This window comes from Microchirus variegatus, assembly GCF_963457635.1.
Source record: "Microchirus variegatus genome assembly, chromosome: 8".
Taxonomy (NCBI): domain Eukaryota; kingdom Metazoa; phylum Chordata; class Actinopteri; order Pleuronectiformes; family Soleidae; genus Microchirus; species Microchirus variegatus.
Window position 1 is genome coordinate 18698716 of NC_139809.1, and position 122500 is coordinate 18821215.

The 122500-nt window shown below is 42.1% G+C and overlaps 9 protein-coding genes across 9 annotated transcripts in view; 3 read left to right on the plus strand and 6 right to left on the minus strand.

The window, feature by feature from the left end:
• The window catches only part of fam185a (family with sequence similarity 185 member A), a 7777-nt gene extending 3399 nt beyond the window's left edge, over positions 1 to 4378 (minus strand). Inside the window, exons 1-7 of the mRNA XM_083893909.1 lie at positions 3870 to 4378; positions 2472 to 2581; positions 2030 to 2122; positions 1421 to 1559; positions 289 to 330; positions 97 to 192; positions 1 to 13 (exon numbers count right to left, since the gene is read on the minus strand). The exon at positions 1 to 13 is cut by the window's left edge and continues 122 nt beyond it. Coding sequence (XP_083750035.1) covers positions 1 to 13; positions 97 to 192; positions 289 to 330; positions 1421 to 1559; positions 2030 to 2122; positions 2472 to 2581; positions 3870 to 4287 — 911 coding nt within the window. The 5' untranslated portion in view covers positions 4288 to 4378. The remainder of the gene's footprint in view (positions 14 to 96; positions 193 to 288; positions 331 to 1420; positions 1560 to 2029; positions 2123 to 2471; positions 2582 to 3869) is intronic.
• Positions 4379 to 5707: 1329 nt separating this feature from the next.
• LOC310931144 (uncharacterized protein) lies at positions 5708 to 11560 on the minus strand (the record flags this gene model as incomplete). The annotated part of the gene is made up of 3 exons (XM_083894254.1): positions 5708 to 6420; positions 8023 to 10953; positions 11062 to 11560. The coding sequence occupies 3 exons, from the start codon at positions 11558 to 11560 to the stop codon at positions 5708 to 5710; spliced, it is 4143 nt and encodes a 1380-aa protein (XP_083750380.1).
• A 6000-nt stretch (positions 11561 to 17560) lies between these two features.
• On the plus strand, positions 17561 to 30624 carry LOC310930583 (lysine-specific demethylase RSBN1L-like; the record flags this gene model as incomplete). Its single annotated transcript, XM_083893615.1, has 8 exons — positions 17561 to 18050; positions 18306 to 18422; positions 19205 to 19869; positions 24114 to 24251; positions 24357 to 24499; positions 24694 to 24861; positions 25385 to 25496; positions 27566 to 30624. The coding sequence occupies 8 exons, from the start codon at positions 17561 to 17563 to the stop codon at positions 29243 to 29245; spliced, it is 3513 nt and encodes a 1170-aa protein (XP_083749741.1). The 3' UTR covers positions 29246 to 30624.
• Positions 30625 to 32837: 2213 nt separating this feature from the next.
• On the minus strand, positions 32838 to 34704 carry tmem60 (transmembrane protein 60; the record flags this gene model as incomplete). Its single annotated transcript, XM_083893949.1, has 2 exons — positions 34615 to 34704; positions 32838 to 33296 (listed from the first exon to the last, which is right to left on the minus strand). The coding sequence occupies exon 2, from the start codon at positions 33240 to 33242 to the stop codon at positions 32838 to 32840; it is 405 nt and encodes a 134-aa protein (XP_083750075.1). The 5' UTR covers positions 33243 to 33296; positions 34615 to 34704.
• Positions 34705 to 35020: 316 nt separating this feature from the next.
• Positions 35021 to 44645, minus strand: prr5a (proline rich 5a (renal)). Its single transcript, XM_083894197.1, has 11 exons — positions 44511 to 44645; positions 42739 to 42869; positions 40430 to 40555; positions 40266 to 40346; positions 39873 to 39921; positions 39688 to 39745; positions 39502 to 39593; positions 39272 to 39412; positions 37943 to 38078; positions 36828 to 37106; positions 35021 to 36660 (listed from the first exon to the last, which is right to left on the minus strand). The coding sequence occupies exons 2-11, from the start codon at positions 42867 to 42869 to the stop codon at positions 36371 to 36373; spliced, it is 1383 nt and encodes a 460-aa protein (XP_083750323.1). The 5' UTR covers positions 44511 to 44645; the 3' UTR covers positions 35021 to 36370.
• Positions 44646 to 50499: 5854 nt separating this feature from the next.
• On the plus strand, positions 50500 to 53519 carry rad52 (RAD52 homolog, DNA repair protein; the record flags this gene model as incomplete). The annotated part of the gene is made up of 10 exons (XM_083894255.1): positions 50500 to 50598; positions 50748 to 50841; positions 50929 to 50996; positions 51085 to 51203; positions 51294 to 51369; positions 51474 to 51676; positions 52533 to 52711; positions 52830 to 52901; positions 53011 to 53259; positions 53452 to 53519. Exons 2-10 carry the CDS (start codon positions 50793 to 50795, stop codon positions 53517 to 53519), a joined length of 1083 nt encoding a protein of 360 aa, XP_083750381.1. The 5' UTR covers positions 50500 to 50598; positions 50748 to 50792.
• Positions 53520 to 53815: 296 nt separating this feature from the next.
• LOC310930453 (serine/threonine-protein kinase WNK1-like) lies at positions 53816 to 81581 on the minus strand. The gene is made up of 28 exons (XM_083893453.1): positions 81519 to 81581; positions 78848 to 80068; positions 71138 to 71310; positions 70419 to 70639; positions 68628 to 68785; positions 67437 to 67525; positions 67138 to 67357; positions 66917 to 67018; positions 66406 to 66757; positions 66132 to 66295; positions 65633 to 65710; positions 65222 to 65257; positions 64687 to 64818; positions 63318 to 63394; positions 63069 to 63231; positions 62751 to 62867; positions 62483 to 62596; positions 61781 to 61829; positions 61539 to 61682; positions 60399 to 61399; positions 60224 to 60298; positions 59870 to 59989; positions 59391 to 59718; positions 59132 to 59300; positions 58832 to 59025; positions 58582 to 58722; positions 58264 to 58493; positions 53816 to 56810 (listed from the first exon to the last, which is right to left on the minus strand). The coding sequence occupies exons 2-28, from the start codon at positions 79619 to 79621 to the stop codon at positions 56424 to 56426; spliced, it is 5808 nt and encodes a 1935-aa protein (XP_083749579.1). The 5' UTR covers positions 79622 to 80068; positions 81519 to 81581; the 3' UTR covers positions 53816 to 56423.
• A 1409-nt stretch (positions 81582 to 82990) lies between these two features.
• Positions 82991 to 105676, plus strand: LOC310930263 (ELKS/Rab6-interacting/CAST family member 1-like). The gene is made up of 20 exons (XM_083893189.1): positions 82991 to 83130; positions 84643 to 85406; positions 85497 to 85685; positions 88297 to 88588; positions 89222 to 89349; positions 89447 to 89521; positions 89619 to 89774; positions 89871 to 90038; positions 90136 to 90303; positions 90401 to 90538; positions 90636 to 90776; positions 90989 to 91129; positions 91464 to 91657; positions 95462 to 95597; positions 95688 to 95819; positions 97258 to 97418; positions 97607 to 97754; positions 99197 to 99292; positions 100552 to 100737; positions 102838 to 105676. Exons 2-20 carry the CDS (start codon positions 84861 to 84863, stop codon positions 102973 to 102975), a joined length of 3333 nt encoding a protein of 1110 aa, XP_083749315.1. The 5' UTR covers positions 82991 to 83130; positions 84643 to 84860; the 3' UTR covers positions 102976 to 105676.
• Positions 105677 to 106799: 1123 nt separating this feature from the next.
• LOC310931288 (F-box/LRR-repeat protein 14-like) lies at positions 106800 to 108544 on the minus strand. The gene has a single exon (XM_083894413.1). It carries the CDS (start codon positions 108440 to 108442, stop codon positions 107231 to 107233), a length of 1212 nt encoding a protein of 403 aa, XP_083750539.1. The 5' UTR covers positions 108443 to 108544; the 3' UTR covers positions 106800 to 107230.
• Between the last annotated feature and the right edge of the window lie 13956 nt (positions 108545 to 122500).

Sequence of the window (122500 nt, forward strand, 5' to 3'; positions counted from 1 at the left end):
ACACACACCGCTCCTGTGTGTCAGGCAGAGGGATGAAGACCCTGACTCTAAAGATGCGTTTCAGAAAAGGAATACTGTCCTGAACAGTGCGTTTACCTTTTTGACTGTGCAGTTCAGCACTGCTGCCATTTCCCACATAGACATCAATGCCTCCGCTGTCTGAGGAAACACTCATTTGACTGTGAGAGCCATCTGCAAAAACAAAAACAACCAGCCCCTGATACATATATATATACGTATATATGTATACTGAACATAGAATATTGTGCAGTCATTCTGCCTGCTTACCTATCACTGTGTCTCCAGACACATTCTTCACTGTGGCATCACCTTTTGATCATTAAAGAACACAAGGTCAGTCCCTGATGAAGCAATAAAGATTCTTCTAAGTTAATAGCGATTATGGAAAATGTAATAAGGATCTGGCCTTTGACACATAACATAAACATAAATTACACTGAAAGATCATTGTTTCCATGTCTTCTATGTTGCTCATCTTTATCAGGAAGACGTTTAAATACTGACAGCATGACGCACCGTCTCCACTTCATGTGACGTCATGTGGCAGTTGGTCTTTGTTGTCCCATCCCCTCTCTTTTATAGCACCTCCAAAGCAAACAAGTACACAATATGTGTTTAACTGCAACCACATTGCAGTTAAATCCACTCTGCTGGATCAGAGCCCAGGATTCCTGATGAACCTAAATCCTGCTTTACCAACAGATGGTGGCTCATGGACAGACAGTGGTTTTTGGAAAATATCATCCTGGATTTCAGAATGAGCTGCACAAGCTACAGGTTCTTTTAGCCGTTACTCAATTTAAAGTTTCAGTGTGTAACATTTAGGAAGGTTTTCTTCCAACTTGCAGCACAATTATTTTGCTTTTCCATAAGCCATCGTTCCTGGTGTGTTTTTTAGAACCTGCTCTGGTGAGGTTCCAAGCGAGCTGAGCTGATACCATGTGTGACATTGTATCAGCCACTTTCATGAGAGTGACGTCCAACACAAGAATCAAAGCGAGCAATGCTGAACTGTGGATCAGTTGAAGACTTTAAAATGCTGAAAACATGGGTTCATCTCCAACAATTACCAGCCAAATGTCTAAAATTACAAATAAAGTGTATAGCAATTCTGCTTCCCTGTCCAGAGAAAAGAACTTTAACTTTTAACTTCATCTCAGCTTCCAGCCGTCTATGTTAACGCATCTCCACTACAGACACTTTCTTTCTCCCCTGCTCGAGACATTTTTGAGAGGAGTTGTGAGGCTTTTGTTTTCATTTATCTACATCTTCAAAAGTACTTGTTTGACTTTGACCTGTGTTTTGACAAACAGCACAGATGAGGACATATATCTATATATCTATATATATATATAATGTAGATGTTTTGTAGATGAGTGATGAATGCTGCTACACTCACCGTGTACATGACCCAGCTGTATTCTCCCAGAAGAGGAGGAGATGCTGCTGGACTCAGCGTATATGGCTTTGACTTTGAGAGAGCCACGTTCTGTTGAAACATTCATCCTGGTTCCCTGGAGCTTCTTGACGTCCACTCCCTGCACAAAGAACACGACTGATCACTGCACAAGGCTGTAGCCTGGTGATGTTTGCATCTCTACATTTATACGTTTGAGCATATATCCCACTCTAATTCTAGTTCAGAGCCCAACTGTAAAGGAAAGTAAAGTGTCTGATGTAACTGAATCAAACAGGTGTGTCTTAGTCCAAAAGAAAATGTCTTCCTCATTTACAGGAGGAGTACATGGAGGAATCAGTGGAAATGCTCATGCAAAAAACATCAGTGTTGACACAGCACTTTGTTGGATCTCCATCAAAGTCTAAAGTCGGTCAGATGATAAATGACTGCTGAGGAAATGAAAAACAGAGACAGACACACAGATATTCCTGCCTTCATAGACAGATGGCTCAGTTCAGTATTGTGGTTACTGCTGCCCCCTACTGTCTGCTGAGGGTAAGTCATCCAACAAAGCACTAAAAAGCACCAAGTAATAACAGTCGTCCTTACACCGTCTCCACATGTACTGATGTCCACGTTACCATGGATGGTGCCAACACCGGTGACGTGTCCTCCACTGGACTGGACCTGGATCTGATGACCCTGGGGAAAAAAAGGGACAGCGGATTTATTTATTATTTTTATTATTTTAGGCATTTAGTGGGACTTCTTACTCTGGTCTGGAAAACACTGCACTTTTCTATCTTAAAAATACCCAACTATGTTAACATGGCCATTAAGTATCCAACGATTGAACTTATTCAATTCATGCATTATTCATGCATGTCAGGCAACACTGACACCAATATCTACTTTTATAGGTAATGTATAGTTATTTTAAAGCTACAGCTCATACAGTAAGATACAGTCTCATGTACTGACCCATCTTGTGCCTCTATCATCTCCTGCACTATAATATATCAACAGTGAGTATCATGTCATCACCACCGACCTTGACAGAGTGCAGTGAACAGTCGCCTCTCTCTGTTTGCACCTCGCAGATGTTGCACTCCATGTTCTTCACTTCCACGTTGCCTTCCCCTCGAGTGGTGATGAAGAGATCTGAGAGAAAAACACACACTGGGATTATTCAAGGACAAACACAGACATGATCACATTGACTGACACACTCTTTTGTAATGAGCGTAGAGAGAGTAGGTTCTCCATCATCCTTATAAAAGGAACGCAAATGACAAAATAATATGGTCACACAAAGTTATTGTTTTGTCCATATTCTACCTTTACTTAGGTTTTCAGAAATGTTGCACAAATGAGGACCAATATTGGATAGAAAAGACGCATTAATGATAAATAAAAAATGTAATCTAACCAAAATGTTTAAATAAAAAAAATAAACTGGGTTGCCATGTTAGTGAAGTGGAAAACCAATATCTCAAAATGCTCTTCATATAAATCATAAGGAATGATTGGAAAGATGCAGGCTCCCCCTTGTGGCACTTCTATATAAATCACAACGACTGTATGTAGGTGACGAGACATTATTTCTTGTCATGATTATCACGATACAGGAAATTCACCACAATTTACTTGTGTTTTGTTTTGTTTTATAATTGAAATGCTGAATAGTGATTTTATTATTACTATTATTATTTCATTTACTTTACATTTTGTAATTAGATAAAGAGTACATGTTAAAGGTGCCATATGTAAGAATGTGGCCAAAAACAGTTACTACATTCAAATTAAAAATACCGAGGTCTTTTAGGTTTCGTTTTCTGACGTAACTGCCAACCCGTGGTTGCTCGGCAGCTTAGACTCTACTGACTGCAATTATTGGTAGACGGCAGTAGGTGGCGCCACATGCCAAAACATGATTTCAAAACATAAACATGATTTGCAGTCTGCAAAATATTTTTTTCAATGCAAATATTTTGTCTGTACTGTTGTTGTTGGTGAGTTCAGTTTGTTATATGAACATTATTCCTGAGTCTCTGTGACATATTAGGAGGATTTTATGGCCAGTTGCTTTAGATTTATTACATAATGCACCTTTAAGAGATGGCAGCCTTCATAAAGCAAGGCCCTTGCCTAAAGTATACACAAGTTACACAAGCGATTTTAGTTTTTATTATTATTTCTATTATAGATTTATATGCAAACATACTTATGGGTCGTACATTAAAATGATAATTTCTGCCAATAACCCCTCCTATGTGCAGACATGTTCATCTTTAGTCTGTGGGCAGATGAGAGAACATACAAACAAAAATAAACTCCACAGAGTAATACACTAACACATGGACATAGTTCAGCCACAGAGAGACATAAAACAGGACAAAACAACATAAAGTGTCATCAGTATAAACTAATACTCGAGGCCAACACTCACTGCTCTTGATGGGCGCAGACAGATCCACGGACACGCTGTTTTTCACCTGCTCAGCTTTAATGAGCAGCTCACTGCTCTGATCGTCATAGTGGACGGAGACGTGATCCAGACCGACCTCAGCCTGCTCCGGGTCAGAGCCGCGGAACGTGAGGAAGACTCGGTCAGCCTCCGGGAAGCTGTGCGGGTCTAACGGGCTGATGGAGACGCTGCAGCTCAGCTGTGCCCGCACGGAGCAGAAGGGACTGACGGCCAGAGTCCACTGTTTCAGAGGCTGCTTCACCTCCTGCTCCTGTGCCGGACACTTGGCGGAGAAGGAGAAGGAGCGTGGAGTGTTTAGAGGGCACCGGACTGAGAGGGACCAGCGGCGGAGGAGACGCCCGACAGCTGCTCGCTGACATGCTGAGCTCCACGCCATCATCCTCCACTACGACTACGACTACTACTACTACTATTACTACTACTACAACCACTTCTGCTGCTGCTTATCAACACAAACTACTGAGCCAAACGCGCCGCCATTCACGTGACACTGACGTGACGTCACAGCGGTCTCAAGTTTGGATCACGATCACCCAACAAGACCAAACTTCCGGTTTGAGATTTCACATTAAAAGCCGCGTCCACAAACAGACCAGCCTTTCCCAAAGTGTGCCCCCCTTGTGGGGTATGCAGGTACTGCAGGTGGTCCGTGAGAAACCCAGAATAAACAAACAAACGAATAAACGATTAATAAAAAAAAAGTTTTTGTAAATAAGTATTAGTAGTAGTAGTATAATATTCAGTTAGCATATTCTAAAAAGCTGCCTCCTCCCACTCCTTCTCCATATGTACAGCTTAGTAAGTCCATGTTCTCAGCTTTGCTGTTGTATGGTGATTTGATTTGAACACAATGTTAATGTAGATGAATGCAACATGTAAGAACTAAAATAATGAAGGTTCAAGATCATGCCTCAAGATTAAAAGATGAAGCAGAGCCTGTTAGACACTCGTGAATCCATCTGATGTACAAAAAATTATTTTGAAACTCCACGGGAGTTAATAACTTCAAAAGACACATTATAAACACGGTTGTCGGAAAGTTATTGCATTTCCGGTTTGACGAACGGACATAGCCCCACCCACTTCTGGTTTTGACCAATCAAAATGTAACCTACATGTGACATCATTCTTTACGCAAAGGCTGCTGGGAATTGGATCTCCAGGTGTGACAGGTTTCTATCTATCTATCTATCTATCTATCTATCTATCTATCTATCTATCTATCTATCTATCTATCTATCTATCTATCTATCTATCTATCTATCTATCTATCTATCTATCTATCTATCTATCTATCTATCTATCTATCTATCACTAAAGTACTACTACGACTATTATTATTACAATTATTATTATTATTACAACATTTACGTTTACCAAAAGAGCAAACAAAATAACACCAAACAATTGTCTAATAATGTTCATGTGACAAAACAGCTGAATGAAATGTATTGATGTAAATAACTTTATTAATCTTATCTTAATTACAAAACCATCTTCAAATCAGCCTTCAAGTGGCCCTGGAGTTCAGTAAACATCCGTCTCTGCAGATTCAGACAATCTTCATAGAAAAATACGTCTTCATAAGAAGATTTCTCTCGTCAGTGGAAAAAACTGGACTCAGGTTATATAAAGAACTATAACATTAAGACTTAAAGTATGTACATCCTCAGTTATTGCTATTTCAACCTGTAAAGCAAAGGATACAAGCTTTTAAAAATCAAACCACAAGGTGGCAGCATTGTGCTAATGGTGCGCAGTAAGTGTGTGGAGTGTGTGGGAGTGAGCGGGGTCAGAGGTCACGGTGCAAAGCCTTTTGGTCTGATCATCATCCTGACAGTTTTGAAAGACTGTCTGTCATTGGTGGGGTAATACTCGGAAGTTATATTATGCCACGTCCCCCAGAAAATACCATCCCTGATTCCTTTATACTTTCCCACATAGTATCTTCCGTTGAGGTTTGCAGCCATGCAGGCATCGAACCACCAGCCAGAGCTGTAGTAGGCCCCACAGTTCCCCGAGGGGTAGCGGTCATTGTCCCTGTCTGGTGTGGTGAAGGCCCTGCCGTTGTGGTCATACGTTTTGCTGAAGCGGAGCGCGTTCCCTGCCGTGCCAGAGTAACCTCCGACTGTCAGTCTGTAGCGCAGACGCTCGCTTGCCACCTTGAACTGCTCATACTCTGCATGCTCCATCACCCCGTCAAAGTCCTGCAGCTCCACCCGCAGCACCATGTCCCTGTTGCGAGTCAGCAGGTGGATCATGTCGTTCCCCAGCCAAAACTCCCCGCCGCCCACTTCCCCAAAGCCTGAGCGGTATTCAGCCCAGGTGCGGTTGAAGCTCACGCTGCCGTCCTGCCTGAGCTGCAGGAGCGTCCAGCCTCCACCGCCCATTTCCATGTCACAGAAGACAGAGAAGCTCTTGCTGTGGATGTCAGGGGTCACCAGGTACACTCCGCTCTTTGTTCCTCCTTGGATCAGGTGGTCTGCGCAGTCTCGCCGCAGCACTGTGGAGACTATGGAGATTATGGAGAAATGGAAAAATTCATAAATACGAAAGCTACTCCAAATCGTCCAAAAGGCAAATTAGTCCTCCTCCTTTGAGGAAATGAACTAAATTCCTGCTTCTGCTCATATTCTGAAGGTGACATTATCGCTGCAGCTGCGCCAGGGACCTTGAAATATGTCGGGTCACAAGGGTAACACGTCTGTGCACAACCACTTTTCCATAATACTAGGTTTTGTATTCTTGAATGTGGACGTTTTTATTAGATAGGTAGACCAGTGTGGATTTTGCATTTTGCATGAACTAAATATTGAATACATGAAACTCAAAACAAAATGTGTAAACCTACATAAATAATGAATTATTGGCAAATGTGTATTGTGAAAAACAGGCCAAAATCTCCCTGAAGGATTTTTGTTTTTGACTCTTTTTGGTGATGGATTGATGAGTGACTTCATGAGACGAATCTGATGCCAAAGCTGCACAGACTGACGGATGTTTTGAAGATGTTTGTCAGTGCATGCTTGTGGTTTTGTGCCTTATCGCCACACACACACACACACACACACACACACACACACACACATTTTGTGCGCACATGCAAATTCCTCCTTTGACAAGTAATAACCATGATGTATGGTGTAAAGATGATCTCATGCTCCAGCGCCACCAGAACGATGGCCTGTTAAAGGTTTTATATGATGATCATTAAAAACTGCCATGTGGACCTTGGTCAAACATAAGAGCGTGTTGAAAACAGCTCTTCAGCACTTGTTGCTTTCATTTCTCTCTCTTTGATGTCATTAGAGGACAAATGGTGTTTGGAGGACGGCTCATAAATGTCACAGAATTTCACTGTGAAGTTAAATTTCTTAACATTTTTGTTAACAGAAATTAAATAACTAACTGAAATTAAATGGTGTGTTTACAAAACAAACTAAAATTGAGTGAAAATGTAGTAAATACATTTCATAGATAATCCTTTTGGTTTCATATGAATTGTATTTATTTTAACTTTTGTTATGTGCTAAATTGAGTTGAGTTGGTTTATCTAAGTGAATCAAATCTCTTGTCTCTTATTGGGTTTATTATTATTAATATTATAATTAATTATAATTATAATTAAACAAATTAATTTAAAAAATGAACTTTTCTTGTCGACTGTTATATTTGATTGAGGGACGGTTGTTCATTTGTCCAAATAATTTTTAAAATGGCGTCTTTTGCTGGGTTTTTATGACTCCAATACTTATTATGACCTTTTTGAATCTTGCACCTGGCATATTACTAAACACTAAAACTAATAAAAAAAATCTAATAAAAACCATAAAAACCAGCAAACCCACTCTAAAAAAAATCTTCTTTATCCCAATCTATTATAACCTTGTTCAGCTGCACTCTAATCTTTAATTTAATAAAATAAATAAATGACTAATCTATCTATCTATCTATCTATCTATCTATCTATCTATCTATCTATCTATCTATCTATCTATCTATCTATCTATCTATCTATCTATCTATCTATCTATCTATCTATCTATCTATCTATCTATCTATCTATCTATCTATCTATCTGTCTGACATCACAGTATGAAATAACATCTCTTGCCTTTGGATGGATTCCCCTCTTCCATGTCCGTCCCTCTGTCCTTGTGTCCGTGGCGTCCGTCCACTGGTTGCTCTGTTGGACGCTTGTCCGCTGACCTTGCGTCTGAACCTGTGCGGGTGTCTCTGGAGAAGGCAGCCACCTGGTGGATCTTTACACGCAGCTCGCGTGCACTGGGAGTGGACGAGGTGTCAGGGGCCGTTGACCTGGTGTCAGGGCTAAGTGTGATAGAAGCTTCAGCTCTGGGGGAAGGGACTGGAATGATCGGGGTTTGTTCAGGTGCCGTTTCCACAACACGGAGCGCTAGCTCAGCTTGTACGTCCGGCTCAGTGATAGACTTTAACGGTGTGGATCCTGGACCGGTGCTAGGGATAACACTTGGCAGGGTCCCATGGATCATTGTGTTTGCTCTTGTTGTCATTGGGATCGATGAACGTTGTCCGGCTGTTTGTGGCCCCAGATCAGACGTAACCCTGCTGTTCGGGTTCACGGTGAAGCCCTCAGCTAGAGCGTGGAGGAGAGGGAAGGTGTCCAGGCTGTTCGAGGACTTTGGGCTGGGAGTGACGGATTCTTCTGTGCTGAGACTGAACTCTGCGTCACCTGGGGAATGAGTCGTTTCAGCGCTCTGTTTTACAGGGCCAGATGTAGGTGGCATGTTGATTTGAGAATTTTGGATGCCATCTGAGGTTTTCCCACTGATCTCAGGGTTGGAATCTGTTTTGGTGTTTGGGTTTGACTTTTGTTGCACTGCTGGTTGTGGCCTTTGAACAGATGTTGCTCCTGGCTTGAATGTATGTCCGCGTCTGGGAGGAGGCCTTGGTTTGGAAGTTTTGTTGGATTCTGCTTTCAGGATTTGATCAGGTACAGATTTTGGGTAAAGATCAGGCGTCTGGCTCGGCCGAGCTGCTTTAAGACGCTGATTTTTTTGCGGTGCTTGGCTCGTTTTAGGCTTCACATTTGGTTTAGTGATTTTACTTGAATCGACCTCCAGTCGTTTTTGGTTAGGTTTAGGTATGTGGCCTGGTTTAGGGTCTCGGTTTATTACAGGGATTTTCTGGCTAGGTTTAGGTTTTTGATGAGACGGTGTGTTAATACGATCAAGTGCAAGTTTTTGTGCAGGTGTTTTGTCTTGGTTAGAGTCAGACTCTGGAGATGGATTGTCTTTGGAATGTCTCATTAATTCTGTTGTGGACCTGTTGTTGGGTTTAAGCGTGAGCTTTGCTTTTCCTGTACTCCCAGAATCTGGCTGTTGAACAGTTGTGTAATCAGACCTTAGATCAGGTTTAGTCTTTTCTTTACCTTGAACCTTTTTCTGAGGCTTTTGTTTTGGGTCAGGTTTGATAGTTTGAAGAGGATTATGTTGATTTCTGTCAGGTTTTGAGTTTGGTTCAGTCTGAGGATTTGTGTCTGAAGGAGGTATAGACTTTTGATGATACTTTGGCTTTTTCTCAGTTGTAAGGTCTTTGTCGCGTTTAAGCGTGGGATTATTTTTCAGATTTTGACCAGTAGTTAAATTATTAAGTGTTTCTCTGTGCTCAGGTTTGGGATTATGGGCTTGCTGTTGACCTTTGACAGGCTTAAGTTTCTGGTCATTTGTGGGTTTTTGGAGTGAAGGCTTCAGCTTTTGGTCAACTTTAGTCCTTTTGTCAGGTAAAGGTGCTCGGTCTTGTTTATGGTCATTCTTGGGATTTTTTAGCTTATGAATTGCTTCAGGCTTAATTCCATGTTTATGCTTTTCAGCAGGATTTGCTCCCTGGACTGGTGGAGGTTTTCCTCCAGTCTTGGTGTTGGAGCTTGTGTTTTTTGTCGTCCAGTGGCTCCGCGCTGTGACTGCACTCATGGTAGTTGTGTAAAAATGCTCTCGAGGAGTTGAGTTTATTGTAGTTGCCACCGTTGAACTCACTCGACCCTTGAAGCGTGTCCTGGAGCTGGGACTAGTTGTGGAGGTGAATCTGGTCATGGCACTGGTCCTTTGTTGTCTGGGGACACCCAGTGTTCCTGTCCTAGATGTTGTATTCGGTCCACTTGTGGTCTTGAAGCCTACGTCTGCGTCAGGGTGTGGGTGCTGATAACTGTGAGCCACATGGGTGTCTTCGCTGTGGGATGGGAGCCCATGAGCACCTGTCATCATTGCTTCATCCACATCTGTGACCAAACGTGGACTGGGCAAAGGAGGAGGTGGAGGGGATAAAGTCAAGATTGTAGTTTTGTTTGAGTCCATATTTTTATGTCCTGTTGTAATAAAACCGAGGGTAGATAGAGGAGTCTGGCTGTCTGAAGTAAAGTCTGTCCTTTCACTTGCTTTGTTGGAGGCTAACCCTCCGTCAGTGTCTTTCTGTAGACTCTGGGCCACTTTGTCTTCCTCTGTTTTGGTGTCTGCGCCTGTCCCCCTGTCGCCTTCAGCCCACTCAGTGCCCTCCTCCCTGTTTATGGTCTTCTCTTCATGTGTTTGCCCAATGCGCTCAGTCTCTTTTGGTTTGTCCTTATTTTGCTCCACTTTCCTTCCCTTTTCCTCTTTCTTTTCCCTGTCCTCCCAGTGCTGCTCTCGTTCCTTTTGCTCATAGTGGTCCTCAGACATCTTTATTCCATCGCTCCCCTTGTCTTCCTCAGTGTGGGTGTCTTCCTCAGTTTCCTTCGTTGCATCTTGCCTCACATGTTGGTCACCTTCTGCTGTTTCCTCTTTCTTTTTGATATTAGTGGTCATATTCCTTTCTTTTCCACTCTCTAACACATCCTCTCTATCTCCCTTTGAATCTCCTTTTTTATAGTTCTTTTTATTTATTTCTGTCTCCCACAGATTTCTTTCAGGAGTTTTTTCTCTTGCCATATCCTTGGTTTTCCTATTTCCTCCAGCAGTTGGCACCTTTGTCTGTCCCAATTTGTCCCTTAAATTTGCCCCCTCTTTTTGGGTTTTTCCATCTTCTCCTGTCATTTCTAGTAAGGTTTCGGCTTCCTCATTTTCTTTTATGACCCTTTTATTGCTCTCTCTCTCTGCTTCCCATTTATTTCTCCCTCCATCTTCCAAATGTGTTCTTTTTTCACCATCTCCTTCCACGGTCTCCTCCACTTTAACCCTGCCTTTTCCAAACTCCCCTCTAACGTCTTCTGCTCTCTCAGGTTTTCTCTCATTCACCCAGTTCCTCTCATCCTTCATCCGCGTGTCTGCATTTTCATTCAGCATCACATGCTCTTTTTCTTTTTGCGTTCCACACTCTCTCTCAGTTTGGCTTACTGTACAGTCTGCACACATCCTCCTCAGTTGATCCACATTGTCCTTCAAGTCCTGCAGATCCTTCATGATCTTTTCCAGCTCCCTGAGCTGCGTTGGCACATGAAGAGTCAGTGGTGGCAGACTCAGTAAGTACGGGCATGTTGTCTCCTCCTGCCCTGGTCTGCACGGACCCTCAAGCTGCAGCGTCGCTTCGCAGGGCCCAAATTCCTTATCCACCAGGAGGTCTCCTTCTCCAGAGACTCCCGTTGTCCCAGAGAGGCTGGAGAAGGCAAGCAGGGTCCCATATACGCACAGCACTGTTAACCTCATCACGTCCCGAGGGTAAAGAGTGGAAGGAGAGGAGGGAGAGAGCGTGAAAGAGACCGACCTCAGTTTGTGAAGCGCAGTGACAGTCAGAGGAGTGGGTAAGGTGGGAGGGGGAAGAAGGAGGAGGCAGAACTGATGCAAGTCAACGTCTGAGAGAAATGAGGGGAGAGGGACAACAGGTGAAAAGAGTAGGACTGTGAGGACTTAACTCTCTGAATATGCTGTGTTTACTGAGCGATATATTTATATCAAGGATGACACATGATGTGACTCATCAAAGATCATTAAATTCATTAAAGAGATCGTTATTATTGTTATTATCTATTGCTCCGATTAATGTCTTTATTTAATGAAGACCATTTCTTTTGCATTCTCCCTCCTTGCTGTAATGATAAGTTTATTATCAGTATGCATATGTGCCGCAGTCGCTTTGGCACATGCTTCCTACGCTTCCTGTTAGTGGTCCACAAACATGTGAAGGACAGATGCGACAGGTCAAAAATATGCATTTGATTGCAACAATCGACCGCTTTGCCAGAGTGAATGGTTTGTAGCTCAGATTTGTTAGAACATAGTTCATCTTACTGTTGCCTGTGTGGTTCAGCGTCTGCGTAATAGAAGTCGGGGATGTCAGATTTATCAGAGACTGATGATTGATTTGAATTCAATGTCAGGGGAGAACAGTTTTTGATGAGTTATTGACTTCATTTAGACATTGCTAATCCTTGACAAGTGTAGAGCATTAGTGAGGCAGAGTCTCGGTGGAGAAGCCAACGCTTTTGTGCCAATTTGTCAAAGATTGGTACTCGTGAGTGAGGCATCTGCGTGGCGGGGAGTTTAGATAATGAGGCTTCATTTTTTCATAGCCAGCGTGTAAATGTCAGTCCCACCACAGGATATGGGATATGAGTGATAGCAGGCAATCCCCGTGTCTCGTGTTTGTTTTGGAAAATCGTGTCATGTTCAATGCTTGTTAGATCATTTTAAATCGTCTTATTTTTAGGCTGAGACGAAACACGACCCCCTGCTCATTTTCGTTCTCGGTCTGGACAGATGCTGCTGAGATGTCTCAGCTGTCCTTTAATAATGACAAAGGAAACCATTTGTTTAGTGTGAGGACTGTGGGAAACATCACAAGAAGGAATTCAGGTAAAAGACACCAGCCCTACAGCGTCAGCATGTCAGCCTGAAGAGGATGACAACCCTGTTTAATGTTTCATTTCATTTTTCACTTGGGTCAAATCAGGTCATGTACTGCATTTGCATTAGCAAAGATTTAAATACTATTAATTTAAAATTAAAGTGCTTAATTCCAGTGTGTGTATCAGAGTAATATAATAGAATGACTGGTAAAAAAAGGGCTTAAATTCCCTGGTTCCCACTAATCAACAAACATGACATGCATTGATCTTCCAGCTGTTACCATTAATTTTTAATGTTTATATTCATTCAGGAGTGGATAAAAGCCCAAACACCTGAGAGCAGAACAACCACTGAAATGCTGTCAATCACATTTTTCTTTTTTGTAGATTCAAGGCTTGTGTTTCAGCTTCAAACCACTGCAGTGTGTATAGGCTCTGTACACTTTACATAATGTCAACTGAGTCATATATTTTATTTGGTGGACCCTCCCTTCGTCCTAGATGCCAATGCAGCTATGAGCTCATACACAAATTGACGAGTGTTGGCAGGACAAAAGCCCGTAAGACTTTAATACTGCGACGCAAACACGTGGTGTCAGAGAAATGTTTACTCTCTCAAGAACACTCTGTGAGAACACCACGCCATATCGTAGAGCCACATCGCTTACATCACTGCAAAGTGATGCTTACCTTATACATGAGCTGCATAAAAATTAATTCACTCATTGTCTAACCCTTAATTCTCCACATGAGTGCCAGAGGGAGCTGGAGACAATCCCAGCTGACACAGGTCACCAGTCCATCGCTGGACAAACGGAGTAAATGTAACCTGTGCACACATAGTGTGTCCTGTTCATTCAAGTTCATAAGTGTATACCACACTTTGTTTACTTTTTATTTATTTATTAACAAATTAATACTAAGCCACTTTTGTGATTTAAAAAAAAAAAGTGACACTGGTTTGGTCTAAATAACACTGTAACTATAATGAATGTTATTAAGTTATATATAACATTTGTCAAGCACAGGCTGCTGGTGCCTACTGGAGGAGTCGGGAGGTGGGCACCAAATCAAACTCCGCTTATGGCCCCATAAAGGCTTGGGCCGGCACTGCCTCTGTGTGTTTTAGGACTGTGGGAGGAAACTGGAGAAAACACACACACACACACACACACACACGCACACCCCCACACACACACACACACACACACACACACACACGCACACACACACACACGGAGGAACATGTAAACTCCACACAGAAAGGCCCTCGGTTGAACTGGGTCGCCTTTTTGCTGTAAGGCAACAACGCTAGTCACTACTAAATTAGGTATAATGATAATAAAAATCTACAACACGAGCTCTTACGTGATTAATCCCAATTATACCCTCACTCTTGTCTTTACCCATTTATGGACAGCAGCAGTTTTTTTTCTCCTCAGGGTGCCCTCAGTGTTTTGAATTCCCCCAGCGAGCTGACTTGGCCCGCTCTCTATCCTGAACCATGTAAACACACAGACCAGTATAAACATGTGACCATCAGTCCGGCTTCACTGCCCGGGCTTCCTGACAAACCACTTCAGCTTCATCCACTTTGGTGCAGAGGAGCCACTGTCGTCGCTCGTGTCTGCTTCGTGCATAAGTGTCCAGCGTTTTCCAGCTGAACAGGAGTGAACCCAACAACTGTCATAGTGCAGGCTTTGCCAGACTATTCGTAATCCCACACTTAATCTGTCTGCCTGAAGGTACCAACCTACCTGGAAAATATGACTCCATTGACTCACAGTTTGCATGAGGAGAACAAATAAACATAATCATTTAGCAATATTGTTACACGACACGACACCTGCTATAATCCGCGTGGATCACTGTGTGTCTGTTTGGAATTAAAGTTTGCCTCCTCGTCTGTTTCTGTCATCTGTCTCTCTCACACACACACACACACACACATTCAGTAAATGGTTTGTCCACTACTGAATCCTTCATACTTTGGTAACTGATACATTCCTTTGCCGTGTGTGAAAATGATTTTCATTGGTCATCTGAATGACAGTGATGCTTAAAAATAAAACAAGAGAGTGTCACTCACATCTGGGCTGGATTTCCCACAGCGAGCCAGCTCTAGAAGACGTCAGGTCAATTTGTTTCTGGTCCAAAAGCCTGGACCTCATTAAGACATTGTTTAGAATTTATATTTAAGAATCGCTGAGAGTCGCCGTGAAGGATATGAAGAGCAGGCGCAACATGAGATCAACTTGCATGAGAACTAAACTTGTATTTTTCCATGACAGAAGGAATTATTGTGCTTTTTATTTTTGCCATTTTGTAGTAAACACATAAAGACATTAAAGTTGTTTTCTTTTCTGTCATCACAGGCTGATGTTCATACTGAATGGATTCATGCACCAGTCAGTTTATTTACCAGCTGTGGTTAATAGAAAACATACATTGTACACAGTGGAGGCGAACATCACCCAGGTTTTGTTTGACCTTTCCTGACCAACTCCATAAAAACATCTCCAGCTGGTTTTGGGCTGCAATAGTTCATGCAATATTAATGCATTCATATATAATTGTTTCTCGTGCTCTGCCAGACAAATAATTAATAAAAATGTAAATAAAAAGAGAAAAACACTAAAACAGATATTGTTAACAAACACAAAGGTCAAAGGTCATTTACCTGAGTAAAGTTGTTGACATTGACAATTAAAAGTCAGAATTTTGATGTGTCAATGAATAAATAAGGTTTAACCACTTTATCTGGTTGAGATGGAGCCAATTATCGTCTTCCAATCTTACATAGTGTTACTTTAATTTTAAACCATCATTTGGACAAGTAACAGCATGCAACAAATATTTAAATGTGTTCAAGCAAAAAATGTTTCTTGTGACATTTAATAGATAAAAAGGATGAATTTGATTATAAAACCCAGGGGTTTAAAATATTTTCCATCTAAAGGTGGTTTATATAGAAAGACACTGCCTTGTGTTACGGGAATTAAGAATAACTTTTATTATGCTATGAACTGTGTCTTCTTCTCTATAGCAACCGTTCAAGTGTCAGCGCTTAGTGTAACCCAATAAACAATGTGAGTTATCCACTATTCCAGATTAAGACTGCAGAGGCTGCAGACCAGAGAATCCTATAAAAGACAGACGAGACGAGACAACTCACAGAAGAATTGTAATCTCACACATTGTGTTTGTTTTCTTACAAAATAAAAACAATACTTTAAGTTGAATTCTAGATTCTTTTGAGAGAGACGCATTTCAGACATTTTACTGACAAATTGTTAACATTAAATCAACAAATGGGATGCGATTAAACAAACCAAATACTGTGGTGTATGATACTACAGTGAGCTGCTTCATTAAAGACAATAACATCTCACACCAATAACCCTTTTCTGTCACTACAACTACAATTAAACCCATGAATCTAAAATACAAGGCCAATCTGGACATAACTAACATGGCTAAAGTCTCACATGTGGTTCAGACTGTAAAACCACACACAGTCAACAACACAATAAACAGAGAAGAACAATGGAGTTTAGAACATTAACCATCACCACCATGTGCCAAAGAACACATGTAACCACTGCAGCATCATACAAAGCATGCTGGGAAACCCCGCCCACAAACATGTTTTTAACAATACTAATATTTTTAATATTTTTATGGAGAATGACACAGCTGCGTCTGACAGACTCTGAGTATATCCTTACCACTATACTGCCACCTAGAGTCACTTTAAGAAACATCTCAGCTTGGACAGATTCACACTCCATTATCAACAGATGGATCTGTAAACTAAGATTAAAAGTAAGTAATAGTAAGAATATAAATCAAGTTATATGCTCACAAATGTCTGGAAAACTCTGGTGGACCTTATATATAAAGGTTTTACAACTCTTTAAATAAGGTCGTCCATTTTGTGCTCATTTCAAACTGCGTTTTATTTATATTTACCAAATTCCAATACTATTTAAAAAAAAGAAATACAACTAAGTAACTTTTAACATGCAAATGTGAACTGTAATTGTATTACATTGATTGTATTTTATTAGTTAGTTTACTGCAGAGATCCAAGTGTGTACATCAGACAAATACACCACCTAGTGAAAGAGACAGGTACTACAGCAACGATTACTAAATGAATCCGCTCAGTTATGAAAGGCAAAAAAACAACAATAAAAAAAATAAAATAATAATAACATCTTTGTAAATTTTACTGTGCTGCTGTTGGTGCCAATACATGTAAATGTATTTATTATGTTCTTTAAATTCGCACAAATACATTAATTCAAAGTATTAATATCAAAGAGATAATTTAAATAATGACACGCACTACAGAGACACAGGTGTCCTTTGATGGCTCCTTTTATGAGATGACTTTGAAACTAAATAAAAACAAGAAGCAGTGTATTTCATAGTTTTAACAAAAGATGAAGGATCGGTGAACTTTAACTTTAGAATTTTCTATTAGTAGTAATGATCTGTTCTAATGCAGTACCTGGATATTACATTAGAACTAGTATTTTATCACTGTAATGTTATCATCATATCGCCACTCCAGTATTGCTGTCGTGATTATTATAGAAGTTAGGAATAAATAGTATTTTTTTTCTATTTTTTATACCGATTGGGATGAAATATCCAATGTAATTTGGCACTGTTCTCTTCTGTTATTTTGTTTTTAACGCTCCTTTCACTCCTGGATCTGTTTCCATTGAGGAGGTGTTTTTTCTCTCCGCCACTCTGCAGCCTCTGTGCGTCTGACGTCACTCACCAAGCCCCGCCCTCGGCCTGGCTCTCACGCACCACTTACGTCTGACCGTAAAAAATAGAAACTTCCAAGATGGCCGAGTCCGTGGACTCCATGCATTTCGCAGCAAACAGTAAAACAAATTCCTCTAAACCCCTGATAGCCAAGCGGCCGCCGGAGAGCCGACCGCAGTCTTCCAGTGACTCTTACCCACCGGCCCCTAAGAAGATCCGGGTGGAGGAGAAGGGCCTGAAGCACAGGAAAGTGAACGGAGAGGTGTGCGCAGGGGAAAAACACAACGGGAAGCAGAGTTGTGGGAGCCCAGCGAAATGGAGTTTCGGCCCGGCCAAGGCGAGCCACTCCACCGCCGCCGCTGTGCCAGCGACTCCCGCTCGGAAAATATTCAAAATCAGCAACTTCCTCGCTTCGCCCGTGAAAGTGAAGAAGGCGAAAGAGAAGCGACACAAGGAGAAGGAGAAAGGCGGCGAAGCGCAGCGGAGCTCCCCCGCGGGTGTGGAGAGACTGAGCCCAGCTAGCTACCATACAAAGACGGAGAACGGCGACGGGAAAACGCTCCAGAGAGGTAGGTCAACACGGGCAGCCCGCACCATTCAACACTCAACTCAGCCACGCTGTAAAAACACTCAAAACCATTACATACGAAACAATGCTGTAATTAAATAATTAATTAAATTATTACACAATACACTGTACCACAGGCCCCAGTGTTTATGAGGCCCAGATGGAAATGTATACACGTGGAAATGTTTGTGCGTCAGTTTCATGAATGTAAGAGCATTTCACTGCAGCACGTCTTCTTCTCCTCTGCTTCTCTCAGAGCATCGTGTGAAGGAGAAAGAACGAGAGAAGAAGAAGAATAAAGACTGGAATAATCACAAACTACCACCTGTCCACGACGCCAGAGAAAACGGAGAAGTGATTTCCCCACTCAAAGGTGAGGAAAGTCTCAGGTGTCACTGACCATTGAAGGTGGAAAGTTATTTTTCACTTTTTACTGAGTCACACAAGTCTCTTACAGATGACACACACACACACACACAGCTTTAGAGGTTTGTCTCAGGCTCAGCTTTGTTTTTATATAGACACTCCTTTTTATTTATTTATTGTTATCATGGACACTAGTAATCCCTATAGTCACCTTAACATGAATAAGACATAACTCTGCGTAGAGTCCAAACATCTCCCACATGCCAGATCAAGTCTTATTGTGTTGTTCTTGCACTGAAACCTACAGTACAGGACATTTTCCTCCAAACGTGCTCTTTACTTTTGACTTATGCTGCATGTGACAGTAATCATCACCTTTTTAAGATGTTCAGATATTCATACATTATGACTGGTCTGATACTCTAAATCTTAATTAACCAGATTACAATAGCAGTCTGAATAAGACAGTGCCACGTAAACAGTATTCTCTGTTTACCTTTGCCAATATAAAGTCACACAAGAAATGAATTAAGACACCGTCGAGGAATCTGAGCGTAGACATATTCTGTAAACATGTATACGCATTAATCAGATAATGAAGTCAGTGGATATTGTGCAGCTGAAAATTGTTATATGTTATGTAACATTTGTACAATTCCTATCAATATCAGACATTTAAAGTTTTGTCAATCAGCAGCAACTAATACTAGTTGAAATGTCATCCTCAAGTTTAAAGTGATGTCCAACACTGTACCAGGCCTGCAAAATGATGCTCATTCTGTCTCACAGAGCCCAACGAGAAGCCCAAAGCTGGTTCAGAGGAAGACCTCCTGCTGAAGAAGATCAAGAAGAAGAAGAAAAAGAAGCACAAAGACGGGGATAGGGTGAAGGAGAGATATCGGCCCAAAATGTACCATCGCTCGTGTCAGACGACGTGTTCAGGAGTTTCTCTGGGTATACCCGAGTTCCTCAGTCAAATCAATGGGAACGACAGCAGCAGCCTACTGCACACCTCCACTGCACCACAACAACACCATCAGGATCCTGTTACTGCTGCTACATCTGCCTCCATGGTCAGGGAAAGGCTGGGCTACAGCTCCCCGCTCCACTGCACGCCAGTGCCGGGCTTGTCCAGTCTGGAGTTTAGACATCTGATCCACATTGAGCAGCAGGCCAACGGCGGAGCGTCTGTGGCACACGCCTATGTGGACCAGCTCTCTGCTCTGTCTCCGGCCGAGATGCAGCGCTTCGCCCAGGAGTTTGTGACCTTGTCCTTCAGTGAGGACGAGGGCCAAGCCGCCAGTTTTGTGATGGGGATCATTCATGGAGCGGCATCCTGTCTACCAGACTTCCTGGACTACTTTTCCTACAAGTTCCCCAACGCGCCAGTGAAGATGGAGGTGCTAGGGAAGAAGGACATCGAGACGACAACGATGGTTAACTTCTACTCTCAGGTGAGAGCACTGCTTTGTATTTGACCACGTTCTGTGTACAAGAGGGTGCTGAAGTGTCCACACTGTTTGTGTTTAGGAGGCGTAAGCAGCACATAATCTACAAGCTGAAACAACACAGCCGCTTCATCAAGTTTTCAGATTAACTGTGCATCAGCTTTTCTCCAGGCTGTTGATGGATAGATGTTTTCAGGACGCTTAAATCTATCTGTGCTCCCCTGTTCACAGTGTTTCAGTGGCTGCTCGTGTTGTCTTTGGCAATCTCCGAGTTTGGCATCTTCGGTTGGATTAGTGCTTGTGTGTCAGCTTCGTTGACCCTGTTCAGACCTGGTATTAATATCTATCCTCAGTGTTCTGAACATGGCCAGGTCACACTTGGTTCAGGTCTGAAAGGTCCTGAACTAATGTGTCCTGAATGTGTCCTCAGATCCGATCACACATTTGTCCACATTCCGTAGCTGCATGAATGCTATCCATCGAAATTGGATCAGACCTCCCAATCGTTTTACAGCAGTATTACACTAATCAGCACTTATTTATCAATGCATTTGCCACCAACACAGTATTCACTCTGATTGCCATATAATTCATCTTTTCTAAAGGGTAAAACTCGAGAAATGCTTCGATTCACACAGCTCCTCTCTTTTCTCTCGCTCTTGCTGTCTTTCACTCACACAGAGGCACAGACACAAACACACTGACGACAGATGTAGCTGTACAGTCAGACAAACAGTCATGATGTCACTATGTATTTGAATAAAGGGCAGGGAAGCCCAGACCCCATCATATGTGGTCACAGGAGAAACATCCAAGTGTGAACAGCTGTTCTTAGCACGAAAGAAAGTTTAATAAACTCAAGTTCAATGTTATTGTACGTGCTTTGACTGCTTTGGTCATTTGGGATGGATGTTTTGTTTAGTGTCTTTGCTTTGTGTAAGACTGGTTAATACTCCATGTCTGGTGGAAGGATGTGCATGTCACATGTGAGGGCTCCCAAACCCTCTGCATTCTTCTAACTATTGTGCTTTCTGCACACTCAGTGGAGGCATCTGAGGGAAGATTGGCTGAGCAGATTTGGCTTCATAAGCAGCTCTACAAGACCACAGAGACATCTTTACTACAGTCACTAAACAAGAACTGCCAGGGTCAAAGAGAGAGAGAGAGTTGTCTCTTTTTTTGGCTATATACATTGCCTGATTTGCTAACAAAATTATATATTTATAAAAATAAATAAATCATACCTGAATGATTTGACGTTATTTGTCTGACCACGTTTAAATTGTGAATTGAATTATAAACACCATTGACGATTGCTCAGTCTGAGGAAAACATTTGCTTTTGCCTTTTTTTTTTGGGACACATTTTCATATAATGAGCACGAGAACAATAAAGGAAGCATAGTTTTGTATTTGAGAGCTAGAAATATATTAGCATCAGCTCTAAAGCCATAACTGAGCGCAGAGTCATTTTTCTCTATTCCTCTTAGAGACACTCCACATGCTTTGTTATTGCATATTCCTGAGGCTTGTCTGCTTTTCTCCACTACCGACGTAAGGCAGATGATGCGTTATATTCTGTTGCTGTTCTCAGTAAAACTGTGAGCATGTCGCAAGTGTAGATTTGTTCTTTTCTTTAAAACAATAATGGTGATGCAGCAGTGTTGCGTCTCAATTCCAGTGAGTGACCGAGTCCTGTGTTTGCTGTTAAACTGACATGACGTTTCAGAAATCACATTTTCACACACAGTAATGGATACTTTGTTATTACACCTATTTAATTTTACAGCTCGCCTGAATACTGCACCCGCATGCATACCACAGAACACTTTACCCGAGGCTAAGTCCACACTAACTTGTCATCTTTTTGAAACTGCATTTTCATGAAAATTATATTTGTCCAGATGTACATTTCAGCTCTCGGAAACATTTTCCCTCCATAAGCACTTATCACACAGCCACTCACAAAAACAGGGCATGCTGGTGTCAACAGGAAGCGGATTGTCTACTCTGCAGTTGGATTGCTTAGTCGCAATAAGTGCTTTAAACGAGGAACAGTCGTGACTAAAAGAAAGACCAGGGTTTTCTTTACCTGCCAGTAAGTTTCCTTGCACTTTATGTCGAACTACAGTTGTTGCTTAATTTGGTCATTTAATGGGACTGTCCTTGTCCAAGTATACAGGCGCTGGTCAGGAATTCACGTATTGAATGAAGTGTGTCTGTCTCCGTTTTGTGAGGTGGCGATATGACTTCCTTCAGCTTGGCAATTTCTGGTTTAACTTGCAGCTAGATTTTAGCACGTGGAGTGACGTTGTTGCTGTTGTCTATTTCTGTGTACCGACACGTATCTTCAACTAGTTGCAGATATTAACCAGGGGTAGGAACTGTGGTGCTGCATACATGTGCAGAGAGCGCCTGCCCAGGCCAGCTTGAGGCTGAATCTGGTCCTATTGAAGTTTTACATGAATGAGTAATTCAGCTTCCATTATCTAGGTGTGTTAGTCCAGCTTTGACCAATTAGATTTAGTACAATTTTAGTTGGACTAACGTGTTTAATCAGACTCAAAAGTAATTTTTTGTTTTGAACTGGGATCAGTAAGAGAGGAAGTGAACGTGAGCTGACACTATTGTTTCCCAAAGCCTGCATTCTGTGGGCTTGAAAACTGTGGAGCAATGCCTATGCTTGGCATAAAAATAACAAAAGTGATTTGTTTTTAAGTTAAAACAGCAGGAGCATACAGGAGGCAGGACATGATGATGTATAACTGCTGCTGCTGAAAAGCTCCTCGTTTTCATTTACTGACGTCTGTATTGGTTATATACACACACACATTTCTTTTATAATGTCATATTTAGCATCAGAATTGACATTGTGTTCTTTAATGATGGTGCTAACACATGGTGTAACTCAACAGATTATGAAAAGTCTTCATGTGATGCCCTCACACACAACCTGCTGTATTTTACAGAACATGATACAAAGATTGATGAATTTTTCCAAGGTTTCGCGAAATCCTCCTCTAACTGGCCCTTTAGTTTGTTGCTCCCCATGATAACCACAAGTGTGTCTTTGTATTTAAGTGGCAGGCAGATGCTGGTGGCAGGTGCTCTGAAAATACAATCATTGTTTCCAAAAACCTGTGTCAATTTTTACGCTGCTGCTTACTCAGTCAAAAAGCTGCATCCATGGTCAGAGGGTGGTTATGAAGTTAGTTTGCTTGTACTAAGTAGTGTCAGGTAGGACTTTTCCACCAGTTAATTCTAAGCCAAGAACCCTATTGAAATTGTGAATGTCTTTTGTGGCACTCTGAAATGTTTAGTATGATCAGCTGTCGGGCGCACAGCTTTTTTCTTACCTTTTTTTCCACCTGAATGCTCCACCAGCACTTGGAAATGTTCCATCAAATGTGATCCCAACAAATATCAATGATACAGTATGTTGTTTAGTATTAATGTGAGGGGTTGGCAAATGTGAGTGACACCTGTTATACTTGGTCCACAGAATGTTGATAAAAAGTCACTCACATGCAATGTATGAATAATAATAATAATAATATTATTATAAAGAAAAATGCAGTGACTTTGTCTTATTACCTCTAATAACTTCTTAAAACAAGGTTGCAAGTATTTTATAGTTATGTGGAACTTGATTACAAAGCTTAAAATGACAAGAAATTCAAAACAATTTGTTTTTAGTGACCTGTCACGTGTTATCTGCAGTACCGTCGGTACCCACCGGGGGGTGTGGCCCACACTTATGTAATCACTGGTTTTCACTTAAAATCTCATTCCTTGTGTTGTTTAAAACTTCTTTACCAAGTGTCTGCTGGTTCCTAATTTTTTTTATTTCAACAAGGTACAATTTGGTTTTACAAACATATGAATGCAAGATTTAAGTCCAATTATTTAATGATTGCAGTCTTTTAAGTGATTAAAAAAATTGGCATCCAATCAGCTGATACTCAAAGAGTCCAGGAATCGGTACAGGTTTGAGAATTATTGTTGCTGCACCCCTGCAGAAAACCCATCAGGTAAAGATAATCGAGTGGCAGTTTTATAATTAAGACTGTATTGATTACAAACCCTAACAGGAAGTCACACCATTTACATTAATAATACACCTGAGCATGAGGAGCTGCCCATGAAAAAGTGCTTCAACAGTAAAATCTACAGACGACATATGTTGTTGTTAGTTGTAGATTTATAATGTCAGATTTATTGATCACTTTCCTCTGTGCTCTCTGGCTGCAGGTGAAGCGGACATATTCCCAGGGAACATACCGTGCCGGGGCCATGCGGCAGGTTAGTCTGGTCGGCGCTGTGGATGAAGAGGTCGGAGATTATTTCCCAGAGTTCATCAGCATGTTGGAAGACTCTCCCTTCCTGGAGGTTAGTGATTTTATTGTGTGTTGGTGTGTGTGTGTGTGTGTGTGTGTGTGTGTGTACACAGCGAGTGGATGTGTGAACATCTCTTTTCTCACCCGGTGTCTGCAGCGGACTCTGCCTTGGGGAACATTCTCCAGTTTGCGGCTGCAGAGTCCCACTGAGAGCGACGACGGCCCCATCATGTGGGTCAGACCTGGAGAACAGATGATCCCTTTGGCAGACATGCCAAAGTCACCCTTTAAAAGGAAAAGGTGTGTGAAGTCTGTAAATGTTTACCAGGGCACAGGTGTTATTGTCTCACCAGCACCGGCCTTTAGGAAATATACGCTACAAGAAGAGCTGACGCAGCAAAACTATATCTATATATTCAGCTTATCTCTGTCCTGATACGACAGCATGCCACCAACACAACCTGACTGCTGTATATGTGAATAACACCTTTCAGATCCACCAATGAGATAAAGAACCTGCAGTATCTACCGAGAACCAGTGAGCCTCGCGAAATGCTGTTTGAGGATCGGACTCGAGCTCACGCTGATCACATCGGTCAGGGCTTTGAGAGGCAGACCACTGCTGCTGTAGGTGTGCTGAAGGCTGTTCGCTGCGGAGAAGAGTAAGTACTCTCTGGCTCCTTTTTCACCATGCGACATGAACATTCACGTGCACACTTATGCATAGTATGTAACCCTATCTAGAAGATGTTTGATCTAATTTCACTGACACTATGTTCAGATCACCAGCCACAACGGTCACATACCTAAATGTATGTGTCAACAACAGAAAAATGTGATACTAAATATGAGACAACTTGGTATGGAAGTGGGAGATAATATGCAAGATAAGATGTACCTTTATTGGTCCCTATGGGGGAAATTCAGAAATGGAAGCTGTCATATTAAATTTAACACAACAACTTCCATTGTTGTGTTATTTTGCCGCTCTTCCACCCACAGTACAAGTCAATGATGTCAATACAGTGCATGAATTCTAATCACATGTCCACATATTCTGTCAGATCATAGGGAGAAAATGACTCACTTCAGCCTGGTCATTTGAAAGTAGCCTATGTAGCAATAAAAAAAGAGATCTCAATTGAACTCAGAACTGTAAACGGGGCTTGATTTATTGCCTTCCAGCAGCGATATTCCTGCCCGGATCACCAAAGATGTTGTTTGTTTCCACGCTGGAGATTTCCCAGAAGTGGTCATGAGGCTGCAGCTGGATCTCCATGAACCGCCTCTGTCTCAGGTGAGTCTTGTCAAGTAGAATGCAGCAGATTACACCAAATATAAGTAGATGCTAGTTAAACATTTTAAAATATTGTCTTTTCAATGTTTCGAGCAACAAGAAGAAGAAGAAGGTCGTTCAAATTGGGAATTACAGCTGCCACAGTTTTAACAGTTCTCATCAACCTGGTTTCCAGCAACAGGCGGCTGTGTTTCCTCTCTAAAACATACAGATAAACCCACTGTTAAAGACCTGTTTAACACCACACTGCTAAATTAGTTAGTAGTTGGTGCAAAAGTGCTGCTAAAACAACAGATATTCCTGTCAGGAGATTGTACAGATCCAAAAATAATCTGATGATAGTCAGAAGATTGGTCAAACAGTGTCTCTGACTGCGACTCCTGTCGCTGAGCAAACATTCTAGATCAGCGGTAGCTGTCAGAATATAGAGCTATCAAGTAACAGCTTTAAAATTAAAATGATTTATTACCATAGTTCCCAAACAGAGGGGGCGCCAAAGCTCCATGGGGATGAAGGATTCCCTTTTATCAGTAAAATATAGATGACTCAGAATTGAAACACACAGTGTGTCATTCCTGCTGCATCTGCTGTATTTCTGTATCACAGCAATATCAAACGACGTGGTTTGATTGTGATGATTGATCTGTTAGTAACATACACACAATAAAATGCAAAAACAAAACACACTGGCTAAGTAGTAGTAGTAGCACAGAATATTAACTTCCCTCCTTGTTTGATATGGGGTTTGCTCTGGTCGTCATATACAGTAAAATACACAAATGTAGTTGCAAATTAGCTCTGTGCTTTACGGTAGATGTAGAGGTTACTGGAAGTCATGCAGCCGGCACTGTGTGATGCACAGGAGAGTAATAGGAGAGGGTGGAGCAAAGTCAAGTGTGTGTGTGCGCTGTACATGTTGTTGCCTGTCGTGGTGCTCATATAATTCAGTCAAAGTTCTGTAAAACCTCCATTGTAAATTCACAATTGTGGAGATGGGTCATTAAAAGTTAACAAAATGAAAACATCCATTACCTTGAATGTAAATACAGTTTTCTATGGATTTCTATGTCCATCCGTTATCTACCGCTTTATCCTCCACTGGAGGGTGTGTATTTATTTTCATATATATATATATATATATATATATATATATATATATATATATACATATACATATACATATACATATACATATTTATATATACACGTGTATATACAAATATATATATTATTCTTTGCTTTTAGATATTTTAATGCAGAAATATTTCATATTCTATCTTAAATTCACAAAAAATGATGGCAGTCATTATCAGAGCTGTCATTATAAGCCAGACTGCTTAGCCTCTTAGCCCATCTCCCTTCTGGTTACGTTAACAGCATTTCTCCTGAACAGCAGATCGTCCTGCTCCGGGCACTAGTCCGGGCACATCCGGTTGCGTACATTGAACCGCAGAAGAAGAATAACGTCTGTTGTGGAGGTGTTTCACGAGCGACAGTGTCTTCTGACTCTGGGTCTGACTCCGGGTCAAAGTCATAAAAGGGACTGCGGCGGGGAGTCGTGAAGAAGCTATTTTTAAACATTGTTAAAACAATTGTTTTGATAATGAGGAGCAGTGCATCCACCGTTCCAGAGGGGGAGCTGCGCTTCTGAGAGCTGGTGTGCTAATTATGTGACTTCCGGGTATTGGCCAATCAAAAGACAGTTTGGAAGGCTCTGCGCTGGCTGGCTTATCACAACAAAGTCTGTCTTCTGGGTGTGAGATTTCAGTCTGAAATATCGCAGCTGAGGACATTGTCAGTAAGGAGAGAATTCTATCGGCTAGTTTACAGCAACTAGGAGGTTTTTAACCATAAAAACAAGTTAATGTATGTAAGTAGACCTCCATAACTAACACATATGTGCAACAAGAACGCTCTATGTGAGCTTTGAAATGTACTTTTACTTACGTCACATAATAATAGTTAGGGTCTCATTCTCTCAAAAACACAAAGATTGGGTTCAAATATTTCCTTGTCATTTTACTGAACCTTGCTGAACCTCACATGGTCTCGTCTTTGCTTTTACACAGTGTGTGCAGTGGATCGATGATGCCAAGCTGAACCAGCTACGAAGGGAGGGGATCCGATACGCCCGCATCCAGCTCTACCACGACGACATCTACTTCATCCCCAGAGGAGTCATCCACCAGTTCAAAACGGTGTCTGCTGTCTGCAGTCTGGCCTGGCACATCCGACTTCAACAGTATCACCAACATGAAAGGAAGGAGGAGGAGGAAGAAAGGTGTGCTAATACAGAAGTCACACTTCACATCAAAGAGGAGGAGGAAGAGGAGGAGGAGGAGGAAGATGAGGAGTTAGAAGAGAAGGAGTGTGACCCTGCTACGCATGAAATGATGAAGTTGGGGCAGGAGGACATTGAAGAACAGGATGAGCCACCCTCACAAATACCAAGACTCCTATTCAAGGAGGAAGAGCAAGAGAGCAGAGCTGAGATGAAGGAGTCGTCAATGACACAGTCTGCACCTTTAGTCAAGAAGGAGAGAGACGAGGGTCCAATCACTCACACACTAATGGAGCCTAAAACAGAGGAAGACAAGAGAGAGGGTAGTAAGGGAGGGGAAGACAGAAGTGCAGACACATGTCAGACTCAGCAGAGAGGTCACCATGAGGGTGCAGTGGACGGTGCGTCCTTTAAATCACTACAGCAAAGTAGGAAAGAGAATCATGTGGAGGAGGAGAGGCAGCAGGCTAAGATTGTCCTGCCAGGTCAAGGTCTGAAAGAGAAAGCGAAAGATAGTGTAATGACCACTTCTCACACACTGCCTGTCAAAAAAGAAAAGGACAAAGGAAAAAGAGAGAAAGATGAAAGGGAAAAGCCAAGAGAGAAGGAGAAGAAGGACAAGGATAGGAGTAAAGAGAAGGAGAGGGACAAAAAGGACAGGGGCAAAGACAAGGATAGAGAGAAGGACAGGATGAGAGAGCAAGAGAAATTGAAAGCAGAGCCAGGAAGAGAGGGAAGTACATCGACGCAGCTTCTGCCACAGATGAGGAAAAAAGAGGACGAGGAGCGGATAAGAGAGGGCAGCAAAAGCTCTCAAACATCTCTCCATACTCAGAAAGATGATAAGTGGGACTCAAAGACACACCCGCATGTCAAGAGAGAGAAGGAGCATGATAAAGACCGGGGGGGCACACAAGCAGCATCCACCAGAGACGACGCTCGAGAGTCCTTGTCACACAAACACAAGTCTTCACATGGGAAGAAGGAGAGGAGTGGACACAAGGAGGGCAAAGACGGCAACTCCTCCAGTACGCAGGGTGTGCAGGCAAGGCCAGGGAGGGACGATGAGAAGGCGGCTGCTCAAAAAGCTGCAAATATCCAAGTTAAAAAAGAAGGAAAGAGGGATAAAGATGTCGGCAGTAAGGACGAGAAAAAGAAGTCCTCTGTTCCTACACCAACAGAACACAAACCACCACGGACGCTCATCACCTTTGACCTCTTTAAGCCAATGGAGGCTCACCAAACATTTGCCCTTTCCTTCACAGACAGTCGGCCTAAGACTCAGCACCACAGTGACTCTCGAGGCTCGTCCTCAAAGCCTGGATCTGACAGTCGGACAGTTGTGTCCTCTAAAGGACCAAGAGTAAAGGACTCGATGCAGGGAAAACCTGCCACACCCCTACAGCAGCACTTGTTAAAACAGCCTCTAAAAACACACACACAGGCCCAAACAGAGAAGACTTCTTAATACGAATGTCCAGTCTTCTATTTCTACTGTACAACTTATGCCAAGGCTTTGTTCAAATAATTGAAAATACATCCTCCCTTTGGTTCTACAGACGAGTGGGTGCATTCCATTACTTTGCTGACATAGTCGTTTTCACACAGTCCAAGATTCAAATGGACTACTGTCCTTATCCCAGTATACAAACACTGGCCGAGGATTGATTTTATCAAATGAAGAGTGTCCACCACCACTGCACCAGATAATGCCCTGGTTCTGCTTGTTGGTATTAGCTGGTGGCTAGTTGTTACATGTCAAACGCCATTCTGAGTCTTCCTACCATCCGTTAACTTAAAAAATATAAATTTTTTTAGCTGATAGAGCGTAGAATTTATCTCCTCATCAGTCCAGTATAACATATCGGCCCAGATTTTGCCACATCTTTATCGCTTCTGTGTTACCAGCTTCCATTATTATCTCTGTGGCACAGAGGACCCAGGTCAGCTCGAGTCCTACTTAATGTATACGTGCAGTAGTAACTCGACTCTCATTATCTGGCTGTGTTTGTCCAACTGTGAGAAATTCACTTCAGTACAATGTTCAGCTGCTTTTTAAACGGTCCAGTTTTAGTCAAACTAACACAATCATTAATTTTATTCTGATATCATGTAAACGTACTGACTGATGTAATGAAAGGAGGATTCACTCATCATTTCATTATTTTTAACAGTGCCTAAGAATGTAAGCCGAGTAGGTGACTTCACGTTTGTTAGCAGGTGTGTATGTAGGCTCTATACAACATGTTACGTGACCAGTGTGTCAGTGCCTGTGCACTACTTGGCTTCGCTCTTAAAGCACCTTTTTTTAGGTACTGGACTCGCCAATCTGAAAACGACCATCGTCACCCCTCGCTGTAGGAAATGTCACCTGTGTTAATGTTTGGAAGAAACTTGTCAGCGAGCCACAGAGCTCTCCTACTGACGTCCTCTTTGCCTTGTTGCTTTTGACGATGGGGTTTGTTTATATCAACACTCCAAAATGGGAGGATTTGGTGTTTTCAGACTGGACTTTGACTCGCACAGGGCTGTAAATGATACTGTATGTACCAAAACTGTACAGTATAGATGTTATTAGCACCAATGTGAGAAAATGTATACAGAAATTGCATATATTTTTTGTAAGACAAGTTTTATTTTCCATAGAACTTATTTATATTATTTACTGTCTGTTTTTATTTGAAACCAACGTATGTGGAAAAATTTGTTGTAAATACATTTTATTTCCTAAGATAAGACTTGGTAGTGTGATTTATACTCTGCTCAGAACCTCTCAATAAATGGTTCAGAAATATAACTGACATTTTAATGTCTCTCCTGCTTTTCATATTGTCATGGTTTGAATATTTATCTTTATATTATAGCAAAGTTGTAGCGATCATGTGGCAAGCACTAGTGTCCTAATTGCCATCAGTCTATTAGAGCTTTTATTCAAATGCTAAATGAAGTTGCTAATATGCTATATGTTGTGTTTAAATACTCAAAAGCAGCTTATGTAATGTTGGAATTGCTAAACAAGCACAGAATCTACCTCAGCAGGACAGTACAGTACAGTGTAGCTCAGCAGTACAGCAAAATACGATGCATTTATTGTAAGTCGCTTTTTGGACAAAGTGTTGAATGTCACTTTCAAGGAAGGAAACAGTGCAAATTATGTCTGAAGGAGGAAAGTTCTCCATTTACATTCAAATTGCAGAAGTTGTGAGATTTCTAACTGCTTTACAGAGACGCTTGTGGTGACAGTGATTCAACAAACATGACTCACAGCGCATGCTAGTCTATTTCCTACGGTCAGTGACGTGGTGCTCGCTTCAGTGTTGTGTGTGTGCACTTCACCAGTTCTGTTCCACACCAGAAGGCAGTCATGTGAATGCCAGAATAATGTAGTGCTATTTAACACCTGTGCACCACAGTGTGAAGAACTCACATGGGTCTAATAAGGACATGTACACGCAAAACAAGTAAAGGACGATCTGCAGAGGTTTTGTATACGAACGGCTTTTTATCCACACACAACCAGTGTTTTGGGAGTCGTGAACGGCTGGAGTAATAAATGCAACAATGGGAAAATAAATGGTGACGTCACAGCCCCACCTCTATAGACCTCAACCCCCGATGGACGTCACATAACAACAGCGGACTGAGCTGCACGTCGTTTTGCGGGGTTTCGTATGAATGGAGTCATTTCTTGATACAATGCTGTTGACAAAAAAAAATTTAAGAACGAAAACAAAGATTTCATAGGGAGTTCTGTTTCCGTGTGGAGAAGGCCTGAGTTGACAAAAAATAAAGTAGCTTTGAGGGACATTGGGGTGTTTAAGATAGATATGCAGTGCCACTGTTTTACATACTGTAGACATACACACACATTTACATACACTTTCATTGCTCTGCAAATTTCACACCTGATTCAAATAGATTGGTTGTTATCAGGCTTCTGATGTGAATGCCGACCGCAGACAAGCCTGTTGTAGTTTACTAAAAGACTGAAAAAATATTCATAATATATTTGGAATACTTTCAGCGATTTAGCAAGCTGTCAGACGGGCATTTAAAATGATAGCATCATGTGGTTAAAGGAGTAGGAATATGTTCAGAAATCAGAAATCGTGTTTAAGGGCAGTCTGAGAGCACATTAAAGCTCTGAAAATATAAATACTCTCAATAAAAAGTAAGCAGTTAAGATATTATCCCAGTTGTTTTCAGTTGGGTCCTTCGTCACATAAAACGTACAGTTCTCTCATCTCCAAACAGGCAGTGTGCTGAATGCCGTCTACTGTATGTAACCGACACCGACTGTACATGGGTACCTCATACACCCCATTTATAAAAAAAAAAAAAAACATAACGTAACTATCAGTTGGAAGCTGAGAAACGAGTGAATTTCACTATGATACTGAATCTAGCTATGTTTACAAGTAATCAGAATAAAAGCCTGATTGGGATAATTCCATACAGGCCATTCACAAACAAACTTCATTGTAAATGAGGGGGCTGGTATATGTTGATCATCATTCAGATCTGTGTTCATATAAACAGTCCATCTGATCATGACTTCCTGGTTTGGTGCTATCTTACAGCTCAACTTTCATTCCAAAAAGAAGAAGAATGAACAGACATGAAAGTCAAAGAGGAAGAAAATGAGACAGATAGTGGACAGTGAGTGGACGAATAGACATGTGTGCAGTGTGTTTACTACAGAAGCAAAAGTGAAGCTTCTGCTTCTACTTCTGGAGACTAAGTCAACACTGCACATGTCAAAATAGTCCATTCTTACTCTTGATGCATGTGTACGCACACCACAATCTGATCCATTTCATTTTGCGTCCGTGTAAATGATGGAATTGCAAATACCAACCGGAAAAAAATATTTTCTGAATGAAGACATTTTGCACATGTAAACATAGCTAGTGAGAGAGCATTTAATGTGGATCAGTCATGACTGGCTGATATAAGGTCCATGTCAGCTCTGATACCAATCCAGTAGATCAGATCGGAGGTTCCATAACAGAAGCCTGAGTGTATAAAAAGTATTAGAGTTCAAAATCAAGTCCTCTGGTTCAGTCCCTCCTGTAGTGGAACACACTATGTCCCAGCTCCACTAGAGCCCCGACCAGCAGCAGCCACAGAGGGACACACACCACACTGACCCATGTGTCAGTGAGCCTCTCCAGGTAGGAGCACAGAGTCAGACAGAAGGCCAGCTTCAGCAGCAGGGCCATCAGATACCACAGCCTCCTCTTCAGGCTATGCTCACCATCTCTTGGGTCAAAGTCTGGCTTGCAGCGTCCCGCCATCTTCACAATCAGCATGAGGATGAGGACTGTGTCAAAGGTCCACACAGGGAGGAAGATCAGGAACCAGCTCCAGTGGATCTTGGAGTCCAGCTTGAGGACCAGCATGATGAGGAAGATCAGGGCAAAGATCCATGAGAGGAGCACTCGCTGGGCCAGGGACATCTTCATCTACAGAGGACTGGCACAGAGCCAGTGTCATCCACAACCCAGAGAGACTGAAGACTGGGGTTACACACACACACACACACACACACACACACACACACACACACACACACACACACACACACACACACACACACACACACACACACACACACACACACACACACACACACACACACACACACACACACACACACACACACACACACACACACACACACACACACACACACACACACACACACACACACACACACAATTAGGGATGGCATGACATTATACAATATCAATGTGCATTGTGAAAAAAAGTGTCCACAAATAGTTGATTGTGGTGAATTCCCATATGCAGGATAATTCTGAAGGGGAACATCAGTAATATTTAGTATGAGCTGTTTGGCAACATTGGTCGTACTTCTACCAAACAGACCAGTTCAGTACATCATCAATTATTTATCCGTTTCCATTATTAAAAACGTTGAGAAGATCAAAATAACTGACCACACACTTTTGTTGGGGGGTTACCAATCACAGTGGGGGGAACTAAACACTCTGCAGTCCATTGATTGATTCATCATCACTGTGCAGTCTTCTCTCAGGTAAAGCTGGACTTCTTCTTATGACAAACAGCAACATGCCAATAAGAAGTTTACTTTGTTGAGTTCTTCTTTGTGGACTGTATAGACATGCATGACGTCATGTGATTTACATGGCTGACATCTGTCCACACACCATGGTGAGCCGAACTACAAGGTACCTCTTGGTTGAAGTCAGGGTATCCAGTACTCATGGGTTAATTTTTCACTTTAAAAAAATCACTACAAAATATGTTTCCTTAGTCAGATTTTAGTGGGCAATAAGTGTCCTGTTCCTTATAGACAGTGTGTCTAATGTAAGTATTGGGGAGCAGTTCCCCAACATAAGGGTGCCCAATAAGTGGAAAAGTACTGATCGATAACTTTGGTACCCTAAACCAAAACAAGTGTGTACTCAGTGTACTGAAGTGACCCGAACTGTAAACACCAAACACCAGGCTGCAGTAGCGTCAGTAACGAAGACATATAGCGTCGTTCTTTAGCATTATTTCATGATTTACTGTAAGTCGTGTTTTTTGGACAATTTGTTCAACTCTTTTTCTCTTAATAACTCATCCACATTTGCGCACATTTAATTAAAGATTGGTTACAGAAATAAACCAAATGAAGGTAGATTATTTATATTTATATTTAATATGGTGACGATTATTCTCCGGTGTTGTTTTTATAAACCATTCTGCTTCGTATACTTAGCAACAGAGCAGACCTGAGGCTACAGACTGTTAGCAAGCGTCAACTAACTTGTGAAAGCTAAAATAAAAACATGAATTAAAGAGTCTTACCGCGTTCACCAGGAGAGTCGACCGGTTTACACAAAGCAGTAGTTTGGAAGACAAACGCTCCGCCAAAAACAACAACGTTGAGACCTTAAAAACAAACGAACACGATGAAAACAGACGGGACTGTAGCCTTTAGCAGCTGTGCCTGGGAGACTTCCGCTCGTGATTTTCAAAATAAAATTAAAACACACGCTTGTATTTTATTTTGCAATGAAACGAGTCCAGTATATATGTGTGTACACGTATATATTATATATATATATACAAGCTACACACACACACACACACACATTATATATATATATACAAGCTACACACACACACACACACACACACACATCAATTTCCAACAGAAGAAAACTAATGTTAAATGTTACTAAAATGTGTTTTATTTTTTTTACTGGGCTAGTATAACAAATTAATACAAAGTACAACTCCGTACACATCGTAGATTGTCAAAAAAGTAAAGTACAAAACGCTTTGAGGTAAAACATCATTTGAAAAAGATTCAGTTAAAAAGCCCTTATCATTCCAATCTCCATTCAAGGTAAAAGCTCACTTTACACTAACTAGCCGAAAAACCAACAATGCACTTCTATTTACAAGGTAGTGGCGGTGCAAAATACAGTGTAAGACAACATTCAGTCAAAATATTCATGTCTTTGTCAACTGTAAACAATAAACATCGGCATATTTATCCTGCTGTACAAAAAACGAACACAGAAAAGCAAATGCTGTCACACTGATGTTTCCACCTAAGAAGAGAATTTTGCATTAGACGTCTGAGTGCCGACATTTGTATGAGACATGGTACAAAAGTGAGAGCAGAGGTCTTCTTTCCTGTTATTGCCAAAACATATAAGTTTCAGACTTGTTCCTATTTGAATGGCAGCTATGTCATCTACAGCATCTCCTGTTGTGTGAAAACCTTGTAACTTTGTTTTCCCCTTAGATTTGGTCTTAACTGAAGGATTTAAAAAAAGGGAAGTACCATGAAAAGACCAAAAACACAAGGCTCTCAGCTCCAAGTGCAACTATTTCTACAGAAAATATCTGGAAAACATGTCACAAACATACAGCAGTTCATTTTTTTTAAAGCTAAATTATTTAGTAACAGTTGCAGACACCTGTTTTTGCCATGAATGATGCATGTTTATGTACATGTGATTACATATCGCAGCAGAAGTGCAGACTGACTCTGAATTAAAACGTATATGTTCATGGAAGTGAGGGATACCTGATTATGTGTTTTTAACGTTAACAATTTTCTCTTTTAATAACACAGACATTTTCGTGACCCTCGTGTGGAGGACGCAGCGGTAGACAATGGACGGATGGACATTTTAAAGTTACAAGGTGTTCACTCACCAGTGACAGCACTTGAAATGTCTGAAATACAGTCAGAAAGGAAGATACTCTTAACTAAAATGTAGTTTCAAAGGTCCAGGGTGTAACGTTTAGTGCTAATTGGTAGAAAATGACTATACCACCCATATGTGTAAGTGTATAAATGCTTGTCTTGTTTCTACGGCAGCCTGAATGGACAAACTAGTCAGAGTGTGCCTCGCAAATTTTGAAGTGGAAGCTTATTATAAAACAAGAAGAACAAAATCCTTTCTGGGATGTGAAGGCCACTGTAGTTCCCTGATGTGTTTGGGAAAAGAAGTTTTGTCTCACCTTTAGATGTCACTAATTCTTACACGCTGGACCTTTAAGAGTGTCTTTATTATTGTGGTATGCACTGGGTGAACTCCGAAAGCTACACAATGCTCTGCCTGCTTTCACGACTGTACCCCATAGCCTCTGATGAGTGCGAGGGGAAATCAATAAATATGCCTTCTGAGTCGGAGTCTACAGACTCTAGCACTTGTCCAATTATAGTTTCAGGGCTGGATGATTCACTGGGCGGTGAAGAGGATGCACCCTTACTGAGATCGGTCATTGTTGTTGTGGCCTCAGTGCCATGGAGCGCTCCTGAGGAATGAAGAGGAAGGATGGACGGAGACAAAAGAGGCAAGGCCATGGCACTGGCTCCTGCTTGCACAATACCTGTGAATGAAGGGCATATGGATTATTATGGATTATTACACTTATTGTTTTGTTTTTAAATGTAACCTCCATTTAACCAGGTAAAGTCCCATTGAGCTCTTTTCCAGGGTCGATGTTGATCTCAAGAGCCAACACAACAGATACAGACATGTTTTTCTGAGTCATACCATTGAACTGAGAGCCCACACACAGCCTGTTGGCAGACGAGCTCGTCAGTTCAGATCCTGGCGCCAGGTCAGTGTAAGCCAGTCCTTGTTCCTCCAAGCACGATATAATCTCACAGGCTGAGTGCCGGCGAATCCCCCCACTACCAACGGAGCTGGCATCTGGGTCATACTCAGCCACCGGGGTCAGGAGAAGGGGGATATTGTAGCTCTTCGATCGTACCACAGGGTTTTTAGACGGTTGATCTGCAGACTTGGACCAGCCCCATTGTAAACGCTTCTCTGGAAGACCAAAGAGGGGGAAACAAAGGGAGGGTGTTGGTAGAGGAGCCGATACACATTACTTTCAACGTAGACATGCATCAGACTAGTTCAGATGAGTTCTGCATTGCATAGGGATGAAAATATGCCGACTTCTCGGAATGCACTGAGCGCTTTCAGTAAACTTTCCATGGGAATAAACAGGAAATCTTGGCTAAAACAATCAGATTTGATGCAAACACAGTTGGATTTCAATGCTAATCCTCAGTCACAGGCACATAAGACACTAATAACACACTACTTACTGCAGGGCTACTGAGACCTCACCCCCTACATTCACTGTGCATTTGTCCATCATATGCACAGAGGATTTCATCAATCAGCTGAAGCGACAATATTGTTTGGATTATATTGGAGGTAGATATTTGATCTATAGTGTTAAAAATGGCGCTCCTTTCTTATGACAAAACAAAATGTTTATATGTGCATATGACGCAGTTTCTTTGACTTTTCTAGTTATTTCTCATGGGATGTTTCCAATCTGGAATATTTCCAAAAGTTCCCAAGTTTCTAATTTTCTGGGAATTTCCCACGCCTGATTAACCCTAATCAGGTTAAACAAGTTGGTCAAAAGGTCTTTGTGAACTAAGCTCTGAACCTCCATCCTCCACACAACGCTCCTGCATCAGGCGATGAAGGAGAGGATGCATGGAGCGGCAAGTCACCTACAGTTTCTCCTGTTGTGTGTGAGACCTTGTAACTTTGTTTTTTTCACGTGTGTTTTTTGGTGCAATACGAAATGTTTTTCCATCATCGCATCGCTGCTTATGCATGGGTCAATGTGTGCAACGTCTCACCCAGAACACAGCAGTGTGCCTCTTCACCATCTCCAGAGTAAAGCCCGTGAGTGCCCAGGTACGGTGAGACCACCTTCTGAACCAGAGACTCCAGCCTGAGATAGTCCTCATTCACACCACGTGACTCGTGGACCCCCTGAAATCAAACCCAGAGCCAGTCATCAAAGGCTACATCTCTATTTTCTGTGGCTGTAGATTATGGCTCAGTGAAGAAATGATAATACATGTGTGCTAACCCAGTAGACCCAGACTCAGATTGTGAAAATCTTTATCCTGGCAAATGTGCCTCTTCAGAGACCGAACCCACAGCTTGTACTAAACTATGACGTTTTTAACCTTGAAGTGGGCAGGTACTGTATGGACTCCAGGCACTTCTTCATTTTACTATTTGGAGGACGTTTATTTGCGTACCTGCACTGTTTCAGCTTATTTCTAAACAGTATCATTTCCAAGGCTGCACTACGTGACATGACGTCCACCTGTTCTTGCGAGAGTCTAGTGTTTGTGTCCCGGAGGACACAACGGGACACTCTGTGTGGACATAAACAAGTCGGCAAAATGTAGAACAGAAGGCCAATTTCCAGTTATTTGATTATGGAATAATAAATCTGCTATCTTGAAAATGTTCATAATTTAGTGTTGAATGATTTAGTAATACAGTCCCAGTCGCTTCATGTTGATAAGTTTTCTTATTAAAGCGGACATAGACCGGAAGTTCCAATTAACACTGCTTTTTAGTGTGTATCTGCATCATTACCTCGTTTATGAAGCCCTGAAGGTTCTAAACTAACAGTTCAGCCACTGCTGAGAACGCTGTGTTTCATTGTAATCTCAGGCTCAGCGAGATCTCTGAAAAAACCCGGTCCGGTTACGTAAACAGCATTTCTCCTGAACAGCAGATCCTCCTGCTCCGGGCACTAGTCCGGGCACTTTCGGTTGCGTACATTGAACCACAGAAGAAGAATAACGTCCGATGTGGAGGTGTTTCACGAGCGACAGTGTCTTCTGACTCTGGGTCTGACTCCGGGTCAAAGTCATAAAAGGGACTGCGGCGGGGAGTCGTGATGAAGCTATTTTTACACTGTTAAAACAATGTTTTGATAATGAGTAGCAGTGCATCCACCGCTCCAGAGGGGGGAGCTGCGCTTCTGAGAGCGGGTGTGCTGAATATGTCACTTCCGGGTATTGGCCAATCACAAGACAGTTGGGAAGCCGGGGTGAGAGTTGAGTGTGAAATATCGCGGCTGGGGAACAGCGTCAGAAAAGAGGATTTCTATTGGCTCATTTACAGCAACAGCAGCTTTAAAACTAGACATATAACAAACATACCTGTAGAATAAGCAGCATCTGTGTGACAGAGGGGGGAACACGAGCCCGGGGTCGAGACAGGGCGTCCTCTAACTTTACACTTAAGACGATGGTGTTCCTGAAGTGAAGCAGAGCCAGCTGTCGCACAGACGGCTCCTTCCCCTGCACACGGTGAAGACACACAGCACAGGGACGTTTGGCCGACAAACATGAAACTCAAGCAGGCAAAGACTCTTCACATGTCTGTGTACCTGAACAGGATGGAAGATGGCCTGCAGCATGGAGAGAACATCACAGAAGAAGAAGTCCCATGTCTCTGCCAGAGAGTCCAGTAACTTCTGACCTGCATCACATACAGTGAATGAGTGTGTGAGTGAATACGACTCCAGCCACTGCAGTGTGTGTCACTGTTGAAGTGTGTTTTACAGCAGCTGTACCTTCGTAGAACCTTATTTTGTCCCGCAGGATAACCATGCCTTTTGTCAACAACTGGTTCTATGAAAAGAAGACAGCCATTATGCAGACGTGAGCTCCTGTCACTGGAGAACGTGGAAGCGCCTCATGTATCAGCCAGTTTCATGTATCTGAAGTGAGTTTTCATGTCATGCGAGAGCCGCGTTACCTGAAGGTATTCAGTGAAGAATGACCCCAGCTCAGTCTTCAACAGATGTCTGAGAAAACACACACAGTTTAGTAAAAACACCAACACTTCCTGCACTTCAGATACACAGAGTGTACGACTGTGTGTGTGTTAGAGCTCCCTGTGGCTTCTCTGTGCATGGAAATGAGTTTACTGAGCTATAATAGAGGCTGGAGTGATAGAAGGGGACGGATCTGGTTTGGTAAGATAATGAGATATCTAGCTGAACCACATATGACTCCCTGAGGCCCCGCACACACAGCCTCATTCAGAAGAAAGGATTCAGTGTGTGTGTGTGTGTGTAGAGGAAAGGCAGTAGTCAAAGTGATTATGAAAGAAAATGACATCAGCAGGTGTTTGTGTGAGTAAACTCACCGGACGCCTTCATTGAGGACGAAGAGTTCATTGTCTGCCAAACCTTTCTTCTGGAAGACTGCGATGACGGCGTTGTGGATGCTGCAACAAATCGTTCACGTCTGGTTATTCAAATGCGAATTTAAAGGCTTTTTTCTCCTCGTCGTCTTCATCGTGCGATGTACCTGTTCCAGGTGGCGTTGGCGCCCGCCCTCTTCTGCTTCTCGCCTCTGTCCTCAGGAGAACCTTTGTCACTCTTGCCCAGCTCGCTGAGGCTGGGGGAGCTCATCAACTTCAGCCGGTGCAGAGTCCTCATGAGGAGGAGATAAAGAGGGAGGAATAAGTGTGTGCACCGAGGACCGACCACAGGAGAGGAAAGAAGGTCACTTTGAGTTTGACACACAGACAGAAAAAGAACAATGACAGCGACAAAGAAGGAGAGAAGGAGGACAGGGGTGGTGTGAAGTGAGAGAGGACCAGCACATTTAAAGCAGCATGGGCGGAGCCTAAACCAGAGGTGGACCACATGGTCGCCACACTGACGGAGGTCTCAGAAGAGAGGAGCACCATCGGAGGTAAAGTCTTCATCCCTCTCTGCCGCTGTGTCAGGACAATTCATTCAGACGCTAACAAACAAACATTTCTGCACAAAGTGCAGGGTAAGCAGGAGGTGAGGAGGGGAGGAGGTGGAGGAGGAGAGGAGGTGGAGGAACATGTCAGGCTTATTAACAACAACACAAACACAGAGAGGAAGCAGTGACACAATGCAGGACAGTGAGGAAAGCTTTCCTGCTTTACAGTCGTCTACACAGCTGCTGCTGTGAGAATAGGAAGTGGTCAAATACATGAGATTAGGATTGGGATTAGACTTTTTTATTATTATTATTATTATTAATTTATTTATTTATTTAATGTAAAGGAGGTGTGAGCAAATATTTTAGAATGTCTGGGCCCAACTTTGTTATTTAAGATATTCCTTAAAGGTTTCATTTGATATTGGGATTTATGTTAAATTAATTTAAAGAATGATAGTGACCACGTGTCTGATTTATAAATATGAGGATTCACTTATCTTATTTTATTTTAGTATATACAGGGGTTTTTCTAAACTGGGGCAGGGGCATTTTCTATTATTTATATTTTTGTCTGTTATTCAGAAGGTTTTCCCCCTGTTGTACTACACGTATATATATGTTGAACGTTATGTGATCTGCAGATCACATCAAAAAACATACTCTTTTACCTTAAAGGAAACAATCATTTCCCCTTAAGGACCCTTTCACCTCATATTTTCACACTTCACTCGTACTTTTTATTTCTACAAACCCTGATAGAGTTGAACAAGCACCAGAGACCTAAAGTGAATAATTACTCTTTCACACCCTGTTTGTTCAAATCACTAAATTACAAATACATTAACCACTGCACACAAATGAAATGTGAAATGTGTTTTGTTGTTACAGTCGGTCAGTATTAGTCAGCATTTGTAATTAGGAAGTGTTCTTGTGGTGATACCATGTTTTTTCTATAGTAATCATTAATAACAATGGAAAATGTGAGTGAAACATAAGTAAATCATCATTTAAATTAAGGAAATGTAAATGAAGGGTTATTGTGTCGTGATTTGTTAGTTCAGTTCTGTTTTTGTGCTATTGTTGTTGATATTGTGAGGCCAAAATGAACCTTGAGCTTCAGCCTTTTATTTTTTCAGTCACTGATTTTGACAAATGTGTGTGTGCAACTATTTTATTTCAAAATAACAAAAATGCATTCATGAATACACTTTCTAATATGATAACGATCCATTTTAATTCACAAACATGTATGTGACAGGTAATTATCATGACCAGGCTATTACCTGGATATTACTTTGTATATGGCAACATGTTACTCCTTATTATAAGATGGTGATGATGCTATTACCATGCTATTACCATGCTATTACTATGTTTTCACTGTACTGCAGATGTAAAGTGTTACCCTACATTATGTTATTACAGTGTATAACACACTTACGTTCAAGTGTGAACATAAAATCGTGAGATGTAAAGTTCTGAGTGTGAAAATAAACCAAATAAACATTCTTAAGTCAGTTCCTCAAGAATTAATTGAGAATTCAATTTGGCATTTCACTTCAGATCCTGATACAATACATGTTGTGATACACACTTATTTTATCCTAAGGAATGCTGTTGAGGTGATCTCCTTACGTACTGAAATTTGCTGTGATGTGATACAGAGGACCAAAGACTAGCATCACAGCATTTGCGGCCGTACTGATTCAAACACATCTGTGATCTGTGTACCTGACACAGCCTTCGTGGAAATGGTGAAAATGAGGAAACTAGCTTTACAGATGACATCGTCCACACCCAAAAGCACAAAGAACAAGGTCTGATGAGACGTTCACCTCGACGTCTCATTCTCAGCATGAGTAACCCGTGAGAAGATGTTACTGCTGTTACAGGTTTATCCCAAACTAACTGCATCTTACCTCCTGATTGGATGCTCACTGCTGCCGTCCATGTCCGGGCTCGGGGGAGCGGCAGAAAAGGTGCTGAAGTTGAGGGACAGGGGTCGGGGCGAGGACCGGGAGCCATGCCTCCTCCGGAGTCCATCAAGCATCTGAGCAAATGTCAGACATCATGTTTTTACTGATCTCACATTTCATGAATAACTCCAAAACAAACATTTAAAAAAATTAAAAAATCATCAGTTATTGTAATAATACATCATATATGGCTGATGCAGCCAATGACCTACATTTGAGAATGCATTTTTATTCTAGCATTTGATCAAATAAAACTGTCTTATAATAACAAACCATACCCAAGTTGAATAAAGACTTACTGAAAAACACATTTTGTGTGTGCACTGCAGCAGACTTACATGTTTTAAATGAAACCCATGTGCATAAACCAATGATCGAACACATGAAAAAGGAAATCAGAAAGTTATACTCAAATATTCCTGAATAATGAGCTGATGACAAATGACAAATATGTCTCATATAGATGTTTGCACTGACACTGTGGGAAGGTGAGCGGCCACTCTCTGAGTGATTTCTCTAGTTTCTCACTAATTCATGAGGAATCACCATCAACATCACCGTCACTATCACCATCACCATCCAGCTGCTCCTTGTTTCATCCAAGACAACGAATGAAACAGGCAAACAAACTGAGGGGGGACCAGTGGCAAATCGAGGCGCAATCCTGTGTTTTTTTGTGTTTCCTAATTCTGTTACTGACTGTTATTTCAACACAACGCAGTGTTTTGCAATCAGAGCTCAGCCCACGCTCAAAATGTACTACAATCACAGAAACACACACACACACACACACACACACACACACACACACACATACACACACACAGAGACATTACATTAGGTTGAAAAAGGAGGGGACGTGCATGTGTGTGCATGTAGGCCACTGTGGATCAGTCCTGTGAAAGCCACGTAGCCACACACACACACACACACACACACACACACACACACACACACACACACACACACATTACAGTATTATTACAGTATGTTTGGGTGTCTCCCCATAGAAACACACTGTACCGTCGTGTACACGGTGAAGCGCCACCCACTGGTCAGAGGAGGGAACAACAGTCTGGGCTGTCACTCCAGACAAAGACACAACACAAGGCTCCCTGCGTTCAAGTGATAAAGGGGCAACCCGTGTGTTTTGTGGAGGGACTGAGCTGCAGCAGTTTGAGCAGGGTCACACCTCACACACACACACACACACACACGGTGTACACACACACACACACACACACACACACACACACGGTGTACACACACACATACACGGCAGTGTGAGGTATTTGTGCTGTTGTTCGCCCCTCCTCCTCCACAGTCATATCGATACCACATGTCATTCACATTGGTGTGTGTGTGTGTGTGTGTGTGTGTGTGTGTGTGTGTGTGTGTGTGTGTGTGTGTGTGTCAGGGCCCACTCACTGTACAGCCCTGTCGTGTTTACTCGACATCACATCTATACTGCGTGACAAACCCACGCTTACCGTGCAGAGGAGACAGTAGTGCTGCTGCGTACGTGGAGCTTTTTTTTTTTCTTTCTTTCTTTTTTTTTTTACCTGTGTTGATTAAAGGATGTCCGCGTGCCACTGTAAACACCAGCGTGGACGTGTTGTAAACACACACACAAACACACACACTAACGTGGATTAAACCTGTGTATGTCGCCGTGTGTCATGCGCCTCTGGCCGCCCACTGGAGCCCGCACTCACCGTTGCTGTCCTGTTGTTGCTAGCGGGATGAAAGGCTCATGTAGAACGGATAGAAAGTGTTCAGTGTCCGGGCTCATCCACGGGACTCTTCCCCGCCGGTCTGCGCTCACACACGGGCATCAGGGACCATCAAGGTGCGGGCGGAGGAAGGGTCAGAGTCCGCCCTGCGGTGCGGTGGTGAAGAGAGAGAGAGAGAGAGAGAGAGAGAGACACTCATTCATGAGGCCAGCACCGCCGCGCGCGCTCTCTCTCTCTCATGCTCGCCCCCGCTTTGTTTTGACGAGATGCAACGCGAATCTGAGCGCGTGTACGCGGCCTTAAAGCGTCACGTGGACGCGCACCGTGGTTGGAACCCATTATTGGAGAGAGTCCAAATTTAAGTGCGGGCCGCGCCTCCTAGTGGACCATGTAGGTACTGACATAGAAAACAACTTCAAAAACATAAACCAATACACAACATAATAACTATGTAATTATTTACAATGTGTGTGAATCTATATTAATAGTAATACTTTGTTTAGATGAGATTTTCCAGATGTATGTTAAATAAATCATATATATGTAAATAGTTGATGTTGATGTGACTTAAAGGTCCAGTGTGTAACATTTGAAAGTTTAGTTTTTTGGCAGAAATTGATCATACCAAGAATAAGTTTGTCTACATGTAGAATATCTTTAAAATAAAGATTGATTGGTTTCCATAAGAAGCCTTTTATTTGTACTTTAAACAAGGGCCTTGCCTATCTTGTGCCAATGCACATGGTATTATATGTGGAAACAGAAGCTTATAATAAAGAAGACTGAGACTCTTTTCAGTATTCAAAGATCACCGTCATACCCTGACATGCTGAGTGGGAGGAGTGTGCGTTTGTTTGCAGTCTGCAGTCATTCTGACACACTGGCACCGTAAGGTTTTGGTTGGGACGCAGAAGATTTTCAGAATAAAAAGTGGCCGTTGTAGCTGTATGGTTAGAAAAAGAAAGAGTCAAAGTACAGATCATGGCTGAATACTTTTACTGAACATGCAGAGCAGAGTTACAGAGTTCCATGCACACCGTACCATTGAACCCCAACACACAAACATATTCCACAACAAATGAGTCAGCAGTGAACTCTGCACTTTGAACTTTACACATTGAAGAGCAAGCAGGTGTGCAGACACTGGAGCAGAATCCTGCAGTTATTTATGTGTATGTTCATGTTGCTTTGGCCAATATAACTACATATCTATGGTATGGATGGGACAATATTTTTATTATTATTATTATTATTATTATTATTATTACCATCATTAGCAGTAGTAAAACTGATATCAGTTTAATCTCTGCTGCTGCCTATATTAATGACATTGTAGTTCTATAAACAACTGTCTGCTTCTGGTCTCTTCTGTCTCCTCACACCCCTCCACCTCTCCTCTGTCCCCCATTTTTCCTTTCGTCCCAACCGGTCGAGGCAGATGCTGCACATCTTTGAGTCTGGTTCTGTCAGAGATTTCTTCTTCTGTTAAATTGGGAGTTTTTCCTCTCCACTGATGACCAAGGGATATATACAGTCAGGTCCATACTTATTGAGACATCCACACAATTCTCTTCTTTTTGGCTCTATACACCACTACAATGGATTTGAAATGAAACAACCAAGATGTGCTCTAACGGCACACTTTCAGCTTTAATTTGAGGGTATTTACATCCACATCAGGTGAACGGTGTCCATTGCTAATGAACGTGTTATTAGTGTACATTTCTGAAAGCGTATGGATACACCCATGTACCCAGTTGTTATCTTTACAATTCTAAAAAGAAAGACACGACAGCATATTCTTACACTTATTGCAATAATATTGTGAATTGTACTTGTTTTGGTCACCACAGTTGTGACTGTGACCTTCTGTCCCATTCTTTTAGCCTACAGTAAGCTGAATGAGAGGCAGTAAATGTATAGCAGTGACCCCAATCTATGTCTTTGCCATCTGCCAGTGAAGACACGAACAGACAGTTTGTAGATAATCCTCCATGTCCATGCCTTGTAATAGAAATAAATATGCCGTGTGACCAAATTTGTGATAAAAACAAACAAACTTGCAGATAATGTCATTTGGACCATCACAGTAGTAATAGTATTGACTGTAGTCATTTGTGTTTCTTTTCACATAATGTTCAAACACACAACACATCTGTTGATCTGTAACGCTCTTATCAGTTGAAATCACATCATATGATGGGCAATAAGATGAAGTTCAATTCACTCCACGTTCACATTCTTTTTTATTTTCAGATAAAATTATATTGCACAGTGTAAAAAAAAAAGGAAAATGTGTGAAAATACAGAGAGCGTGAGTCAAAAGAAACGGCTTAACAACATGTGAGTGAGGCTGCAGAGGGATTGTTGACAAAGTCAAAGATAAAGAAGTGGATCAGATGGATGATATGGCGACATAGACCTTCATGAATACAATTAAAACCATATATCTACTGTATGGTCCAAGTGTGTCAAACTCAAGGCCCTGGGGCCAGATGTGGCCCGCCACCTCATTTTATGTGGCCCGTGAGTGATTCATTGGTCTTAAAAATCTGTGTTAAAATAGGTCTATGCTGCTTGAAGGCGTGCATTGACCATAAACTACATTTCCCATAATGCATGGCGATTGCGTTACCCGCAAAGTGATGGCATCCTGCCACTAGATGGCAGTGTATCATTGTATATGCATCATGCTACTAGTAAAATTGAGATTGAGACTGTGATCACAGCAGAATGTGTTCAACAATGAGGCAGTGAAAGCTCGCTTTATTGTGGCTGAAGAAATCACGTGTGCTTCAAAGTCTTTTTTTGAGGGTGTGTTTTTGAAGCAGTGTATGCTGAAGGTGTGTGAGCAGTTCTGACCCGACCAGATACAGACTCTTAAAACTGTTAGGTTGTCAAGAAACACCATCGCGGTCCAGGTTACATCTATAATGCATCATATTTGTAATTTGAATAAGTAATAACTACAGAAAGTTATTTAGCAATATGTTACAGAGCAGTTACCTTTATTTTACAGGTTACATTTATTCTGTATGACAGTTACATCTGGCCTTTTAAGGGTAACCATTATGCTGATGTGAGTTTGACACCCAGTCTGACAGACAAAGTCTGTTTTTTCTGAGCGGCCCTGAAGGTAGCACCGAGTAAACCCCTCCTTCTCCGGTAGTCGAAGCGGGAAGTTTCAAAAGTGTAGAAAAACAGACAGGGTTTGGTTTATTCCGTACACAACACAACACAGGGATGATAAGTGGTGAGTTTGTGTTCATTCACACACTCACACGCACGTTAGAGTCGTGTCTTATGTGGCGTTAACGAGCTAACATTGGTTGGTTGATTTGTTTGACTTGCTGGTGTTAGCTTCAGGTCATTTTAGCTTTCTATGACCAGGGTCACGTGTCTGGGTTATTACAGTTTTTCTCCATTGGTTTGACTCATTTCTTGAAACAGAAATTACATTCTCAAAACTACATGGACAAATCTCTAAACCACTTTGCAGTTGTCCACAACAGAATTGCATTTCTCATTCATTTATCAAATTGCAATAGTCTTAGACATCTTTGCAAATGATTAAGTACAGGTAGCACACAGTTAGCCTTCATTTAGCACAGTTTCCAAGTGAATAGATCTTGTTGATCTAAACAGATTGTTGAAGTCTCAGTCTAATGGTTGTTCTCTGCAAAACATGTTAGCATCATTTCATTGTGTAAGTCATCACTTGCACAATTGTCTGTTCAATTGTCAAAATTAGAATATAATACCATGAATACCATATATGAATCTCTTGGAACATTTGATAAATATATCATAATTGACTCACATTCTTTGATCTGATCTGTCATCTAAGATGTGTGAAACTCCTCCTTTGTTTGCAAAGTTCTATTTTCATCTGACCTTGACCTCAATTACACAGAAGCTCCTCATTTTCTTGGACCACCTTCATTCTGATTTGGACAAAAAAACTAGTACAGTAACCATTGAAGGACTGAGAGGTGGACATGAGGGGTATTTCAATGGTCCTCTGCCACAGCGACAAACATCTAAACATTTTGACTTGCAGTGCTCACACAACGCCAAAGGGACAATGCATTTTGGGGGCACTAACTATTTATATGAGAAAGAAATGTGGTTTTGACACGTGAGTGAACTGTTTTGGGAGAGATATGAGGTTTTGCAGGTGAACCATGGTGTTGTGCTGAACCATCCAGGTTATTTTGTCAAAAGCACCAAGATTGTCCGGTCTGGTTCGAGAAATGAGCCAAACCAATTGAGAAGGATCTCTTGCATTTTGGTGACACTGACTATTTATATGGGAGAAGAATTTAGTTTTGAAGCATGACTGAACAGTTTTGGGAAAGATATGAGCTTTTGCAAGTAATCTATGGTGTTGTGCTGAACTGTAAGACTGTTGTGTCAATCGATCATAGAGTTTTGAGAATGTCATTTCTGTTTCAAGAAATGAGCCAAACCAATGGAGAAAAACTGTAAAGTGGGTCAGAGCTGCTGACTGTCGTTGTTGTTTATCAGTTATTACAGCATATTAACATATTCTCCTTGTCGTTGTTTTTTTTTTAGAGACCATGTCCAGCAACGCAGAGGAGAGCAGCTCCTCCTCTGCGCCCAGGTTTGGACAGGTGAGTTATTAGAGACAGCTCAAACACTGCTGTGTGTGTGATAGGGATGCACAATATTGGACCAATATTGATGTGCGGATATATCGCATAAGTGCATGGACTGATCACTGATAACGATACAATACATACATCACTGCATTTAGTCTCATCTATAGTGAAATTATCGTAATGTTTTGCATATTCACGTCGCAGCAGCAGATGTAGATATAATATGTCTTAAATAAGAGACTGTGCAACATAAATAAGCATTAAAAAAGCTAGCATAAAAGTCAAGGAGGTATCAGCATATTTACTAGAGCTGCAACTATCGATTATTTCGTAATCGATTAATCGTTTGGTTCATAAAATGTCATAAAATGTTAAAAAACGTTGATCAGTGTTTGTCAGAGCTGGAAATGATGATGTTCCTCGGATGTCTTGTTTTGTTCACTAACCAAAATCATTCAGTTTTAATGTTATGTGGAGCAAAGAAACGAGGAAAATATTCACATTTAAGAAGCTAAAACAATCAGAAATCTTGTTTAAATAATGAAAAAAGCTTCAAAACGATTATCGATGATCAAAATAGTTGGCGATTCATTTAGTAATCGATTAATCGTTTCAGCTCTAGCGGATATATATCGCATAAGTGCATGGGCTGATCACTGATAACGATACAATACATACATCACTGTATTTAGTCTCATCTCTAGTGAAATTATCATAATGTTTTGCATATTCACGTCGCAGCAGCAGATGTAGATATAAGAAGAGACTGTGCAACATAAATAAGCATTAAAAAAGCTATATAAGGCGCTAGCATAAAAGTCCAGGAGGTATCGGCATATTTACTGTAGCATACTGACGATAATATCTTGCATCCCTTACCTTTTGTCCTTAGTCTAGGTAACAAATAATGGAAATGTAAAAAAAACAGAGATGCACTATATTATTGTCACGATATTGGTAATGGCCGATATCTGCAAAAACGCCAAAAAACACTAAAATGGTAGGCTGAATAAGCTGCTACCTCCTTGACTTTTAAGCTTGTTAAGTTTATTTATTTTGCAATATAAAGAAAATGTATGTCCATGTCTGCAACATGAGTATGAAACATATGTTAATTTAAATACAGAGGAGACTAAAATGACCTCTGCATTTGGTATTTCTATCAGTATCAGTGGCGCTGGTCGGTTGGTTGGATCAGCCCAAGCACTCTTATTGGATATCTGCAATAAGTCCAATATCATGCATTGCTCATTAAAAAAAATCAAATACAAACATGATGTGTGTAAGTGTGAAACATCCCCCTGTCTTTAGTGTGTGTGTTTTTGTAAAGTGTACTGTGTTGACAGTGCGCCTACACAGCTGAGGAGTACCAGGCGGTGCATAGCGCACTGCGCCAGAGGCTGGGACCAGAGTACATCAGTAGCAGGTTGGCTGGAGGAGGACAGAAGGCAAGTCTTTCTTCTCGTCTCTGCCGGTGTTTCTCTGCAGCTGGCAAACAAATTAGCACAATTTAAGAGGAATGTGAAGTTCTATAAATTCTCACTATGTTCAAGTCACAAGCAAACAGGCAGGAATAAAAACCTGAACTTTTTACCAGGTGTGCTATGTTGAAGGGCATCGCGTCATCAGCCTGGCTAATGAGATGTTTGGATACAACGGGTGGTCTCACTCCATCTCTCAGCAGAACGTTGGTACGACTCACAGCTGCTTTTACCAGAGGACACAGTTTTAATGACATAAGCCACCAGAGTAACAGGTGCTGTGTTTGTGTTTCACAGACTTTGTTGACCTCATCAACGGGAAGTTTTATGTCGGAGTCAGTGCCTTTATCAAAGTGATGCTCAAGGTTTGATGATGGTCTTCTTTTCCCCTTTTTCCCTCTCTCTGATTCTCATGACGTTCGTGTGTGTGTTTGTGTGTGTGCTTTCCCCCAGGATGGTTCATATCATGAGGATGTAGGCTATGGAGTAAGTGAGGGACTGAAGTCTAAAGCTCTGTCACTGGAAAAAGCGAGAAAAGAAGCTGTGACTGACGGCATGAAGAGAGCACTAAAGTACTGCAATTTGCTTCTCATACGCATTTTATGAAGGATGAAATAATTGAGAGCAGTTTATCTCAAATGTATTTGTGTTGTCTTGTTAAGGTGCTTCGGTAACGCCCTTGGAAACTGCATTCTGGATAAGCAATACCTCTTAGCCATAAACAAGATCCCAAAACAGGTCAGATACTGCACATACATCTGCAGCTTTAAGCTTTTCTTTGACATTTCCTATTCAGAAAGTCTAATGGAAGATGAATCTCGTCACCTCTGTTCCACACAAAGCCTCCTCCTCCTCTTGACCCAGCCAAGACCAAGCGCACAGAGGGGGAACCCTCAGTGGAGAAAGCCCGCTTGTCCAGTCTGGTCAAAGAGGAAAAACTTGCATCTTGCAGTGTGGCCAGGATACCACTGGAGCCCCGAGTCATGCTGCAGAACCTCAGACGTTCTGAGGTTCATACTCCTAAAAGTGACCCTGCTCCTGACAGGTAGAGTGACAACATCAGCTCCAGATAGACATAGCTGGTCTCTGATGTCACAGGACCAGAGTGTAGGATCAACTGACAGATATTTAATAGAACATTCATCATGCTGTCCTTATCATTGGTTTGAAAATCACCTGAAATCAAGAATACATATGTTTTAGTGGGGCTCAGTGAGCTCTCTATATCTACATTGGAGGTAGTGATGGGATCAGCAGTTCATTTGAGTGTACTGAATCACTTGAATCAGTTCATTAGAATGATTCGTTCAAAAGATTTGTTCACCGAATTGTTCAGTGCTAAGCAGGAGCCCAGTGTCCTGCTACGTGACTCACCTCCTCCCTGAGTGCAGTACGTTCGCGCCGCGGGTCATAGAGTAAGTGACAGCGTGAACAAGATTCATGTCCTCAGCCACAGTTCTCCAGCTCTCTGTCAGTTCGTTCGCGAATCATGACTGAGTCGGTGTACTGACGCGAACGAATCACAGCAGCCCGGCAGACACAGTTCTTCTTACTAGTCATTCCCTCCCCGCTCGCGCAAGTTGGCTGGCGTTGTTTGCCGAAGATTCACGAGTGAGTGACGGTGTCGCCGAACGACTTCACGAGTGATTCACAGAACGCGGCAGTTCCACTCCCGGCTGCCATGCTCGCTGCTGAGCTCAATTGAACTAAGAAACGATGTTTCTACAGTAGCCTGGAATGGACAAACCAAACACTGCCTCTTATTGTCGTCACACAAAAAGCCACTAAATCCTGCACATTGACTCTTTATTGCTGTACAACAGCTCCTCATCTCCATGGTAACTGTGCATCACCTTTGATCTCCATCCTTCCTTGCTTCCTTCTCCTCTGCCTCCTCCCAGACCTGACATGGACTTGGTGGACGTTGTCGACTCAGACCCCAAACAGCTGAGGAAGCTCAGGCAGCAGCAGCTGCAGCAGAAGTTCAGGAAAGAAATGGAGGCCAAGAAGCTGCAGCAGAAACCGGATCAAATCACGTCTGAGGAGGCAGAGGTTGTTTCTCGACCAGGATCCAGTAGAGGTAAGGAACAGGGATGCCACAATTCTCTGTATAATATTCATCTGTTTGGTGTGGCGTCCACGGGTCAATATGTGCTTGTGAATTGTGGGGGGGAAAAAAATCTCTCTCTGTTCCCCAGATCATGAAGGTGGACCTGCAATGAGTGACGGCACTGCCACTGGACCCAAGAACAGGGACCAGTATTTAGCAGGTGCTGTAAGCCACCAACAGAGGGCGTCAGTACGGTGAGGAAACCTGGCTTCCTCTGGCTTTTACCAGTTGTGTTCACTGAGTTGTGTGTGGTTGGTCTTCTTCCACAGATGATCCTGAGATGTGGAATTTCACTCTGGATGGCATTGAGGACCTGGACGCCCCCACAGATCCATCACCGTCCAGGGCTGAGCTGAGGCCCAGCACTCCTGGGAATCACCAGATGCAGACACGCAGCAAGACTCCCCAAAGACCCCCAGGCAGACCTCCAGACAAGGGTCCAGCACACAGCAGAGGACAGGACAGGACTCAGTACCTGGCTCAGTACCCGCACCAGCACCAGCACCAGCCAACACCAGGTGAACGTTCATTTACAGTCACTTATTTGTTCCTGAGCTGTTAATTGACTCAGTGAGGGAAGGTTTGGACAACTCTAAGGTAAATGGTGTATTTGAAAGACATCCCAGGGAAGTAGATGCATTAGATTTAAAGGAGATCCAGTGCTTTCTCTGTTTTTGTGGGTATTTAATCTCTACTTTCTGACTTTACAGACACAGACAATTCATTCAGTCCATACAGACAAGGACAGTACCTGAAGAAACGCCGACTGGACACCTGAAGGCTTCTACAATTCAACCATGTTTTTATTTTTGTGTTCATATGGATTTTAGTGTATACATTTAACTTGTTTTTCAATGATCTGCTGCGTGTGGATTTGTAAATAAATGAAATAGCCACATTAGTCAGTTGGCTGGAGTGTTCATTTTAACAAGTTAATTAACCAAACGCTGCCCAGTGAATAATCTGAATAAATGTTGAGTTATTCACTTACAAATACAGATTTAATTACACAAGTCTGCATGACAAGTGCTTTAATATTTTTATTTGTTTTTACATTTTGTACAATGTGGAAAAACATACACAAAACAGATGAATCACATTAAGTCTGTATGTTGGGATCAGAGTTCAACAGATACTACTGCGTGTTGGTGGCCTCACAGTTGTGGACGGAGGTCAATGACAATGACTGATATTACACGGTAACACATTAGGCTTGGTTGTGAGCTTGTGCTGTACAGTGGCCAGGTATCATTTGTCATTAGAAACACCAGTGAAGCCAGCATGCAGGAATCATGCTGACAATCTGATTTTAAAGTTGCGTCTGTGATTTTGATAAATGGCAATTGGCAAAGACTTTCAGCAAGGCAAATAATAATAAAAAAAAAGGTCACAATTATTTTTCCAATATCAAAAACACTGAAGTCAGTAACAACCCTCATCAGCATGCAAATGTTTCCATTTCCCCTCAGTCTTATAAAACTTTGAACATTGCATATTCTGCATTGCAGTAACTTATTTTTTCTCTAGAGAAGTTTTACTATTTGTCCAATCTATAAGCAGGCAAAGGAGTCACAATGACGACATGGCACTCGTGTGACGTGGTGACAGAGTAGTTGAGCCAGCGTGAGGGCGTGACTTTTTTTTAAACTTTATATATATATATACACAGCTCATTCGCTGCACAAACAAATGCTTCAGTGAAAACAGTTAAACAATAAATCCACAAAAAAACAAATGTCAGCCAAAACCATATAGAAATGAGCCAAACAGAAATTCACAGCTGATGAACACGACCAACACAAATGTAACTGGAGAGTAAACAAAGTGTTTCCACATTAGTCGGTGTGTGCTCTTTTGCTCTGCAGTCCTGCGCTTCCTCTCGAGTTGGGCGTCGCGTTGTGTTTACGGTCAAGTGAATTGGTTTTCTGCAGTACAGCCACAGATACAGGACTAAATGGATCTGGATCTCATCATTAAGGAGGATGCAAGGCACTAAAGTGTTGCTCATGTTTACAGGTCAGAGTGTGTGTAGAATGGATCACCACAAGCATTCTCTTAGTGACTGAGCAATACATGAAAGAAAGCATTTACCTCACGTGAACATATGTACAATATAATAGAAAAGGGGGCAGGGCAGTCATAGATATAAGAGCTTAATAAACCACAGGATTTCGCCCTGTGAGCTGAGTAGAATACCAATAACAACAACCCTGCAATTGCACTTCTTTTTTTTTTATATTCGTTTAACTACATGTTGTTTAACAACCTTTAATAGTAATTACAGTGAGACAACATCAAAATCTGATGGCTGAATACAGGTCCATAAAGAACATTTGTTTTGTCTTATTAAATAACGCATACAAAAACAGACCACAGACAGAAAACCCCAGACACTTGTGAGTTAAGTGGTGAAGGCTAAATGTTATAATGTGACTTGACTACTAACCAGTTCATCTAGTGATGGATATTATCTGTGTAAACACATGGGAGGAGGAGGAGGAGTCCGTGCTCCCCACACTCACAAACACTATGAACCAAAACTGTTTGTAAGATACAGACTATAAACTGCTCATTGCTGAGCACTAAGTGATTTCATGTATTAACTAAGGATTCTCAACAGCTTCATATATTTAAAAAAAAAAAAAAAAAAATCTACAGCAGCATCACCTCTTCAATTTCAAACTTTGAAAGGTGCTTAACACCAGGACAATGTTGCGTCACAGATCCATCTGCTTCATGTCAGATTATGACAGAGATGACTGAAAACACAATGACACCAGACTCTCACAAGGACATAAATATGCTGAACATGGAATCATAACCCAGTGAAGAAAGATCTATGTACAAAGTCCATGTCTCAATGTGTTTGGGGATTAAGGCCACGGTTACATAGGACAGTTCATCTAATCTTTGCCATTATTGCATTTTACTTAATAGGTAGCCACTGCCAATCTTTCACATCCCAACCGTATCCTTTACACTCCAGACAAACTTACTACGTCTTTCCTCTCCCCCATCGATGACCGTGATACAGCGGCTGCCATGGTCCATCTTAGTTACTGTTAGTTCAACAGCTGCACTCAATGACCACCACACATCTAACGATGCTAACTGTCCCACTCCAACACTCACAGTCTCAATCACAACACAACCTACCACCCCCAACTCACTGAACCAGGTCAATGTTTTGTCAGGACAGTGTGTGTGTGTGTCTGCTGTTGAGTAATTAACTCAACTTTCTGCAGTGCCAGTTCAGCCTTACGTCAGAACCAGCGTGGATATCACCCAGAATCCCTCCCACTTCCTCCTCCTCTTCTTCTTCTTCTTCAAAAGGGATCACATGACAATGTCTGCTCTCAAAAAAAAAAAGCAAGCATCTTTGGCTGATCTTGGTTCTGCCTTTGGGTCGTTACATCACCAGACACAACCAACTAACTCGTCACAGCTCGTATCCACAGCTAATGGCAGGCTAAGTGTGACACTCTTTGTGCCATGGATGTGTATTGCACTCTCCCTCCAATAACAGATTTTGTTCTGCCTGAGAGGACAAGTCCACTCATTACACAAAATAATAAAAGAAATAATAATAAAAAAAAGAAGCATGAGACACAGCCGGCGAAGCTGCAAAGAGAGCTAGTGGTTTTTCGATCAACGACTGTCCCGTCTCTCCGCTCTGACTGGGCTACGTAGGCCTCAGGTTGGGTCCTCCGTGATTGGTTGATTTCTGAGGCGCAGGCGTGGTTCCCATGTGGTAGCCTTGCTGCATGGACACAGAGGCTGTTGTAGGAGGCTGGTACTGTGATGGTGGCTGTGCAGGATTAAGCATGCTGACCTGGCTTGTGCCTGTGGGTCCTGCCCACTGAGAAGCACTGTATGGAGCAGCGGCATATCCAAACCCCTGGGGAACTGGGCCCAGAGAGCCTGTACGAGGCCCCAGAGAGACAGAGGGACTGCCTGAGCTGCTAAGGTGAGTGTTGGTGGTGGATGTGGTGCTGGAAGGTGTAGGAAGTGTTGGGCAGAGGTAACCTGGAGCAGAGAATTTACGCCCCATGTTGGGTGGAGGGATCAGCTGTCATAGAGAGAAAGAAAATTGTTACCCTGAATATGTCGTCATATAAATACACATTATTAAGACTGATTTGTGGACCTGTCTAGGAGTCAGACTAATCACATGACTGTGCTGCGTTTCCTCTACATGGTCCCAGCTCCCCTTCCACACGGTTTGCTTGGTTTTCAATTACAATGTCGTACCTCCTCAACGTGGGCAGAGTCATCACTGCACGGCTGCATGAAACTGCCGTGACTTTGTTTTAAATGCGACACACACACACACAAACTAGTGAGCACAGTCACTGAATACAGTGGCAGGGTTTGTCATGCGGCTCACTGCTCGCGATTGCAGGCTTTCAGCAGTGTTGTCATATACACCAGACTCTATGTCTCTGTTAAATTATAAGATTTTACACATTTCCTTGGTAATTGTTGGAAATTATCCCACATTTTTAGGATTGTTAAGTCAGTTCCACATTGTTCGCTCATGTCGGACGTCTTGCTCATGCTTCTTCCTGTGATGGCACTCTGATGATGTCACGTATAGTACTGCCTCAGCTTACTGGAACCGTGGCAGAGCAGGTAGTAAAAAAAAAAAAAAAAAGTACCAGGTACCAGGTTCTATCACTAATGGAAACGCAAATGAACTGTGCCGTGTCAGGCGAGTCGCACTACTGGGGAAAAGGAGCTTTATAACACAAGTGGTGTTATAACAAACAACAAAAGGCTCACCTAATAAAATATATGTCTGCTTAAGTCAATGACATCTTCATAATATGACTGCTCATTTTTTCTCACCACTGGACGTTTCTGGTTGCAAAATGATGTTTGTGAAGCACTCACTCTCCACTCAGGAGCTGGAGCTGCAGCTCTTCTGTTGACTCATTTTTGTCATTTAAGTAAATCCAACAGAACTGGTGATGATATTCCGAAGACATATTGTAGATCAGCCATTCCCAAAATGAGGAATGCTGCAGCTTAATCTAACGCCTGAAAATTACAGCCATGTCTTCCATCAGTCTTAAAACAGCTGATGGAAGTGAATGAGTAGAACATACAATAATCTAGAAGACATGACAAATTATTTTCATCTACATACATGGCCTTGTTGCAATTAAGTGCATATATAAAAACCATTTGTAGTTCACAGAAGATGATCTATTTAAACCATAAGGTACTATTAAATAATACTATCTAATGGCCCACTTGCGGAAGCTTTGCAGTCTACCAGGGGCCTCAGACCAGACTTTTTGGAATATCTAGCAGGCACAAATGTTATTATGAACCTTTTGCAAGACTTTGGTCAGTGCCAGCAGCCAGGACTTCCTACTCCCAGGCCAGTCTAGTCAATGTTGATAATGTATCCAAACCTCATACAACCACACTGTAAAAACCTGCACTACTTCACTAAGTCATCAAACGCTAAATGAGAAAGATTCTTACATTATTTAAAGAAAACAGTGAATGCTTACATCATGTCCCAGTACCGTCTGTGCTCCAGTTTTAGGACCTCTCTTGCACTGGGACAGGTTGATGGCGTCTCTGGCCCAGTTATCCACCAGTTGGTGAAAGTCATCAGTGAAGGTGCCTTTGCCTTTCTGCGTGTGACAGCCAGAAGCAGCAGCTGCAGTCACCTGGGTCAGTGAAGAAGTGTGGTTCTGGCAGTGACCTGAACCGTTACTGACGCTGGATCCACTTGGTCCTGGGAAACGAGAAGCCAGGTGAGGTGAGACTGAAGGAAATTTAATCAGGAAATCACTTCAAGAAGCTCACCGAGATAGATCACATACCTGTGGAGCAGCCACTGAGGCTGGGCATGGACGGAGAGGATCGTAGCTGTTGGTCTGATCTGCCGACTGCTTGTGATGATGCCTCTATCGCAGTTTCCGAAGCTTCTGATGGAGAGGGGGAACTGTGCTTTGGAGACGATCCTGGCCACAGCACAAAATTTGATTCATATTAAAAGGATAGGTATTTGATAAAGCATGAGTTGAATGCGTCTTTACGATTTGAAAACTGCTGTCAGATCAGCGTGTTTACCAGAGTGATTGGGACTGGGCTGGCCACTGCTGCGGGCAGATTTATGATTCTTGCTTTTCAGCCTACGTCGACCTCCAGCCATGGCCACAGCAGGGGAGAAGACAGAAGGGGGGGGTTCTTTTCCTATGCGGACAAACAGAGACTCGATCTCCTCCTTCTGACGAGACTGTAAGACCTGAAGCTCCTTCATATGTCTGAGCGGGAGAAGAAAGGCAAAAATCACCAGGATGTTACAAAATGTCTTCTGAGATGTTAAGTAAAGGTAGTATCATAAAATGGATCTACTGATGTGTGGCATACTTTTCTCTCAGGTGGCTAATTTCTTTCTGCAAAGCCACGTCCTCAGTCTCAGAGTCATCGTTGTCACTGCTGTAACGGCTGTGAGCATTGTGGGGCTCAGAGGATGAGGACGAGGGCCCGTTCTGCTGAGTGGAGTCCTGGGATGGACCAGAGCCTGCTGCTGGAGTTACTGAGGGAAATCAAACACATAATCTCATATGAGATGACAATGTTTGATGCATAAGGTGTAATGTAAAGTTGCTGGGAACTTGGCACACACCTGTGACTGAAAACCGTCCCACTTTGGAGCCAGTGGTGGATTCAGATGTGGCATTACTGCTTGTGGACACTTGGAAACGCCCAATAGTCGTGGGCTGACTGACAGGATCAGCGGAGAAAGATGAAGCTCCATTTATGCTGTCTGTTTCACAAATAACTTTGGGCAACGACGACGACCTGTGGAGTGTATTTTCTGGACTTGAGGGTGAGGAGGAGGAGGAGGAAGAAGAAGAGGAAGAGGTGGTAGAGGATGGTGTGAGGGAGGAAGAGGAAACTACGTTGGAGGGATCGGGAATGCTGCTGGATGAATCATCTGTGGCAGCAGAAACCTGAGAAAGAAGAACAAGGTTATTTTAATAAATTGAGCCCAGTGAAGTCGTGTAGACAGCAGGTGTTTCAAGAGCAGAATTTAGTTTCCAAACGAAGGTTAATGTCGCCCTGCATTAAAGACAGCGATTTAACGCAGTGTCTAAAACTTACTTGGAAACGTCCCAGAGTGAAACCTGCTCCTGGAGGCTGGACTCTGTTTCCACCCTGAACAGTCTCTGGGCTCAGGGCTCTCCTTAACTGTGCATCCAAATTACCCAGTGGTTGATGCGACTGTGGAGTCACACAAACAGGATTTAAGGAACAGTCTTAGGGTGCATTTCCATCACACAATATAAGGAAACATTTTTCAAGGAACTAAAAGGTTACTGCAAACCATTGTTCTGTGCATTTACACCACTGGTTGTACGATTTGTACACTTAGAACAAACAATGTGCTCAAAACACCTGTGCGGAGAAGTAACCGCACAGGTTATGGCACATATGCAGAGAAAATGTAGACCTCACCTGATTTGGTCCAGGAAATGGAGGTATAATGTCAGAGGGAGGTGTAGCAGCTTGATCAAAACCAGTAGGTAAAGTCTGAGAGTCAAAGGAAAAACAGAGGTCAAAATATGAATGTGTGGCAACAAACCAGATTTTGGTTTCATTGTTTATCTCAAGTGCTGCAGTTTTCACTAACCTGTGCCCTGGGCTTCATCGGAGGGGTATGTGAATGTCCTGATGGGGTAATACCCTGTCCTGGGGTGGTTGTGCTGCCAAGGACACCTTGTACCCCAGAGGAGAGCGAAAGGTTTGATGGAGGCACCATGACAGTTCCTGGTGGCGGGGAAGCAGTCCCCGGGGTAGGAGAGGAGGTCCCCGTGTTCTGACTGGGATCCATTGATGCAGAGGATGCAGAACTCTGGTCTTTAAAGAGGGACCGTAGTTTCTTATCTAGAGCTTGGATGTCATCTCTACCAGCATTCTTTGACTGGAGATCAGCCCCTTCTGACTCTATAGGCTGTACTTGGACCTGACTCTGATTGGTTGATGAGGCGGGAGGTTGGGGTTGAGGTGCGTGTTGTGCTCCATGGATGGATGAATTCACAGGCTGAGAAGCTGTAACAGCACTATTGAAAGGCTGCTGCTCTGAAGCAGGGACAGCACTATAACTACCACTGCCACTACCAGAACTAGATGGAGCACCAGATCCAGAAGAAACATTTACAGAGCTACTGTTAGTCTGAGGCCCAGGAACTGCAGGGACAGAGTTTTGTGTTGATGCAGGTGAAATGGTGGTAGTTGAAGGAGGGATGGTGGTTGCTGATGGAAGCTCAGAGGGAGGTGTTTCATGAGAAGACTGGGGGGGTGGACTGGGATCATTGATGACTGGAGCAGGTGTTTGGGACTGGGTGGATACAGGTGGAGGGGAGACTTTCACAGGTTGTGAGGATGTTGCAGTAGATGTGGCAGGAAAGTTAGGGCTAGCAGTGGAAGCTAAAGCTTCTGGAGGAGCCAGGACATTGTTAGAGTTTGGGCCGAGTCCAGGCTCAGTGGACGGGACAGAGCATTGGTCCTGCTCAGCAGCAGGGGGCTCAAGGGTGTTGGCTCTCTCTTCACGAGTCTGCTTCATGTTACTTAAAGCCTGCTGGAGGAGCCCAGATGGAGCAGACAGAGAAAGGCCCAACGTTATAGGGGGAGCTAGAAAAAGTAAAAGGAAGAGATTACTGTACATGAAAATGACATTAAATGAAATGGACACCTAATATAAACAGATGTGTCATACAAAACAGACAAAAACATCAATAGTTTCCACCTTGAATAATAACTGTTCACTCACCAGGGGCAAATTCATCTCCAAAAGAGTTATTAGCTGAAGGAGCTCCAAAGAACTGCTCTTTAAGACGAGACTCTGGCACTGGGCTGACTATGAACCTTCGTCCTGCTGAATGCACTACCTGGGCCGTTGTACTGGGAGAAATACCTGACAAAAAGTTCAGACAAAAGAGAGAGCTATGAAGCAGGAGGACATCATGAAAGTTGACAATGAACAGTGTATTTTTTGGGGAAAGGCGGCTTCACCTGGCAGCATGGGGATTGACAGCTCAGGCTGCTGTTGAAGGTCACTCATCTGCAAAGGGAAAGGTGAGGATGGTTAATTCTTTAACATCAGCAAGTGAGGATGAATGCAGTCATAATGAGGTAGGGGTGGGAAAATGTCATGTCATGTTATGATGTTTTCTTGCATCATAGATCAGGAACATATTTTTAAGACAAATTTACTACACATTACAATACCAGGGATATTATAAAATCATTTGTTGTTGCAGTCACAGATATGTGCATTAACTTTGTCTCAACAGGCGACACTCAAATGATCAGATCAAGAAATAGTTAAATAAAATACATTTGAACTGATGCACTGTTCTTTAAGAGCTTTGCCAAATTAATGTTACTGTTACCAAGAGAGCAATAACCAGTAAACTGCCGTTATCTCTGCTTTGCTGAGAAATGACTGTAGGCCATTAGCTGACTTAAGTTAGCTTCAAACATGAGTGACCAAAATGCCTCGTAACAATCACAACACACAGCATTATGACGAAAGCCAGCATCAGTAGGACCTAACCAACACATGCAGCATTAAAATATTTGAATACAGTGGAGCTTACAAGTTTCCCCTTGTGGTACTTCAAATAACTGCATGTGTTTAAGCGAACCATTTCAAGTTGCTCAAATAAAAATAATGGCCATTACTTAAATAGGAGATGTGAACTTGACTGATACCTGAGGAAAGCCTTCCTTTATCCTCTCTCCCTTCTCATCAGCCATTTCTATGACTTCCCGGACCTGCTCGATGAAGGACTCTCTCTCACACTCCAAGATGAACTCACTCTCAACCTGAAACAAACAACAGAACAGTTCAACTACATTTCTGATAAAAGTGGTCCATAGAACGGCTTTATAACGGTGACTGCAACTGACTGAGGTAAGTGCATTACAGAGATGTTATGTTTTCAAAATTGTTCAGTGGCACAAAACAGCAAACTACTACCATGATCTGTGCAATCTCCTCTGGATTATCACCATCTAGGTCAAATCTGAAGGTCACCATCTTCCTGTTGTGAGTTTCCAGCTGGCACTCTGCTACTCTGTCACCCACATTAGAGATCTGCAAAAACATTCATCGAGTTACCAGACATGTCAGTGAGATCATTTTATGCACATACATTAACAAGTGTAATAGTTGTCAGTATTATCATAGGGTGTGTATTTTGATTAAAAACAACACACATGCACAGGTAAAAAAAAAAAAAAAAAAAAGTTTCGGATTATGATGGACCACAAGGAAAGAGTACAAAGGATCACATACACTGAGAACATTCAGCTTGGCCTTTGCAGACTTTTCGTGGCGGGAGCGGCTGCGCACGGATCGCCTCTGGTGCCGCTTTAGCGAGCGCCCCTCATGGCGACCTCCTGATGTAGAACTTCCATCATTACCGTCACTTAGACCAGAGGCTGCATCCGACAGGCAGCTGTAAGAGACATGAATCCACGTGAGACATCAGTCAAGTGGAGTGGTGCTCATGAAACCACTTGCAACAAAAGGCTTCCCTCTCACCTTTCTACAGACTGTGGCAGCAGAGGTAAAGTTCCTGCTGACTGTTCGGGTGTTGACTGAGATACACTTGCAGGAGCCTGGGGGGGGGGGGGAAGGAAGTCAGAAATCAAGCACTTCATGTCAAATACTAATATAATTCTTAATCATCAATTTTTCTAATATCTTACACCAGCTAACTAAAGATTGTTTATATTTTTATTCTGGTCATGAATTCACAGCAAATGTGACAATTTAAACCAGACCATCCACCAGATGGAGCAAATAATCCTGGTGAAATGTGTTGTATCAGATACAGCAGGAGACGCCATTATTCAGATCTGAGAATATGCTAAAAATAAAGCTCGTTTTGGTTTGTCTTTGGTGTGATTGGCCATGTGAAGAACTACCGCAGCTTCAAAAGCTAGAAAGAAAGAAAGAAACCGAGGCAGACACTAAAGAGTCTTGGTTACGCTGTTGAAAACTAACAGGATCTATCACGTGATTGCCAGAGGAAATGAAACATTGAACAACAAACCTCACTTCATGTCTTTTTTTTCTCCATAGTTTCATTGACTCAACATGCTCTCACCAAAGAACACAACCACTATAGTTGATTGGTACCACTTTATGATTTGTCCTTCCATGTGGCCATTTCTCTCTGCAGTGTTTATTTGAATGTTAGATGTGTTTACACAGGCTACACAGGTTATCAATTCTTGGTAATTTTCTTACTGGGTTAAAAATGACCAAGAACATAGCCTATACCCACTGGAAGAATGAAAAGCTGTTCACAGAGGAACCAGGCGGATATGAATTTATATAAATGTACAAATTGCTTTTTAGGCTAAATGTGAAAGCAAATATTGTCCTGTGCTCTCTCACAGACCACGTGAACTTGTGCTGCCTTGATATGACTCATATTTACAGATGCTTTATGACGCACTAATAAACAGTTGAATGTATAACTACTTCATGAAGAAAAACACACCTGACCCACATACACACAAAACACTGTTGCTCTTTAGAGTACCTGCACAACAGAGAGGCACGAGGCCTGATAGAGGAAATAAAGATGCTCTGCGTTGAGTGGAGGAGACAGGACAGGAGGACTTGGCTCATTGGCCCAAGACTAAGAGTCAGGCACGAATAAGAAGCATGCAGAAGGGTGTAGAGAAAAAAAAAGAAGACAGCAGCCACAGCAATAAGAGTCGTAAAAGAAATTAAGAGAAAAGAGATTTTGAAATACACAGAAATGTAAAAACAGACAGCTCGAAAATGATACTTTCATATCATCAAGAGACAGTGGAATTTTTGAGTTTAACACCAATTTACTGCATGCAATTTAGTCTGAAACAGAGATGCATAGGAGCACTGGTGGTGTGTGTCTCACCTGTGGCTGCAGGACTCCAGTGTGTGTGTGTGGTACAGTGGAGCTTTGAACTGGGGCACTGCTCTCTGACTGTTGCTGTTGGGGTAGAGAGGACGATGATAATGGAGGCATCATCACCTGCTGGTTGGACATCTAAAAGAAAGTAGAGTGGCAGAATCTTTAGAATAAAATACATGGTGTTGAGATAAAAAATGCCACACATGCAATGACACAATGAGACAAAGGCCTAAATGTTTTTTTTTCCCACTTTGACTTTGTCCCAGAGCTAAATGTACTTACTTACCTGCTTAATTCCATGGCTGGAATAACCAGAACATTTGACATTTAAGATCACACACCACAGTGCAAGTTCAAAGTTCTAAATGAGCCTATGTTTTGGTGTGAATAACCATCTTCCTGTAACCGGGTAAAAACTTACCACAAAGATACAAGACCAATTAAAACATGACATTTATTTTGTATCCCAGAACATGATATCTGAAAGCCTGTGGATGTGTTTAAAAGTGGCAACAGGAAAATGGGACATTTTATCTACCTGAGGGGGGAACGATGGTTGGTAGTAAACTCCATACTATAAGAAACAAAACATAACACAGGGTGAGAGAAGGAAATCTGAATATAAAAAAGGAAAGTAAGTAGGGGAAAAACTTGGAACACTCGGCTGCTTCTAATGCAGCTGCCTGAAGCAGATGCTTACACTGTGGTCTTTCAAAGCTGAAACACCATCTTAAACCATGGCGTTGCTGAATCAGACCAATTAAAGTTCACTCACATTCACTGCAGTGACATACTGTACACGTGTACTCAAGGTGTGTTCCATCTTAGTCAATGTGTTGTCACGGGCAAATGAGTCGATTGATTTTAACCGAGGTCAGTGAAACAATGTATTTTCTTTTGTGTTATGGTCCTCTTTAAAGGTTAGTAAGACACATAGGAAAACAAATACCTGTGTCGGTGCCACAGGAACAGCCTGGCTAGTGGCCGCTGGAACTTCTGGCTGCACACCTTGCATCTGGGACTGAGCCTTGTGCACAAAGAGAAAGAACAAAACATGGTGAAAATAAGGCAAAGAAGAAAATAAAGTGGTAGAGAGTAATCAAAGACATTGTGGTGTAGGAGCACACATAGCATGATTGTAGAGGTCACTTTCCTGTCCACTAAGATTGTTAAAAAATATTGGTTCTAAGACGCACTGTGATGTGGACACAGATGATTCTTCAGTCAGCTGTGTGTGAGGAGTGGCATTATATCAACCAGCTATGAGAGTTGGCATGTTTAGCATTGGTGAGAGAAGCACTACCATTTTGAGGATGCAGTGCATCGTGGATTCAAATCAAGTAGTAAGTTAATAAGATGCAATTAAACCGCATGTTTAAGATTCTAAGGAAGGCATACCATGTGAATACAATTTGATTAATACACGTCCTATGCCCGTCATGACTCACCACTGACAGTTGCTGCTGTTGCACTTGTTCATTTTGTGTCTGCGCACAAGACACCTGCGGCTGAAGGTGCTGACAGGGAGCAGAGCTGTAGGAAACTCCAGGCTGAAGAGGCTGAGCATCAGGAAGGATGGAGGAACTAGGCAATCGGTCTCCTGTGTAAACAGCTGCAGAGAAAAATTAAGCTTTAGTTTATGAAAAAGTTACATGCACTAAACTTTCAAAACGTCTGAGAACAGCTGCGGGTGTTTCAGACCATAAGTCAACCGATACAAACCTCCTCCAGTGTGCTGTAGCTGTTGGTCAATCTCTATCTCCTCCGACTCTGGCTGGATGGTGGTCACACCTTGTCCCGTTGACTGGGGGATATAGGGGACCCCCTGTGCCATGGCAGTCAGTGAGGTTGATTGAGAAGTGTTTGAATAATTAGAAGTCTGGAGGCTCTGCTGTGATGCAGGTTGAGCAGACATTTGTGTGCTGTGTTGGTTTGGTTGTGGAGAGATGTAAGGAGCAGACTGAGGCACTGGCTGAGGCAACTCTGTGCTGGATTGTTGTCCTGATTGCTGCGCAAGCAGTAACTGACTCTGCATCTCCTCTTCTAACCTTCTCTTCTCTTGATCTTCTCTGACCTTTAAGAGAACCAGCATCAAAAGTATTAAAATCTCAGAGACCATGTAAACATTGGAGCACAATTATATTATCCTATGACTTGAATAGAAATTTGAATGACATACAATGGTATATACGACAAGAATATGATACACAAAAATACAACAATATGGACACACCTGCTGCCACTGAGCTCTCTTGCGGCTGATCAGAGACACCCTGTCCTTAATGGCCTTCGCAATGGTCTTGTGGTCACCTTCGCACACATAACCAGATTCGACCTACAGCAAAGTAGAATGTCAGTGATCGTGATGACCTTCCATTTTGTTGTGTGGTATACACAAATGAATGTCAGTGTTAAAGAAATGTTCCTTTTAATATACAAAAAAGTTAAATTCACCATTTCTTGAGCCACATCTTCAGAGACATCTTTGTTGAGGTCAAAAGAAAACTCAATTGCTTCATTATCTTTGTACTTCCCCTTGAGTTTCTTAATATCCTCAATTCTCAGCCACAACTTAAACGCCTGCATTTCCCCATCATCCTCTTCTGCCAGCTCCACACGCACACCGGTGTCCTCTTGGAAGAATACGTGGTTCAGTAGGTCCTTGATTGAGTACCTAAAGAAAAGAGACCAGTGAGCAAATATGATCTCCTGGTGACCACGATGACCCGTTCATGTGCTCATAACTTCTAGACCTCTCATCTTTGTTCTGGCGAATACACCCCTCGATGATCTCCTTCACTTCTGGGAAGGCCACCTTGTCGAAGCTGCCTGGCTTCACCCCCTAAGGGAAACACAGAACCCTAAAATGAGAATGGTTCTTCCCATTTTTCTTTTGGCTATTACCTAGTTTTAGATCAGGGAAGCTACATGAAAGCCACATGAATATCCAACATATTCTGATTTATTTAACTGCAATCCTCTTTCAAATTTGTTCTAGGTTGTAAGTAGAGCAGGTTGGTTTTAAGAGTTTTGTTTTACATTAAATCAATTAATAAATAGGATGGAATGAATTCTGTGTGGTGGCATTCATATATTGTACATAATGTCAAGTGATGGGAACAAGTCGGCAGAGGATGGATGGTGAGAGATGATGAATGGAGCCAATAGCAACAGGAAAATCCCTGGTGCGACAGGAAAATGGATGACGATGAATGAATGAGTGCAGAACAGCTGAGGTGTAATAGGAAAATAGGAAGAACAGACTATCTCCCCCAGGACTACGACTGTGAAACAAGAGGATATCACACTAACTTAATGTATGCTCAGCAACACAATAGCACTTTGCTTCTCAACTGAGGCAACCGTGTCTATTCTAATCTGCAGTAGGAATTCATTATGAAAGCTTTGCAGTTGATGATAAACTGTGGCACTTAAGATTGGGCTTCCTATTCTATGAGCTGTAAATACATGAGTGGTGTATGAATCATATCTGTAACAATGTATTTAAAAAGCTGAACCAGTATGAACTGTATGAATAATACTGAAAATATCTTTCTTTTCTATGGCAGTCATGATCACAAGACTGACTCATGAAACAAGGCTGTACTTGTTCAGGATCTTATCAATCATCCACGATTAACCAACACATCATACACCATAATATAGATAGAAAAACAAAAACAAACCAGAGGCTTGTTGATGTACATATCATGCTTTCGCGGAAAGATTGTGTATGTTTGTATGCGTTTTAAACAGGGCAGTCACCCACGAGAAACAGGAATAAGGTAAATATCTAAAATACTGTCACATGCAAAATAACCCTTGTAAAGAAGTGACAGCGAGAACTAAAATAAAGGTTCAAGAGGGGGACACTAGCCTTCTTGGCACATAGGAAGAGGTGAAGGCAGGGCAGAGGAGACATGGATGGTGAAAAGAACACTTACGCTGGTAACTCTGCGGTAGATCTGTGCAGCATTCTGGCACTCTGAGTAAGGGTACTCTGAGGTGGCCATCTCCAGCATGCACATTCCAAAGGCATACACATCCACTGACTCGTCGTACTTCTCCTCATACATCTCAGGCGCCATGAATTCAGGGGTACCTTAAATCAAAACAACTATTCAGAACTCTCGAACTCCCTTACTGATTGAGTGGGGTTCTCACAACCCATTGCCCCTCTGCTCCTCTAACCCCTGAAGGGTTGAGGAAGAGGAGGTTGAGAAGAGTGACCAGTCTGCAGACATCTCCTGGAGTAGAACCTGTGAGGTGAAAGTTGGAAGAGAGAGAAAAAAAGAAAAAGGGAAGGAAAGCAAAAAAAGAGACAGAAAACAAAAAAGGAAGGAGAAGCTGGGCTCAGTGAGACTGTAGAGACGAAGGCACGTGTTTGTCTGTGTAAGACCTTAACATGTTGCAATACAAGGATGTGACTGAGGACACCAATGTGCAGAACACACTTGTTCACTAACTGAACATTAAATGTTATTTTCAATCTTCAAACATTGGATTTAAATTGAGGCATTTGAGAGTAACGGCAAGGCCGGTATACAGGGTAATATGTTTGAGGGAATGCCCAAGAGTTTCTATGAGAGAAACATGACTAGCTATGGAAATAACTTTTGTCAAGACCTTACCTTACACCCACATTGACATTTCCTTTTATAGCAGACTTACCTTTCGAAGTCTGACTTACCGTGTCTTCCTGGCCTGCAGAAGGAAACTGTTATGGTCAAGGCTGAGAGAAGCAGATTCCATAGCTAGTTACGGTGTTGAGCAGTGTGTTCATGCACATCAGTCTGTTCCATTAATGGATCATTTTTACATTCAATTTCAGGTCTTACACAGAAAAACTGATTTGGTTATTCAAATGTAAATGTTTTTTTTAAATTGATGTGTGTTACAGCACACTGTCAGACTTACCAGGCCCATAAAACTTCATACTTACTCAATGACCAGCAGTACCCTATTCATTCCAAACAGCAGAATGGGGCACAGCTGAGGCTAGAGCCTACATTTTAAAAACATACCTAAGAATGTGAACGTAAAAAAGAAAAAAAAAAAAACAAGAAACAAAAGTCTGACAGAGAGAAAAGTGTGACGAGCTCCCTGGACAGAGATGGAGCAAAAACATTCTGCAGTCCTGCAAATACTTTAAAAGACAGTAAGAGACAAACACTAGGGGCAAAACACCTGTTGAGGCAAACCCATAGAAAGAGATGTTTAATATTACAGGTGTAACTGGCAAACAGACCACATATTTCCAAACCACAGAACAAAGACCAGTCTAAAACAGAAGTAAGGGCCGGCCATACCTTTAGCCATGGCCACGTTAGCCTGCAAGAAGGCATAACAACTATTATAATAATAATAATAATGATATTGATCTTTAACAGTGCGAGAAATGTTAGGCGCTACTTACATTCAGTAGGTGCCTGGAAAAAAATATTTTTGGAGAAACATCGACCAGAAATATTCTGTACAATGATCAAAACTGTGTGAGCACAAAGAGTGAAAGCCTTGTGGTTATGTGCCTAAAATTATGACATTATCTGGCCTCCATTTGAGCTGTGGTTTGAGAGACAGCTGAAACGCTGTGGTCTGTTTTTCACCACATCGTCAGCATAACGAGTCAAAGAAAAACACATACTTTATACAAACAGACTATCATGACTTCAGAAAAAGGTACTGACCCAGAGTACGACAGGGACCAGAAAATTAAAATGACTTTAGGTTCATACCTATAACACTCTTGGCAAAAGATGAACGCTTCAGTGTGGCAAGGCCCAGATCTCCGATCTTCACTGATCCTGTTGGGCCAGTGATGAAAATGTTGTCACACTTCAGGTCCCTGTGGATGATGGGGGGAGTCCGAGTATGAAGGAAGTGAAGCCCCTTGAGGATTTGTCTACACCAGCTCCGAAGCACTTTAATTTTCATCACTTTGAAACGCTTCAGGTATCTAAAAGAAAACAGACATTCATCATTTATATAAAACCTCATCCACTTTGGCCAAACAATCTCAATAAACATTGAACTACAACAATATTATAGCCATAGTGTATGTTGTATATATAAAGAGTTAAGATACGATATGAAATCACGTTTCAGATCAGTCCATATCCATGATTGTCACGATAAAATGTCACATGTTTAAACATTGACTTAGCTCCAGAGGTAGGGTTGAAGAAACCAGTTCATTTTGGTTTTAAACTTCTTTATAGACAGAAAGCAAACACACACATTGTGTATATGTGAAGCAAACAAATCATCGCAATTGTGATACATTTGTGTGTAAGCGTATTTGCACAAAGCATGATATTGATAAACTGAATCACTGATTATATTGATAAGAAAGAAAATCCTATCTCAATGTATATTGCTATTGAATGATTGCCCAGCCCTACAATAAATCCTTTATTATTGTTTGTTGGCTCTTTCTTTCTTCCCAGAGACTCACGTTTTGAGTGTACCAGAAGTCATGAGTTCAGTGACCAGAACAATGCACTTCCTGCCTTTGGAGGGTCCCTCCCAGGAGTCATAAAAGCGGACAATGTTGGGATGCTGCAGACCCTTTAACATTCCTGCTTCCTCTTTAAAGCGCTGCCTCTCCGTCTTTGACAGCTTACGATCCTGCGGAGAACAAAAAGAAAATATTTGAAAATGTCACACCACACGGGGCAACAGATTAATTCTGAGTTATAAAAATCTAACAGGCACTGGTGTTGGGTATCAAACTTTAATTTTTGTTGTATTGACTGTGATCATTGGCATTTGGATTGGAATGATGTACCTGAAAGGTAACTCATGTATATAATCAAGCATGTCTTGTATAAAGCTCGACATGAAAAAGAAGAACAAAGACAGGTTTCGGGTGGCACCCCAGTTTTAAGAGAGATTCACCACTGCTGTCCCTACCATCTTTTCCCGTCCCCAACACTGCCTCATTACAGACCTTCAAGTCATTGATCAAGACCCACCTGTTCAAACTGGCATTCCCAGAACTTTGGCGTACAATTATTGCTATTTATAAAAATGAATGGCTATGTTAAGTTTCATTTCTCTCCACAGCATCTGAATACATCCATGTATATAAAACAAGTCAACTTGACATTCCAGGTTTGGTTGATGAAGGTTCAACAGTTCCATCTCCACAGTAGCTCATATCTGTGTGTACACAGATTAGTGCGAGATGTAAGTTTGTAAGTACACACTACAAGTATAAGTACACAGCTTGGGGAAACAGGGATGTGTACCATTCTCTCTAGTAGATGACTGTGACCCGAAAGGAACACATCTAGTTTTATCCCAAGTTCATAGCAAACCAAAATAGGAAAAGAGCCACAGCATGACTGAAAATTATACACACATCGTTCTGAAGGTTTATGTATGTTATACCACATGTGTACTGTATGTGTAAACCACCTGAAGCAGGGTTTTGACAATATTTACTACACAAAAATATTTTAATTATGCCTTTTTGCATGGTTCACTCTGGTAATTCAGACTCCATACGGATTATTTTTGCCCTGGCCCTTCAGATACTGCATTAGAATATGAAGCCAACATTGTGCTTATCAAAGCCAGTTTTCTGAAAAAAAGATATGGATAATACAATTTGACAAAGTCTGGCAGCTGATGGGTTTATCCGGGTCAAATGTATGAAGGCCTGCTAGCAGTGTGCACAGTGGGATTTAACATTCCCATGATACAACAGATGCATAAATAGGGACTGGTAGAAATGCCTTTTGTAGGTTTGGCACATTAACAAAAAATCTGGAATATGTACAACCACCCCCCTTGAGTTCCTTGAGTAATCCCAGTGAATGACCCACATTTCTAACATGCATGACTACAGAGCAGCTAATCCATATCAGGCTGGGCAAGTACAGTGAAAACCTTAACTGTCTAGTTTCCTTGGAAATCCCAGAGACCTGGCTATAAGCCATGTTGTCCAGGAAATTCAGGGCACTGGAGCCCTGTGGAGTGTTTGCTTTGTGTGTTTGTTAGCAGAAGATAGAAACATTTCCAGTGACTGGCATACAAAGAAAATATATTGGAGACGGCTGCAGAAAATGAAAAGTTGAAGAGAAATGCGCAAACAATCATAAGCAAGAAAAACCACTCCATACTTGGACGAACTGACCTACTTTCCAGAGTAGTCATCATGTGGGGTAGTGGCTCCCCTTTTGTCTTTCTGCACACACCATGTGAAAAAGTCATGCTAAATATGCACCAGTCATGGTCTCAGACTTCCTAGTAAAAGCCTAGCACACCAACCCCCACACATACTGAACTACTTTATTAATGACAGCATACTGAGAACCTTTTAAAAACAAATGTCTTCCGTTTACAAGTTGAATCCAGTCAAGATTACATTAGCTTTAAGATATGAAACACCCGTTTAATCTTTGTGTCCAATGTCCATTCATTCCTTCATTAAATTAGGGAACTTTTGTTTTAATTTGTGAAAACACATTCTTACATAATATTTTAATCTCATTTCTCTAAGAAAATCCAATTGGTGGCTTAATTGTACTCGACAACAGTTACAGAATTAATTATCTTCTACTGCTGATATAGGACGAAAAGGGGGACACACCCTGGACAGGTCAACAGACCATCAAAGGGCAACATACAATGACAAACACGCAGAGCTCAGAAGAATTTCCAAAAATGTTCTAATTTTTATCTCCCATCAACATCGAACAGCAACAGTAGATCTGCAACCATCGACACCCATGCAGAAACATGTAGACACTATTTGCAGACAAGAAATGTGGAAAGTATAGTCCAGTGCCTACTAGGCCTATAGGCAGTATATAAGGATATGTATATATTTTCAAATCGTAGTATGGATGCCATTTATACTCTCCTATGAAGCTGCTGAACACTTTTCTTTTGACTTGTTAACGTATGTATCTGTTGGTACAACAAAACTATGTTGGGTCAACTGTCGAGTTTTTCAGGGATTTACTATCTTGCAATCATAAGATACACTTGACCATCTTTATCTGTCACGAGTCACAAAGTAATTCGTCATGTGCGTTATTGGTCACATGTCAATCTATTGCCACAAATCCAAAACAAACGCTTGGTTACAAATTTAAGATTTAGATAAAATTATCTGAATCGATAATGACCAAATTGATGGTTGAACATCAAGACAAGCTGGGACAGTCTGACAACACATTAGGAAATACTATTAAATTATAAAGATAATGTGGTCTTCTTACTTTGTATCATATTCTTAAAGGGAGGGGACAGCAGCTGCGGTTAAAGCACAGCTGCTTGACTGACTGGTTGACTGTGAGGGACTTTTCCCTTCATTGCATCATTGGCCATTATTAGGAATCACATGACACTTGCAAGTACACCCTAAAAACAATAGCTAAGGATAACTGTAAAGACACTGAAAGGATACAAGATGGCCCTTTCCCCTGTGGTAGTTGCTATAGCAACCAAGGCTGAAGCACAGACCCTACACTTGAAGATAATGGTAAACTGGGCCCACGTTTTTCTTTCACCTCGTCTGAAATGCTCGGTTTTAGCTCCTACCCAGCCTCCTAAAAAGCATAGCTGCTCTGACTGGTGAGCTGGTCTATTTTTCTTTAAATTGTCAGTTGCCAAGAGGATGTGTCAGCCATGTCATGCGTACTTATCCAGTGGCTTCATCCCATTACAGAGGTTAAATGTCTGATGTTAAAATAACATTAGGACTATACTGGCAGGCTTAGTAGATTTTTATTTGACCAAGAAAAAAGCACAGGATGCCACATCATGCGTGGCTCTCGCTGCCACTCAGAGTTGCAGTCCTAGTTACACATTTTCTTATTTCATCCATTTTAGATTAAGACACTGTTGCTATGACGAGCTCTCTCAGGCTGCACCCAGCCTGACTCACCTATCAGCTACCGGCCAGAATTAATCCTCGTCTTTCCTGTCTGCCTCTTAAACATCGACTGCCAAACACAAACACAAGTGTTCTTGTCAACAATCCACAGCCAAAGTAGACAATTGGAGCACAATACAGTTATGAAATCGATTCAGGTCACTGACACACCCTCAGTATTTAGCCAGTTGAAAGTCAAGCCTGAATTATCACAATAAACAGTGCTGCATATTATTGCATTTGATTTCAATGAATTATATAAAGAACATTAAAAAAAGATTTTACGGGATCATACATTCAATTTAGTCCTCAAACACCAGTATTATGTGGACATTCTATGACCAGCCAATGTGACACACATCTTAAGCCACCTATCAACAGTACCACCAAAGGAAAGCAGAATATGCCACTTCTCTGCAAAGGCCATCATAAATAACCTAATGCCACTAAGATAGAGTGACTGAAAATAATCTGTGAGACGTCAAGGGCTAGCTCTGTTGGGTTGCTGCTCTACAGTTGACATCAACAGTGAAATGGAGTCAGGGGTTAATAAAGGTTCTAGTAACAACAACAAAATGAATGGTGATAAACAGATTTCAGTACAAGTTACATGGTGTCGTCCCACAATGATCACTGCATTTTAAACTTTTAAAAAAACTTTTACAGTTAATGATAAACTCAGGATCTGATAAAAGTATGAAGAGCTGTGGCTTCTCATCAATTCAATCAATAGACAACATGTGCTGGGAAACTAAATAACAGACTAAAACATTGTTTTGGGTTAATCTGATTTGTAGTTGTTCTGGTTATGGAATTTTACCGTATAGGCGACAATATTTTGCAAGATGTTAAACTGCTGATTTCTTTGAATTATAGGTGACATCTGTTGCCAAATGTGGCTAACAAAAAACCTTGTGAATTCAAAGACTACCAATGATGAAAGAGGAATTACAGATGATCATCCAAAACGATGTGTTTATAGATAACTATGACCTGGATGAGAATCTACGTAGACAATTACAGATGAGTCACTCTTGTACTTGAATAAGCATGTCACACTAAGCATGTGTCACCAGCCAGCTGGACCACTAGTTCTAAAACTTCTAAAGGAAACGTGGGGTTCTCCTCATCTTTTAACCTTTGGCCTCAGCTAGTACTTGGGGGGAGGGAGGTGGGGAGGCAATGAGTGTGGAGATGACACGGTTGAAGATGGACTGGTGAGCAAAAAGGGGGAGGCGCCACCGTTTTCCTCAACTTCCTTTCTGTGGTGACCTACTTATTGTTCAGGCATGCCTGAAATGTGAGATCCGAGACAAATGTGCGGGTTCAGGGGTGGGTGAAAAAAAAGGGTGGACGCTTAGGAATTCTAAAATGATTGTGGACAGATGGCCCATCGGTCTAAGCCAGGGCCAATTCATTTACACATTACTTGCTTCAGTTTTTAGCCATGATTTTGACATAGCTTGAAGAAGGCAATGAGGGCTGGTCATTCTGACAGTTAGACACTGGTCCAGAATTAACAGTTTTGAGATTGCTTTCCATAGCAATCTCCTAAAGTACAAGAGTACCTTTAGGTAAAACAAGTCACATGACAATTATGTACACTGGGTATGCATATGCTGTATATAAAAAGGTTATATAAAAATCTGCTATAAAAGGGAAGCAGATTTTCAGTTTTGCGATTGGGTACATAATTTCCATTCAACACTGGTAGTCAAGATGTGGTGCATACAAAAAGAAAATGCTATCTGTGTCCAATTTCTCCTCTTCGGATTAAAGACCTTTGTACATCAAAGGAGAAATGAGTAAATAGCATGAAACTGCAAATAATTAGGAGGGGTATTTTGACACACCTTCACTATATAAAAGGACAGCTTGCTTGATTCAGGAGATTAAACATTATCACTTCAGAAAGGTCCGTCCTTGTTTGTTTCTGAATACTTTTCGTCATATCACCAACAACATACATTATGAATTTTGCACTAATGTGAAAGCTGCATTGACTGGATACAAGTTCAAAAAAATATAAGTGTGTGAATAAATAGCTCTGAAAGGTTTCTGATGTGTGAAGGCCAACGGAACCCTGAAAATCTCAAACTAAGAAAGCATCAGTTCTCAATATCAGGGGTTTGAAAGCTTGAGTACTGTGGACACCAGGTGAAGTTAAGGTTAATGTTCTTTGAATAAGAACTTTGGACTGGGGGGCAGCATTACACTTCTCAGTGTACAGACTTCTAGAAATTATAAGAGCAACTGAAGATAAACATTTTAGTGTGGACAGTGCCTCACAGGACTGCAGGTGTTGGCCTGGAAAGTTTTGTAATGTTTGAGCGAGATTTAAAGGTTTGAGAGGAAAAACCCGTCAGACTGGTTTCATTAGCATACAGTTCTGCCGTTAGTCCAAGCCGACACCAAAGCCTTATCCACACGGAAACATAACTTTCCCACCATGATCTTTATCTTTTTCGTTCTGAAAATGTTTTCCAGAAACACAGCATCATTTTAAGAAATGCTTTCATCCAGCATTTCAGGGCAGCCGAATATGAAACCATATTGAAAACACTTACTAATAAAAAAAATTAATATGCCCTTAAGATACAGGAAATATGATAACCCTTGAGTGATCATGAGACAGCTTTTAAAAAAGCTTCTGTGCAGCTGAACTGGTTCTAGCGCTGAAACTCAAGGGGTGATAGAGGAATGAAGCGGAATTGGAGTGTCAGGTTACATGGTCATATTTCAGAACAGACCACAAGCATTTTACACAAAGCTGGTTCTCATTCAACTGTAAGAATCCACTTTTTCTACTGGATTGGTCTCCCAGAGTAGAAACAATGTTCTAAGGGAATCATTTTCTACAAGCTAAGTGAACAAAGAGATGTGGTAGAATTTGTTTTGGATTTTCATTTTTCCTTTTCCCAAACTGATCCACAGTCTGTCACAGGAAATCATAAGGATATACTAATTAATGTCCAGATTTTCCGTTAATTTACTCAATAAACAAACTTAGTATTCATCAAATGTCACACCCATCCACAATCATGAGCTATATCCTTAATACAAGTTAATGAATAGTAATAGGGAGAAGTTTGAACTTCCCCATTATTTGACATCACAATATGCCATCTTGCCATTAATGTAGTCAAATAGGTTAACACAGGCAACCACTGTCAAGTAAAAAAAAGGAAGCTAATTGTCGACAACTTTCTATTCATGTTAAAATCAATAGCAATAAATAAAGTGCTTTAACTTCAAAGCAAATAAGACAGAAGTATGTATACTGATGGAACTAGCAGCTGCTGGAAATGCAATGAGTCAAGAAAGATAGAAAGCTCTGGGGTGGACTGAGAAACAGGCCTTGGCAGGCAACCGGCCTGCTGTGTCTCACACAGGAGATTCCTCTATCAGGAATGTGACCCATTTTACATTCACACAAGCATTCGGAGCAGAAAAAACTGAGCATGCGCATGATTTGCTCTGTGTGGGGGGGAGGGGCATGTGCTTTCTGCCTTCACATTGTTCTGAAACCACTGTGCATGTGTAGCTCTGGCTGCTGTCATGAGGCCTATGCCTCGCATGACAAGGTGAAAGTGTGACTGTTAAAGCAAACACATGTTGTGAATGAGGTCAAGCTTTGCTATGGGCAGTAAACCTGATTCAACAGAACGGACAGCAGAGATACAATTCTTAAATAAACATTTCCATTAAAATAGTGCATTAAAGAAGAAACACTTAATCAGAATGGCGTTTTAGAGTTTAACATCATTTCCAGGGAGTCGTCAATTATGTGCACTCCCAATGAAAAGGAAAAAAAAAAAAAGTCTACTTCCAATCTAATCCGGGTTACAAATATTTATTCAACAAGCCTTGACAGTTTCTGTCATTTTGCCAATGTCTTGAGTGGGTGTTTTTTTTTTTACTTTTACTGCAGCTTGCCAAACAATACAAAATGGTGAATAAACAAACTAGAAATACAGTTAAGCAGACAATGTGAAACACTCAAAAGGGAAATCTCATGAAATAGCAGTGGCTGTTTCTCAGGTAACTTGCATGAAAGGTAATTGTTGTTTTAATTTACTCTTCATGCCTGAGCAGTTATGAGTAACAATTTTTTTGATTTTTTTTTGAATTTTTCAAATTGTGATGAGCACACTAAAGGTGACTAATAAACCCCAAAAAAACCTGAAAGTTACTCATAACTGCTCACGTGTCATGGGAGTACACTGCAATGGTTGTACGGCAGGGTAAATTATAATAAAGGTTATTCCAATTTCATACCTGCAGTTCACACCAAGCCACCTCCACTGTGGTCTCAGTGTCCAAGCCCTTGTAGACGGTCTTGAAGGAGCCACGTCCAATTTCTATGTCAAACTTAAGGAAACGCCCATCTGGTGATGTTCCTACTGCTTTGGTCTCTGCTTCTTCAATGTCATCCTCCACTTTTTTCTCAGCTTCTCTCTGCTCTGCCTCTGCTCGTGCCCTGGCTGAGTCCTCACCCTCTTCTTCATGATGTACTTTCACTTCAGCAATGTTGTCATTCTCTGTTTGACTTGGCAATTCCCTTCCTAGGCATGGTACAGATTGTGACGCTTGTACCACCTCTCCATCACAGGTATGTTGTACAATGGCAGGCTCCAAAGGCACTACATCCACCTTGGCTATTTCTATGTCTTTTCTTTCTTCTCCTCTTCCATGATCTACGGACATCTCATTTTGATTTAAAATTTTATCAGTTCGCAACAAATGAGCAGCAACTGTCTGTTGCCGTTGGGGAGCGGCTTCCTGTAACTGGACCCATTGAGGTACAGGGATTGGGATCTTGCTGGGTAAAGGGAGGGCCAGCGCTGTAGCATTAGAATCACTGATGACACTGCGGCGCAAGAAACGGTGTTCGGGGTTACACTTGTCACGCTCCATGGTGTGATGCCGTCGTCTCACCTCTGTCGGCCGGCACTCACTCACCATTGAATCTGACCCAGAGCTGGGGCCATTTCCACTCTTCTGAGGGGGAGCCAGGAACTTCACCATTTTGTCGTCTGGCTTTTCCGACATCCCACCACCCACACTAAGAGTAAGGCGGAACACTTATTGAAATAATTAAAATAAGGATATTTCCATGTCCATCCCACAGGCTTATAGATTTATATTTACCCGTTTCTTTAAAAAGATAGAACGTCAATTTCTATCCCTGACCTTTTTTATCTTACTGCTCAGGGATTACCTTACATACACACACGGTGCAGAGGGTGAAGGTGTAAGATTGGAGGTGTTCTCTTGTAAATGGGAAAAGATTTAACTCTGCAACAAAACACAGAGTGCTGTTGATGTTGATTCACAAGTCTCTTTAGGTCCACACCATCCATTCTGTCAGACTCTGGGCGCAGGTATTCTCAATCATATGGAACCATCGGTGAGGAATTTGTACACACAATCAACAACAGGCTCCAAAGGTGATGGCAGGGCGGTAAAAGAATCCAGTTATGTTCCAGTCCAGTATCACTGCAACAGAAAAAAGAAAACAAAAGCTGTCTGACTTGTTTCAGAAAGTAACCAGTATTATGTAAAATGTCAACAAGATTTGTAAGAGAGCAGCCCAAGTGTTCACAAATAGAATTTACAGTATACATAAAGTTTGATTACTTTACACTTAAGCACATCCAACACATGCGGCTCTTCAGACAGTACACTGCATGTCAGGAGCACCATGATTTTGTGACACATTTTTGATAAGTGAAAATCTGATAGGGTTTGGTGTTGAAGGACGTGTCATGCACAGTAGCAGTAGGGTACATGTTTGCCTCCATGAGTACTGCACTCAAAATCCAGCTTTAGGTTTAAATCATATACAACGCTACATAATAAGTTAATGGACACAAGCTAAAGCAATCATTGAAACGTCTGCATCTCCGTGCACTACAGGCAAATGCGGCACAAACCTACAAACACTTCAACAACAGCTACAATAGTTTGCACTTCAATATTACAATTGTTCGTTTGTATGTTTATTTATATTATTATTACTGATCTATACCCTGGCACGTATGGGTGCAGCCACTAGCAGCGTAAGAAACCACAATGACAGAACCAAACCAGGCGACGTTTGAGGCAATAGCCTCGTTAAATTGAACAGACGACATCGCAAAATCAAATGTACAGATACAAGCGAACGTACCCACTTCTTTCGCGTTTTTAACGTGACACCACAGTCATCCGATACGCCATCGTTGACCATTCAAAGCAAGGAGGAGCAGTGGTTCTTTGTTAGCCTGCTAACGAGCACAGCTAGCACTTAGCGAGTTAGCTGCCATTAGCTGCTCCTTAACCAGAGTGACGTTAACCAGCGATGAATGAATTCCGTTTCACGTCCTCTTGTTTTAGTACATCCCACCCTGTTGCTACAAAAAATGTATGCCGTTAATCTAACACTGCCATTATTACACGTCTATTACCATTCACAATTACCATTTCCTGTTAATTAACATCTCGGCCGTATTCAAGTTCAGCTTCCACCCCCCCGAGTAATTAATATTATATGCCGGATATGTTCGACCTGTGTGACGCCGGTTGGAGAGCTACCAAGCAGTGACAAATGGCGCCAGTGCTACACTGGCTCGCTACCGTGAGCTAAGCGGGTCTTACTGAAGGCCTACAAAACTAGACCCACCACCCATTTGCCCCATTCAATTTAACGTCGTACGAAGGGTTAACAACACTGGCGCTTGGTTGGTTACTACGCAGTGTAAAATATATTTGAGAATAGCTGGTTCACGACGACTTCTCGTTTCTGACTGACCCTCACACCACACAAAATGTACCGGTGCCTGACAATGTGTCACCAGTCAAAAGCTCTTGGTTGTCGAGTAAGGTTTTGCTAACAACTTTAGCATTACAGAGACCGAACGAGATTCGAGCGGTGCCGGGTGGCAGACAGACAAGACAGGGGACCAACCTCAAGATTGTATCCACAACACAGCTGACGATCGTCGGCGTTGAAAATGTATCCACGCGGCGGTGAAAACCGTTTTCGCCCTTATATAAGAACACGTGTACATTATCCTAAACTGTGTGTCGAGTACGTCGCCCAGTAGAAGTCATAGTTGGTTTTTGTGGGCTCGCTTTCAAACAAGAGGAGCATTAGCTATATATTGACGAAATAACAGGGCTTTCCGACTGCGCATGCGCCGTTGAAGAATGACCTCATGCCCCGACCCCCCCCCCACACACACACACACACACACGCCCCCAGTAACTTATTGCTGTCCCCTTCCTCAGTTTAATTCAAATTTACCAAAGAAAAGAGACAATGAGTCACCTGTCAGTTCATTTTCAGTGGCTGTCGCTGACTCTGGAAACAGGACCGTCAGTACCTCATGAGCCTGATGTGAGTGCAATATTCTCTTCTCTAAAGCTGTTGATAACTCGTGTCTTATACCACGTGCAATGCTGATCTACAGCGTCCTTTTAAATGTGTGACCTTCTATCTTTTCATCTTTGATCGTTGCCATGGCCCTCCCACTCACACTCCCACTCCCACGCGCTGTCTACGGTCAAGTAGGTGTGTTGCGCGCTAGACGGTGGCCAGTCATGAAAATGAACTTTGTGATGTGTACCTTGAGTATGGTGCATGTCTGTACATGTCTGTAGTTGCCTACCTTTTGATTTAAACACATAGGTGAGAGGCCACCAGATTTGGTCAATGACACTCTCAGAATGTCATTATAATGTACATTTTTTAAGTGCAATATATTGTCATTTTTCATACTGTCAAATTTGTTATACTGTAGTTTTTCTCATCAGTGCAATATCCATATCCTTATTTAATATCCTTATTTAATAGCTCAACCTTGTTTCCTTACACTGTAAATACCATGTGCATACTGTGTATATTCTGCAGACCGGTTATAATGTTCATTCTACATTCTATTTTTAAACCTATTTTTAAAGTTAGTGTTAATATCTTTATATATTGTACTTTATATATTGTATTTCTTTTTGGTAATGCATGTTTATTATTTATTATCCTTAATTTTATTGTCTTGCTATTTTTGCAGCAACCATTTCAGAGGTGCTAATTTCTTACAGGTACGTACTGCCCCCTGCTGGTGTTTGTTGCATATTTCACCACTGAGTACTTTGCACGGTGTCTAATAAATTGATGCGTCATCGACTGGAGGACTATGATGGACAGTGAATAGGAGCAGTACACAGTGTGCTGATGCTCTCCCCGTCATCAGCAGCAGGACTCGGCCTCGCTCCTCGCTCCTTGTTCCCCAACCTCCCTTCGTAAGCTCGTGCCCGCGCGTTTAAAGTTCGAGCGTGGCGAGGAAGGCTGTCGTGAGCGCGCACAGCGGGCTTGACGTCACTGAGGCGTCCTGGCTCTCCTGAGCCGCTGGTACTCACTCACTCACTCACACACTGCCGCCGCTGGGAAGATGGCTAAACCACGTAGACGTATGTCGCCCAATTGACATAAAATGACCGCGTTTGCAACCGATGTCCATCCACTTGACAGAGGATTCAGCACCGACACCGGTTTGAGCTCCAGCCGACAGCGAGACCAGGTAGTTTGTGTGGAGTGCTTTTCACCGCTGGCTATTGTGTCTTAGCGAGGGAAGAAAAGAGAGGTTCTGCTTGACCACATACACTGGATGACCTAGCCCTCATATGTGCTCATGTGTCACGGCGAGCTAACTGTCGCCGCTACGTGCATTCGACAGGGGTTGCTAGCAATGTGTGTGTGAATGTGTGAGCGGAGGAAAAGCGTAGCTTCGAATGGAAAGCCGTGCACCAGAGGCGGAGGAGAATGGATGTGGTGTGATATGGGTGTCTCCACATCAGAGCCTGTACGCTGTCGTTGGGGTTGAGTAGTAAACCTCAATTCTGCATTTAAATGACACACTTTGACGTCGCATTTGATGAACGTATCACATCAGATATCTGCCAATCGTTTATATGTGTACGGAGCTTTTTTACTAGCTGTGATTGAACTGCCTCCGCCTTACAATGTCCACCATGGATCACCCCCCTTTTGCCTCTCACTAGCTAGTTATAATCCATAACGTCAGCACATTGTGAAGAATGATTCAGGAGTGTCCTGTTTAGTCCTCAGAGAACATATGTTTGCACTTCTCTCACGCTAAACGACAACTTAATAAGGACGACACGAATTGAAATGGAGAAATGTCAGCTTTTACCGTTAGCCGGTAACGTTAGCTGCTAACAAGGCCACGCAGACACTGCCGAGAAAAAAAGGCTTTAGTGAAAAGGTAGGGGAAAAAAACGGCATAAACCAGAATAGTCTGACACATGTCTGCACCCGTTTAGTGCTACACACTTAAACCTCCATTTAGCGACAGCTTGTTGTTGTTGTTGTTGTTACCTTTTAACCAGGAAAGCCTCATTGAGATTACAAATCTCACACCCAGTCCTTTCTATCCTAGTTATGATAGGCAGCAGCACATTAACGCATTACACTGGCTTTACAAATGACTAAATATGCAACAAAATAATTAAAATACAATAAAGTAGAATCATATGTTATCAAAGTAAACATGTCAGCATTCATCTGTCAAACAGGGCAGAGCAGCTGAAACATTTACACACAGATTTATGTGACTCAAAGTATTCAGACTTTATTCAAATGCATCCAGTAAAAACTCTCCAAGATTGGGCTGTTTTTGTAAAATATATATATAATATATATTATTTGTGCCCGCCAGTTAAATATGGAATTTTGTGCATAGGAATTCATACATACAACAATACACTAAAAAGTGTCCTCTAGTACAGGTCAATTGTTGAGAGATTCCAGTTGAGAAGAAATAGTGTTCTTGCTCATGACGTTATTCACTGAGATAACTGTCACTCTCATTGTGGTTGTGCCAAAGGTGATAAAATGAAATTTGTCATTTGATTCTGAGGCGATCTGATTACTGACCCTCATTATACTAAGCATTGTTTGATTTAGTTTTGTTTTATTGATATTTTCCACATTAATTGCCCTATTCATTTGTAATGATTACTTTAAATAAACTACTGCTGTGCTGTTTATGAGGATTGACTTGTCTTTGCAGGTTGGTGTCATAATTTGTTGCACTGGATAGCTGTCATTGGAAGAGGGAAGTCTGTATATCATGAGCCTCATGATGACCACCTCCAGTTGAAGCACAGCCACCACCACCACCACATCCTCACACAATTGTTTTAACTCACAAAATCAGCAAGAATTTAAGGGACACTCGAAGTCAAATCCAGTTTTGTAATCAGGTCCACTCTTTTTATTGAGCAAAATATGTACAGTAGTGCCCGCTCTGTTGGCAGAGGGGATGCCAACCATAGTGGAGGACGAGATGGAAGTGGTACTGGTAGTCAGGGATCTGGCCGTTCTCCCCGCCTTCCCCGTTCTCCTCGAATGGGACACCGTCGCACCAACAGCACTGGAGGTAGTGGAGGGGGGCCTGGAGGTGCAGGAGGCAAGACGCTCTCCATGGAGAACATCCAATCCCTGAACGCTGCATATGCCACCTCGGGACCAATGTACATGAGTGACAATGAGGTGGCCATGGCAGGGGACCACCTTCCCAAAAGTGGTGGGACCGTGACGACCATGGGGCGGCAGAGGGTGACGTATGGGTCCAGGGGCAGCAGCAGTGGAGTGGTGGCTGCTAGCACACCCAACATCTCCACCTCGGTACCTGCCACTGCTGTGTTGCCAGTAGGCATGATGGTGGGTGATGCTCTTGCTTTTGGGGACCATCACATGGCCTCCACTGTGCCTCATTCTCTGAGGCAGGCCAGAGACAACACCATACTTGACCTGCAGTCCCAACTTAAAGAGGTACATTCACATTTCACTTTGCTTTGTTAGGTTTGACCGACCATATACCAGTGTACACAGTATTTATGCTCCATTATCCTGTCTTCTCAGGTTTTGCGTGAGAATGAGATGCTGCGGCGTGAGGTGGAAGTTAAGGAGAGCAAGCTGAGTTCCTCCATGAATTCTATAAAAACCTTCTGGAGCCCAGAGTTAAAGAAAGAGCGAGCTCTTAGGAAAGATGAGGTTTCTAAGATCACCGTCTGGAAGGAACAATACCGTGTCATTCAAGATGAAGCACAGGTGAGTCTTCCCTCATGTTTGCTTAAACAGATTGCAATGTTGAACTGGATAATAATGAAGATTTAAATTTGTATGAATGGAGGAATGTATTTCACACAGTGTGTCAGCGTCGCATGTTGCTGTCGCTCACACACTCTCTTTCTCTCCTCTCTGCTTTGGTTGTAGGCAGTTTTAAACCTCCAGTTAATCCTCTTATACACAGCTATATGCTCACGCCTGATAGATAAACGAGGCCATAAGTCTAATGGCAGCCGCATTAGCATCTCTGTAGGTTTCAGAAATTGCTGGCTTTAGTGAACAGGATAAAAATGTTGAGATTTAAAACTTAAATCTATATATTTGCAACAGTGTAATAACTAGTAATGTAATGCGAGTATGTTTTTGTTTTGTCAGTTTGTGTCTGCATGTGTACACAATAAAGACACTGCATGTTCTGCATCTAATTTGAAAAATTTCATGAATATAAGTGTAAGATCTGTTTTTAAAACCTCCAGTTTGGTGTGGGAACTGTGCAAACACCAACCAAGACAAATAGTCTTAATCTCAGTGTGATTCTTAATGGAGGGGCAGGACTGTATAATTTGCTGTTTTCACTCCTGCTGAGTCACAGAATTACACTATGGATTAATTCCCGCTAATGTCCGACTCGCACAGGGCAAATTAGTGGGTGCTGTAATTTAAAGATGTCTGCTTTTGTATGTCAGTCCCCACCTCCCATGCTTGCACACAAACACACATGTACTCTGAAAGGCATTTGGTTAATTATGGCTCTAGATAAATACCCTCATTGAACATGGGCCCAACTGACTGTGCCCATGTCTGCTATATGTTTTAGTTTGGAAGCGTTTCTATGTTTGCTACGGTGGTGTTTGCACTGTTTCCAAATCTCAACTTCAAGAAATATAGATTAAAATTAAATTAAAATGTTCAGATACTCACCTAATAATCATTATTATTGCACTTATTATTATATCTTCTTTATATATCTCAATATAGAGTGTCCAATTTGCCTAATCCTCAAATTTTTGGACTGGGGGAAACCAGAGAACCTGGAGAAAACCTACACACGGGCAACACACAAACTCCATGCAGAAAGACCCTTGTTGTTGCGTCGCAAACCCGGTTAATTTAACCCTTTTACAACCACGGGGATCACCGGTGACACCGCGGCTCACATGTATTTCAAATTAACGTAACTCCTCGCTACTCCGTGCAATTTTAATCATTCGAACTGCCCCTGAAAGTATATAAATATATCTATTATCTACACTCTGCTTGTTCTCATGATGGCATCAGGGAGGTGATGAAAGAGAGACTGACTGCATAGGACAGGAGGGTTTCCAGGAGCTTGGAGGCAGTGGGCAGGTGCCTTCAGTTCCATGATTGTACTAACAACAGCACAGGTCACCATGCACCATCCTGGGATAAAGTCCCGGAGCTGTCACATGAGAAATATGGAGCTAACTGAAGATTATAAACCTATCGCTTTCACACCAAAATTCATGAGAAAATCTGTGATTTTTTTACATCACGGCACACAGGATTTGTTAACCCTTTGCCGTCACCATCTGTAAGCTCAAATATGTTATCTTGTAGTAGTCCAGCAGCTCCTGTGTCCCTGTGAGCTAAAACACTGATTTTCTCTATGGACTTTGGTGCAGGAAAGTGAGGGGTTGACTTCAGTTAACAGGAGGAAGAAGCAGCGTGTCTGGCAGACTTTTCAATACCTCATACACCATAGACCGTAACTCCATACAGTATGTCCAGTGGTGTGGATGTTTTGGTTTGTGTTCATGAGCTTCTCTCTGGTCTGACTTACTGTTGAAATCACTTAAGCTTGTGCATCACATCCCCTATGCTTTGTGATCTCTGAAACACCTGACCTGAACACCTCCTCAGGCAATGACAGCGAGAATATGGGAGGGGAAGGGGGAAGGTGCTGGTGCATGTGGCTGTGTGCATGTCGGAGGCTTGATGCAGTCACACACAGCAGTGAGTCAGACTTAGTCAGGGGGAGGTGAGGGTGATGGAGAAGGAGGGAGGGTGAGAGCAATGGAGGGAAGAGGCTGGGTGAGAGCATGCAAGGTACATGAATAGTTTGTGAGAAGGAGAATGGTGTGTTGGTAGAGGAAGGAGAGAAAGACTAAGGAAAGGGAGGGTGCTGGAGGAGGAGGAGGAGGACGTAGGGAAGTGAGGGCAAACACTGACTTCTCTCTTTGTTCTGTTGTCTGAAAACTCAGCTGGTTTAGACCAGAGTGTAACATGGCCTTGTGCTACTGTGTCACAGTGACCCTGCCAAGTGTCCACGGCATCAGATACCACAAACAATGCAATACTATACTGCACTGATAGTGTTTCACTTGTATTTGTCTGGGCATGAAATGTCACACTGTCCACAGAGCCTGGTTGTTGGGGTTGTCCATCAAGACATTGCTAATTGTTCAATCATTATGATTTTTAAAACAATAAAATGCCAGAATTCAATAATCTATTCAATAAAGTATGGCTGTTGTAGTGTTCTCATAATTCAAATAATCAATGTATAAGATATACATTGATTATTTGAATGTCATCTAGTTCTGTGGAAATCATTTCTCTTATTTGTCTCTAGCATCTCCAGATGACTGTTCAGGCTCTTCAGGATGAGCTCAGGATCCAAAGGGATCTCAACCAGCTCCTTCAGCAAGATCCTGTAAACCAAGGCCGGGACCTGCCCCTGACATCTGAACCTACAGAGGAGAACTATCGGCGGCTACATGTTGAGCATGAGAGGCAGGCCAAAGAACTCTTCCTCCTGAGGAAGACCCTGGAGGAGATGGAGCTGAGGATTGACACCCAGAAGCAAACCCTGGGAGCCAGAGACGAATCCATTAAGAAACTTTTGGAGATGCTGCAGAGCAAAGGTAGTTTCAAAATCTCAGGGGGAGAGATGAGGACTTGGCACTATTATTTGTCGACTTCATTGTTGTCCACATATCATTTGTGGCTCAAAAGGTTTTCATCTCAGGCTCTGACTTTAAATGCCTGTGGTTATTGCTTTCTATCCCCCCTCATCTCAACCCAAGCGGCCTTCTCTGCCGGCCAAATATGGCTTTCTATTCTCCTTGAATTGATCACAGTGCGTTTATTAAAACCCATCATTAAGTGGAAGGTATCAATCCTTCCAAGCCATGATGAAAACCTTTTGGACAGGTGTCTCATCAGAAGTAGACAAATCACCCAGAGAGTGCAAACTTCTGCCAAGGCTGTTCACTTTCCCACATTGTCAATAAACTAAAATCACCTACAACCCTCTAAAATATTCACTCTTTCAGTCATGCTGCTCACAGACAAACTGAACATTTTATGCTCTTATAGGGACACAAAAAAAGTCAAAATGTCACATTTAACAAACTGAAATATGTGAGACAAAAAATATTTTGTGAAACATGTGCAGGTTAATCACATGGCTGTTTCAATGACTTAAACTTTAAACTATTAAGTGTCTTTTTACTGACATTATCATGGTAACCAGGTCTTTGCCTCTCCTGTGTCAGGGCCATCTGCCAAAGCATCAGAAGAGGACCAGGAGAGGACCAGGAGGCTGGCTGATGCAGAGATGCACCGACATCACCTTGAGAGTTTACTGGACCAGAGAGACAGAGAGACTGCTGCTCTGAGAGAGGTAATGGCCCCTACAACCACTACAACCAGAGACTGGGTTTTTGTTTTTACTCTTTATTATAACTCATAAATACACGCAACTTTCTTTGACCCAACAGGAGCTGCACCGTCGCTATGAGGGAACTCCCGAGTCGACTAAAACTAAGGCTCTACAGACTGTCATTGACATGAAGGTGGGGATTTGAACAGATGCGTTTGTGCTGATGTATGTGGTGGTATGTGTCACTCTTGAGCATGCTATGTTTATTCACTCCTCTTCATCAATCATAGGATGCAAAAATCAACTCAATGGAGAGGGGCCTGAGGGACATGGAGGAGGAGCTGCTAATGATGAAATCCAATGGACTTCTGAGCTGTGAGGAGCGTCAGGAAGAGATGAAGCAGATGGAAGTTTACCGCAGCCACACCAAGTTCATGAAGAACAAGGTCACACACAACATGACACTGAATTTGAGGGAACTGCTGTTATTGAGTGTCGCCTCACATAGAAATCTAAATGTAACTGCTTTTCTCTTCTGTTAGATGGAGCAGGTGAAGCAGGACCTCTCCAGGAAGGACACAGAGCTGCTTGGTTTGCAGACCAAGCTGGAAACTCTCACCAACCAGTTCTCAGATAGCAAGCAACACATTGAAGTCCTCAAGGAGTCACTCACTGCCAAGGAGCAGCGAGCTGCCATTTTACAGACAGAGGTACAGAAGAGGCATCTTTTTGATCTTTGTTGGCAGAGGAAAAGGATAAATTGGTTTGATGTCATCAGTTGCTTTAAGTTACCTTCTCCTGTCCCAGGTCGATGCCTTACGCCTGCGTTTGGAGGAAAAAGAGACCACTCTGAACAAGAAGAGCAAGCAGATACAAGAAGTGTCAGAAGAGAAGGGCACACTTAACGGGGAAATCCACGACCTCAAAGACATGCTGGAGGTTAAGGAGCGCAAAGTTAATGTGCTACAGAAGAAGGTGAACTAAGAGGCGTAGAATACATGGTCACAAAGATGCATCCACTGGGTCCTGTTGTTGATGTTGAGTTTAAAATGGTTTATCTTGTGTTCTGTAGATTGAGAACCTCCAGGAGCAGCTGAGGGACAAGGAGAAGCAGATGAGCAGCCTGAAAGAGAGAGTAAAGTCTTTGCAGGCTGACACGTCCAACACTGACACTGCTCTCACCACGTTAGAGGAGTCTCTCGCAGAAAAGGTACATTTACATCTGCACAAATGCAGCAACTGCTGCCAGGGCAATGTTGTACTGTACATACATAATGACTGTGATTGTTACCGACACCTTCACGCAGGAACGCATCATAGAGCGTCTAAAGGAGCAGCGAGACAGAGACGACAGAGAGAAGACAGAGGAGATCGACTGTAACAAGAAGGAACTGAAAGAGCTGAAGGAGAGACTGAGTCTGCTGCAAGGAGATCTGTCAGACAGAGAGGTGAGAAACTAATTCAGGAACACAGACTCGCACTAACACAAGCTAATGCTAAAAATTGTGGGGTTATTTCCCATCTGTCTCACTTTGATGAGCCGTGGATGTCACTTTTAGATCTAATGTGTTTTCTGACTCCTCATTCCCATGCTGTTGTGGTTTTAAAAAGATGGAAGCGGTTCATCAATATTTTATACTGATGCTCTGTGTGTGTGTAGACCTCACTGCTGGACTTGAAGGAGCATGCATCGTCTCTGGCCTCCTCAGGGCTGAAGAAGGACTCCAAACTCAAGAGTCTTGAGATCGCCTTGGAGCAGAAGAAAGAAGAGTGTCTTAAAGTGGAGAACCAGCTTAAGAGAGTAAGAATCTAACAATCAGACATGCTCAACTTAGGCTGAATAAACTAAGGAGTACAATTTATTTCCTGACAGATATTGCAATAACAGTTTTATTAATTTTTAAATTTTAAATTTTTTTAAAGTCAAGCTTTACTAATGGAGCATTGCCACTACTGGAAATAAAATATAAGCTAATATATATAAGATATACATCATACACAGAACATAATTACAAAATACAAGTAATCTGCAGCCTTTGTGATTTGCTTCCCGTTTTGATTTATAAAAGGCCCCTGGCTGATCTCGGCCCGCTAAACTCCAAACAGCTGATTTCTAGCGTCTTGTCCTCTTTCAGGCTCAAAATGCAGCCCTGGAGGCTCAAGCCAACACAGAGCTGGCCGAGCGCATTAAGAATCTCGAGCAGGAAGTTGCTCGCCACAAAGAGGATTCTGGGAAGGCCCAGGCTGAGGTGGACCGCTTGCTTGAGATCCTGCGGGAGATGGAGAATGAGAAGAATGACAAAGATAAGAGGATCGGTGAGCTGGAGAGGTGAGTGGAGGCATGCATGTGATGTCAACCTGCAACATTTGTCCATTGCCACTCTTTAGTGTTAATGCATGTTTGTCAGTTGTGTCTGATTGTGAAAACCATTGCACATTAGTGGTGACACAAAATTTATTAAATGACAACACACATTTACTGGTCACATCAAGCACAATGCAACTGAGTGACAAACTTAGAAGCACTACCACTGTATGAAGGTCGCGGGTCACTGGAGCAAATCCCAGCTGACACAGGCGAAGGGCAGGGTACCAGAGTACCTGGAGAAAAGGCCCATAACCTAACCCGATCATGGACCTAGGTCTTTTTGCTGCAAGGCGCTAAACACAAGACAAAAGTAATACCTGAGCACAGTCCACACCAACGAGGAAACGGACAGGAGAGCTTAAACTTTATCCCCTCAGGACAGACTTTATTTGAGAACGGTCCCAGTTGTGTGCTTTTGCTCATTTGAATATTATTAATGTTGAATCATCAACAATGAACATTCTTATTGGTTGGATGTTTATCCATCAGAAGCTCACGACAAGAACCAGGTAAAAAAAAATCTTAACTGTGAATTAAAGGGGACAAAAACTCCTGCAGCCTGCTTTGTGCGTTACAATCATTTTGAATGATTGACTTGTCTGACATCTGTTTTCATCCTTGTTAGCTTTCACTTGTGACCACTGTTCCTCTTAATTGCTGCAAATGTTTCCTACACTGACTTCATGTCACCCTGGAGACCGTTGCCCCTGGCACAGAGAATAGTGGATTTTAGCGTCATTTGGCCTCCTGCCATTTGGCATTGAAACCGTGTTGCTTTGAAAGCTGATGCGGTGAATGTTACTCGCAGCCCTGTTTTAATGGCTGCAGGTTACAGCAACAGTAACTGGCACTGGCAAATGTCCACGTCCATGCAGCGTTTTCTTTTCCTTGTTACCTGTTGACCTTGTTACATCAGAGTCAAAGACGGAAAAATAACTGTGTCCAGATGTGTATATGAGCTCTCCGCTCGTCCTCTTTTTTCCTTCATGTTCACTCTGAGCCTGTTTTTCTCTTAACTGCTTCCTTGTCTTTACACCGGAAATCTCTCACTCCACCAGTTTGGCCTCCAGGTTAGTATTTGCTCTTTTATTCTCTTTCACTTACCAATGATTTTTTGGCTCCTTGTCTTCTTCTCACATCTCTCCCTTTGTCTCAGTTGCCCTCTTCTGATATATTAAACTGTTTTCTTTTTATACGACCCCTGCTAATGCTAATTTTTCTCACTATTGTTTTTACTTGCATTCTGAGTCTCATCTGATATTGACAAAAATCTATCTGCAAAGCATTCTAAAATGTTTCAAGAGTGATAAAACAATGAATTTTCAAGCCAGAGTTGAAATTTGAATTTTTTTAAGCTTGTCTCATATTGTAACAACCTCAAACCCCAACTAGTTCAATTAAATGCACTTGGTCAAAATGAAAGGAAAGAAAGAACAATCAGTCCTTACAACTGTCGCTCAAAGGTCTTAAAAATGCCACGATACGATCACAGGTTTGCTTTATTTTCCTAGGACATAGCATCTGGCAAATTTGTAGTTTGTGTTTTTGAATTTTTTTATAACAAAGATTGGAGTGAGCTGAACTAGTGGGTCATTTAGCTGTCTTTATTTATGACAGTACACACAAAATAGAAACAAGCACAGGGACAGGAGTTGAGAGCATGGAAACGGTAACAGAACGGTAACCAGAAACATCATGGATTTAGGCACTCGTTGTGACTGTTTCTAGGCCACTTTGATCAAGGTTGAGACCTAAGATTCTTATCCAGTTAAAGCTATACTTACCTTTCTTGCATTTTTACACTTTTCTTCTTTGGATGCGTATTTCATGAATATAATCTCTCAAACTTGATCAAAGTGGCCTTGCAGGGTTCCTACGCAGCATGGAAAAGTATGGAATTTAATTATAGTCATTTCCTGGTCTGGATAAGTATGGAAAAGGGGGAAAAAGTATGGAAAAATGTTTGTGTTTCCATTATCTCACTTTCTAAAATTAAAGCGGCCTAGACCGGAAGTTCCAATTAACGCTGTTTTTAGTGTGTATCTGCATCATTACCTTGTTTACGAAGCCCCGAAGGTTCTAAACAAACAGTTCAGCCACTGCTGAGAACGCTGTGTTTTATTGTAATCTTGGGCTCAGCTAGATCTCTGAAAAAACCCGGTCCGGTAACGTAAATAGCATTTCTCCTGAACAGCAGATCCTCCTGCTCCGGGCACTAGTCCGGGCACATCCGGTTGCGTACATTGAACCGCAGAAGAAGAATAACGTCCGTTGTGGAGGTGTTTCACGAGCGACAGTGTCTTCTGACTCTGGGTCTGACTCCGGGTCAAAGTTATAAAAGGGACTGCAGCGGGGAGTCGTAAAGAAGCTATTTTTAAACATTGTTAAAACAATGTTTTGATAACGAGTAGCAGTGCATTCACCGTTCCAGAGGGGGGAGCTGCGCTTCTGAGAGCGGGTGTGCTGAATACGTCACTTCCAGGTATTGGCCAATCACAAGACGGTTGGGAAGGCTCTACGCTGGGTGGCCAATCACAACACACTCTGTCTTCTGGGTGTGAGATTTATGTCTGAAATATCGCGGCTGAGAACAGCATCAGAAAGGAGAGTTTTCTATCGGCTCGTTTACAGCAACTAGGAGGTTTTTGACCAAAAAAACAAGTTGATGTATGCAAGTAGACCTCCATAACTAACATATATGTGCAACAGGACCACTCGAGCTTTAATGTGAGCTTTAAATATATTAATATAAACAAATCAAAACAAGTTACTAACACAACATAGCCTACCTGTAGATGATATGAAACTAATCAAGCTGCTGTAGAATGGTGTCGAGATACCATGGTTACTGTTACTGACTGTGATTCTCATTTATTTGTTATTTTCCATACGTGTCGTCGAGCCAGCCACCAACTGTCGGCCGCGACGGTGTCATGGGTCAATGCTAGTTTTCCGAGGGCCGACTTCATGAAAAATGAGTGAATGATTTTAAAACCATTTATTTACATAATAAGCATCTAACAATTGGTATTCAGATGTTTAATATTGTCTGAAAAATCCTCTGAGAAGTCTGGAAATTTGAGTCTGGAAAAGTATGGAATTTTGAAATTGAAAATGAAACTCTGGCCTTGAGATAAATAAAAAATAAAATTGACTTCCTTAAACCTGCATATTTCAACAAAGTTATAGTGTCCTGCATGTTTTTCTAATGTTGCGTCACCCTCGTGACCATATGGTGCTTTTCCATTATACAGTTCTTGGTCTACTCGACTCCACTCTAGTCGGTTCAGTATCAGGCTCGTTGTTTTCCATTATTTCATAGTACCTCCTCAATGTGGGTGAGGTCGTCATGGCACGGCTGTGCGAAGCTACCGTGACGTTGTGTTACACACGTTTATTTGTTAAATGCTGGCGATTACCACACGCTACAGTTCAGCATTTTTCGGTTTGATTCTTGTGACGGATGCCGCGCTCGTGACACTTCCAATGACAATGCTCTCTGAACAATCGGTGGTTGGCAGTCTGTTGACGTCACATTTTAGTATCAGCTCAGCTTGCATGGAACTTGGCCAGAGCAGGTACCAAAAAAGCACCTGGTAACAGGTAATATCACTAATGGAAAAGCAAAAAACGAGTGTAGTTAATCCCAGTAGTGCTAAAAATATATAATGGAAAAGCCCCAACAGACTCTATTATGTGTGTATATATATATTTTTTGTTGATAACATAGGATTAACACCAGTGTGTCTCATTGCGTCACTTTAGGCAAATGAAGGACCAGACAAAGAAGGTGGCGTCTCTGAAGCACAAAGAGCAGGTGGAGAAAAGCAGAAATGCTCGACTCATGGAGGAAGCTAGAAAAAGGGAAGACAACATGTCTGAGAGCTCCCAGCAGGTGAAGGTAGGGCACGTGTTTGGATCATTTGGACGGTGTCTTTCCTTTTGTCTTTTTGTCTTGCACTGATACAATGTGACCTGGTTTGCACTGAAGGACGTTATGCGTCAGAAGTCAGAGCGTATAGAGGAGCTGGAGGAGGCTCTGAGAGAGAGTGTTCAGATCACTGCTGAGAGAGAGATGGTGCTCGCACAGGAGGAGGCTGCCAGATCACTGCAGGAGAAACAGGTACACAAATCCCCCCTCAACACACACTCACAATCATGACTGTAAAGCCCCAAGATCTATGTGCATATCTGAACACAACTATATCCAGGTACAACAGATGCCTTCGTGAACTAAGTCTATCTCTTCATCTCCTTTTTGCTGTCATGGTAGTGTTTCTCATCCCTTCTTCACCTCCTCTCCTCTGACTCCTCCTCTCTCTCTCTCTCAGTTCTTTTATCTTTGCTTGTCGTTTTCTCTTGTTTTCTCTTTGCTACACACCGCCTCTCAGAAGCACTCACTCAAACCAATGCATGAGTCGAACCTCGCCCACATTAAGTTGTCAAAGGTATGAGCCCAGTATTGTGTAACCTCCATCAGTCAGTACGTTTCCATGCACAGTTAAGTCAGTTGTTGCTTGATTCAGCCAATTGGTTAGACAACTGTCACTGACCCTGTACACAAGCACCAGTGGGGATTTATGTGTCCACCTCTTCTACACTAGGTGGCGATATGTTGGTATTTGGCCTTTTCGGTTCACCTATTACATCACAAACCAAAACAACTTTAGCTTGTTGGTAGCATGTTGAGCCCCATTATGTTTCAATTATTTAAAGTAACACAGCGTTGTTCTGTCTCCTCGTCAGTCCAAAAAAATCACCGATCTCTTGTATTTCTCACTGTTGTACCAGCTTTTTCTACCATTTTTGGCTCTGACCTTGGGGGGTGGGAACTGTGGAGCATGTGCACAGCGTCCAGGCCAAACATGCAATTGTAATTCTATTCCCAGCTCCTTGGTTATTGGGGTGTGTTAGTCCAACTTTGAGAAATTCACTTTAAAACAGTTTTAGTCAAACTTCCATTTTTACATGTATTTTGAAAGTCTGGTTTTACTTGGACTGACATATTAATTAGATCATTTAACAGCATGTAAACGTACTGAGAGAGCAACAATCTTTAACACGGGGTGGATTCAACAGCAGCAACATGCCTGCATTTCATACAGTCTCATAGAGAAGCCCCTCCACTCACACAGTTTGTTTGGTACACTGTGGGGCTATGTTTGATTGAAATTGGACTGCATGTCTTTGCAACATGTTGCTGATGATTCCAGCTCATGTCAAGTTTTGTCATTTTGTTTAACCGTTGTTTGCTTATGAAATATGCATCAATTGAATTGATCGAGCATTAAATGACCAATAATTTGGGGATTAATTATCCTCTCTCTTTTAATCAAAAGTTAGTGAGGTATATTTGAAACAAAGCAACGTGTGTCTTAGCAGGTCAATGCAATCCACTTCTATACTATAATGGTACCTGTGTTTTAGTTCACATCTGGATTTTTCCAAAAAGCCCTCATGAAAGCACTTTATATTAGCAAAGTTTTTCTCTGAAGGATTTGTTCAATTCCTACTCCGTCGTCGTGATTGAGATGTGTGTGTGTTTGCGTGTTTGCCCCCAGATGGAGGAGCTGTTGGGGGCCATGGAGAAGGTGAAACAGGAGCTGGAGTCTATGAGAGCCAAGCTGTCCTCCACCCAGCAGTCTCTGTGTGAGAAAGAGGCACACCTCACTACCCTGCGAGCTGAGCGCAGGAAACACCTGGAGGAGGTGCTGGAGATGAAGTAAGACACACACACACACAGGACTACACTCTGGATCATTATTGATTGCCTCCTTCATATTTTAAAATGTCATCCCATTCTGGCCTCCCCCAGCTGGCAGGATGATTTTGTGCAATGAATTATAAATGATAATTGAGCTATTTATTCTTGTGGTTAGATGTCATGCGGTTTTCTCCCCACCCAAACAGGCAGGAGGCACTGTTGGCTGCCATCAGCGAAAAGGATGCCAACATCGCCCTTCTTGAATTGTCCTCCTCAAAGAAGAAGAAGACGCAGGACGAAGTGTCTCTGTTAAAGAGGGAGAAGGACAGACTGGTGCAACAGCTTAAGCAGCAGGTGAGGAGGGTCTGCATGAGGATTCAGTCTACTGACTCTTCTTCAGAGTTGTGTTTAATATCATAAAAGGAACCAAAGAAAACAAAGCACTCTATCTATACTATCTATAAATATGCATTTATAGCTATAGTATGAATGTCATTATGTCATTTTGTCTTTAGTTCAGTAGTGCACAAAAAGTAGTGTTATACCATCCCTGTCTCTGTCGAACTGTAACGACCAAGTGATTTTAGATGATTGAACAGTGCACGCGTACAAGCTCGCGAGAAAAGGTGCAGGCTCTTCCCTTAGACTGGCAAAATAAAGTGGAGAAAAACATGATGTTAGTTGGTGTTTCGCTTAAAAGAGCAGCAGTACACGTTTCACCAAGATAAAGAACATTGCTGTTGTTTCTGTTTTTCATATGACAAGAGGGGACAGATTACAGGGAGTCCGTGTCCTGTTAGAGAGGCTGCCAGTGTAACGTTCCACTAACTGTAGTTTGTATAAACTCCAGGCACACTGCTGGGTTGCAGAACAAATACTAGCAAAATCCAAATCTATTATTTGAAAACCATAGAGAGTTATCTGAACCAGTTGAACCTTTTTCTACTAACAATACATCACATGCTCTGTGTGTGTGTGTCTGCTTCACAAAGGTTTTAACTTTACAAGACTTTTCTTATCATGAGCTACATTTGGTTATTATATAAAAGTAGATGTGTCTAAAATATTTATATCATATGATATTTCACTGCCAAAAGGCACTGAAAAGATGGAGAAACCCAAGAAAACAAAACAAATCTGTATGCTTGGAATTGTGTTACTGTGAGTGCCACAAGGATTTCATATACTGTGTTTACTGTATATTTGTGGGGGTTTCCGCTCGGGAAGCAAAATGAACTGATTTGACAACAGTTAGGATTAAGTGGTAGACGATGGATGTATGAATGTTTATGTTGGTGTCATTAAAATATGTACTCTAGAAAAAGGCAAACTTTAAAGGTGCATTATGTAATAAATCTAAAGCAACTGGCCATAAAATCCTCCTAATATGTCACAGAGACTCAGGAATAATGTTCATATAACAAACTGAACTCACCAACAACAATAGTACAGCCAAATTATTTGCATTAAAAAAATCTTTTGCAGACTGCAAATCATGTTTATGGTTTGAAATCATGTTTTGGCATGTGGTGCCACCTACCGCCGTCTACCAATCATTGCAGTCGGTAGAGTCTCAGCTGCCAAGCAACCACGCGTTGCCAGTTACGAAACCTAAAAGACCTCAGTATTTTGAATTTGAATGTAGTAACCGTTTTTTTTTGGCCACATTCTTACTTATGGCACCTTTAAATGGCTACTTTAAATGATATAATGTCACTCCCCTTCTCTTTCTTACCTCTCTTCTTCACATCAGTGATGTTTTTTTTTGTAATCTTTCCTGTTTTTCTTACCTGCAGACTCAGAACAGGATGAAGCTCATGGCAGACAACTATGAAGACGACCATCTGAAGACTGCCCCTGACCAGACGAATCACAAACCCTCTCCAGATCAGGTAGCTTACCTCATGCTTGTCTCTAATGTCTGCACCTGCCCAGTTAACGTGATAACATCTGTTGTGAGGATGTTTCAACTTTAACCTGCTGTGCTATCTGAAGGGAATTGTAATTTGAAATGTCCTTTTTCCTTCCCAATTCTTTCTTTGCTCTTTTAACACACTAACCATATGTTCCTTTCTAATGCTGCGATTGGCTTGCGTTGTGGCTAACAGGATGATGAGGAGGGTATTTGGGCGTAGCCGACCATTTGCCCTCCCTCCCCTCTCTCCCTCAGCCATTTTGTTCAGAAGGGTGAGCTTGTATGAAAAAAAAAAGAGCCAGAGCTGTGGCACTTTTCTCCATCGTCACTCTGCGGCATGTTCGCTCTCTTCTTCCATTTATTTGTGCTGTTCTTGTTTTCGTGTCATTCCTCTTTGTTTATCTGCGAGAGCCGTCCTCGCCACTCATCCCATCTTTCACATTGTTCATGTATTGCTTTTTTGTTGTTGATGGGTTAAAGATGGGTGGTGTTTGTTTGTATATTTGTTTGCATGCAGTAGAGGATGAGTTGATTTTCATGCCCTGCTCAGACCTTCATCTGTCCTGACTGATCTGATTACAAGTGGACAGTGTTCAAACGTGTTTCCTGTGACGACTTGTGATCGGATTTCACATTTCAAAAACACAGACGCAATCTGTGTTCGCAAAAACAAACACGAGTCTCACTGAACAGATTTGTCTGAATTTTACTCACCGTGCCTTTTTAATTATTAGAAAGGTGGAAATGAGTGTAGTGGGTCAGAGAATGTCAGTTAAATTCATCCTCAGGATAGATTGTGGTATTTCATGATCAGAAATGTGTCTCAAACCAACTCTGAATGTGGAATATGTGATAAGATTCCCACCCGAGCTTAAAGCTGTCCACTTGTGATCAGGTCTATCAGTACCAGTTCTAAATGGGGTCTTGGTTTAAGTTGCATGTCAATGCTTTGACATAAATGAACTCCTGCTCATGTTTTGATTCACACAAACAGGGACTGGATCATTGTTTGAGTCTCAGTTCCTTAGTAACTCCTGAATATGTTGACTCTTGTGTGATGTGGTGGGTTTCTAAACATGCATCTGGATGATGCTCTGTTTTTCTCCCATGAATTTTGTTTCTGGCATGCAAATGATGTCTTGTGCTCTTGTTCAATCACTGGTATGGTTGAGTATAAGTCCTGGAGAACGTAATCATCGACTTAATATCCCTCATCCTCTCTTCCTTCCTCTGCAGATGATACCCCCTCTTCTAGCCCTGTCCCAGAACCGCAGTAAGCTCAAGCTCTACATTGCCCACCTGACCGACCTCTGCCATGACCGGGACCCCAGCATTCTCAGCCAGCTCACACCACCCTCTCACTACCATCACAGCGACCCTGAAGACTGGGAGGAGGATCTCCAGAAGATGACCGTCCAACAGGTAGTGGAGGAACTTTACAAAGCCCAGTTTCCCATAGGCCACTTTTTTTAGGTATTATGTGTACCTAATAGGGCTGTAACGATATGTGTATCGAAATCGTGATACTCAGAGCCACAAACCTGTCTCGTGGCGTGAGAAACAGAATCGCGAAACGCCCTTTCTAACTACCAGTTATTTTTCCAGCCACATGATATGAGCTGTGAGTGCTACCAAACTTATTTTTATTAGGGGTGTCAAATTATCGCGTTAATTGTGATGAATTAATTACAGTCATCATTAACACGTTATGTTTTTTAATCGCGTTAATCTCTTCTTTACCGATGTCCCCGCTGCCGGGGCAGCGTCGGACGCAGCGACAAAAGCGTCATAAAACCATGTCTAACTTTAACAAACACAGACATGCTGCATATCCACAGAAAGGTCAGAAACTCAGCTAAAAGCTCATATAAACCATTATTATGTTCACCAAACACAGTTAAAACAACGATGGATCAAACCCGCAGGAGCGGAAAAAAAACCGTTACAACGCACACATTGAAAACTGGCACCGGAGCGTCAGCGTGATTATGTAAACAGCGGAGAATTCACAGATTTTTATCACTCTACGAACAAGATTCACGGATCCAGCCCCAAAATAAGAGCAAAACATCAACTGACTTTCAAGAAATACAAGCAGAAATGTTGTCTTAACTTTGCTGTTTATCAAAACAAGTTATTTCCACTGGAACAAAACTGCTTCTCATGAAGAACTACACTTCCCAGCATGCTTTGGGGACAAATCCCAGTCTGATTGATCATTACTTTGTATTTTTCAACAGTATTATTTTGTTACAGAAAAGAGAGAAACCTTTGGTTATTTATTTATGTTCAAATCTGTTCACAGTGTTCCAAAATATTGTTATTAAATGTTACATTAAGTTGCTATATAAGTAAATAAAATGTTTTTTAAATTAAAAAAAAATTGTGATACAAATCAAATCGGGAGTTTGTGTATCGTTACAGCTCTAGAACCTAATAATGCAGCCGGTGTGTTCTTCTGCTTTAAGGTTTGACGTGTCATGTGTCCACAGATTGCATATTTTTTTGTTGACTGTTGTCTTTCTATTATCTTGCGCCAGTCCGGTCATTCTCCTCTGACCTCTGCCATTAACGAGGCATTCCCTCCCAGAGAACTGCTAACTGGATATTTTCTCTGTGTCGGACCAATTCTCTGTGAAACCGAGAGATGGTTGGGAGTGAAAATCCCAGTAGATGAGCAGATTCTCAAACACACAGACCAGTCAGTGAGACGCCAACTACCATGTCCCATTCAAAGTCACTTCAGTCACTTTTCTTCCTTTTTACCTAATCATCATAATGCATTTGTGGAGAAAACCCACAAACACACGGGGAGAAATGGGTATAATGTGCACATGAAATTAATCGTATTAATAACATTGTCATTAATTACCTGGAGGGTTGGTGTTAGCGAGCAAACAAAGTGCAGGAATTGTAACTGTGATCACAACTCCTGCACTTTATGTTTATCTAGTTGCACTTTAATATTTCAATGTTTGTTTTGTAAATGTTGCATTTCCTGCTTCTTATTTAACTTTTGATGTGTGCTGCTGCCTTTCTGCTGCCAGGTCACCCTTGCGAAAGAGATCTTGATCTCAATGGTTCTTTTATCTGGATAAATAAATAAATAAAAATAAAGATTGCTGAAGCTTGGGGATGGACAGAGATATTGTGTGATTTGAGTTTTATTTTAGGTTGGAAATGAGTTACAAAAGTATTCTCAAAAGCCTGGCATTGCAAGGAATCCTGATTAGCGAGAGGCATTTTAACAGAATATTAAGAGTTGGGTTACTTTACAGGTAACAACATAACCCTGAGCCCCCCTCACTGAATGCATGTGTGCTCCCACAGCAGGGGATACAAATCCTGTCGGGGGTAACGACCTTGGCACGACACTTGCCGTGCCAGGCTTTTGAGAATATTTTTGTAACTCATTCCCAACCTAAAGTAAAACTCAGAGTTTTACTTTAGGTTGGGAATAAAACTCAGAGTTTTACTTTAGAGACTGAAACTGAGACTGAATCCTTGCTTTCTTTCTTCTAGTTGGAACAGGAGCTGGAGGTGTGTGAGAAGGAGAGTGGAGAGCTGCAGGAGTACGCCAACTCTGTTCTCCAGCAGATTGCGGACTACTGCCCTGATATCCTGGAACAGGTTGTCAATGCTCTGGAGGAGTCGTGCTAACAACAACAACAACAACAACAACAACCCTGACCTCAGACACAAAGCAGCTGACTCTTGGTCCTGGTAAAACCTGTAGCTGAGCCCCACTGAGGCTCCTGGAGATAAGAAGGGAAGGAAGAATGCTGGGGCTTTATCTAAAACCCACCAAGCTCTAATTCTTTGCTCCCCTCATCAACCCTGGAACAAACCTGAGTGCTTTCCTGTCTCATGTGTCTCTAGCGCGGCAGTAATCGAATTAGGGATGTTCATGGTCTTATCATATTGCTCTCAAATATGCCACTTTGAGCAAATATCATATTACTTACTGCAAACTGAGGTCTGATCAATTAATGATGACCATGGCAGATGGTGTACTCACAGATAGAGATGGCTAAACATATGTCAGGCAGGCAGCAGCACAGTAAACCTTCTCTCCACTGCGTGGTATAGCTCAGTTCAGTTTGGTATTATTGTTCTTGGCGTCCTTCTGTTGGTACCGGGTCATACTTCTTCTAGGCCACACATAAGCGTGTTGGTCCATGTGGACAAAGTCTGTAAAGACTGCACACGGCAACTGCACATGCCGTCTTTAGCACAACGCTTTGTGTTCCATTTGAAACAGAGACCTCTTGTGCAATGCAAAGCAGCTCCACCTGGTCCTTACTGTGTCACGTTCTTCTTTGTCACACTGGTATGATTAACGTAGCTGACACAGCCCTCATACACATACACACCACTTGGTGGAAACACAAGCTAGATTGGGGTTTACTGTTTCACAGTGTATTGAAATGAACTGGTACTCCACTGGTGGAAACGGAAATTAAACATGAAAACATACACGCGTATATCAAAGCACACCTGGAAAGTTGGGAGAAGAAAGACTTCTGATGGAAAAGCTTCTGCACAAGGGCTTGGAGCAAACTGCCAACCATCCTCTCCCTGGAGCCCTTCATTCACAGCAGGAATTGCAAGATCCAGCACAGTTACCTCAACTTTTACCTCAGAGGTTTGTCTCACAATTGTTAGAAGAAGTGGTGACTTTGTTCCCTCACATGGGGCGGGAAAGCACTTTGAGAACTAGGGAGCTGCTACATCTGGAGGGGATCGGAGAGGAGAAGAGTTTGGCGAGTGAGTCGTGGAGCTTTGCAGACGCTTGTCTTGTATTTTAGTCAAAACTCCCAGAGTCACAAGATAGAAAACGGCCGCCAGTGACCAATCGTCACTTTCTTACCAAATAAATGTAGCTGTTGTCCAAATGGTCTCCCAGCTCAGAGTTGTGGATGCGTTTGCGTAGGTCAGGATTAAGAACTTTTTGATCTGGGTAACTGGCAGGAGAAGGGGAACCAAGACCGGACCTTTGACACTTATTAAAGACCAGAATTTAGTTAGAAAAAGTTTTCAGGAGTTGAGAGGGAGGGGAGGAAAAAAAAGCTTTCACTTCTCGTGATGTATTAATTTTCTTTTCTTTTTTAAAAAAAACAAAAAAGGATTTTGCACACAATGTCCACTTGTCTATAAGGTATGCAATGTTTCTTTTGAGAACGTTCTAGTGGCCTTGGAGCATGCACAGAGATCAGTACTGGACCTAATGCAGGGACATTTCTTCCTCTGTAATATTGGTGCTAAGGCATGATGTAGGGAATTTTATGATCTGATCCACTGATCATTCAGTTTCATCCAAAGTTTCTATAGATTTTACTTATAGCCCACCTGACCTTCAGTTTGACGAGAAAATGGCTGAAGAATCCACGCCCCTTTGTCTCATGTTCGTCAGGTCACTTTACAAGTGATGCCTCCTTTTCTTGTGTCTTTTGAAATCTTCAGGGCTGCGGTTTTTAATTACTAAGTGCATCTACGTGTACAAGAAATGAAAAGTCACTTTTCAGCAGATTTTGACTTTTTAGTGATCAGTTTGTAAAAAAAAAAAAAATGGTGATATTTAACACGTACAGTGACTGAAATAAAGGTAATTAAGTGGAAGGTGTTGTGCATTCTTTAAAAAATAATCTCAAGTTCAATGCAGTGCAGTTGTCTTATGTGTCTAAATTTGTCATCAGGACAAAATAAATGTATGTGTGTGTGACGGTACTGCCATAAATTGCGGAGAGTCATGTTCTATAGAGATATATATATATATATAAAAAAATATAATGCATATATATAAAAATGTTTACTGTATGGATATGCATTGAATGTTTGCACAGAATCTTGAAAGAGCAAGTGGCTCTGAACAAAAAGACCGTCGTGTTGGAGACGAGCAGTGTCAAAAAAAATCAAATAAACTTGTCAAAATAATGTGTTAAATACAAAATGTTTTACAAACCGTGACTGTGTGATGGGAGAGTACGTTTCTTGCATTTATTTGAAATAATCACTTTTGTTTTCTATCTTCACCACATGGAGATCAGTGTGTATTATCCTGAGATGGTCAGTGTTGTCTGTTTTTTTATTTTTTATTCTTCTTACCTCTTCTGTCATGGTTGATGTAAACGGCAGATTGATTTAAACAAAAAATAATAATAATGATAATTCTCCAACCATCATGTCTCACCTGCTGTTGCATAATAGGAACATATATTACAGAACAAACACTAAAAATAAATGACTTTTTTTTAACAAACTTTCTGTGTGTGGCTGATTTACAGATGCATATTAATTCCATTTTTTACTTAGTCTATCAAAGGTTTCCATCCTTCACCAACACTTAGATGAGCAGGTTAAGAAGAAGGCAGTGGTGTGTTTTAGTGCCCTTGCTTTGACCTGTGTGTCCGTGCCCTTGCCTTAACGTCTGCTCACTTGTTCTTCTCTTCAGTGAGGAACACAGGCTTCTGTCTGTTTGTTTCTTTCATACATGTGAGAAAAGTACTGCCTTCTGTCTGTGTTAAGAATCAAACTGTAAAGAAAAAAAGAGAAAGAAAAGCAAAACCAGACATGTTTGTGAGATATTCGGTTTTTGTATGTATGTAAATAAATAAATGATAAGCCTTGGTTTCTTGTAGAAGCATGTCTTTTTGTCTAACTGCAGAGATAACTGTGTTGTTTGTTCATATTGGATCTTATTGTTTATCAGTGAAGCAATGTTTATATCTTATGTTGTCCGGCGATATTCCAACACTAGTGATTCGTTTTATGTTGATAAAAAGAAGGAGGAAACAGCAACGCTGTTTTTGAAGTGAGATGGCTGCAAACAATTAGGAGTATGACTGAGAACACCAGTGAATTCTTCTGCTCATAAATGTTCTTTTATCTTTTATGGACCAGATATGAAAAATGTGTCTGGTAATCTGAACACAGATTTACCGGTACTAAATAATCTGAGCCGGGGAAAACATTTCAAAACTAATGATACAAATTTGTCATTTATTAGTAAAACTAGTGAAAAGTGTTAATATATTCATTATAATATAGACACCTTTTTAAATTAATCAAAAATACACAAAAATAAGTGACAAGATTGAAACATATTTGCCATCTTTATTCATAAATATCACTACTGTATGAATATAAAACAATCTTAAATTACTGCTTTTTTATACAAATACACTCTGACGCTGTTGTTGGAAGCTCCTCAGGGGAAAAGCCACTGATGAACGGTTAAAGGTATTGCATATAGCCTTGGCAGCATGTTAATTACTACGCCTTTTTTGTAGTCGCACTGATGAACCTTTGACGGAGAGAAGCAAACAGGAACATCTGATACATACTTATCTTCCTCAGGAATATCAAACATAGCCAACTATACGTAAACAGAGACAAATAGGGAGTGATCCACCCACTTCAATTTGAAGCACAATTATGTCAACAGTCATTCAATACAAAAAAAAATACTGGTTATGCAAGTAAAAATCAGCCAAAACAAAATGAATTAAATCTTCCATCCAAGGCACTCCAGCCTTTCTGTTAAGAATTAAAATGCCTACCTAATATTCTGCAAGGTTTTTCTGGAATATCCAAACCTCCATTGGTACGCGAGTCACAAAAATACGCAAACTATTCTAGTATTAAGCAATAGTAGGCACTCCTGTGTTTAATGGGTGAGGTAGCTAGAAAGTAAGAAGTGTCCACTGGCTGACATTAAACACCTGCGCCTTTAAAAGAGAGCACAACAAAGCTGAACCAAGGTCAGAGGAGAAGTGGATACTGCAGCAGATGTGAACAATATTCCAGTGATTGAGAAGTCCCTCTCCCTGTTTTAGTCACAGTATAGAAATTAAAATTAAGAAAGTGAGCACTATACAAAACAAACTACGTGTTTTTTTCCCCCCCCTCAAACTTTTCACCTCATTCTCTCACTTTCAGTCATCTGCCACAGTCCCAGGTTCAACACTTTAAGGCACGGGAGCTGCGTTATCCTCTCCAGACCCCTCTTTGTGATCTTAGTACAACCATACAGATCGATCCCTGTCAGCTGCGTCAGGTGGTCAGCTATCAACTCCAACCCTTTGTCTGTGATTCTCACACACTGTCCAATGTTGAGAGTTTTGAGCTGGTGCATCTGGCGCACCATCCTGTTGATGCCATCGTCACTTATGTGGCAGGAACACAGAGACAGGGACTTGAGCTGATACAAGCCCTGAGCAATGTAAGCCAGGCTCTGGTCCCCGATCTTATCACAGAAGGAGACGTCGAGTCCGGAGAGTCGCAGGGAGCCCATGGCCAGGTGCATGATCCCAGTGTCACTGATGTTGTCACAGGAGCGCAGGTTCAGGCTGCACAGGTGGGTCATGTGTGACAGGTGGATCATCCCAGCGTCCGATATCCCTCCACAGAAGCTTAGGTTCAACACTTTGAGTTTGTTGAGGCCCTTTGAGACGTGTTTGAGGGACAGATCCGTCAGCTTCTGACAGTCCTGCAGAGTCAGCTTCTCCAGAGACAGGCAGCCCTCCGCAGCACTGCGGGTCATACCGGACAAGTGCCCGATGCCCACATCAGACACATGCCTGCAGCTGCGCAGGTTCAGGCTCTTGAGTCTGTGTAAGCCCCAGGCGATGAGCAACAGGCCCGTGTTAGTGATGTTGCTGCAGCCTCCGAGTTCAAGCACCTCCAGGTTTTTCAGGTACTGTGCAATCCTGCCCAGACTGGAGTCTGTGATCTGTTTACACAGGCTGAGATTCAGCACTCGCAGCGATGGGATGTCCTGCACAAAGGCATGTCCGAGTCCGTTGTCTGTGAGGTTGAAACAGCCACACAGGTTAAGGCTTTCGATGTGCGGCATCCCCTGAATCACGTAGCTCAGACTTCGCCTGAGGCTGAGGATCTGAACCTTCTTGATGCCCCTGGTCTGCAGACTGGGGAACAGAGACGGGTTTGCTCTCCGCAGATGGAGCTTGGCTTCCACCCCCCTCCACACAGACTTGTGGTAGGACGCGTCCCTCCAGGCCGCGCACACTTGGGCTACTCGTCCTTTGTCTTTCACGTCAAGATAACTGAAAATAATGGCGAGGATCTCAGGGAAAAGGCACGATATATGCGTCTCCGTCTCAAACATGGCTGCGGATTGCCTGATGTCAGCAACACGGGTTGCTTCTGGGCGACACAATACTTCCGTGGTTAGCTTGACAAAACTACTGTGGAAGTTGCTGGCCGGCTCGGCAACGTTAGCTAACGTCAACTAGCTAGCGTGCGGAACTGTAGCTTTGTGTATAACGTAACAAAAAGCCACCCATCTCCCAGGAATGACTCTTCCTCTTACATCGAATAAAATAGATGTGTAGAATATCTTCTAACAGCACATGGTGAAGACGTGGCCACCACGACAGGAAACTCCGAAAGGCAGTCTTATTTACCTAGCGACTCGGGCTAATACCATTAGCAAACGTCGGCGTAGCATTAGCATTAGCTACCTAAACTTGTGAGCTTCAAATGCGAACGAGCTCCTCGTCCCCACGCAGTCCACGGCAACTTAATCCTCGTTCCACCTCGCAGCAGAGCGTATCCGGGAACCTTTGCGTTTGTAGAAACCTCCAGCAGCGGAACTGTGTTGTGTTCGTCAGCGGCTACTGCCAGAATCCGTTACCTTCCGAGGCATTTCCAACAGCGGCGGCGGCGGAGCATCACGGTCGAAACGACGCCGACTGGAGAGAGTCAAAGCCGGCTCAGACACTGACCAGCGGCTCCTACGGGAAGTACGAGGTACTGCAGTTGTTGGCGACAGCACACAAGTATCAATACAACACTGAATTACATAAGATAAAATAGATAGATAGATAGATAGATAGATAGATAGATAGATAGATAGATAGATAGATAGATAGATAGATAGATAGATAGATAGATAGATAGATAGATAGATAGATAGATAGATAGATAGATAGATAGATAGACTCTGCCCTAATAAAAGACTGTGCTTTACAGTAAATCTCACTGTAGATGACACAAGACACAATAATGGTCACACTAACAGGAACAAGCACACATTAAGAGACTCAACTGTGCACAATAAAATGCATGTAGACTGTAGTCTGAAGTGTAAAGAGTAGGAAAGCGCACATAGGCTGGATTCAGGTTTGCACTGAAGATCCTCCCAGTATAAGTATGTAGTTGTAGTTATTTAGTTGTCGATGGTTAAAATTCTACTTTGTTGGTTGTGTTTACCCAGCAGCAACATGCTGTTAATATCTGCTGCTTCTAATAGTTCATTAGTACCATTTAATACCATCACATTGTATCTCTCGTGAAAGTATGATTCACAAATTGTACTTTTTCTTATTTGCAAGACATATTGTGAAATATAACCTAACCCAGCCACTTTATTAGGTACACATGACATGTACTAATACAGTAAAGTCTGGACACGTTACAAGTTACTGTTGTCTTTCTATCATTTCAAAAATTACCAACAACAGCTCACTGGGAATGTTCTGTTTTCTCTTTAAACTCCAGGGACGGTTGTGAGTGAAAACCCCAATACATCAGCAGTTTCTGGAATACTCAGCAGGAGATATCTCACATTCAAAGTCACTTACATCACCTCATTCTGATGCTTGGTTTGATCTTCAGCAGCTCGTCTAGACCAAGTCCATAACCCTGAAAAGTGTTGCTGTTGTGTGATTGGCTGATTAGATATTTTTTTGACCAATGTTTTTATTGTCCTTTTAGTACAAATACACAACACAGAACATAACAATAGGCACAAATAGAATAAAAATATACATTTGGCAAGTATAAAATGGTACTTAAAGTGATACAAAATATGCAGGTATTAGTGGTACATATTACTGGGCTATTAGCTGACTGTTACTCATCATGGTTTATAGGCATGTACATACAAAGGTGGATACTTGATACCTAACTTGATCCCATAAGTGAACCCTTATTGTGATGCGTAAAATAAATAAAATACAATTAAAATTAAAAAAAGGGGGGGAAGAAAAAATTATAATAATAGTAATTATAATAATATACAGTGGGGCAAAAAAGTATTTAGTCAGCCACCGATTGTGCAAGTTCTCCCACTTAAAATGGTGACAGAGGTCTTGTTATTGACCAAATACTTATTTTCCACCGTAATTTACAAATAAATTCTTTAAAAATCCTACAATGTGATTTCCAAGATTTTGATGAAAATTACAGACCTCTGTCATCATTTTAAGTGGGAGAACTTGCACAATCGGTGGCTGACCCAATACTTTTTTGCCCCACTGTATACACACACACATATATATATATAAAAAGGAAATAATAATAATGAATAAATAAATAATAATAATAAATAATATACTAATATCAAAACAAAACATGAACAATAGACTATAGAGCTGCCATGTAATCATCCCCTTCCAGAAATTCCATAAATGAGCCTGATAAGATATTTGAATAGAAAAAGGAGCTGAATGTATGATTTGATAAAGTCACATTGAACCATTTTGTTGTTCAGTTGATAACCTGATAACCACCTCATGCATATAATGTATAGTTCATAGATCATTTTCATTTAAAGGTATTTAAGTGTCATGTAGTGCAGGTACACAATGGTAACTGCATAGACAGACTCTCAAGTGTTGTTAAGTAAATGTTTGTTTCAGCAGTAAAGCGTTCATTTGTTTTTAGTCTCTAATGTCACCTCTGGCCAGCAGAGGGCAGTGCTGGACTGACAAAATAATCAATGCAATCAAGAAGAGCTCACACATTCTTTCAAACACAAATTTGCATAAACCACCACGAAGAGCTCAAATGTAGAAAATTAAAAATGTATTCGTGTGTGTGTGAAGGGAAGAAATTCAGACGACATAATCTGAAGTGTTCGATGAAGAACAAGACAAGAGATTGTGTTTTTGTTGTTGTTTTTTTGTAGAAAGAGAGGAAGACAGAGGGAGGGAAAGTGAGGGATGGTGCCTCCCCTCTCGGCCTCCCCTGTGGCTGGACTTGTTTCTGCTAATGACCCTGTCTGCTGGCTCACACAGACAGATGGTGAATTAACTCCAATTAGCCCACTCTCACCAGATCTTCTCTGACAGCTCACACACACACACACACACACACACACACACACACACACACACACACACACACACACACACACACACACACACACACACACACACACACACACACACACACACACACACACACACACACACACACACACACACACCTCATGCCAAAGCTCTTCTATCATATAATTTTTTTTTACCCAATATGTATTAAAAATAGTTGTGTGTAAATTAATGGATGGGGGGGTGGAACATTGCTGTTGTCTGTTCACAACAGCAATGTTTTTTTGTTTGTTTTTTTTATTAAAGAAGCATATTTTGCCCTGGGTTCATATTTAAAGTTTTTCATATATTTTTGTGTGAAAACCGTAGAATCACTATTGTCTTGTTTATGCACTCCCCCATATCCCCATCCCCACCCCCACCCTCTCTCTCACACACACACACACACACACATTTGCAAAGCAATTCTTCTTGGGACACTGCATTGACCTCTTAATTGACCTCAGGGATTATGCTTAACCGTAACCATAACCAGTTAATACCTAACCTCAACCTTAACTGAAACACAATTCAAATCTTTGCCCTAATCTAGGTTTTGGTCCAGAATCCGGTCCTGACAAGGTCAGTGTTTATAGCAGAAAAGGTCCTAAAGAGGTAACACACACACACACACACACACACACACACACACACACACACACACACACACACACACACACACACACACACACACACACACACACACACACACACACACACACACACATGGTGTGACTGTGACCTTCTGTCACTGTGTTCAGGGTTAGTGAGGTGTGACCAGTCATCGTTCATACAATGCACAGTCTCTGAGTGAGTGAGCTCACATGACATGTGAAACGGAGCACAGTGTGTGTGTGTGTGTGTCTGTGTGTGTCTCCATAGAGCTGCATATCAGTGTGACTGTCACTGGCACACACACAAACACAAACACACACACACAAACACACCTATGCAGTTCAGCATTTATCACACAATGTGTTTGTGTTTAACAGGTGTTGTCCCTACTGCTCACGGGGCCCCATCTGGGGGCGGGCCCAGGCGCGACCTCTGACCTTGTCCATAAACAGGGTCAGCAGGTGCTGAGCGCAGGGCAAAGGTCAGGAGATCGGCTGCTGCGTGGCCAGACGAAATGACATTATTGGACAAAACGAGGAAAATAAACACACTTGTAATGCGAGGTGTGTGTACCTGCACACATCCGTGTTTGTATACCTGAATGTACATCTTTGTGAGGACCGGAACATGTACATTTAGCAGGTTCTTACGAATGTAAAGGCAGGGTTAGCATTAGCTACATGTCAGAGTTAGGTTAAGGCTAAGGCAATATAATGTGCTTGTGTTTACTTGTATTGATAATTTGTGGGGTCCAAAGAATGTACAAACCTATCTTTGTGGGGATATTTTGTCTGGGCCCCACAACTTTAAAGGGCTTTTTTTCCAGGGTTAAGACCTGAATTTAGGGTTAGGGTAAGGGTAAAGGCACTAAGTTGTGATGGTTAGGGTAAGGGGCTAGGGAATGCATGAGGTGTCCTCACTAAGACATTAAAAACAAGTTTGTGTGTGTGTGTGTGTGTGAGTGAAAGAGTAATCCGTTTAAATCTCTTTAGCTGCTTTGATCCATGCTTCAGAGCATGAGGTCAGTATGGGCAGCAGCTGTCTGTGAGGGATGTGTAACCTCGGCGGCACAGCAGACACACAGGGAGTCTTAACACCACCTGACCTTGGACCTCAGCTGAGAGGATGACGTTTACTGTAGAGTGTGGATTTAAACTCAGCTTCCCACTGCTGTGTTTGGTTACTTCAACTCTCTTCTATCTGTGTGCGTGTGTGTGTGTACTTATTCTTGTTTCCTCTTTGGCAACATTCGTGTGTATACAGCAGCAGAGCAGGGGTTGGTGGTGTGAAGAAGAAGAAGCATATATTCAAACTTCTGAAGCCTTTAGTGACAACGTCTTTGTGTTTCCAGTCATACGTCAATCTGCTTTACTACTGTCTGTCTCTACAACTAATCGGCACTGTGTGAACTCATTTTCAGGCTATATTATGATCGATGTATATGCTTATATTTTCCATCCATTATCTACCGCTTTATCCTCCAGGGGTGCTGTGCCTATCTCAGCTGACATTGGGCGATAGGCGGGGTACACCCTGGACAGTTCATCACAGGGCCACATATAATATATATATATAGTGACCAATTAACCTTATCCCCATATCGCATGTTTTTGGACTGTGGGAGGAAGCTGGAGAACCCGGGGAAAACACACACACACGGGGAGAACATGTCAACGCCTTGCTCATTGTTCCGAAGTTGTTCCAAACGGGGCTCGAACCCAGGAACCCGGGTCTTCTTGCTGCAAAGGCAAGAGTGCTAACCACTACACCAACCGCGGGCCCTGCATATATTATATGTGAATATAAAGATACACACAGGCTGTTTCTCTGGACTCATGAAAAGTGCTTCTCAAACAGTGAGAGTGATAATATACTGTAAATATACTCTAAAACAAAATATCTACTCTATGACACGCTTCAAATACAGGTCGGATAATACCTGGTTTGTTTCTGTTAAATGAATATTATATGTTTTAGAAACAAATGAATATGGTCAATATAATGATAGATATAATATATATCCATATACGTGTTTGTAAGGTTAGGTATGACCTCATCATAGTGGGCCCTTTACACAGAGAAAGCACAAGTGAGACTGATTATATTAACCATGGCTCCATTGGGTTCATGTTAGTCAGGACTGTACAGTGAGCCACAGCATGCACCCTTAAACTAAGGCAGGCTAAATGGAACTCAGCCACCATTCATTAAATCATCTCCACTCGCCATGTTCCCACTGTGACCTGTCAAAATGGCTGCTGTGCAAAGGGCCCACTGTGGGTAAGGAGGAGCTTCTGCTTTCTGAGTCACTGCAGTGTCACTGTAACAGGAATAGGTGTGTGCATACATGCGGATGCTCTTCTGTTTCGCATATTTCTTCTCCGTTGATTTATCAAACGAAGATAAATCAACTTAGCCCACACAACAGGCAGGAGCTCCGTTGGAACCGGAATTATCAGTATGGTGGTATTGCAGTTCACAGGCAATGTGTATCACCGCCCTCTACTAGACTGGGGTGAAATCAGACACGCCGATGATGCGCGTGACGTAGGGAACACGTTCCCTACGTCATTTGCATACTAGTGGGGAATATCTTCTGGGCCCTCCAGGAAATGAATGCAACTGTGTCCTCGCCATGCTTGAAAAACAGGCGTGTGTGTTTGTGTGTTCCTGTACTTATGGCATACTGAGAACCAGTGAGGGTTTTTCACCAACAAAGTGAGGTCATATTTACGAAGTGTGGACATTTTGGCCGGTCCTCACTTTGTCTTCATTGAAATCACTTCCATGCTGAGGTCCTCAATTTTGTACAAAAAAAACAACGTTTTCCAGCCCTGGTGGATTCACACACTTTTTGCTCTGGGGCTCTACCTACAGACACGTTATGGTACTGCACCCATTAGTTATTTATAGATGTCATTCATGAAGTAGATATTTGTAATTGTGTTGATTTATAAAGTGGAAATGCTGGTCCTCAGTGTGCAGCAAGTACAAGTGTGTGTGTGTGTGTGTGTGTGTGTGTGTGTGTGTGTGTGTGTGTGTGTGTGTGTGTGTGTTTTCTTGTACTTGTGGCATACTGAGGACCAGTGAGGGTTTTTCACCAACAAAGTGAGGTAATTTTTACGAAGTGTGGACATTTTGGCCGGTCCTCACTTTGTCTTCATTGAAATCACTTCCATGCTGAGATCCTCAATTTGGTACAAAAAAAAAAACATTTTCCAGCCCTGGTGGATTCACACACTTTTTGCTCTGGGGCTCCACCTACAGACACGGTATGGTACTGCACCCAGTAGTTCTTTATAGATGTCATTCATGAAGTAGATATTTGTAATTGTGTTGATTTATAAAGTGAAAATGCTGGTCCTCAGTGTGCAGCAAATACAAGAGTGTGTGTGTGTGTGCAGTCGTGCTGTTGGAATGACACTGAAGTGAAAAGACAAAGTGTCACAGAATCATGATGTCAAGACTGAGAGGCAAAAAGACAAAGAGAGAGAGAGAGAGAGAGAGCGATGAGGGCAGATAGTTGAGTGAGGAGACAAATGTGACAAATGAGGAAGGATGAGGGAGATGTGGGTCAGGGTTGAGGGAGATTGACTGTGAAGAAAGGAAAGAAGAAAGACAAAGATGGACTCACAGAGTATGCAGGGATAGAGGAGAGATGAAGAAGGGAATATCAGTCAAATCCAGAGCTGTAAGGTGAGGCTCTCTGTTTTCCTCTCTATGACACGACGCACTGATAACACTCAGTCAAGTCACTGCTGAGATACACAAGCATCACAGACAAATCTTCAACTCAGACCAATGGGGCAAGAAATGGCCAGATGGCCTCATCCAGTAAAACAGATGAGGTGAAACAATCATCCTGTTTCACCAGAGGCGGAGAAGAAAAAGAGCAGGCGAATTGCAAAAGAGATGCTGACAATGGGAGATGTAATAAGACGGAGCTGAGCACGGGGAAGTAAACAAAATGGAGGTATTTGGACAGGAAATGACACAGAACAACACAGTGGCATATGACACCGCTGAGATAAAGAAAGAAAGGATCATTCATTAGGTTTCTCCAGAGCCAGGGAAGGAAATCATTTCCTCCAGTTCGACATTGAACTGGACGCGATGCACGGAGACGACGGAGAGGAAGAAGAGAAGGGGAACAATGAAAGACTCGGGAGGATCCTGCAGAATGGGATTGGTGTTTCCCAGTGTGTTCTCCTCGGATCCGTGTACCTACAGTACGTCAGTGGAACAGAGTGAAGCCGTGTGCTGCTGTCATACAAACATACTGAAACACACACACACACACACATGCTGTCATCATCATCCTCCCTCAGCGCGTGAACTCACAGTTACAACACAGTGCCTTGTTTTGATGCTGCATAAATTGATGATGTTCTTGATATTGTTTGTTTTTCCTCTGGTCTGCTTAACAACACTGCTGCTGCTGGAGTGAAGCTTCTCCTCCTCTCCTCATTTCCTTTCCTTTCCTCTCTCCTCTCCTCTCTCTTCTCTCTTCATTTACTTCCCTCCCTCTGGGGCTGATGTGATTTAGGGCCGTGCTTGAAGAATGAAGACTGGGCTAATATCTAATATCTTCCTGTTATTGATGCGAGCTGTAACTCTCACCTCCACACTCTCCACAGACGGAGGGAAAGAGAGACTCTGCAAGGATGGCTGGATGAAGGAAGGAAGGGAAAGAAACAGTGGGCAGATAATGCCAGCAGATTGACGACTTTGTAGAGCTCAGACTTCAGGTAGTGTGATGCTTTTCCTGGAGTAAAAACAGCCCACATGTTATATTGCTCCTCTCTTATTCTCCCTCTCTTCCCGTGTGTTCTTTATGTAGATGTCAATGATTTAGTGGCAGATTGAAGAATTCAGAGCTTTAACAACAGGTTACGATCTTTGCTATGAAAGCCATGAAATATGCATAAGTGAATAAAATATGATTCTGTCTCTGTCAAAGCAGCCGAAAGCTGTCAAGAATGTGATTTGCTTTCTGACAGTATCACAGTGAAGTGACAGTTCAAAAGCGGGGGTTTGTCTTTATCTTGGCAGGTTTTCAGTCTTTGCTCTATTTCTGTGTATCCATTGTTTTGTAGTGAGTGTCTTTCATCTTGCGGGGCTTTGTTGTTTTCTCGCTCTCTTGCTCTCTCCTCCTCTTACATCGTGACTTCTTCTTCTTCTTCTTCTCTTACAGTATTGTACAGTGACAGTAGCGCTGGGCTGGAAGTGTGAAAACACCCAGCACATCCTTCTCTAACTCCACTGCCCCTCTGACCTCCCTATCACTCGCTTCACAGAACCACCCACCTCTAAATACACTGGGACTTCCTTTTGCTGCTTCCTATTTTTTTTCCCCTGCCATCTTTTATTCCTCTGCTTTTCACCTCATCTCACCCCCTCCACCTCCACCCCCGTTCCTCCTCTTTTCCCCATAGGCCAGGAGATCGTCTCTTTGTTCCTGACATCTGTTTTGTTGGGTGATTAATTGAGATGAGCATGTGGGGTGAAGGCCTGTAGAGGGGGAGATCAGACCCCCCAGGTAATGTGCGTGTGTGTGTGTGTGTGTGTGTGTGTGTGTGTGTGTGTGTGTGTGTGTGTGTGTGTGTGTGTGTGTGTGTGTGTGTGTGTGTGTGTGCTTTGAGCTGGTTAGTTGGTGCAAACTGCCAGGATTTCCCTCTAGAGTCCTGCAATATGAAACATTTGAATATCTGTTATCTCAATAATACGAATAGTAGAAAGTTATCTGCCTCTTTTCTGTGCTTTTGCTCGACAGTGTGAGGTAACACGCACCGGTGTGTCATACAGGAAGGTAAGATAAATAATGATACAGAGCTTTTATAAAGTCAATCTATGAAGAAATTGATTAAAGGTGCCATATGTAAGAATGTGGCCAAAAACGGTTACTACATTCAAATTTAAAATACCGAGGTCTTTTAGGTTTCCTTTTCTGACGTGACTGGCAACCCGTGGTTGCCCGGCAGCTGAGACTCTACTGACTGCAATGACTGGTAGACGGCGGTAGGTGGCGCCACATGACCCCAAAACATGATTTCAAAACATAAACATGATTTGCAGTCTGCAAAATATTTTTTTCATGCAAATATTTTGTCTGTACTGTTGTTGTTGGTGAGTTCAGTTTGTTATATGAACATTATTCCTGAGTCTCTGTGACATATTAGGAGGATTTTATGGCCAGTTGATTTAGATTTATTACATAATGCACCTTTAAAATGATAATATACACTTGAAAAGATAAGCCAGTTGTTTTCCATGTATGTGTCATTTCATTTCAGTAGAATATCCATTGACAATGAAAATGGAGGCTGCGTTTGACATTTCATTTTCAAAGTCATACCTTGCCGTACAATGACGGACCACGTTCATATTCAAATTTGAGAATTAAAATGCCGCATAAACAGCCTAACCCCATTCCCCGTTTAGGGAAGCAATATTCCTCTAACAATTAAAATTCAAATGCAATTTTCAGACAATTTGGAAATGAAAATAGCATGTGACATTTCATTTTCAAAGATTTAACCTGCTCTACATCACACCATATTCAAATGGAACAAGTAAGACAGTGGCCACATCTCCTACAGCTACATGTGATTTTGTGTCAGGAATTTGCAACAGCAAAAAAAAAAAAAAAAAAAATCACTGTAATGAATTTAAATGACAAATAACATTTACATAATAAAATACTCAAAAAATATGTTTAATTAGAATTTTGATAACTGCTAGACATAGCAGCTAGACTGTATTCTGTAATAAATGATAAAGGAAAATGATCAAATTCATCATCACTGGATCGGTAACATGCAGTGGTTTCTCTGTTTTCTATAAAATATTTGGAAAATATTATTTTCAACTAAAATGGAGACAAGCTGTGAGTAAATATTAACCACTCATTAGGTCTTCAGTGGAAGACTATTAGCAACAACCCCCACACATGGCCAGCGCTACAGTTGTGGACCAATGTAGTCAATCACGGCCTCACAATGGCTGAGACTGGTCAGAGGGTGCAACCAAATGTTGGAAGAACCACTGTGAATTCAATCATTCAAACGTTCCGTATGGAGAACATGTATGTATAGTATAGGACAGTAATCCAACGTCTCATAATATCTCACTTACATCGATGTGTAACTTTACAATTAGTGTATCGTTGCTGTCTTGAGCTTGAGTCTTTCAGGTCGTGTCACTGAGTTCTGACCTTTTTTTGTTGCATTGAAAAACACTGAGAGAATAAAGTGTCATAATGAAAACATGACAAAGCCATTTGACTCTTGTTCATAAACGATGGTGTCAAGACTTCTCGTTTTGATGACACTGGCAGTTTCATTGACATGAATACTTGCTTTTTTGAGCAAGTGACATGCTTTTGCAGGTTATCCTCTCGGGTTTGCACAAATGCACTAATTGTTTTGAGCAATGCACTGACTGCTGTGCAAATGTTAATAGTGATGTGAGAAAAGCACCAAAGCCACTGAGAAAAACTGGAATGAATTACTTTAAAAAAGAGAAATGCTCACAATCGTCTGCTGTTTTATTTAACCAACGGCCCCAAAACCCTCAGATATTCAATGTCATATCTCATAAATTAAAGAACGACATCAAACTGTCCTATTGTGAATGTAGTAATTATTAAACATTATCAGTTAATCTAACTATGGTTACTAATTGCTTCTGCTCCAGTTAATTTATGACTGAAGTGCTGTTCTTTTATGATGGTGATGAAATCCAATAAAGGTCAGTTAGTGAACCTTGACTTAATATTTTATGACTGTAGTAAAATCACTCTCTGATGAATTAACATGAAGTTTGAATGTTTCAAATTGTTATCTCTACATAACTCTCTCTGTGTTTCTCAGCGTTTCAGAAGTGAATTCTGCTTAAAATCTTAATCTTCTCTCCGTCTACCCTGCACTGCTGCTGTATACACACAAACGCTCCCTCAGTCTGGTCTGAAAACATTGCCTGACAGAGTTTTCAGATGAAGGACACACAGCATACTGTACAAATAATGTTACATCATTTCTGGCCAAACAGAGACGGAATAACAAAAAAAACACCCAAAGGTTACGTACTGCAGCTTTAAATATTTACAAACACGAGATGTGAGTGAAAGTGTGTTTACTACAGCGAAAAGGTGGTGATTTATGATTTAAGACGAAGTACGACGGCATTACAGGAGCAGGTTCAGAGGTCAAAGAACCAGAGCAGAGGTCAGAGGTCAGGGAAATGACTGAGAGAAGGTCAAACGCTCCTGATGGAATGAATAAAAACAATAAAACTCTCCTGACGACTGAGAAAAAAACACCAACTGAGTTTAAATGAACAATGAAGAGCTGTGAATAGATAGATAGATAGATAGATAGATAGATAGATAGATAGATAGATAGATAGATAGATAGATAGATAGATAGATAGATAGATAGATAGATAGATAGATAGATAGATAGATAGATAGATAGATAGATAGATAGATAGATAGATAGATAGATAGATAGATAGATAGATAGAACAGAGAGTTTGGAGGTGGAGAAGTACAGTGAAGCCCTGTGACTCAGGCCTATTAACAGTCATGATTTATGCTGCTCTGCACACTGTGGTGGGACAATGCCAGCCTAGTGTGTTGTGTGTGTGTGTGTGTGCGCGTGTGTGTGTGTGTGTGAGCTGATTTAGGGCCTCAGAATAAATGTGATAGTACATGTGAGCATGCATGAATGCTGTGTTTAGCGTCGCTTCGTGGCCAGACAGGCACCAGACAGCCGGAGTCCAGAGTTTAGCTTGGGGGCTGAGATTAGTCTTGTTTTGGTGATGTGTGTGTGTTTGTGTGTGTGTGTGTGTGTGTGTGTGTGTGTGTGTGTGTGTGTGTGTGTGTGTGTGTGTGTGTGTGTCTCCCGTTTCATCCTCATTTGCCTGCGCACACACACACACATGGAGCCCGGCAGAATCAGATGTATGCCAGCAGCACATAGCGCACAGATGCAAACCAAACCAGCGTCTACATCCCTCAAACCTCAATCAGCCTCCAGTGCAGCGTGTTGTTATTACTGAGAGTCTGAGGCTGTGTCATGTTTGGAGAAGAGGAGACTGCATCATGTCTCTGTCTTAAACAGGCTAATGCTAAAGTGATGTGGCTGCTGTTTCATGTCCACTCTATTTTACATTCTCTCTCTCTCTCACGAGGTCACAGTGAAGCCATCAGTGTCCAATTAAATCTCTGATGGTGTGGATTGTGCGAGACTCTCAGTCGCTGATAAGGAGGGGCGAGGGGAGATGATGAGAAGGATTTGGGTTTTCTCTCTCTCTCTCTCTCTCTCTACGATACGTGCATAATGACTTCCAGTGACAATTATCTGTGATGGAAGCCCCCTAAACCCCTCCACCCTGCACCCTCTCATCATCCATCCTTTCATCTCTCTCTCCTGGTCTTGATGCATCCTTGATGCAGAGTTCTTTTCATCCCGCCGTTCCTCCTGCGATGATGCCCGTCCTCTGTTGTCCCTTTAAATGTCTTTTTCTGAAATGGCCCAAGCGACTTCAGGGATGACAGTCTCACACACACACACACACACACACACACACACACCCTCTTGCCATGTGAGTAGATACAGAGTGACTGGGTAATGAGGCTCACTCACTCAGGGTCAGTGACCTCACCGACGCTGACATGAAGAGGAGGGAGGATTAGGGAGAAGAGAAAACAAGAGGGGAAGGAACAGTAGGAGGAACAGTAAATATGGAGAGAAGGGCTCGCTTTTCTTCTCCTTTTATTTGTCATCTCTGTGTTCCTTGACAGCATTTGGAGTGCTGCATGCACGCAGGGGAGAGACGAGGGGAAGCAGCAGCAGCAGCAGCAGCATCTTCAGCAGCAGCAGCAGCAGCGGTGGCAGCGAGAGAGAGAAAATGTTTAAGTGCTGATGGCAGCTGCTGGTTGCTGCTGGGACTGGGGTGTCAGCTCTTATTCTGCCACAGTGTGTGTCTGACAGGCAAATGATAGAGAAGAAGCCATGGAGGAGAAGGGGGGGAGAAGGGGGTAGGACCGCTGCTCCTGGTGTCTGTTTTGAAGACAGAATAAGAGCTCCAATAGGGAAAGGGGAGGTGCTGTGGGGGAAGCTGTTATTATATTGACCGCATCTCTAAACTGTCTCCCTCCTCTTCCTTGTATCATTTTTTTTACCCCTTCCCCACAACACCACCCCCCGCTTCCCCCTCCCCCCCTTTACCCTCGTCAATGTCTGCTGATAGATTGAGTTATACTGCTCCCTCAGTGACAGGCATTCCGTCACGTTTCCACGGCGCTGAGGTCAGAGGTGGCTGCTCGTTATTGGCTGTTGTCTCTAATCATCGCAGATCATGCTGTGTGTTTGTTGGCCCTCCTCCTCCTCCTCTCTCGACCTCGCTGACCCCACAGTATGCAGTAGAGCGCGACCCCCGGGGGCCAAGGGGTC

Coding starts and splice junctions, on each gene's coding strand:
- LOC310930263 (XM_083893189.1), top strand. CDS start 84,861: ATGTACAGTAGTGCCCGCTCTGTTGGCAGAGGGGATGCCAACCATAGT. Junction 90,039..90,135: donor CTGCCATTTTACAGACAGAG/GTACAGAAGAGG, acceptor CTCCTGTCCCAG/GTCGATGCCTTACGCCTGCG. Junction 100,738..102,837: donor AGAAGATGACCGTCCAACAG/GTAGTGGAGGAA, acceptor TCTTTCTTCTAG/TTGGAACAGGAGCTGGAGGT.
- LOC310931288 (XM_083894413.1), bottom strand. CDS start 108,442: ATGTTTGAGACGGAGACGCATATATCGTGCCTTTTCCCTGAGATCCTC.
- prr5a (XM_083894197.1), bottom strand. CDS start 42,869: ATGCTTGATGGACTCCGGAGGAGGCATGGCTCCCGGTCCTCGCCCCGA. Junction 39,922..40,265: donor GTCCTCAATGAAGGCGTCCG/GTGAGTTTACTC, acceptor GTGTTTTCTCAG/ACATCTGTTGAAGACTGAGC. Junction 39,413..39,501: donor CCATCTTCCATCCTGTTCAG/GTACACAGACAT, acceptor CACCGTGTGCAG/GGGAAGGAGCCGTCTGTGCG.
- LOC310930453 (XM_083893453.1), bottom strand. CDS start 79,621: ATGTCGGAAAAGCCAGACGACAAAATGGTGAAGTTCCTGGCTCCCCCT. Junction 68,786..70,418: donor TTTTGCCAAGAGTGTTATAG/GTATGAACCTAA, acceptor TTTTGATTTAAG/GTACCCCTGAATTCATGGCG. Junction 58,723..58,831: donor GCCCAGTCCCAATCACTCTG/GTAAACACGCTG, acceptor TGCTGTGGCCAG/GATCGTCTCCAAAGCACAGT.